The sequence below is a fragment of the Pleurodeles waltl genome, chromosome 9 (assembly GCF_031143425.1).
Source record: "Pleurodeles waltl isolate 20211129_DDA chromosome 9, aPleWal1.hap1.20221129, whole genome shotgun sequence".
NCBI classification, from domain to species: Eukaryota; Metazoa; Chordata; class Amphibia; order Caudata; family Salamandridae; genus Pleurodeles; species Pleurodeles waltl.
This window is the reverse complement of record NC_090448.1, coordinates 910418734-910562912: the sequence shown is the minus strand read 5'-3', so window position 1 is coordinate 910562912 and position 144179 is coordinate 910418734.

Genomic DNA, 144179 nt, shown 5'->3' with positions numbered 1-144179 from the left:
GAAGTGCAGTAGATTGGATTGGGGTGGGGTGGGGTGAATTAGATTGGAGCGGGGTGGATTGGATCGGTGTGGGGTGGATTGACTGGAGAGGGGGGTACTGGATTGAAGTGGGGTAGATTAAAGTGGTTTGGAGTGAGGGGGATTTGGCTGAAGTAGGGTGGATTAATGTAGACTGGGCTGGACTGAGTGGGGTGGTTTAATGTGCATTGTATTGGGGTGGGGTAGATTGGATTGGAGTAGGGTGGGATGACTGAAGTGGGTGAGATGACTGGAGTGGGGTGGGTTGATTGGAGTAGGGTGGATTGAACTGGGGTGTATTGGGGTGTGGTGGATTGCAGCAGGGTGTATTGGATTGGAGTGGGGTAAATTGGATTGGGGTGGTTTGGATTGTGGGTGGATTGGATTTGTGTCGGGTTGACTGGGTTGTAGGGGGTGAATTGTGGTGGATTTTAGTGGGGTAGATTGGACTGGGGAGGGTTTGACTGGAGTGAGGGGAGGTGGATTGGATTAGAGTGGGGCAAATTGTTTTGGATTGGAGTGGGTTGTTTGGAATTGTAGTGGGGCGGGTTGGAGTAGGGCAGGTTGGAGCTCAGCAGAGTGTTTTAGATTAAAGTGTGGCAGATTAGAGTAGGGCAGATTGTTTTGGATTGGAGTGGGGCATGTTGTTTTGGATTAAAGTGGGGCAGATTGTTTTGGATTGGAGTGGGGCAGGTTGTTTTGGATTGGATTGGGGCAGATTGGAGTGGGGCAGATTGTTTTGGATTGCATTACAGCAAATTGCAGTGGGGCAGATTGTTTTGGATTGGGACAGATTGTTTTGCATTGGAGTCAGGAGATTGTTGTGGACTGGAATGGTCAGATTGTTTTGAAGTGGTGCAGATTGTTTTTGATTAGAGTGGGCAGATTAGATTGGGGTGGGTTGGATTGGGGAAGATTGTACTGGGGTGGATTGGAGTGGGGTGAATTGGGGTGTACTGCATGATTATGTGTTAAAACTGTATTTCAGAGATTACACATAATAAAGAAACATTTTTGCTTTGCGATATTTTGAACAAGTTAATTTTCATCTTTTGGGAAGAGTGCCCCCGAGCAAAACCAAAGTAAAAATGAGTGGAAAATGAGAAAAGATGACTTGGAAGGATAAAAGAAAGCTTTAAAAAATATAACTTTGCGATTTTGTTTGTCAGGCTGGGCACGTTTCTCATGGCTGGCAAACATTTGTCCTGTTTCTGAGTGACATTTCCTTGCTTCCACTTTGTTTTTTGTGTGAATTTTCATGTCTTATATGTGACACCTAGAGTGACAGGTATTGCAAACTTCTTTACTGACCAAAACAGTAGAGCTGTCAAGTTTCCTAGGTTCATGTGTGAGTTGCTCATACAGTCCAGAGTTTCTTTGCATGCTGGGGCGTGCAGTCCTGTTTTCATAATAGGATAAACAGAACTACATATCCCAGACTGCAAAAAAGATCTCCAGTGGATGAGCTACTTGTATATGAGAAACTAGGTCAGAAACCCCTGAAGTACTGTGATTGTGATTAGTAGTATTTTGAACTAAACACTAGCACACACACTGATACTGTCTATACCTGAAATATATCTAAAATGAAAATTACACGTAGGAGGATGACTTGTGTCTGTTATACTACTGCAGAGCTCTCAAGTACCCCATTTTCAAGCTTCAGAATCCCAACTGCTCCAAGAGTTTTTTTAGCACCCTGTTACGTTTAGTCCTGGATTTTTAACAGAATAAAAATACTGCAGGTATCAGAATGCAAATAATAACCTGGGCATGACACTCTAATCATGCATGGAATTGGGAACCTTGAAGGCTCTGTTCTATTGATGTGTTACTATCTGAGCAGTCCCTGACCACAGCACAGCTTCTCTCAGCCCTGCGAGTCCCCTGGCAGCACCCTCTCCCCCTCAGCTAGTGCCATAGTCTTTCCTCCAGAATACCACCTATCCTTGGCATTTCTGTGCCCCACGCTTTTATTCCCTTCCTCAGCAGTGACTGCCTCTAAACAGGTTGCTACAGCACTCAGTCTGTTCATGTTCTTTCAGTGTTCACTCCCTCTATGTTACTCTGGGTTCACTCCCTAACTACATGCTCCAGAGACTCTGTCTAGTATGTGGCAGTACTCTCTCTCTTTTGAGTTTCCTGCTAAAGTCGCCCTGTCTTGGTTAATATAGCTCTCCCTCATGCCTTCCATTTGTAGAACTCCCGACATCCATTTTCCTGTTGTTCCTTGCACGCTCCTGAAACACTTCCTTTCTGAGGAACCCCGAATAACTCCATCCATCCAGACTCCTATCCAATTCCCTCTATCTATGGTCATGTAGCATCCCTCCTTCTGGCATTCTCCCTCATTTTCTTTATTCGGCAAATCTCAATGTCCACCAACGCCATGATGAGGGTGACTTCCAGCCTGTGCTGTTTGCAGCCAGCAGCATCATTATGCATATGTTAACATAGGAAAAGTGAAACTACAAGTCCCAGGATGCATACAGAGATTGCTGAAAGTGGCTCTTATCGCAACGGGTTGTTTGGCAGATGTGCTCGAGGATCCTGAGTGTGGATTCAAAACATGTCCTCCCTCCAGGCTGGTGCATATTCCATTTGTATGGCCTGGTTCTTCAATAACAAAGTGAAAGAACCTGTAGCCGAACACGGAAGGACTAGTACAAGGTACAATCTGCTCATTCCATGTTCCTTCTTATCCACAGTGGTTTACACACTTCTTGGCGTATACTTTGCCACATTAAGGGCCATATTTATACTTTTTGACGCAAAACTGCGCTAACGCAGTTTTGTGTCAAAACAATTAGCGCCGGCTAACGCCATTCTGAAGCGCCATGCGGGCGCCGTATTTAATCAATGACGCTAGCCGGCGTTGGCCGCCGGCGCTGCCTGGTGTGCGTGGAAAAAAACGACGTACACCAGGCAGCGCCGGCGTAGGGGGATATGGAGCTTGGGCGTCAAAAAATGGGGCAAGTCAGGCTGAGGCAAATGTTTCGCCTCAACCCGATTTGCGCCATTTTTTCCGACTCCCAACCCCCATAGAAATTACTCCTGTCTTAGCAAAGACAGGAGTCATGCCCCCTTGCCCAATGGCCATGCCCAGGGGACTTCTGCCCCTGGGCATGGTCATTGGGCATAGTGGCATGTAGGGGGGCACAAATCAGGCCCCCCTATGCCACAATTTTTTTTTTTTTAAATACTTACCGGAACTTACCTTAATGTCCCTGGGATGGGTCCCTCCAGCCTTGGGTGTCCTCCTGGGGTGGGCAAGTGTGACAGGGGGTGTCCCTGGGGGCATGGGAGGGCACCTCTGGGCTCCTTCCGAGCCCACAGGTCCCTTAACGCCTGCCTTGTCCAGGCGCTAAAAAACGGCGCAAAAGCGGCCGTACGTCATTTTTTTTGACCCGCCCACTCCTGGGCGTGAATTTTGCCCGGGAGTGTAAATACGGCGCACATGCCTCGGAGTAAATTTTTTAGACGGGAACGCCTACCTTGCATCTCATTATCGCAAAGTAGGTGTCCACGCTAAAAAATTACGCAAACTCCATGGACTTTAGCGCTAGACGCGTCTAACGCCAAAGTATAAATATGGAGTAAAAAAAACGACGCAATTCCGGCGCAAACAGAGTATAAATATGCCCCTAAAAGTTTTGTATTTGTTTTATGGCCTGTGTAACAGCTGTAGCTCATTCTGTAGGCCACGTTATCTCAGAGACAGGGTCATTTACTGGCGAATGCAGATTCCAAGACACATTTATGGCATCCTATGGTATGGGAGGAAGCAGGTGCAAGGGCTGCAGTTACACGGATCGATAATTCGCACTGACACTTCTTTCACGATAGGCTGGAGCACTTATAGGCCACTTCCTTGACCTAGTGCAGGAGGGGCACCCAGAGAGACACACAGCTGTTGAGTCCTGGCCATTACTTCTGTGGGGATATGGCACAAGCAGCTTGTTGCACGAGGAAAGGTCTGTGTTTTGAGACAATATCACGAAACAGAAAACGCTCATGTGAAAGTTTACATTTATTACTTTGTATATGGCAGCCTAGTCCTAAATGATTATTTACCAGGAAGGGAGGAACAGAGTCTAATGTTCAGGACCAGGACTGAATAACTTTCTGAACAAATGTGCTATCAGCAGAGACCAGCCTAATATGCGTGATGAATTACAGGGCATATAGTAGTGGGAGGAGTACCTTTTTTTTAAACTTAATTTTTTCATTTTATTTCAACTCTGGGTACATTCTAAACAGAGGACTCATGTTCAGGGGGGCTAACTCAGTTAGAGGAAGCAGTCTGACCGGAAGGAATTCAACGCACGTGGCAGCCTGGGAGAGAGGCTGCGTTGGACAGGCCTGATGGCTGGACGCCAAGCGCTAAGTGCCAACGCTCGTACGGCCCGCGGATCACACCTGCGAATTACACCCGGCCCGTGGTTTATACCCGGGCACCGGGAGTGTGTTGCAGTCTGAGAGAGAGGCTGCGTTGCTGCAGGGGCCGGACGACCTGATGTCAAGCGCTGAGTGCCAACCGCCCGTACGTCCCGCAGATTATACCTGCGGATTACACCGTGAATTACACCTGGTTTATGCCCGGGTGCCAAGGGGCTGGTGTGGTCCCCAGCACTCGCCGAGTTTGCCGCGTTAAAAACCCAGGCGCTGGTTAGCTGATTCCCTGCGGCTTGTGCTGGGTGTCAGGCTTCGGGAGTCAGGTGCTGGTTAAAGAGGACTGGTGAGGCCTGGAACTTCCTCACTGCTGCTTATTGCTGCTGTTGTCAGGGCCTAGACCGCAGGTCCCCATGGGGGCTGCCTTTCGGGCCCTTATCAGGATTTGTGGATAGTGGATTGTGGCCCACAGCCCTCAGGCGCTTGGACATCGGGTCTTGGGCCTGCCTCTTCGACCTCCGCTGCCCGTGTGTCCCCCTCTTTGCTGTCTCTGGCGCTAGGGGTGCTAGTGCACTCCTTTCATAGGTGACCTGGTGTGGGTATCCTTGGCTGGCAACGGAGAGAGCTAACGACAACTATCAACGATCATTGCAGAGGAGGCAACAGTAACCCACATTCCCTCATCTCCACAAATCTGCATGGAAGCCGTGGAGGCAACAAGCAAGTCCAGGTAGGAGCTTCGGGAACGATAGGGGCAGAGTGGAGCCTGGTCCCGGGGCAGGTGCAGGTGCATTCATTGTCAACCAGGTGGGCTCCCTAGCACACAGCTACAGCCACAGCTACCTGATAAACAAGAGACTAAGAGCATTTGGGAACATGTGAAGGGTGAAACAAGCGTGCTTGTGCCCCCTTGGCCTGAGGAAGTACTAACAAAGTAAGATGGTGGAGAGCAAGAACAAGCGCAAGTGCCGCAACAAACAACAGCAATTAGTAGGGGGTGTGGTGGAGCTTAGTCCCTTCACGCTAGTGGTTCTGAACATTTGCCTGTGCTTTCGCTGGACACAGTCATAGCTCTAACTCCTTAAGGTAAGAGAGTTAGAGTGTCTGGAGACTTAAAAAGGAAAAAGGAAAGAAGTAAGCGTGCTCGTGCCCCACTTGATCTGAGGAAGCAGTGATAAGCAAGGTGGAATGACAGTAAGTGCAGGGGGGGTGTCGGCGCTCAGTGCTTCTCTCCCTGTGGCGTCTGAACTTCACCTTGGCAACATAGCACTTAGTCAAGTATCATCTACAGTAGGTGCTAGGTCTGTTAGAATTTCCGTTCCTGGGCTAGCAAAGAGGCCTTCTCTTGTTGGAGGGGAGCTGCCTGTGATGGAAAAAGAGTCTATGGGGAGTACGGAAACAGCACAGGTGCCTAGCTACACCCTTGTGCCTTACTCACTGGGCACGAAGGGTAGGAGCGGCATCACTGAAGGAAATCCAGATAGATAGTTAAACAATATGCCATTTGTCTTTAATGGTGCCTCAGGTTTGAATAAACAAAGTAATAGTGACAATGCAATCGGCCTCCACTTCTCTACCTCATGGGGTTATGGAGACAGCTGAGAGGGGGTCTAAATCAACAGGAAGTTCAAGACCAGGCCAGGTGGGGGTTTGGAGCAGTGAGAACAGATGTCAACCTCATCTAGAATCAGATTATGAATACACTAGGGTATCAAAGATAAAGCCCGTAATCCATCAGGAAATCACAGATCTGTTGACCATAATCTTTACCCCATTATATGCTTCTCAGGGGTCATGGGATATTCTCAATAGATCAAATATCCTATGATTACTACATCATATATCAGCATTTGCAAACTTAATGTCGAAAGATTTACTAGTGGTAAATTTTAGCACTCTCACATGGACTAGTGAGAATTAATCAACATTGACCACATGGTCTGCACAAAGTAATATTTACAGAATCTTTGAATATGAAGGCCTTTTACAAAGTTGGGGCATAAGAATTAGCAAGGAAGTCAGAGAACGGCACCCACAAGCCTTAGCCACTGGAAACCAAGCATCACCTCTGGCGAGAGAAAATCCCAATGCACTGAGAGGAACTTTGGTCATGAATCCACTACCGCTAGGGTGAAAAATAACCATACAACTGATAAGGGAAACTGGTTTATCCAACCAGGATGGGCCTAAGAATATAGGTAGGACTCACTCTGATGGGCTAAATGAGTGTCATGATATTGTGAGGGGGCCAGGATGGGACTGGCTCCCTGCAGCACTGTCTACCAAAATGAATAAGTGTATTTAGCTCTGAATGCGCTCCCATAAAATCTGAATTTAATCAAATTAAAATAATTAGCTGGAATGTGGCTGGCCTGGCTTCACTAATAACCAGCCATTGCATTGCAACCTTTGCAAACAAGGCAGATATTATGTGTTTCCAAGAAACATGATCAGCAGAACCTCTGGCTATCGAGGGCTTCATAACATTTCAGTCCCCTGCCTATAAAAAGAAATTGTTTGGTAGACGTATCGGAGGCCTTGCTACATATGTCATGTTAAATCTGGCCATTAAATTAGCAATGTGGGAGAAATCTACAATTAACATGCTACTGTTAATAATACATGGCTTAGCCTTATGTAAAAAACACTCTGGTTACAGTGATATACATATATTTTAACCCCTACCAAGGAAAGAAATTGATGATGGCCAAATCTATACTGGCTCTACTGAAGGAGTTTGTCTATGATCATACAGGCCATGAGTATGTGTTGGCAGGGGATTTTAAAATTTGTCAGCTTGGCCAGGTAGGGGGTCTATGTCGAGACCCCGTAAAACTGGCCTTAGAATCTTCTCTCAATTAATATGATCTAAAAACAACAGATTGTAGCAACCTAGTAGTAGGCACATGCATTCCTACTTTTAGAAACATATCTACAATAGACTACATCTTTCGAAGTACAGCACTCTTGAGCCTGTGCCTAAGCCTCAAGGTGACCTACAGACCTGAAAGTGATCATGACCCAGTGGCAATAAAAGTTGATCTAGGGGCTACGAGACATGACCTGTATAAAGCAAGTGGTTGTCAACTCGAAGAAGCCCCTTAATAAAATGCATTAAATGGTCTGCTGCCTGCAAAGTAAAATATGATGCACGGAAACAGGCAAACGGACCAATACATTTTCATCAGGGGGGATGGTCAAATAATATTTCAATGGGGGTTGGTGCTCAAAAAACTTCAAGCTCACCTCTACAACATAGTGCAGCCGGGTCAAATTGGGGGTAAACAGAATAGGGTGGTTAAGCAGCTAGTACCCAAGAAATTATTACAGCATAAAAAGAGATATCGGCAAGCAGAAAAGTGCTACAAGAGACTCAAAACTCTGGCCTCAGATGCACTAAGGAAGTCGGTACAGAAAGATTATAAAAGAGCACTGTGGATGATGAAGGTTAAAGAGACGGAAGAATGCTGGAAACATCTGGTAACATTGCTTCCGTCTAGCAAAAGTAGAGAATTTTGGGATTTCATCAGCACATTGCTCTACTACTCTGAAACAAGCACTAATGTGATCTCTGCCTGCGATTGGGAAAGGCACGTAGGAAATCTCTATGTAGACCCAAAATACGCAGGAGGTCAAGCTCACAGCGCTGGTCTCAGTGAATTGGATGAGTTAGATGACAAAATTGGTCCCATTACCATTAAAACTGTACAAACTATCCTTGGCAAAATGAGGCGGGATGGGGCTCCGGGCCCCAATGGCCTACCAGGGAGTATCTTCAGAGAAGATCAAGCTTACTGGGATGCACCCCTGACTGCTCTATTTAATTATTGCTTATCCTTTTCGGTGGTTCGGCGGCTTGGAAAGGATCAATACTTCAACCCATCTATAAAAAAGGAGACACTACTTGCCCTGAAAACTATAGGCTGATAGCCTTACTGGACGTAGATGGCAAAGCATATGCAAGGGTTTTACTACAAGAGTTAGAAGAATGTATCTCAGCAAATGGCATCATTCCACCTTATCATACAGGTTTTAGACCTAGCTCCTCCACGTTAGACAATGTCCTAGCACTCTCATATCTTGGACAACAAGCAATAAAACCAACATCTCCATCGCTTTTTGCATGTTTTATTGACTTTAGCATGGCTTTCGATGGGGTGGTGCGGCACATCCTGTGGAAGAAATTAGCGTCTTTGGGGATTCCAAGGAAATTGCTAGCTTCAGTAATGGCCCTATATCCGGACACCTGGTTGATAATAAAAATCACAAAATCATGCGTGACTAGGAAGAATTTTACCAACAAAGGCCTAAAACAGGGCTGTGTTATCGCCCCCACTCTCTTTAATTTATATACAGCTGACCTTGATGCTGAGTTGCTCAGAGGAAATACGTTTTCCCTGAGGCTGGGGCAATTGGTGCTCCCCATAATACAATACACGTACGATATGGTCTTACTTGCCCAAACTCGGATTGGGCTCATAAGGGGTCTTGACATACTGCATGACTACAATGAAAGAAATGCTTTAAAAGCAAATGCAGAAAAAACTAAAGTCCTGGTTTTCAGCCATCAGTCAACAAATTTGTATAGAAGATGGAAACTTTGTCCTCTAAGCATAGAGCTGGAAGATAAATATAATTACTTGGGGGTCTGACTATCAAATACGGGGAGAACAATACACCAGGCAGCCACATTGACTTCCAAAGCAGTCAAAATCTCCAACGCCTTAGCAAAACTCCATCAACGGCTTAAGGCACCCACATTTGAGCCTTTAGGGAGGGTCATAAGAGCAAAACTGTTACCCTCAATCACTTCTGGCCATTTGGCTTTTCCAGGCAAATTGACAGCCACTCTAGAGAATGCCCAGATGAGAGCCTACAAAAGGATACTCAAGATCCCCAGACCAACAAGGCATGCAGGAATACATTTGGAACTATATATAATAAGCATGGATGTGATGTGTAAAATGGATTTGATAAAGTTTTATCAAAGTGTCAGCAGGGCAGAGGCATGCAGCCTCAGGGGGGCATTGCAAGTAATTTTCAAAAATAAAACAAGTAGTTGGGCTATCTATCTGACAAAGGCTGAGGAACAGTTCAATCTGGCCCCTTCCTATTCTACAGATCCTGCCATCACGAAAGCGGTATTGAAGAAAGAACTGAAAGAGCTTGGCATGCAAGCTTCTAGAGCCAAAGATATTTTAATAGTTAGGGATATCCGTGGAGTTGATGGCTTGTATGAATCGTATGCAACCACCAAAGGCCAGCCTATCAAAAAAGCACCTATAGGAGAGCGAGCGTTCCCAAACATCCTGCAGATGCAACTTTTAACCTTACCTGTCTGGGAATATCGATGGAAGTGGAAAATTGCACAAGAGCACATGCATGAATGCACGCTGTGTAAATACCATACTGAATCAATAAAACATCTTGTATGCTGTTGCCCTTGCTAGGTGTCTGAACATCGCCTCCTGTTAAAACCTCGGTTCTTGAATCATGGAGTGAGAACATGTAACGAAGGTCTAAGCCAAATTTTTACCACAGTAGTCCCCATGGAACTAGCCTATTTTGGAATATTCTTTCATAAGCTGTGTTCAGCCTAACACCAGCCAAGGAGCCAAACTAGCATGGGTACCCGTGGAGGGAGGGGGGCCCTTAAAGAAACAGCTTTGACGAGATGGCTCCTGCCACCCAAACCATCCCTCTCTGTCACCCAACAGCCCTGGATGACAAGCTGAGAGAGGCTCTTTATGCACAGCAGTTCCCTGGCTAGTGCGTATCTTGTTGCGCTGGTTCAGTGGAATGTTGGAAACGAGTCTGGGTCAACAGGCGAACAATTAGTTGGTACCCACAGAAGGTTGTATTACGGGTACTCACTTGTGTATCAGCTTGTGTTTAACATCCGGGACCCGAGGGTGGGGCGAGTTTCTGGGCTCCATAGTATTTTACTGTATTTAGATAGAAGGTGTTATGATTAGGCATCAGCCTTGGCATCTGAAGGGTATTTCTTGCTGTTTATTTTATATTTTTCACTTTTATTATTTTAATATGTTGTAATGATTTTAATAAATCATGCAATAAAAGATTCATTCATTCATTAATTCAGTGCACCATGTACGCGTTTGCACGTAGGCCCGTCCCCACATACTTCCACGTGACATTTCATCCCCTCGATACAAAAGGCACCAACGGAGAGCATTTTACCTTGAGACATTGCGTTTTCCATCACAGTGCAAGCCCCATACCCATTCACATAGCCCACACCATTATGATTACGGATTTCCAAGCAAAACCTCCAGCTCAGTTTCATCAAGTACTCTTGCCAGGGTCGGACATCCACCATCGAGGCCAAGTGTCGAAATGCCAGAAGGTCCCAAGAACCAAAGTCCCGGGCAAATGGTGTGCAGTGCAGTGCTACTATCACGGCCCACATCCACAGAGTTGCTGTATGTGTTATCAGTCATGGGAGCGATGGGTCCCTCCCACCCCGTGTGCAACATCTGTGCAAGGGTGTCTCGCCGAATGTCATCCCTAAGAAGGGTTTTCTCCCAATTGTCACCCTCCGTTAGCCAGAGTGCCGCATATTGTAACTGGGAGGCTAAATAGTAAAACTCTAAATTGGGCATCGCTAGTCCCCCCTCAACAATGATCCCCACCCATACGAGTGACAGCAGCTGGGAATGGAGACACCTGAATACCGAGTGAGGGTGTGTATCAAGCGGGTTTTGCAATGTATACAGGCATCAGGGCAGAAACAACATCTTTGTGACCGCCACTCGCCCCATTACTGATAATGTTAGAGTGTTCCAAAATTGCACTGAGCTGTCCAAGCCTGTGAATACCCTCTCAATATTGAGTTGGCAACGGCGCTGGGTGGTATGGGCCACCATAATCCTGAGATATCAGAAGTGGTCAGTTTCCTACTGCAGGGGCATGATCGTCAGTGCCCCCAGTGGGAGCCGCACTAGGCCCCCCAGGGGGAATATCAGAGATTTGTTTACATTAATTCATATGCCAGATAAATGCCCAAACTCCTCAAACTCTTGCATCAATCTAGGGAGTGAAATTCTGGGGTCCCTCATGTAAAAGAGCGTACAGTGACAGTAGGTGGTCCGTCCCGCCTAGAAGAATGCCCCACCTATCCAAGTCTCTGTGTCAGCTGTTCCAAGGCCATAGCAAAGAGCAATGGTGACAGAGGGCACCCCTTGTCATGCCCCCCTCGTATCTTCAGTGTGTCTGAGCTGTGTTCACCCATTCGACCCTCGTCAATGGTTCTGTGTAAAGGAGGTTGACCCACATCTGAAATTGTGGCCCAACCCTGAAGGCAGCTAGGACTCGGAGGAGGTAAACCCAATTGACAGTGTCTAAGTCTTTAGCAATATCAATCGAGACCAGTGCCATTTCCTCCTCACTATCTTCAACCCCATGAAGGACATGCATGAGGAGTTGGGTGTTTATAATGGCCACCACAACCTCCTCAAGTGTAAGTTCAGCTTCCAGCACCTTCTCCCCTATCTCAACCAGTCGCGGGAGTCGTTCCCCCACTAGGTACTCTCCTAATATTGCAGGTTCTGGGTTGCCGTGCTCCCATATACTCCCTCAAGGTGATTCCTGAAGACTGTAACTATGTCATGTTGTGTGGTCGCCTCACCCCCTTGGGGGTGTGTAAGATGATGTACTAAGGAGTGTGGCTGTTCCCTATGAAGGATCTATACCAGCAGCCTCCCGGAGCTGTCACCCTTACGGTGTAGGAGTTGTCGATTTGATTTTAAGGTGTATTGTTCCAGCCTACCTCTAGTTTCAGTCACTTGACAGAGAAGGTGAGTCTCCTCCTGGTAACTGTCGCATCCAAGCGCTGCATTCTGCTAGCACATTGCCAGGGCATCTTCCCTGTCAGACAATTCTGCTTGCAATGCCTTCCGCACTCCACATGAAACCCAATACCGCACCCCCAGAGCACAGCTTTACATGCTTCTCATTCGGTCACCCTCATGTGTGTGGACATCCAATTATGTTACATGTATTCGGTTAGTGATTTTGGGATTGTATCTCTGCCGACCGGGTCCTGAAGAATTTCTGAGGGCAATCTCCAGTTATACAAGATTCGGGAGGGGAAGCCCCACTGAAACACACACAGCACTGGAGCGTGGTCCAACAAGTATCTTGTAAGGTGAAATACCCTCTGTAATTTGGGGGTGGTATGTTCAGTGAGCAGTATATGATAAAGGCGACTAAAGGTGTTATGTGTATGCGAATGACACGAGTATTCCCTATAGTCTGGGTGTGATTCCTTCAAATGTCTGTAAACCCAAGGTATGTCATTATTTTCTTTAAGTCTTCAGTCATCCTAGGCTTAGTGCCCTGTCCGTCCCTACCACCATCTATGATACAATTGAAGTCCCCTGCCCAAAAAATGTTAGACTCCATATGCATGGACAGTTCACTAGCCAATGTGGGGTAGAATGAGGTTTCATCCGTATTGGGGGCAAAAGAGTTGAGTATCTCTAATTGCTGACCATCCAAGGCCCCCCTAAGCAAGACATTCCTGCCCTTTAAATCAGCCTCCATTGAGTTCAAGGTAAAAGGGACTCTGGGGGCTTTCCAGATATACACCCCCGAGCAAAGGATGAGAAAGTAGCATAATAATTTTGTCACCTCAATTTTCTTGCCTGTTTTTGTACTTCGGGATCCGTTAGATGAGTTTCCTACAGGGAAGCTATACTGACCCCCCGGCATTTAAGCAAAGACATCACCCTGTATTGTTTTGTAGCAGAACCAAGCCCTCTCACATTCCACATGAAAAGTGAATAGATGTTTCGAACTACCATTGTATGTGGCATTTTAAGTATCCCCGCTGTGGGGACAACTTCGGACCCTCCCAACCATGGTGTGCAAAGAAAACCAACATGCGTAGCATACTCAACTAAAAACAAAACTTCCCCAATAACCTCCCACGGACAACCGTAGCATAAACATAAGGCTATCAGAGCCCACTCCCTATTGTGTCCGGATGTTGACACTTCCCTTACCGGTCCAACCTGGATCTGAGCACCTAACTATCTACTCCCCCAATACCAACAGTCTTGCTGTATCAAGTCACCCTGCTTTCTGCGTATTTTAACAACCTGAAGCATGGTTAAGAGTCAGCTTATTGTCTCCACTACAAGCTGTGGCAAGCCCTACAGGAGTTAGCCCAGGCCAGTGAGCCCAGCATCCCGCCAAGCACAGGGACCCCCAGGACGTCAATCAGCCATTCGGTCGGTTTCCACTTCAATGTCTCGGACCTCGACCTTCGAGCAGTGCTCCCCCACTGGGGGCCATGCCGTCCCTAGGCTGGAGCCCCGGCTGTGTGAGACAAACCCCCCGAGGGACCCCGCTCTGGCGAGCTGCTTTCTTTTCCCTGGGAGTTCGACTGTGACAAGTTCATAGTGCCATCCTCCCCTATACGGATTCTGTGAATGGTCGACAAGTCTCGCTACCGGCCCCCAGCAGTAGAGTCAGTAGGTAATCCGCGTGGTCTCTTGTCCCATGTCCTTTTCCCTCTCCAGGTCCCTTTGCCCCGGCCCGCATTCTCCGGCACCCCAATTTCAAGCCAGTCCCAGACCTCCTGTGGTGTTTCAAAAAGTGAGCTTTGTCATTGTAGAGGACTTTCAATTTGGCAGGATACAACAACATGTATATCAGTCCCATGCCCTTTAGTTTCTGTTTTGCTGCCAAAAATGTTTTGCGCTGTTCCTGCACCTGTTTGGTATAGTCGGGAAATATGGCAATATGGCAGTTTCCATAGTGGGGGACCTGCTGCTCAAGGGCTGCTCTCAGCATGCAGTCCCCATCTCTGTAGTAGAGGACTTTTGTAATAATGGCCCTAAATGGGGCCCCTGTGGGGGCAGAGGCACCGGGGCCCTGTGCCCCCTTTTGATGACAATCACCTCTGCCTCTGATCGACCATGGGGCTGCAGTGTTGACATGATCCAATCCTCCATAAATCGCTCTGCTGAGGTCCCCTCCGATTTCTCCCGGAACCTCAGCACCCGAATGTTGCTGCGGTGGGAATGGCCCTCAGCACCCTCCGCTCTCCCACCAAACTCGGCCACCTCCACACTCACTGTGGTCATCTCCCTCTTCAGTGTGGCCATTTCCCCCTGGAGGGTACCTATATTGGTTTCTGCTATATTAATTTTCTCTGAGACTTTGCTTAAATCCGTCCTCAACAAGTTGAGGTCGATGGACAAAGATTGTATCTGGTTTTCCAATGCTGAGCAGAGTCCCTGAATGGCCTGCATCAAGTCCACCCTTGAGGGCACCTCCGTGTCTCCCCCAGGGGGGTTCCCATCTCCTTCCCCCGCCTGCCGCGTGAGCTGCTGTGTAGATTGCCGCAGGCAGTATATTGTGTGATGGACTGGATTCCAGCCGCCTTTGCTGCTCTATCTTTCCCGATTTGCACACTCCGTCCATGCCCCCACGCTTCCAGAGCTACAAGGCGGTCCGACTCGTAGAGTCTAGTGCTTCCCTCCACAGGATGCTTTATCTGTTGGGGCCCTGCAGTGCCCTAGGAGGAGCCAGCGGCCAGCAGGCCCACGTGCATCCTCTCCCCGGAGAGGGGACAAAGGAATCAGCTCACTAATCCAGAGCAACTCGCTGAACAACAGTTCACCCCTCTCTCTCTCAAGAGATGCTCTGCTGACTGCAGGGTGCCCCCGGGGGCCGCCCGTGTCCCAGATTAAAAGCCAGGGCGAATTCACCGCCTCGGTTAGCTAATGCCCCCACATTAAAATCTAATGAACTTGTCTCCTTTATAATGCGGACGTTTTAAAATGGTCGCCGTGTTTCCTATAGAAACACGAAGTGAGCGAATATTGAGTAGTTGAGGACATTCAATGGAGCACTATTCAAAAGATTAGAATATAGTTGGGGATCTGCCACTCTTAATATCATATTCTTTAGGATAATCATTTTAATCAGAAAGTAAGTTATCTCGTATTGGTAACATAAAAGTGCATTAGATGCGCATTGGGATACAATAAGCTTGTTCATTTATAATGTGGATGTTTCAAAATGGCCGCCATGCTTTCTATAGAAATACGGAGTCGTAAAAAACTAAACAGCTGGGGATAATTAATGGAGCACTATTTAAAAGGCATTTATGAGTGAAACAAGGTTTGATAGCCAGTTGGAGTATCGCAACGTGAGTGCGATAAGGAAACAGTAGATTTTAAAGGTACGATCAAGTGTGAGGGTGGAATAATGTTGCTGCGTTGTTGCCAAACTGACCTCGTAATATATGGAATACTATTTAAAATGCATTCACAAGCACAATAAGGTCTGATAGATGGTTGGAATATCGTAATAAGAGTGCAATAAGGAAATATCAAATTACAAATAGCACGAATAAGTGTGTGGTGTACCACAACGCAGCTTAGTTATAGTTTAAGCGGACTTGATTTGATAGGCGTTCTATACATGTGGGAACATAAGATAACTGGAAGTGGATTAAAATAACTAACCGAATTGCACGTTAACATCATACAGTAGATTTTTGCATACGTGTGAGGTTACATGTCACCGAAAAGTGGATTAAAATGTAATGTCGAACTGGTGTCCGTATATAACAGAACAAAGTTTGTTATTTAAAATACATCGACGAGCAGAATCAGGCTTGATAGATGGTTGGCATATCCCAGTAAGAATGTCATGAGGAATATTAATTTCGAACGGCACGACACGGTAGATGTGTCTTTATGTATGTGAGGTTATTTGTCGTCAGAAAGCGAATTAAATAAAAAGTTTAATTGTTGCTCGCACATAGGGTAATAAAGCATCTCAATGCGATAAATATAGGATTTTGACTAATTATGATAATAAAATGATTTTTAGAGCTTATAGAAAAGGTAAAAAGAAGGACACGTGTGATTTGAATGAATATTTCCAATGTGTATCTGATAATCACAAGGATCATATGAATGAAATGTTTGCATTATAACAAATAAATAAGCATTATGAGGTATAACGATTATCAAGTAGACATGGAGAATATTGCATAATTGTAATCACAAAGTTGATGAAAGAAATTACTAAATAATGAGGCCTTTTACATATGGAATTGAATTATTGAGGTTACATATCTCGATACTGATTTCATGCCTCCAGATAGGATAAAACGGGTATTCCAAAAATTGAATATAATTATTATTTCTTAATGTAAATCAGATGATTTAATTTGATTGTAATTTATCTGTATATAATAAAAGGGTGATGGTAGGTCATGATGAATAATTTGTAAAATATTTTGTATGGTTTCAGCCCTGATGAAGTCCATGAGGACGAAATGCGTCGGCTAGTGGCTGTTTTAAAAGGAAAAGAATGATCAAGTTAAAGCAATAAAGATTTATAAAATTTGAATATGATTGGATTACTGGAGTGCTTTAGATTTGAATACTGAAACAAGACAATGGGATTCCAATATATTATATGCACTAAATAAGGATAATATTATGTGCTGAATCTTGTATGCAAGTAGTATCGGATTTCTGATAATAGAAGGCTATGGAGTTGGCCACTTGGATTTGTGCACATGGTTCTGATTTATTGTACAATTTGAATATATATGTGTGGCTGGATTCACCTCAACTCCTATCTGTTAGTGCGCTAAAGATTCTATCTGGTTTTCCAATGCTGAGCAGAGTCCCTGAATGGCGTACATCAAGTCCACCCTTGAGGGCACCGCCGTGTCTCCCCCAGGGGGGTCCCTATCTCCTTCCCCCGCCTGCTGCATGAGCTGCTGTGTAGATTGCCGCAGGCAGTATATTTTGTGATGAACTGGATTCCAGCCGCCTTTGCCGCTGTATCTTTCCCGATCTGCACACTCCGTCCGTGCCCCCATGGTCTCAGAGCTACAAGGCAGTCCGACTCGGACAGTCTAGTGCTTCCCTCCACAAGATGCTTTATTTGTTGGGGCCCAGCAGTAACCTAGGAGGAGCCACCGGCCAGCAGGCCCATGTGCATCCTCTCCCCCGGAGAGGGGACAAAGGAATCAGGCCACTAATCCATAGCAACTTGCTGAACAACAGTTCACCCCTCTCTCTCTCTCAAGAGCTGCTCTACCGACTGCAGGGTGCCCCTGGTGGCCGGCCGTGTCTCAGAATAAAAGCAAGGGCAAATTCACCGCCTCGGTTTGCTAATGCCCCCACATCGTCTTCTTCATGTCTCCTCCCGCATCCCGCATCTCCAGCACTCACCGCTCTATGGGTTCTCCCCCACTGTCCAGAGCCTCTCCTCACCACGTCAGTACAAGCCTCCTGACTGCATCAGCCTCCATGCCGCTCCACACAGGGGCCGCCCACCACCAAGAGTGCTAGCAGCCCGCAGCTCCTCCGGCCGCTGCACTCCTCCCTAATTAGGGGCAAACCACATAGCTCATCTCCCTCGGCCTCCGGTCCGCAGCTGTCTGGAGCTGGCCTCTCTTCCACGCCGCTGCAGGTCTCTCGTCGTCGGGAACCCCCCTCAAGGATCTGCTCAAGGGGTGCGAGCACCGCTGGCCCAGGAGACACCAGGAGTTCCACGGGGGACCTCCACACCTGCCTGCGGTGGCTTCAGGCCCAGGATTACTGGTGTCCGGGCCAGGAGGTGGCCCCTCAGCTGCCTTTCCCCACCGCTACACCATGGGGCGCTGAGGACCATATCTGTAGCCCGAGCTAGCTGCCGCAGGCTATATGCCCCACTCCGCAAATGGGACACTCCCTCCAGGCGTACCAGGTGCCCCAGTCAGCCCATACCTCAAATCTGAGGTGAAATTAGCAGAGTGGCAGGATTAAGAAGAATTTTGTAGGAAAAACCTCCGTATTGGGGAAAAGAGCTCGGAGATCATGTCCTTGCGGCCATCTTGTTGGGCCACGCCCCCCCCTATGCGAGGAGTACCTTAAAATGCGTTACTGTAATCCATGATGCGTGCCACTTGGCAGGGCTGGTTTTTGCCAATCACAAGCCTTAAATTTGTCAGGCACTAGAAGTTAAAAAGAACAAAATAGTACCTCAATCACGTCGGGAGCAGCGTACGGGCAATAATTAAATTGAATCAATCAGTGCTTCATCCCTGCTCCACACAGAGGAATGGAAACAATGCCAGACATGCCTTGATAAATTATGAGGCTGTAGAGAAGAGTGCCACACAAACCAACAAATGGTGAGTGACAGGCAGACTCCAAGGCCTTCACTGTACACAACAGAGTCTCGCAAGTGAGATGCATGCCCTAGCTCATGCACTCGCAGGCTTGACCCTAAAAAATGAAACAAGTATAAGGAAGGTTTCTCCCCTCTCCCTATTGCCATCTGTATCCCAGATACACATTCCCTAGAGATCCTGAGGAAACGTCCTAGCTGCACAGCTTGGAATGCCAAGAGAGTATCTGGTACCCACTCGGGTCCACTTAAATGCACCCCTCACGTACATATGCTTTTCGGGAACCTATAATGGAAAGAGCATTTCAGCCTCAACTGGGTAGTTTATTAAACATTTGACTGGAGTAGGAATGGTGGCTCTGAGGTGTAGATATTTTCTATCAACCAAGCTGAGAATTATGTAAACAAGAGGCTTTTAAACCCTTGATTCCCCAAATTACAGACTTCTGGGGCCATGAACAAACTCTCATTCTCCTTGTGCCTTAGTCTCTAGTCCTTCTAAAAGAAGAGGGACCTAGTCACAAGGGTAAACTTACACATGACTGCATCTACATGTGTACATTTTCTACTGCACGTTGTAGTAAATTTATTGCGTTTGGTAATTCAACATTTTGTGAGTGTACATTTACCACAAAGTGTAGACTCACCTGCCTCTATTATCTAAATTCAGAGGATGGAGCCTAATTTATAAATGCAATGTCATTACTGGTAACTTTCCACGCATAGACAGACATCTCCCCAAGTGGGAGGGGATCTTCCTGTGGCAAAGTATAGGGAAGGTAAAAAAAATGGACTATTGTATTTAACATAATGGTTGAAATATTTTTATGACAAATCTCAATGTAAGTTAATTTTACATATTTATTTTAAAGGTAAAACAAAATAAAAATGCTACAGCACTACTAACTTAATTTTGCATTAAAATATTTAATTACTTTAAATATATTAATCTAAAGTTATTTTTTGAGAGATTTCTTTAAAAAAATCCAACAAAGTAAAATGTGTATATTTAAGTATTAACAGTTACCAAACGTTATCCATGAAATGAATTTCAATGAATGTATTTATTTAAAAAAATACAAATTAACATGTACTTTTAAATGCAACATTTGTTTAAAATATTTTAAAATAAAAATATTTATCTATTATATATATTTTTTTAATTATGTTAAATTATAATAGATTTTCTTAAAAGGGTAAATAAATGGATTTATTTTAACAGCAGTTCCTAGGGGTTCTATTTTATTTCCTATGGGAGGGTGTTTCAGTGCCAGTGGTTGGCCACATGTGGTGATGGACTGTAGCTCTGAGCTGGAGTACATTTATGACTGTTTTTGTTTTATTGGCTGTGGTAGCTATAAAAGTTGAGTCTGTTAATTGCAAAAATGTTGATCCATTTTTATGATCATCCATGGTGCAAGGGCCCTGCATTGGCATTAGGCAGTGTTAGGAATGGGGTCTGTGGTTGGCAGTCAGTTATCACTCTGTCAAGGCAAGGGCTCTCACTCTAGTCAGGGTAAGGGAGATACACACCTGGGATAACTCCTGCTCACCCCCTTGGTAGCTTGGTACAAGCAGTCAGGCTTATCTCAGAGGCAATGTGTAAAGTATTTGTACAATCACACACAGTAACACAGTGAAAACACCACAAAAGGACTCAATACCAGGATAGAAAAATAGCCAATATTTATCTGAGGCAAACAAGAACAAAACAAAAAAAATCCAACATACACAAGCAAAGTAATGAAACTTCAATATAGTGCTTAGAAACACACAAATGCTTCAATTTGGTGATATCACGGCATTGTGACGGATTTGTTCCCAACAATCTGATGCCAATTGCACCAGTCATGAAGTCTCATTGACCCCTAGGTCTGAAAATGAGGAAACAAACCAATGCCTGTAGTCGGGGATCGAGGTGTTGCTGGATCCGGTGCGGCATTGGTTTTGGGGCTGTGGAGCAGAGGACAGAGGCATTGGTGCAAGGTGTCGGGACCTTGCTGCGGAGCTGTGGAGATGAGGCAGTGTTGGTGCGAAGCGTGGTTTCTTACACTTCGGGGAGAGTCAGATGTTACGGACGTCAATGACACACCACATTGGGACTCAGAGAGCCGTGGACTTCAGCAAGGCTGCAGCGGCGTCTGGCCTGCGGGGCCAGCCGTGGTTGTCGCACTCCAGCGGGGACCACAGCTTCAGTTGCAGGTGGCGTCGCTGGATCCGGCAGTGGCGTCAGTCTGGGCATCTTCCAAAGTCAGTGCACTTGGTGTTTCTTGGTTTTCCACCAGCTTTCACTCCCAAGGGCCCAGAAACTGGAAAAGGCATCACCTGGAGAGTTGGATTCCACAACAAGTGAACCCAGAGGCTGGTAGGTGAAGTCTTTGCTGTCCCTGGGACTTCATAACTGAGGCAAGCTCAGTCCAAGCCCTTGGAGAAACTTCACAGGCAGGATACAAAGCAAAGTCCAGTCTTTGCCCTTTCTAAGGCAGAAGCAGCAACTGCAGGCCAGCCCAGCCATGCACACACAGCAAAGAGGCAGTACTCCTCCAGCTCTCCAGCTCTACTCCTTGGCAGAGGTTCCTCTTGATCCAGAAGTGTTCTAAAAGTCTGGGGTTTTGGGTCCACTACTTATATTTCTTTCTGCCTTTGACGCAGGCAAATGTTTGGGGGGAAAAATTAGATCCAAAAGACCAATTGGTGGAATTTGTATTGGTATTGGTATGAAAAGTTGGGGAGTTGGGGATTGGATTCCCATGCTGGGCAATAGGATGAAGATATGTGGGGCACGTGGGATAAGGCATGGGCTGTGTACGTAGGATAGAAATAAGCATAAGATATTTTGTGCACTTTAACGACTGGTAGCTTTGAGATTGGATCAGCACATATGCACTTTATGCTGTAAGGTGAAATGGAGCATTGGGGCAATGGAACAGTTGGGCAGTACTTTATTCAATGACTGCACTTTAAATATTGACCAATCAGGAGCCAAAGGGTTGCACGTTTCTAGTATGGTCACTTCAGGTTCATTTTGTACTTTCTTGTATATTTAAATTTTTTCTGGAATATTCTCTGCTCACCCACGTAGAATAGAAATTATGGAAAGTATCTTATTGCACTTAGAAGGATTGCACTTTAAATATTGGCTGGGTACGGGCCCTAGGATCCCAGCTTCGTACTGGCTACTATGGCTACTTTATGCTCACTTGGCACTTTCAGGCTTATTTGCAACTTGATTGGACAACTCATTGTTCTGCTTTCCTTCTCTTATCTTATGACCGAGCTTACAAAACCTCTCTGGAATGCACTTCTTAGTTTAAATAAGACATTTATTGTTATTATTACTTCACCACGAGGTTCCTGAGAGACTAAATGAGTAGATTGGAAGCACACGTTCAAAAGTAGTCGCAGCAATGAAAGCAAAATATATCAAAGTACTTCTCAGTTGCAATGCACACAGCAAATACATGTGATTATATTATAGCATAACTTCAAAGCAAACCATCAAAGTCAAAATTGAATCACTGTAGGGCTGTAGGGCCTATTCCTCTGCTTCATCTTTCTGGGGCTTCAAGTTGATGACTCCGGTTCAACTGCGAGAAAGAGATTTTCTACCCAAATGGGGACAGGCAACTGACGTCCGTTCCTGTCTGAAGTCAAGATATTTTCTATCTAACTCTGCTGTTGTCCAGAGCCATCCTTAAAATCAAACTCAGTGTGAGAACCAAATAAACTTGGAGATTGGCCAATTGTCCAGAACTCACTCGTTCCCAGACTGGATTGAGAGGTAAACACAAAATCTACGCGCTCTTATCAGCTAGGGTCTGGTGTGAAAAACACAGCTTGGTCTATCATGTGGAAAAACACAGCTTGGAAAAACACAGCTCATCTGCAATGTCTGAACTGCAATGTCTAACTCCACGTTAACGCCAATAGGCAGCTAACCTAAATACCAAATGTAATGTCTAATGCCATGTCAAAGCCAATAGGCAGCTAAACCCAAATTCAGAATGTATTGGCTAATGCCATGTTAAAGCCAATAGGCAACTAAACTGAATACATAATGTCATGGCTAATGCCATGTAAAAGCCAACAGGCAGCTAAACTGAATGTAATGGCTAATGCCATGTTAAAGCCAATAGGCAGCTAAACTGAATACCAAATGTAATGTCTGACTCCATGTTAAAGCCAATAGGCAGCTAAACTGAATAATGTGCTACTGGTGAACATTGAGCAACTAATATGCGCAGTGGTGAAACACAAAGTCATTGGTCAAACACAATTAATAGCATCACACTCCACCCTATGACCAATGAATTTTTGTTTACATACATCTTATTTCAAACAAAAACAAAAAACATCAACACAAAAACCTTATAAGCAAATCAGATTTGAACGATAAAAGCAATCACTTGAAAGCAATGGAAGTGGATTAACATATTGATCTCATAACCTTCCACATCAGATACATCTACAATGAAAAGACTGAAGCTTATATACTCTGATTGGGATAATAACTGATTGAACAGTGTCTCTAAAACAGCGAGTGGATGTAGCATGAGTTCTACTCATGTAAAGGTTCACGGTCCACCTTCAAGGTTTGCTGGAATGTAAGCGAAAGTCAAAGTTCCATATGAAAAAACACAGACAGTTAACTGATAAGGTTGCTTAGTTCCAGTAGAAGAATGTAATCAAACAAGTTGAACTTGAACTGAAGGCACCAGTTGCGCAAAATGGATCCATGGGGTTTGTACTTTATTCAATCAGGTTCAGGTTGGGGGTTCGGTCCCTCCCCCGGCCCCACACGCACATACCCGAAGGGAGACCACACAGCACACTCATGGTCAGTGGCGAGTCGTGGTAGGATCTGCAAAAGAAAAAAGTATGACTTTTCTTGCAAATAACATTTGTCATCTGAAATGTGCCCTTCTTCTTCCTTTCCCTGTTTTATAATCAGCAGGACATTTTTGGGGCCCTTTGTTATAAATTCTGCAGGTTCTAGAGGGTCATTTGTGGATTCAACCCACACCTTAACACTGAGGTTTTTATCTGCTGTGCCACAGCTTCTCTTTCCTTGCACTTTCAGAAGGGCTGGGGTAGACTCCTTCTTTACCAAACCTCCATTCATTGCACTTGTGACAAGTTGGGCAATTCTGTCTCCAATCTGTATGAATGAATCAGATTTTTTTCTAGTTATCAGCATCATTTTGATTTCTCCTTGGTAATCTGCAGCAATCACTCCCCCTAAAACCTGATCAATTTGCCATATCTGTCCTGGTAACTTTCCCCTCCCCAACTGATCTTTGACTGTTTGTGGGACAGATTGCTGTTGTGCGTGCTGACAAATAGGACATTGCAAAATCACAGTTTTTATCAAATCTAGGGGAATGTGCATCTCTCTAATCTCTGCCCACCTGTAAGTGGCTTTTTCTCCCAGCTGTCCACATTTCTGGTGTACCCACTTAGCCATCCCCACTAAGTCAGAATTCTGGGTGGACACTTCTGTACTTTTCTCTTTAACATCTGCAATGGAATTGAACCAGTTATGTACAAGCCATGTGGAAAACCAAATGGCTAAATCATTGGCAGTGAACCAAGAATCAGTGTAAAAATGACACATCTCAAGCAGCACTTGCTTTAAAGTCTGACACACATTGTACAAATCTGAATCAATAGTCAAACAAAAATGCTTTTTATCCTCAGGGGACACAAATTCAAATGGTACACTCAATTTCACTGGTGACTCTTTTACCTGTGGTACTCCCTGCACCCTCTCCTCATCCTGAAAAGGGGCTTGTGACACCTGTTCATGTAGGGCTGCAGTGACTCTAGCCCTGTCCTGCATGTACCAGATCCAGTGTATGATACTAGCCTCCTGTGCCTGTCCTAAACTGTGAGAATTAGGTGAACTCATCACCCACTGCATGCTTGATATTTCAGGTTTCAGAATTACATTATCATTTAATGTCCAAAGTTCCAGGGGCACTCTTGTCTTCCCCTGTTCCTGATTTACATGTAAATCAGTGTTTCCCTCTTGTACTGCGAAGAAACCTAAAGTCTGAATTATTTCATTTGCCAAATCAAAAGCGCGCAGCTGCTCATGTTTTTTCACAGCTACTTTGTACCAAAGTGTTAAGATTTCACGCAGATGAGGGCTATACTGTTTCCAAAAATCAATTAAGCTCATGAAACTTGGTGTCTCTTCCTTAGTGCAAATAGTAAAAAACTCTCAAATCCTTTGTTTTACTTGTGACAACATCTGTCTATTTTCTGGGTTCCACTGAATTCCCAGTAACTGCAAATTTTGCGACAGTACTTCTGCCTTGTCCGAATTAATTTTACTTTGCAAAAGCAGTCTATAAATCACATTCCTAACTCTGTTCTTGTGTTATCTGTTAAGGAATGCACTTCAACTGCCAAAAACTGTGGGATGCTCTGCTCAAGAGACTCATTTTTTTTTTTAACCTTCTCATTACTGGAATGGGAAAAGCCAGATTCTTCTAAAACAGCAGTATTATAGATTTCAGCATTATCTTGCATTAATGTGTTCTGGCTAATTTGCTCACGTAATTTCTTACTTTCATGTTCTAACTGCCTACATCTCTCTTGCCTTTTTCTGTAAGCAGATAAAAGTATCCAAACCCTTCTGTCAAGAACAAAAGGAACATCCTTTCTTTCAAAAGGCACATTTTCTACATATGTTTCCAAGCACTCATCCCAAGACTCACACAGTCCTGATAAACAAGAAAACATGTTTATCACAGCACCATAAGGCAGTTTAACTTCACATGCATTTTCAAACATGGTCTGCCGTGCTTCTTTAATTCTCTAAACAACAAAAAACAATTACACTTTTAAATAGTGCACTTCCAATCTCCAACTCCGACTCTCAAGACTGCAGACGAATGACAAAATGTTCTGATTTCCTTCTGTTATCTTATGACCGAGCTTACAAAACCTCTCTGGAATGCACTTCTTAGTTTAAAGAAGACATTTATTGTTTTTATTACTTCACCCCGAGGTTCCTGAGAGACGAAATTAGTAGATTGGAAGCACACATTCAAAAGTAGTTGCAGCAATGAAAGCAAAATATATCAAACTACTTCTCAATTGCAATGCACACAGCAAATACATGTGATTATATTATAGCATAACTTCAAAGCAAAGCATAAAAGTAACAATTGCATCACCGTAGGGCTGTAGGGCCTATCCATCTGCTTCATCTTTCTGGGGCTTCAAGTTGATGACTCCGGTTCAACTGCGAGAAAGAGATTTTCTACCCAAATGGGGACAGGCAACTGACGTCCGTTCCTTTCTGAAGTCAAGATATTTTCTATCTAACTCTGCTGTTGTCCAGAGCCATCCTTAAAAGCACACTCAGGGGGTTATTCTAACTTTGGAGGAGGTGTTAATCCGTCCCAAAAGTGACGGAAAAGTGACGGATTTACCACCAGCCGTATTACGAGTCCATTATATCCTATGGAACTCGTAATACGGCTGGTGGTATATCCGTCACTTTACCGTCACTTTTGGGACGGATTAACACTCCTCCAAAGTTAGAATAACCCCCTCAGTGTGAGAACCGAATAAACTTGGAGAGTGGCTAATTCTCTAGAATTCACTCGTTCCCAGACCGGATTGAGAGGTAAACACAAAATCTACGCGCTCCTATCAGCTAGGGTCTGGTGTGAAAAACACAGCTTGGAAAAACACAGCTCATCTGCAATGTCTCAACTGCAATGTCTAACTCCACGTTAAAACCAATAGGCAGCTAACCTAAATACCAAATGTAATGTCTAATGCCATGTCAAAGCCAATAGGCAGCTAAACCCAAATACAGAATGTAATGGCTAATGCCATGTTAAAGCCAATAGGCAACTAAACTGAATACATAATGTAATGACTAATGCCATGTAAAAGCCAACAGGCAGCTAAACTGAATGTAATGGCTAATGCCATGTTAAAGCCAATAGGCAGCTAAACTGAATACCAAATGTAATGTCTAACTCCATGTTAAAGCCAATAGGCAGCTAAACTGAATAATGTGCTACTGGTGAACATTGAGCAACTAATATGTGCAGTGGTGAAACACAAAGTCATTGGTCAAACACAATTCATAGCATCACACTCATTGTTATTTCTTGGTGAGGCGAAAGTCAGCAAGTAAGAACAGTGCTTTAGTGTTTTTGTTTAAATGTCAGGGGCTAATTACATATTGAAGGTGGTCTCTCTGAAAACCAACAGCTTAAACAATAGAAAGAAGAGTAGTGCAAAAGAAGCATGGGCTAAAGCTGAGAATGTTTCAGTAGTTTTACTGCAACAGGCTCATATCATAGCCAAGAAGCTTATGGAATTTCCATGTTTAAAAACAGGGCAAATTATAGAGGATTCTCGACTGCATATGGTGCACGCTGGGACACCACAGTATTTTTTGGCTAAAAAGCTAGGAGCTGAAGTGCTAGATTTTGCTAGTGATAAAAATTGTCGCTGGTGCTGGGTGAATTGTGCTTTGATTTCTAAAAGACTTTTGTTTGTACTTTTTTATGTCCCCGTAGAAGATAACCCGGGGCCTCATGAGGAGTTTTTTCAATCTTTATTACAAGTCCCAGGGGAAATTATCATTGGAGGGGACTTCAACTTTCTCCAAAACGCTTGTATAGACTCCTCAGTAAAAGGGAAAAAGCAGCTAAAATCTAGAGTTGCGAACGTTTTTCAGAATTTTCTGAGAACCCTGATGCTTATCGATCCTTGGAGGGCAGCTTTTCCGACTAGGGTAGAATATACATGGTTCTCTAGTCAATTTTGTAGTTCATCATGGTTTGATTTCGTCTTGCTAACAAGAACACTGGCTGTTAAGGGTCAGCGGACACTTAAAAATGGGTTTTCAGACCATAAAATACTTGTTTTGGAGGTATTGGTGGAGAGAGATATGCTCAGACCCAGGAGGTGGATTTTAAACAAGCTGCAATTTCACGAGGAAGGCTGGGTTCGGATTTATGAAGAGGTGATTAGAGAATTCCTAAGTGGGACTCATGGATCGCCTCCTCCCAGTGTTGTATGGGATGCTTTGAAAGCATACATAAGAGGGATCGTGATAGCAAAGGATGCTCCTAATAGCTGTAGCAAAAAATATCAAGAGTGGACCTTAGATGAGAGTGTTTAAAATAGTTTAGATAATTTCTTAAAGCTCCCTTCAAGATCAAATATAAAATGCTAGACCAGGCCAAATAGGCACTTAGAGATCTATATTATACTAGGTTTGAGGCGACAAACTGTGCTTCTATGCAGAAAGTGTATGAAGAAAGCAACTTTACCAGGAGATTCTTAGCATGGCAAGTACGTGAGCAGGCTGCTAGTAATATGATTTATGCTTTGAAATGCCAGTCTCTGGGGTAAGGTATATGGAGCATAAGAAACATGTTAGAGCATTATAGATGGATATGTAGTCAGAATAAATTGGTAGATGCAGAAGCATTGGAAGCATTTTTAGCTGGTCTTACTGGACCCACTTTATCTAAGGAAGATATGAAAAGTATTGCTTGTCCTTTCACCATGTATGAATTGGTGGAGGTGGTTAAAAGTCTCCCAAATGATAAGGTGTGTGGCCTGGATGACCTCCCGGTAGCATTTTTCAAACCTTGTATTGATGTATTGGCAGATTACTTTTTAGTGGTCGCCAATACAATGCTGAAGGGGGGCATTATCCCGATATCATTTTGTGCAGGAAATGTGGTTCCTTTTTTTAAAGAAGATAAAGATAGGGAAGATCTAAACTCGTACCACCCAATTATGTTATTAAACTCTGACTATAAGACAATCATGAAGCTTCTACCTAATCAATTTAATCTGATAGCTGCCAAAGTGATCCACCATGACCAGAATTGTTTTACTGCAGGTCGTCAACTGGCAAAAAACACATATTTTTAGCTGAAGCGTTGGATTATCCCTGCTGTCATCCTTTTATTGGATGCAAAAAAGGCATTCCACGTCCTGGTCTGGGAAACGCTATTTGATAGCCAAATTTGGGGTGCCGTCCCGATTCACAGACTTGGTGCACAGAATGTACCAGAGTGCAGAAGCCAATATTATAATAAATGCTGCAGATGTGGGTAAACTACAAGTTTGTTGGGGCGCCCAGCAGGGTTGCCCTCTCTTGCCAATTTTATTTGCTTTTTTATTGAGCTGTTAGCAATCACATTTAGGCATACCACTGAGATTCATACTCCCATCAGGCAGATGGTGATGATTAAATTATATGCAGACAATATCATATTATTTCTTGATAACAATAAAAGCTTGAAGGAAAGAGCCTTTGAGATATTTTTGCAATTTGAGCAAGTGGGGGACTATAAAATCGGTAGGAAAAAAACAGAAATCATTCTCTGGGGATGCAGCTAGGATAGATTGCTCCCTGAATTCATGCCCTGTATGAACACCATGCCCATAAGATATCTGAGGATTAGGTACTTTAAAAAAATTGAGTATCCATTTATGATCTTAATTTGGCCCCTCTGGTTTCCAAAATGCAGTCTATTTTGGACAGTGGGGTTCGCTTCCTTCAACAATTTTAGGGAGGGTTGCTTTGATTAAAATGTCAATGTTGACACTATTTAACTTTCTATTTTCAACCATCCCATGTGTCTTAACTACAGCATTCTTTAGGAAAGTGGAATCTATGTTTACATCTTTTATTTGGCAAAATAGAATTGCCCGAATTGCACTGACCACGTTATATGGAATTGGAGAAGGGAGGCTTGTCCCTTCCCAATGTCAAAGATTATTACTTTGCATATTTTACAATATATGCCCAAATCCAATGCAAAGCTGCATTGAGGGGAGGAGAGTCGATTTCAGCAGGATTTCCTGGAATAGATTTTTAAGGAATATGATATATACGGGATGCGGTAAAACTTACGAAGAAAGTTTGTTAGAAGATTCTGAGGCTTTTTTTAGGAAGAGGGTAGATCTCTCTCGGAGATATTCAATACCTTATATTAACACCTCTACTCCCTGGTCAGAATTGGCAGGAGAGTCCGGCATTTGGCTTGATTTTGAGGTAAAAATAAAATGGGAGTGTATTGGATTTCGGAAAGTTGCTGACTTTCTATCCGCTGATAATATCATTATATTTTGTACGTTTGCACTGCTTTTGTGTCTAAAAATGACGTAAAGGTAGTGCTAACTATGAATAAATCAGTCCCTTGGTGCCCACTGCCTGTCTCCAATACACATCTGGGGAGCTTAGGTGTGATTGACAAACTATCATCATCCTGACGGGCCATCCTGGGCAGGATTGGTGGAAGGGGCTGACACCTCAATAGGCAGTGTCCTGTTTCAACACAAAGGGCTCATAACCCCCTAAGGTGAGTCTGGACCAAGGGCAGAAAGAGAGGACCTCTGTGCACTTCAAAGACCCTTCTTTGAAGTCTCCCCCGCTTCAAAGGTACAACTGGGTATAAGTACTGGACCTCTAGCACAACCAACTCAGTACACTTCTGGACCTGTGGATACGCTGCTAAGAAGAAGGACTGTTGTGCTGCTGAGCTGCTACTCTACTTGACTCCTGCTTTGCTGAGCTGACCTGCTGACTGCTGCCCTCTTGCCTTGGAGTGAGAAGGACTTGACCTGCATATCTACATCTAAGAACCAAAGTGACTCCAAGGACTTGCTGGCTTGCCTCCTGTTCTGAAGTCTCAAGGACATCAGCAACTTCCCTTCAATCTACCAACAGAACCTTGACTTTGCCTTCTGCAAATCTTGCTCTGTAAAGTGGTGCCAATCCAGTGCAGGGCTCTTGGAAGTGAATAGAAAGGGCTGCTCCTACAGAACCTGTGCATCAATGCTGTTGCGCCAATTGGAACCAACTCATTGCCTGCTTTGAGATCCGATTGATGCATACCACTATAGCAGGGACCATACCAGGGCATCGCCCACGGAACCGGTGCATCACCTCTGAAACAGCCACTTCAGAACCAGTGCATTATCATCACTGGGTAGAGAAGATTGACTCATTGTTCCTCCAGTATGGATTAATCCAGCGCATTACATTGGAACCTCCACACTTGGAACTGGCGCACTGCACTGTCAGCAACGCATCCCCTCATTTGTGTAGGGGAATCTGTCACAACCCCGTCAACAGCTGGGGGAATATTGATGCATCTTGGCTGCAACAAGGATTAAGGTATTGTTGCTCAGCGGGCCCTGGATGGGTCCTGTAGCCGGCCTGCACTCCATCACGGGCAGCATGAACTCTTGACTTTGTCCTGGACCAGCGCGACCGGATACTCCAATAGGCTCTTATTGCTTCTAAGGGCTACTTCCACATTTATTCTTCGAAAATTCATATCTCAACTTCTATTTATTGAATTTTTGTCATTTTCATCTTGTTTTGCTCATAAAAGTATGATCGATTTTTCTAACCTCTGTGGAGTCTTTTTGTACTGTTTTCACTGTGTCCATGTTTGAAGGTGCTGCATGAATACTTTACACTTTGCCTCTTAAATTAAGCATGACTGCTCTGTGCCAAGCTAGCAGAGGGTGAGCACAGGTTAACTTCAGTGCAGCAAGTCACCTTGCTGTGATGCCTTACGCCAAATTGAAGGGCAGGAATTTACCATATTTATGCAATACGGTGCATTCATGTCCTTTTCCCCTGTGCTGGAGCCGTTTCGGTAGCCTAGCACCAATGCAGCCCTTTGTTGTTGGCAGTATTGTTTTGAGGAGGAAGAGAGGAATATGGTACTGTTGCTTTACTGCTCCAATCAAAAAGACCACCCCAATAAGACCACAGATACCTGGCTATGCCAACAATAATAATCACAATGGTCCTGGGGGACTCTTTTTGGATGCTGGTACTTGCATTAATTCAATTTGTGATGCCCTGATTGAAGCAAATTATTCAATTTTTTGAATCTATGCAATATGTGGGCCTTCATAGTCCAGTTAGGAGTCTTCATGTATATATCATACATCACATAGGTGAAGAACATGCATTTATTGTATAACATCACAAAGTGCAGACGATGCAGTGAAAGGGGAAGTGCACACATGTTTATATACAATTAAAGTTAAAAGGAAGCATTGGGTAATGGTCCACGGTCTTTCCTAAATAGACAAATTTAATCCTGTTTAGAATCACAGTCCTATTAAACATCAATCATGCCAATTCATGACAAGGGGATATAATGTTGAGCCTTTGGTTATTTGCTGAGTCTCATCAGTACTAGTTGTCTGAAAAACATGCCACTCATGAGAGAAAACATGAGGCCAAATCAAGAGGATGTAAAATCTATGAAGTGTAATTACATAGAATTTCTTACTGAACTCAGAACGTAATTCTTAGTAGAAACACAGCTAAAAAATCAAGTGTCCAACCATATGGAAACCTGCAGCGAATCATACACATTTGCAATCCTGATAATGAATATCTCCCTGTGTTAGTCGGTGTAAGTTGTTGGAAAGATCCATGCAAGCTGACCTACATAACCTAGTGTGGTTAAGACCCATGATTCAGAATGTGTTGTAGCACCGTGACACACGTGTTAGAGGGATTTGAATAATTTGGGTTTTAGCACAAAATTCACTGGGTCCAAAGATTACATTGACCTCGGATGTTGGCGTTTTTGAATCCTGACCTGGAAGATAAAACGTGATCTAAGTATTTTGGTATTAAAGGATGGTTCTGTCCCTTGAGGAGGGTATAACAGTGAACAGCATTGTTCTATGAGGAATTTCAGGGGTCGATTAAATTCCAGCATTGTGTTACAAAGGTTTGGTATTTTTATGAGTAGGAATTTGCACTTGCAGTGCTTTTGCTAAAATTGCAATAAAGTATGATATTGCAAGGTGTTTGTGGAATCATCATACTCGCAATGATTGTGGTGCTTTGTGCTCAAAATTGCTCACGTGGTTGTTGTTGTTTACAGGTCCATAGTGGCCTCATACTCTGGAGTAACACACAAGTGAATGGAAACACTTGGTTAATCGATTATCTGCAGTGAGGAATTGGTCATTGGTTGCTGTTGATAATACCAGTAGTGTTCCTTGAGTGAATGTGAGATGTTGATTGGTATTAGGTGAATCCTGAGTGCACACAAGAGGATCCGTGTCAATCAGGGTGAGATTAGCTGGTCAAGTTTCACTTGTTCCTTGAGTGAATGTGAGATGTTGATTGGTATTAGGTGAATCCTGAGTGCACACAAGAGGATCCGTGTCAATCAGGGTGAGATTAGCTGGTCGAGTTTCACTTGTGTGAATGCGAAAGCCACAGTCAGAAGAGTAGCCCGTACAGCTTTCAAAGTGGTTGAGTCCAACCTATAGTGAGCAGACAGGTTTTGATTCTGGTGCTCGCAATATTTTGCATTTAGAGTTTGTCTGCGTAGTAGTGTAAGAAACAGTTGCAAAGCGACTGGCAGTTGCTGAGTGAGTGAGTTTGATGTAATTTGGTCCAAATTGGGATTGGTCGGGTAGTAAGAATGTTGCGCACGTATTGGTGGACAGTAGTGCGTCGTTATTGGTTGAGGACAGTTTGTAAAAAGCATTGTGGGATTAAAATGACTTCCTGATTTTTACAAACTTGTATTTGAGAATTGAAATTAGTGTAAAAATGAAAGTTTTCAAAGCCTTAAGAAATTACCTTAGAGGAGATGTGTTTATTCCAGTTAGGGAGGGTGAGTTAGCACCACCCGAGGGAACTTCAGCATACGAGATGATAGAAGAGAAAGGAGCTTCACCATGCATTTGGATCAAGCAATGGTGAAAAATTACAGAGAAAGAGGGTTCATTGGCTTTTCCATGTTACAGAACTTTTAATTTGAGGATTTTAGAAAATTTGACAAGAATAATGCATGAATGAAAATCTCCTTCTAGACATTTACAATTTGAAGTGCTGCTATTTGGGAGTTAGTGGCGAGACAGACAGAAACACATATGTTCGAAGTAAAATGAGGAGAGCATAAAAGACTTTAGCAAAAACTAGATGGGATGATGAGCAGGGCATATGGAGTTCAGACATGATAGAAGGAGTAAAAATGTTTCCAGAGATAACAGAAGAAGATAAAGGGAGTACAAGACCTAAACGGCAAAGGATGCAGGCAGACAAAACAGAGGAGAAGACAGATGAGAATAAACAGACAGCTACATGTGAGAGTGACTCAGACAATTAATTTATAAATTGGCTTTTGATGAATCACAAAATGTGTCCCAGAGTGTACCTACAGCTCCAGTTTCACAAGGTCCGGTTCAGATAGTTTCAAGTTTGCCTGCTAGTACAGTGACACAAGTGCCTGTGATATAGCCAGCAGTTCCAGTTGTGAGCATAGCATAGCATATTACAGCCCCAGTTGTGAACCAGGTAGTGCTGGTTGCAGGAATGATTCAAATGGAATCTACACCTAATGTACCTGTGTCTGTACAGAACTTTAATCAGAAACAGGAAATGCTCATGTATTCTCTAGTATTGACAACACTAAATATAGTTCTGAATCAATCAGGACAGACTTTTCATACAGTATTGACAAGACAGAGCACAGGGATGATGACTTTGCAAAATCAGACAAATTTGACCAGGCCAGAAACATTGACATTTCCCTTAACTATAGGCCCAATCGCCCGGTTGTATGCTTCAGGAAAGTAACCTCCAGATTCCAAATCCTGGGTCTGCAATAGTTTCACCCTATTCAACTAACTCAGAAAAGGAAAGGTTATCTACATCTGTTCCAGCTAGGATATCCATGCAAATTACAGGTCCTAAGCAGATGTTAGAACAGGTCCAATAGTAGATGTGAGATGCCCCCTTAGAAACTCCAGTTTCACAAATGTCCACACCAGAACAGGTAATTAGAGTACCATGTAACGTCCCCCAGAATCTGACTCAAAGAAATAATATTAATTTGCAGGCATTTTCAACACAATAACTGACTGAGTTGTTGGACAGTCTGAGTGGAGCAACAATCGTAATAAACAATAGTGTAAGAACAGAAGAGACTCCAGACAGAGATAGGACAGTTAGGGGCATATTTATACTCTGTTTGCGCCAAATTTGCGTAATGTTTTGTTTACTCAAATCTGGCACAACCCTAACTACATATTTATACTTTGGCGCTAGACCCGTCTAGCACCAAATTTATGGAGTTTGAGTCATGTTTTTACCGTGGAAACCTACCTTGCATTAATGAGATGCAAGGTAGGCATTCCAGGGCCAAAATAACTCTAGGGTCTTTGCGCCTTATTTATACTCCAGTGCAAAAATGATGCACAGGAGGGGGAGGGCCTTGAATAAAATGACTCTAAACTGGTTTAGAGTCATTTTTTAACACCTGGGTCAGGGCAGGAGTTAAGGGACCTGTGGGCTCATTTCCATGGTCTCCGACCATTGAAGCAGTCCATAGGTGCCCTTCCCTGCCCCAGGGATACCCCCTGCATCCCTCGCCCACGCCTGGAGGACACCCATGGATGGGGGGTACTATCTACGGTAAGTAGAGGTAACTACTATTTTATTTACGTAGAAGTGGCATGGGGGGCCTAACTGGGCCCCCCTATATGACACTGTGCCCAATTGCCATGTCCAGGGGACAGAAGTATGCAGTATGATACAGAATCATTTGATTTGCTGGCAGAATAAACAAATTGATGAAGTGCTACAGTATGCTATGTACTGTAGTGATGAAATTGAATTCAAGCAGAAAAGGAAAGGAATGGTGATGCAAATTGAATCTGCCCATGAAGCAGGGTTGCAGGGTCAGCAAGGGACGGTGGAAACTAGTGGGATGCAAGGTGTGCAACAGCAGGGTAACAATGTGTCTCAGTTCAGAGGTCAAAGATGCAGTGTTCTGATAGATCAGACTGGTAATGTGGTTGACATGCAGTCAATGAAGAAGATGCTTCCATGACATGCTTGCAGAGATCTTTGACCTTGGTGACAGGAGAGTCCGTACAGTAATGTGAATGATTTGGTGCAGAATGGTGGTGTTGCACAGATAGTGGATGGTGGTCAAGTTCAAATTCAAAGAGCCCAAAGACCCTGGATACAAAATGTGGCTGTTCCTACAGGTGTGCTACAGATGTAGGTCCATCAGCAAATGCGAGTTCCACAAGCCCAGGTACAACAGTAGCAAATGATGATTCCTCAGCAAAACATGAACCAGAAGGCAAATGCAAATGTGAATCAGTTAATCATACAATACCCATTGATGGATTTCAGTGATGATGAAATTTCAGAAAATACCACAGTGATAGCTCAGATGAAGAAACAAATGAGTTAGCTGCATCCTTAGAAGTGGATCAGTGTTGTCCTTATGTAAATGCCAATGTGATGGGACATGATGTTTCACTCCTGGCTGACACTGGAGTAACATGTTCTACTGTTAGAACCACAGAGGTTCCAGGCATGCCTCTGTCAGGGAGAAAAGTACAGGTGGTAGGAGTAGCAAATCAGCATTTGACAAGCCGATATAGAGACTATCCCTGTTAAAATAGGGTCCTTTGCACCAATTTGTGGTTTGTGATTCAAGTCCTGTGCATCTGTTAGGACGAGACTTGCTATGCAATTTAAAGTGTTCCATCGGTTGCAGTCACACAGGGATAAAAACCAGACAAATGGTGATTATGAAATGCTCGACAAAATTGATCATACGCATCCTCTCATCTCATTATTTCCAATGACAGTTAATGATTTGCCCGAAAATTTGCTGGGAACAGTGATGGTAAAGGTTTGGGATTTTTCAGGAAAAGATATAGGGCCTGATTCTAACTTTGGAGGACGGTGTTAAACCGTCCCAAAAGTGGCGGATATACCACCTACCGTATTACGAGTTCCATAGGATATAATGGACTCGTAATACGGTAGGTGGTATATCCGCCACTTTTGGGACGGTTTAACACCGTCCTCCAAAGTTAGAATCAGGCCCATTGTATTCATCAGAGGAGTTGAACCAGTTAAAGTAACAGTGAAGCCAAATGCAGTGTTTACCAAGATTTCCCTGTATAATGTAGCCCCAGAAGTGATTGCAGGAATTACACCTGTGATTGAAAATTTTGTTGAGCAGGGAGCTCTGAAGGAAGTCATGGGAATTCTGTGTAATTCACCAATTATGGACTGAGGAAGCCCAATGGAAAATACAGCATAACTCAAGATTTGAGAAAAGTGAACTGGATTGTGGTTCCATGTTGTCTAGTGGTACCGAATCTTGCTGTGATTTTGTTTCAGATTCCTTGTGAAGCGGAATGGTTCTCTTCACTGACTTGTGTCAGGCATTCTTTTCCATTCTGCTTCACAAGGATAGTCAGTTGTTATTTTTGGTCAAATTCGGAAGTTGTATATTGCTGGTGTCCCACAGGGGTATACCAAATCCCCATCTATTTTTTATCAGATTTGGAAAAAGAATTTGGAGTCCCTGAATATTCCATTTCATTCAGTTTTAGTTCAGTACATTAATGACCTGATGGTTGCATAAAACACCTGTGAAGCTTGTAGGAGAGATACCACTGCCTTATTGAACCATTTGGGTGAAAATGGGCATAAATTTTCCCCCGCAAAATTATAGTTCTGCCAGAAAGAAATAAAACATTTAGGTCATCACATAGAGAAGGGAGCAAGGAAGGTGGGCGAAGACAGCATTGCAACAATTCTGCAAATTAATCCTCCAGTAACACAGAGAGATGTCAGAATGTTGTCAGGAGTGGTGACTACTGCCGCCAATGGATTCCAAATTTTTCAATGATCTCCAACCCCTTACAAAAGTTGACACACAAGGACATAACTGATACGGTGCCACTTGATGAGGCTTGTTTGAAAGCCTGTGCCGAGTGCCAGTTTTGAAAATGCCAGACTACAATAAGTGTTTTTCCATTGTTTTGTCATAAACGTAAAGGTTGTGCACTTTCAGTTTTGATGAGGTTACATGAAGGGATCAATCAGTGGCTTACTGTTCTGCTGTACTTGATCCCACAGCTTCTGCTTTGCCCGGCTGCTTGAAATCGGTCACAGTTATGGGTTTCAGCATTGGACAGTGCAAAGACATTGTCATGGTTCATCCTTTGACCGTTTTTGTACCCCACTCCACGGAAGTTCCTTTGACAGGAACTAAAATCCAGCATTTCACCCGTGCACGCTTGACCTGTTATGAGTCCCTGATTTTAGGATCTTCAAATGTAAACATTAAAAGTTACAATGTGCTACACCAGCAACCCTTTTACCACTGGTTAGCAAAAATGTAAATGATGAAAATGAGGTGGAACATGACTGTCTCGATGTGACTGAACTATGCACGAAACCAAGACCCGATATTCAAGATACTCCATTAGAAAAAAATGGCTATGTCATATTTGTTAATGGTTACTGTTTGAGAGATGATAAAGGAACTCTGAGAGCTACTTGTGCAGTTTGCACAGTCTCAGGAATGATAGAAGCTTCATGGGGTCAAGGAGTAGTTTCAGCCCAAGTAGCCAAATTGGTGGCTCTTACTAGAGCATGCTGTGCCTCTGAACAGCTCAAAGTGACCATTTTCACTGATAGCCAATACAAGTTTGGTGTGGCTCACGACTTTGGACTATTGTGGACCCAGAGAGGATTCATGATCTCTTCAGGATCACCCTTCTGAAATGGTGAAAGAATTTATCAATTGTTTAAAGCATTACAGTTACCAATAAAAACTGCAGTTGTGAAATGTGTACCACATCAAAAGTCAAATATCTCGTTGGGCAATGCCTATGGTGATCAAGTGGCCAAATACTGTGTACTACATTGCATGTCCTTTAATGTGGAATGAAGTGGTGGAAGCAGCACCAATGAGACAAACCAAAGTTTTCAGATGACAGCAATTGATACTTGGAAAGAGGTTAAGAGATTATAGGAGGAAGTTACTGAAGAAGAAGAACGTAAAGGTTGGAGTAGAGCAGGTTGTGGTCAAAGAGATGAAGATGATGTTTGGGTTTCAAATGAAGGAAAAGCTGTGTTGCCAAATAGTTTGTTACCTTCAATGGCCAGGTGCTATAATCTTGCCAGTGACGCAATGATCAGGACATTTAAAAAGACATGGTATGCTCCAGATTCAGACTTGTTGCAGACGCAGTGTGTCACTGATGTGTAACATATCAGCAGATGAACACAGGGAAAAGCACTGTGGTTAATTTGAGTCACATAGGTAGATCAGGTGGACCTTTCAACAGTATGCAGCTAGATTTCATTGAGCTGCCTACATGTAATGGACTGAAGTATGTATTTGTGATTGTGTGTGTCTTCTTACATTGGATAGAAGCTTATCCAACACACAGAAATTATAGCCTCACTATTGAGAAACTGTTATTGAGAGAGTTGATTCCACGGTTCAGATTCCCGACTTCTCTGGAATCAGACCCAGGATCTAAGTTAAATAATGAGATTATCAAATTGTTGTGTGCGGCATTCCAACTTGAACAAAGATTGCACTGCAGTTACAGACCAGAAGCATCTGAATTTGTCGAACAGATGAATGGAACCTTAAAGTTTTGATTAGCAAAAGAGTGTGCTTCTAGAACATTGAAATGGCTTGATGCATTGCCACTTATTCTGATAAGCATGTGTAGCACTCCTGACAGGAAAACAGGATTGTCACAACATGCAATTCCCATGGGACATGCCATGAGATTGCCATCCATGCTTGCAAATGCACTTGTGACCATTGTTCACAGATGAATTCGTGCTGGATAATTGCAAAGGATTAGCTGATGTGGTTCACTCTTTGTCTCATCAGATGGAAGAAGCAACAATTCAAATGGTACAGGAGCAGTGTCGCGAGTTCAAGTCTGGTGACTTTGTGCTTGTAAAAAAACATGAGAGAAAGACTTGCTAAGAACCACGATGGAAAGGCCCTTAACAGGTCATTTGAGTGACCACAACTGCTGTGAAGTGTGCTGGTCTTCTGAACTGGGTTCATGCAAGCCACACACACAAAGTTCCATGTCCTCTTGAAGATACAGTAACTGTTCCTCTAGAGTTGGAATCGGTGAGTGAAGGGGTCCAGGTTAGCCAAACTCTGAGGACTGGACAAGTGGCTTCTGCTGAGCCTGAACAAACTGGTGAAAGTTTGAGCGCATCAGAGACTGTTGGTGGTGAAAGAGAGTCAAATCAAAGTCCGTTGGCTCCTGGTAGCTCAGCAAACGTTGCAGTCAAAGTGATCAAGTGACAGTTAAAACAGTGCAACAAGGAGATCAAAGAGAAAAGGGGTGCCAAGCAGCAGACACTCAGCACCTGAATGGACTTATTTTGCCGCAAATGAATAGGAGTGCAAATTTGTTGCCTTTTGTTTTAACCATGCATGTTCAACTGAACATTCTGGAACTTGAAATTGCACTTGACATAGCAGGAGGGTTCTTTGAATAACCTGACATGCATACTCACACAAGTAGAGAAGGATTTCATAAATCAAGTAGATGAAAGCAGAAAGCGTTCAAAACAAAAATATGAAAAGTTATAGTTTCACAGGAATGGCAGAAAGATGCTACACTTCTCCCCGTTGTGAAACACAAGGATTCTTAGCTTTAGATTGGCAACATGTATGGAAGACGTGATAATAAGTTTGTAGGGATTAGTGAATGTAGACATGGGATTCTATTTAAGAGTACTTGGACTTTTATGCTGAAAGGACAAGACCCAGCCATACCAGGTGTTTGGTTCATTTGTGGAAGGAATGCCTACTTGCAGGAAGCTGGTCTGGTGTGTGGTGGGTACCAGGTCCAGGTATCCCCTATTAGTGTAGTGTAGGTACTGTCTAGTGGCCAGGCTCTCTACAGGTAGCTGTGGATGAGCAGCCAAGTCTTACCTAGGAGACATTCAAAGCTCATGCAATACCACTGCATTCACACAGCACTTACACACATGAAAGAAAACACTCAGTGTTACAAAAATAAAGGTACTTTACATGGTAACACTGCATCAAAAATACTGTAGAGGCAATACTTCCTTTGGAGGTAAGTAATACACAAGATATATATACACTAGTTGTCAGAAATAGGCATAAGAATAGTTTGAAAACAGTGCAAAACTGTGGAAAACACAATAGAAAATAGTAACCTAGGGGGAGCACAAACCATATACAAAAAATGGAATGCAAGAGTGTGACCCCGACCTAGGTAAGTGGAGTGTGTAGAAGGGTGGCAGGGGTACCAGGAAAGCACAAAGGTGAGTACCACAACACCCCCCCGTGAACAGGAAAGCAGGAGCAAATCACTAGAGTTTCCACAAAACACCCACTAAGAAGAAAATGAGAGAATTACAAAACACAGACGTGACTGCAAGAATCCAACAGTGGATTCTTGAAGAGGAAGACCTGGGGAAAGGGGGGACCAAGTCCTAAAGACACAGTAGAGTCCAGTGGGGGCAGGAGCCCCTACCCACCAAGCAGTGGATTAAGGAGTTGGTCAACAGTGAGAAAGGAAAGTCAGCACTGCAGGCCTGGAGTTGGAGTCTAGTTCCTCGAGGATGCAGGTGATGTCCCATGCCCGAAGGAAGATTACAGTCAGGTTTGCGTGCTCAGATTCCACCAACATGCCTTAGCACAGGTAAAACTTGCGGTTGGGGGAAAGTGGTGTTGCCGGGGAGCAGCAAGGCACAGGAGGACTCAACCTAGGAGTGGGAGTAAGAGGGGGCCCTCAGCATCACAGAAAGACCACAGAAGCACAGACAGCACTCACAGGTGTCCCACAGGACAGGGACACAGACATTGCAAATGGAGCCCATGAAGCACTACGAAAAGGAGTCCCACACCGCAGGAGAGCCACTCAGGGAGCTGTGCATTGCAAGAAGGAGTGCTGGGGGCTGGAGCTACAGGATGCCTGAACCCCTTGGAAGAAGTGCCAGCAAGCCTTGGCAGTTGTGAAAGACGCAATGCAAATAGAGTGACTGTCCTTCATGGGAAGGCAAGGGCTTACCTCCACCTAAGTGGGACAGCTGGTAGAGAGGACCGACGGGACCACTTCTGACCACCATCCGTGATGCAGGATCCACGCAACTCAGCAGGAGAGGGGATCCACGCAGCCGGTCGTCATTGCTGTTGGTGTCTGCAGATGCAGGTGGGTGACTCCTTCATTCCAAGGGAGATTCCTTCTTCTTTCCCGTGAAGACTGAATACGGGTAGTCATCAAAGGATGCACGACCAGGGAAATGTTGCAGAAGCTGGAAGGAGCCATGGAAACAATGTTGAAGGTGAAGTCTTCGCCTTTGTTGCAGATTGTCAGGTCCTGGAGAGTCCAGATGCAGTTTCTTTGGTCAGAAGTCAAAGTTGAGGTTGCAGAGGAATCCTGCTGGAATTTTGCAAGCCGAATCTGAGGAACCACCCAAAAGAGGAATCCTAAATAGCCCTGAAAGGGGGATTGGTAACCTAACGGGGTGATCACATATCAGGAAGGGGCTCTGACATCACCTACCTGACCTGGCCACTCAGATACTCCCAGAGTTCTCTGCCAACCTCTGGAGGAACTCTGGGTACGACCCTTGGGGTGGTGATGGACAGGGGAGTAGCCACTCCCCTTTCCATTGTCCAGTTTCGTGCCAGAGCAGGGACTGGAGGTCCCTGAACTGGCGTAGACTGGTTTATGCATGAAGTACACCAATTGTGCCCTTCAAAGCATACCAGTGGCTTGGGGGAGGCTACCCCTCCCTAGCCATGTAACGCCTATTTCCAAAGGGAGAGGGTGCAACACCCTTCTCCCAAAGGAAATCCTTTGTTCTGCCTTCCTGGGCTTGAGCTGCTCAATCAACAGGAGAGCAGAAATCTGTTACCAATATGTAGCTGGACATAGGTATTGACCTATGTCCAGTACACATGTGAAATGTGAACATGTGAAATGGCATCCCTGCACTCACAAAGTCCAGGAAAGTGAGTCTGGAGTTTGTGGGGGTACCTCTGCTAGTGCAGGGGTGCCCTTACACACAGGTACCTGCACCCTGCCCTTTGGGCTGAGAGGGCCTACCATAAGGGTGACTTATAGTGACCTGCTGCAGTGACCTATAGTGAAAATAAGTTGATGCCCGGTTCACCCAGGCTGCAATGGCAGCCCTGCAGAACCCTTTGCATGTGCTCCCTATGGGTGGCAGGATAACTGCTGCAGCCCATAGAGATACCCTGGAACCCCAATGCCCCAGGTTCCTGAGTACCATATACTAGGGGCTTACATGGGGGCATCAGTATGCCAATTGTGGGATGAAATACACAGTTTAGGGAGAGAGAGCATAATCACTGGCGTCCTGGTAATCAGAATCCCAGTGAACCCTGTCAAACACACTGACATCAGGCAGAAAAAGGGGGTACCCATGCCAAGAAAGAGGGTGCTTTCCTCCACTACTACAAACTGCTAAAAGGTTGGTACCTGTTATGTAGGGCTAGTTTTTCTGAAAAACTACAATGTGGAAAATCTTGACAACCCAACCTGGAAAGGGAAGCCTAATTCCAGGACAAAGAGAGGAGCTAATGCACCAGAGAGGTGACATTTTTGGTGCAGCGCTCCATCTGTCATTGTGATTCTGAATGACATCAAGATAAGAAAGTTGTGAACAATTGTAAATTAGATGTCAACTGGCTATGCAGGTGCTATGTTGCTAGTTGATATGGAAATGCTTGCTATGAGATCAATGGTTGTGCAAAATCACCCTGCATTAGATATCTTTTTAGCAAAAAAAGGCAGAGTCTGCAAGGTTTAACAGGTGCAACATTGTTGTCACTACATTTCTGATAACAGTAAGGAGATAAGGAGATTCATATCAAACATGACAAATCTGAAAATTTACTTGAAAGATCTGAAAGCGACAAATGTCTGGGAATCTATAGGTAAAGGATTTTCTAATGTTGAATCCTGGTTTGGGAGATTAGGAAAGGGAATTTTCTAGAACAATCCTGAAACTTTTATTCATTGTGACTGTGTGCATTATTGTAGCACTTGGACCTTACAAACCATATAATTTATGGAAGAAACAGAGTTAAGAATAAACAGAGGAAGGAAGAGATTGATATGGAGAAAATAAGGTGCAGTTATTACAAGAACCTGAAGTCATTTGAAAATTTCAGTAGACCAAGACCATTACATTATCAAACAACCAGTCCTTTCATTGTAAATGAGAATGTCCTTTTTGTGTCAGCATAAATTGCCGTCAGAGGAGAGATTGTTAGAACAACATTTTTATTAACATATTAGTGGCACAGATGTCAGCACTAGGCAACTCTATATTTGCATTTAAAAGCCTAACAGAGATGAATTAACATGTAATATAAAGTGGCATATTTGAATTATGGGGGACTCTATGCCTACCCATGATGTGCATCATGTTTACCATGGCAGACATTGTATCTACTCAAGTTTAGCAACTGCTAAACTGATTTATGACAATGTTTGAGAAGAATTAATCATTAGAATTACAATATTTTGATTAGAAAATATTTATGAGTTATGTTGATTTATATGACTTTATTCACATGAAGTAACACGTCTGCAGAAAAATAAATGCATGTCTCAGTCATACTTAATGTGATACATTAACAGTGTTTTCAATTAATATTTCAAATGCTTTACGTATTGTATGATATATTATTAATTAAATATTCATGAGGTTTCACATTTGTGTGTTATTATTAATGCTTATATTATTGTGTTTATTTCTTGTATTAGCACAAGTAGGCCTGAAATTTCATATTAGCAGCAGGAATGAAAAGCCTGAATCATTCCTTTGCCTTTAACATGAATTTTTCCGCTAGGCTGTTTAACATGTTTAATGAAGAGTTATATTGTATTGTGTGTAAGCTTATTCAGTAACAACCTTGAATGTTGCATTGTTAGTACATGAGGACTGGAAAGTAAAATAGTATTATTGTTTAGCTGTACAACCCACGTGAAAGGAGGAAAATGTTGTGAGCCATGGGAAGATTTCGGATTGTATCAATAAATGTACAGAGTTGCTAACTATTGCCGGTATTGCACGGAGGGACTTCACACCTATCCTGGGAAGATCTGGAAATTTTGCAAACCAAATGGGCGTCTAACATTTTATTGGACATTTGTCATTTTATGACATATGGTTCTACTCATTGGACCAATCAAATTACAATGGACATTCTAGTTAGTGAGAGACTTTTGAAACTTTTAGTTAGACTTCATTTAGACCCCACGCGGATAAGTCCTTTGGATGCATCTGATATTAAATCCCCAGTTGATGTTTTTATTGTTAAGTCCTTCATGCATTTCTAAACTACCCCTTGGAGTGATATAATTTGCCCCATGCCTGTTCCTGATGTGCAGCTCATGATCTGCATTTCCTGATGATGTCCCTGATGTATTCTGCTGCATCTGACATATTGAGCTGTGGTTTCTGATTTGCTCGCTGTTTGTTGCAATGCTAATTTCCCTTGCCTCATTTTGATCAGTTTAGCATACTGACACCTGTTTCTTTGTATTTTAGTAGTTAGCCTGATCTAACCCAAGATAGATTTTTCCAAATTATTTTTGCCTTCCTTTTTATTTTTGCTTTTGCCCGCATGTGTTCATTCATTCTCACATAACCTTGTCCTAATTTGTGATAGTAATAGGGAATAACCATCCTTTTGATGCTGATTAATTGATCTTTAAGAACCATCCTCCTAATGCTGATTGGTTAAGTACTTTAAACCATCCTTTAAAATTGAATGCATTGATTGTTGTTCATGAACCTTCCTATTAAATTGACATGTTGGCTGACATAACCATCCTCATAAATTTAAATCTTTGAATTTGAACTTTGATTATTGACCGATGTCATCATCAACTGATTTGAAAACTGTTTCTGTTGCCCAAATATTAGCATTGCTTGTCTGTGTAATTTTGCTGGAATCTTTAATGGTTTTGATGCTGAGTAGATCAAACTTGTTTCTCAGATTTGGTCAGCCTATGGTTTTCATTTAGTTTTATAATCTAGTTTTGCGCACAGTTTACATGACATTGGCTTTGTGGTTGTAATAAAGCTTTAAAGCTTTTCATTGATTGGAGTTTTGTTTCCATGGTCAAATTGATTATGGTATTTTAATTGACTTTGTATAGACTCAGATTTGATTGAATGATATGGGTTTTACCACACTCTTCACTTGGTCCAAAGATCACATCGACCTCAGATGTTGGTGTTTTTGAATCCTGACCCAGAGGAGAAAACGCCCACTCACATGGCAAACTAAAAAAACGATATGAAGTGATCTAGAGTGATTGTCATGGTCACCAGATTAAATCTGTGTCCACCATGAGGTATTACTTTCTCAGATGAACCACCAGTATATAACGCAATGTAATTATTCACCACCACATATACATGCTGTGAACGATGATTTTTGTAAGTATGTTACATTTTCCAGACTGAATCATGTATGATGTGGGATGCTATTAACTCTCATGCTGTGAGACTGTTCACCTGTTGTGGCCACTGCCACATATCCAATCACTGTGCTCAGTAAAACCTGAAATGTTAAATGCCCACCTGTCCCACACCAGGGAGTGAATGGAGGAGCTGACTGTATTTGTGCAGTATATAAAACAACAAATGTCTGATGGCTATAACCTATGGCCATGGATGTTTGATGCAACAACACATGTGTATATCATGCATGCCTTTACTGAGCAGTTTCTACACGACTGAGGGGCATATTTATACTCTGCTTGCGCCAAATGTGCGTCAAAGATTTTGACGCACATTCAGCGCAAGCCCTGCCCCATATTTATACTTTGACGCCCGACCCCGCGGACGTCAAAATCCCAGCATGTGCGTCATTTTTTGGAAGGGGGAACCTGCCTTGCGTTAATTATATGCAAGGTAGGCGGTCCCTTCCAAAAAATGACTTTAAGGCCTGTGCGCCTTATTTATAGTCTGGCGTTATTTTGACGCACAGGAGGGGGTGGGCCTTAAAAAACGGCGCACAGCCTGATGGGCGCCATTTTTCAACGCCTGGGTCAGGGCAGGCGTTAAGAGACCTGTGGGCACGGAAGGAGCCCAGAGGTGCCCTCCCCTGCCCCCAGGGACACCCCCTGCCACCCTTGCCCACCCCAGGAGGACACCCAAGGAAGGAGGGACCCATCCCAGGGAAGGAAAGGTAAGTTCTGGTAAGTATTTTTTTCCGTTTTTTTTAAGTGGCTTAGGTAGGCCTGATTTGGGCCCCCCTACATGCCACTATGCCCAATGACCATGCCCAGGGGACATAAGTCCCCTGGGCATGGCCATTGGGCAAGGGGGCATGACTCCTGTCTTTACCGCACAGCCCCCATTTTCCAATATGCCGGCGCAGCCTGGTGTGAGTCATTTTTTTTTACGAATACCAGTCCGCAGCGCCGGCTAACGTCATTCCATAAATAAGGTGCCCGCATGGCGCGTTGGAATGGCGTAAGCCGGCGGTAACATTTTTGACGCACAACTGCGTTGGCGTAGTTGTGCGTCAAAAAGTATAAATATGGCCCTGAGCCTTTACAATGCATGCATTTACAACTAAATTTGTTGTAAAAGCATGTTTGGTAATGGAACATGTGTGGTAAATTCTCCCCCCGCACCCTACACCTGACACCATACTCCACCAAACCAAGCCTTTAAAATTGCCCTTTCTAACACATGCCCTGAGTCCTAACCCTGTCCTAATACCGACACCGTTCTGTTCTAAAATCTACCAGACCCTCCACCCGCCCTAAACCTACCCTGTCCTAGAAACTACCCCACCCTGTCCTAAAAACTCCTCCTACCCACTGCCCTAAAACCTAACCTGCCCTGTCCTAAAAACTACCCCTCCGTAAACCCTAAATGTTACCCTGACCTGTCCTAAAACGTACCCCTCCTTGTCCTAAAAACTACCCGACCCCCCTCATTAACGTAAAACCTACCTGTCCTAAAAACTACCCCTCCTTGTCCTAAAAACTACCCTGACCCTGCCCTGTACTAAAACCTACCCCGCCCTGTCCCAAAAACTACCCAAAAATCTACCCTGTCCTAAAAACTACCCCACCCTTTCCTAAAAACTACCCTGACTCCCTGTCCTAAACTCTAAAATCTACCCTGTCTTAAAACTTACCCAGCCCTGTCCTATAAACTACCCCAACCCCTGCCCTAAAACCTACCCTGTCCTAAAAACGAACCCACCATTTCCCAAAAACTACCTCAACCCCCCACCGACCCTGAACCGTAAAACCTACCCCACCCTGACCTAAAAACTACCCGACCCCCACCTTAACCCTAAACCCTAAAAGCTATCCCACCCTGCCCTAAAAACTAACTGATCCCCCACCCTAAATCCTAAAACCTACCCTGTCCTAAAACCTACACTGCCCTGTCCAAAAAACTACCCTGCCCCGCCCTAAACCTTAAAACCTACCCTGCCCTCTCCTTAAAACTACCCCGCCATAAACCCTAAAAGCTACCCTGCCCTGTCCTAAATCCTACCCAACCTCTCCTAAAAACGACCCCAATCCCTCACCCCAAGCCCTAAAACCTACCCTGTCCTAAAAACTTCCAGACCCTGAAACCTAAAACCTTCCCCACCCTGTCCTAAAAATTATCCCGGCCCCCTGACCCTGTCCTAAAAGCTACACCAAACCCCCTCTACCTCCAAACCTGGCTAAACTTACCTCTCTCTCCTCTGGTCGCTACTCCTTCCTGTTCTGCCCTGACGGCTTTCTCTGCTGTTACCACGCGTATGCATGGTTATGGCATGCGTGCTAAACGCATGCATAGTAAACGCATATGCGTGGTAATGGCAGCATGGTCAATGCATAGAGTTGCATTGACTGCGTTGCTAGTGATGTTTCCCTATGGCCATAACCTATGGAGTGTTCTATCCATACTTAAAACAAGATTTCTACACACAAGGTCCATCTTTGACAATTACAAAAGAGACACATTTTCAGAGTCCTCTGTGAGCTCAGAAGATCAAGAGACAGCAAGTACTAGCTCTGCTGAACCGACACATAGATTTGAAAACCCAAGTACTCCTTTTCTGGGATACTGTTCCTCGAAGAGAGCTGTCCAAGAGTCAGCAGGAGGTGGCAGGAGAGAGGATGGTAAGGGAACCAGTATCAACCTGGGGAAAAGCAGACCAGGAACAGTACTACAGCTGGAAACCACAACTCATTCCACTCCTATTTTTAACATTTCCAACCATCTCCTCACTCATAGTGAAGAACAAGTATCAAGAGAGGGCTACAATATGCTGTGAAGTATGCTGTGAAGGAAAGAACTGACTTTTTAAGGTGAGGTCGTAACTTTTTCAATTTTGAACAAAAAGTTGACTGAGACAATTTTTCAAAGATCAAGATGACAGGACAAGTACTGATGCGATAGGCGTGGCTCTCCCTTCTACCTTCTTTCTACCCAGTAGTCAAATGCCCCCAGAAATTATTTATTTTAAGAATATTGTATTCAGACAGATTAAGCCATTAGCTGCCACACCTCCCCTCCACCCAAACCCCCTGCCATGCAGAGCCCTTTTTGGGCTATTTGGGGTAGTTCCTGCTTAGGGATCCATAACCTTCTTCTACATATATTATTCACACCAAATATTTGTGCTTTTTTATAACATCCTGCAAATTCTTAAAGATACCCACGTTTGTAGACTCCCTTGCAGGGGAGAAAAACGGGGGAAAAGTGTTCCAGATAAAAGTGTCTGATTTATTATGAAAATGGTATCAACAAATGGTTTGCTGTACTAAAGCCACCTTCTTCTCAGCTTTCAGGAATATGCAGAGCTGAATTAAAAAACCAAATTTTGTACTACAGTTTTGGCATTTTTCAAAATGGTAGCCCATTTTTCATATTTATTGTGCTCTCAAGCTACTTCAAGTTTGTGGTGGAAATCAATAGAGAGCCCATGGATGATCCAGGAAAGGTACAGAGTTCTGGAAAGTAGACACAATTTAATATTCAGCAAGGGGTCATATGTGTAGATTCCTCAAGGTTTTCTCAAGGAAAATAACCGCTAAATCAAGAAATATTGAAAAAGAATAGAAAAAATGCACATTCATGACAACACTTTCATCTGTAACTTTTTGTTCCTGAAGGCTGATACACAAAAGCAATATATCATTGCATCCCCTAGATCCTTTTGGTTGCAGGGATATATAGGGTTTGTAGGTTCTCCAAAAACCCAAAGTACACAGAGCCAACAACTGAGTTGCACTGAACACTGCTTTGTCATGTGTACTGAATACAGACCAATTGATATAGCAAAATATGCAGAGTGAAAAATGGGTATACTGGAAACCTATGTATTTCTGGATTGGGCCCAATATATGGAGTTTAGAAGCAGTAGTTATTTGTACATCTCTGAATTTGTGGGTACGCATGTACTAGCGGATGAATAGAGGGTATTTTTTCAAAATGTCTTCTTTCTTGTACACTGGCTTATAGTTGAAAGACACAAATATAGCAAAATTCAATTAGTAATAACAAGTGTTCTATCATTTGATGCTCTGCAAGTCCAACAACTAAGATGAAACCCCACTTGTGTAGGTAGGCTTGGTGCCTGTTACAGGAACCGGCTAAACCACAACATGGATACACCACATTTTTCCATCAAAAACTGACACTTTTTAGGTTTCACCTGCACAGTGCTTGCACTGTGCTTGTAAAATCTATTGTATTTAATATAAATCTTAAAAGGGGCTTACATCCTGCCCTCTTGCATTCCTTGCTTACATTGGTTCCTCTGCGTGCCACTTACTTTTCCTCCGTCTCTATTGGCTGTAGCACTATTTCCTGCATTTACCAATGCTTGTTCTTTGTGTGTTTGTTCTTATCAATGTCCTGAGGCCCAAGTACTGTGTTCATCCACTTTGGTTTTGGAACATCTTTTCTTAATTGATTGCTACTTTGCACATAGCGCAAACCTCCAAAAAAGGTATCGGCGCTCTTCACAGGCACGGAGGGATGAAGTGATTTGCACAAAAACACTGGATGTTGTGCCTCACACCAAGACTCAAAACCTGATTGCAACAGCATTCACCAGTCCCACTGGGACAACTCGCACTCACCATTTCCCCCAGGGCCGAAGCGGGCACCCACTCTAATGCTCCCTTTTGTTGCGAAGCCGGTGCTTGTTTCATGATGTTTTTGCGATAGAGTACTTTTATGGCTTTATCTTCACAAACAACATGTTCCCTTCTATCATCTCACAGAAGGCCACAATCTTAATACAGCAATCACCCCATTTACTTGAGTTCTAAGGTAACTATAACTCATGCACTGCTAATTACCCCATACACAAATTACAGCACTCATGACATATTTGATAACATCAGTGAAAATATCAGTGTAATATTTGCAGTAACATTTTCGACAAAAAAATGTGCAAGGCGAGGGTGCCAGTTAGAGTTACCTTAGTGCACAAGTTACAGTTACTTGAGATAACTCTAACTATAACTGTTGAATTTCTATGGTTCAGTGTGTTTAAAATGTGAGCCTAACTATAATATCCCTGTAAACTTTGGTTTTATAAGTAAATATATATACAGCCCTTATTATTATGGCATAAAGTGTGGACCTCTGAGTATACCGGATTAAACAAGGCCATACTCTCCTACTGCATGAGCCTAACACACTCGCTTAGAGTTCCCTGGCTGAGATATATTATATTATATTATGACCTTTTTTAAAAATATGGGTTGCAAAGACTATTACCAAAACCCACAATTACTGGAAAAAATAACCAGGAGAGAATTGAGGGCTCTGACACTGAAGCACTTGGATGAACAAAGATGGGAAGTGGAATAAAAAAAAATCTACAGTAATGTCTAACCAACTAATTCTGTCGACGGATGCCATCCAGCCTTACCTAGTAAGCGTGGTAAATCCCCGACATCGATTTGTTCTTACAAGATTCTGCTTAAATATCTTCCATCGGCTAGTAACCTTTCCGATCATGAGTGACTGGAGTACAGTTTTAAGAGCATGTCCATGTGATGCGAAAGCTCCCCAATCCACAATGCATGTGGTCCTCTTTTGTAAATTTTATGATATACCAAGAAAACGTTTCTTAGTGCCTTTTTTAAGATTGACTAATTTGCGTCAGGGCCGCGACCCGTATTTTAGCCTACAGATTTTATCCTCTATTGAAATGTGTGGAATTTTAGCAAACTTTTTATGTACAGTACTCTCTGTAAGGAAGTCTATGGGTGTACTGGATTAATTTTATTTGAACATTTGGAATCTTTGGCAAACTCTTTACTTTCTAGAAAATACTGTAATGGAACTCGATTTTGCACTGATGTAAATTTACCAAGTTTTATATACCTGTCCTTAAATGAATTAAGGATGTGTCTTATTACTTTCCCTATTTATCTATAATTTTTCCTATACATATTTATTACTAAATGTGTTACTATTTGATACTTTTATGGCTTGTTGAAAGTCGAATAAAGTCTGTTTGATGATGATGATGATATATATATATATATGTATATATATATATATATATATATATATATATATATATATATATATATATATATATATACATACATATATAAATCCAACAGTACTCCATCCAGGGACAGAGATCCAGTTAAAACATGTGAAAAGAAAAAAATGCCGAGGCTCGACTGTTCAGGCATCTCACGTTAATTTATTTTCAATGTCAATTAGCAGCATGTTAGGTGTTCTGACGCGTTTCGGCTTCCTCAATACAGCCTTGATCACAGGTGAGTCAGTTCACAATACGTAATAAGCACTTCCTTTTAACTTCAGGCTGGCACGTGACTTGAAGTACCTGACAAGTGTCCTTCAATGTCCATAATGCACCATAATTCATCATATTCCAGAATCACGGTGTCTATTCATGATAAAGCTAAAATAGCATCCCAAAACCGCAACACATTTGTCATTAATAATGTTCAGGTGTATTTGCAGTCTTTTCAACATAGCCACGTGCAAAATTACACCTTTAAAATTTGTATTTCATAAAAACCGCACTCCTCTTACATGCTGCCATAGTTCAAACAGTGTCTTTAAAAACGTGCAAAATCAGCATTCTCTGAAAGGAGTACAATACTCCTATCTCATCCCTTGCTCACCTTTGTGCTTACAAATTCCAGGTTAAATCCTCTCTCTCTCTCTCTCTCTCTGTATATATGTATATATATATATATATATATATATGCATAAATTCTGAATGTTAGCACTCTAGTTGATCAGTAGAACACTGTTGTAAAGCTGCTGATCACCTGGGAGTTAACTGCAAATCTCCAGCTCATGTTGAAAGTGCATGCTTCAGTGTGCATGTCAGAATGTTTTAACGAAATAGAAGAGAAAGATATTTGAGAACTCACTTAAAACTTGTCCTAATATTTCTTTGTAACGCACTAACCTTAATTTATGAACTCCCTCATTTTGTTCCTTTCTAAATCACATGTTTTAGGTTTCACCAGTTTGATTAAATCAAGATGATTTCAGGTGCGCTACACTTGTCATAAGTAAGACTGTTAGCACTAGTTGTTCACTCTAGAACTCTCTGGGAGGTTGTAGTAGAACACAGGGGAATTAACTGACAAGCTGCTCCTGTTGGAAGTACATGCTTTACTGAGAATTTCAGACTTCATTCTCAGACAGCTGAGAAAGATAGTGTGAATTTTCAGAAAAAAAGCTCCAATTTTAACTCCTGAAGCACCTTCCAAACCTCTATGGGAAAACTCAGAGAAAACAGTTTTCTCTCAAACGTTATTCATGAAATCCCAGAAGAAGGCTTTTTCAAAGGGCAATATGTAAATGTGAGAAAGCCAATCTTTTGGCTCTGATCTCCCCCATTTTTTGACTGGTACTGGTGGTCACTGACTCTGACTGTGCCCTGGGCTCTGATAACCAGGCCCAGAGCCAGTGTTCTGTTTAAATGATATATGCTAATTAGGCAACATTATAATTGGCTCCGACAATCTACCTGTAAGTCCCTAGTATATGCTATGGCATGTAGGTTTAGTGACCCCAGTGGAGTAAGGGCACCCATGGGTGCACTGCTGTAGTTTCCCGTGTCATTTTAAAGGCAGGCCTGTCTTGCAGGCTGCTTTTAAAATACAATTAAGCTCAAATCGATTTTGGAATTAAAAGTACTTCCAAGTCTTAAACTACCTCATTTTTGCCTTAGGTGCCCCAAGGGTAATGTTCGGTGTAATTGTAAGCATGCACATTTTACAAGTTGATTTATAAACCCTGGTGATGGAAATACTGCCAATGTTGTTTTCACCATTGCAGTGCTTTAGCTCCATCGGCTAACATGGGAAGGCTTTATGCTAAATTAATAAAGTCTTACTTTTGATAGGAGCGGACTAAATATGTCATTCAACATATCAAATTAGTAGTCAGAATAAATCTAACGACTTGCCGTTGTTATATTTATTACAACTATTACAGGGAATACGTTTTAGAACTCTTTCTATAAGTTACCTAAGTCAGCCCTGTAGTAGCCTTTCCTGATTGGTCAGCCTCTGGCATGCTGAGCCAAGCTACTATAATGAGGTGTGAAGTGGCATGGGCTAAGACAAAGGAAGCATGTGGTGGGTGGAGGTCTGCAACAGCAGATGGCAGAGCAGGAAGAGGGCTGGGTGGCCAAACTGGATTTCAAAGGAGGGAAAGACACTTGTGATAAAAAACAGACCTCTCCCATTTCCAGCACCCTCAGCCAGATGGGAGCCCTAACAATTAGATTAATGGAGTGGCTGGAAGGGAGGAGGTAGGGAAAGTTAGCCACACCAGTGAGTGGGTTAGCTAGACCTTCACCTCCAGGATAGATTTTCTCCATCTTGATTTTTTAAGAAACAGTGCTTTCTGAGATTGAAATATGCCACACTTCTCAGGAAGTGGTCATCACAGTAAGAAGCCCCCTGCTTGTCAACCCAGAAACCTGCATGAATATGAAAGAGCTGCCCAGCTACTCAGATCTCTGTGGAAGAAAATCAGGAGAGGAAGTATTGCCTTGCTGAGCCCCTGGTCTGCACCTGAAGGACTGCACCAGCTGCACAGTCTAGGTTTTACCACAGAAAAGGACTTTGCCTTGCTTCAAAGAATCATGTAAGCAACAGGTATAAAGCAGCTATGAAGAGATCCCTGCATCAAGTCCTGCAAGAAGAGCCCAGCTGACCAGCATTCAGTGGCCTATTAAGGATTTTGATCAGGTGCATTCTGGGAAAGGTAGCCCCAACTCCCAAGAAGCAACTTAGAGCTTCTGGAACCTTGGAAAAGGTATGTGGACACCACAACAGCCCAAAGAGGACTTCTGGAAGAAGATCCAGAAGTTTGGACCAACCTTTGGAAAAAAGCTCCTGAAGGTGACCAACTCATCATCATGAGAGTCAATCCGGCAATATCAAACTGAGACCGGGCCTGAATTTGATGTTCCTCCCACTGAAGCTCCAGAGCTTTTCCCCATTGACGAGACTTCTAGGAGTTGACTGGGACCTTGTGCTGAACCAAGCTGCCAATGCTGCATCGAAAGGTGGCCTGGAGAGGAGCCCCGCACGACAACGAGAGAAAAAGCTCCAGAGAGGCTTTGGGCCTATTTAGATCTTGATGGTCTTACCACCAATCTGCATTCCCAAGTAGTCCGTCAAGCTGACGGCAGCTGGCCCACTCTACTTAGGTCTATGGTGGGTCTGCCGCCATCCATGTCGACGGAGTGCACTCTGTTGCACCAGCTGTATCCTGCAGCCGACGTGGCAGACTCCAATGTTGTCAATTAGCCCTCTGTCACCATTCTGACAGTGGGATTCTGCTGGCCCTATTTAGATAGCAGAGCCGTTAAGAGGTGTTTCAGTGGCTGTCTCATGATTGCGGGAGTCCATTGTGGAACCCGCTCAGTATTATTTTATGGCTTTGGCAATTGGTTGAATGCAAGCAGCCCACTCCTGTTGAATTTTGGACAATCGTGAACACTTGGAAAACACACTATAAAACACACTCCATTTCAGACCATGATCCTTTGCCATCACACTAAAGAACACAGTTTGGGTGCAGGAATTGCCATAAAGGAGAGACGTTTTAAAAAAAACAAATTTCATCTCATTGGGCACTAGATTTTTTTTTTACAATTCATTAAGGCAGGGAGGAGGAATCCTCATTTTACAGAAGAAGAATTGACTGTCATGGTGGATAAAATGATTACAGTACAGCCACAATTGTTTGGAGGACAAGTACAAAATACAACCATATCTCAGAAAAGGCGAATGTAGCCCGGAATAGTAGAGAGAGTGAATACTGTAGCTAACAATCTGTGCACACAGGAGGAAATTAGGAAGCAATGGAATGACCTGCGAGGGAGAGTCTGTTCCCTAGCCTCCAAGCATCACCTTGAGGCCCTGAGGAATGGTCGTGGTTCTCCTGGTCCCCCATTACAACTATTTCCCTGGGAGGAGAAAGTCTTGCAGATCCCTCATCCTGAAGGCTTGACTGGATTTCCTGATAGAGTGTTGACTGTTAAGCTGCACTTATCAATGGCTCAACAATCACAAACAAAGGTCTTACAGTTAAGTTAGTTGGTCAGAATATTTTTTCAACCATATAAAACCATAAATATCTGAGGAGACCAAGGAGGTGCAGAGGGAGCTCATGATAGAAATACACAATCATAATGACAAAATGAACTCCTTGACTAGGGTGCTCTCTGAAATCTATCATCACATGTGCGGGACCTTTCCGGTCTCATCTGTCCCTGTCTGTATTCCTTCTACACCTGGACCTAGTACACCAATGTCAACCACAGAGAGGGAGGCCCTGCCACAAGAGGAGCCTGCTCCTCCCACCCCAGTTCCTGCACCTGTGTTCCCCCTTCTCCCTGGAGGGGATGGTCATCCGGACCGCCAGGAGAGGATGGCAAGACAGCCACCACCACCTCCAGAAGACACAGATCCTAATTTCCTCCAGTGCATATCTAGCATTTACTCTGTGGGTTATTTCAGGCACACATTTACTTTTTTTATAGGACAATTGTATCTTTATCGTTGGATTTGTTTGTTTTGTCCATTGTTTCATTGTTTGAAACACGTTTCAGTTCCTGTGTCATATAAATACATAATAATGGCACAAACTCTAGTTGTATTTATTGTGCCATTTCATTTTTCATTCCTACAACATCATTTTGTCAAATCTATTGAACAATTAGTTGCAAAAGAAAATTAGATATAACAAAGAGGTAATGTGTTACCCATTTCATTCAAACAGAACAAATCAAAATCATTTTTTTTTTGGTGTCATACTTTTTGAGGTAACAAGCATTTTACAACATTTGAGCTGATTTTCACAACTATGCATAAACCCAATAGTCTGTGCCATCTAGAGGTTGACACTCCACAACTTTGACACCATAGAAGAAAAGGCAGTTTTCAAAATTTCAAAATATATAGGCAAAATATTATGTATTCATGGTATTAGAAATGGGGTCTCTAGTTGGCAGAAGTATTCACCTTTGACCGAGTAGGGACCACAATCCTAGTCACAATCCAAATTACTCTGTGCCCACATCTGGTATCTTGACACTGAGCAGTCAGGCTTAACTTAGAAGGCAATGTGAAAGCATTTGTGCAACAAATCATGCAGTAACACAGTGAAAACACCACAAAAATACAGATTTAGAAAAATGTAAGATGTTTATCTGGTTAAAGTGAGGTCAAAACTACAAAGATTCTATAAGCACAATTTGAGATATCATTTTTACAAGAACAAAATTTTTTTTAAATCTTAGAAATCAACAGTGTCTCTTGGTTTCACAAAGTACCTGATTTGCATCAAAAATACATGCACAGAGATGGCAGAGGAGGAGGTGGTGGAAAAATAGGGTGTGCGTCAGAATTTCTGGTGTGGCATAGATGATGTGTCATTTCTTTCCACGCTGCAAGGGGCTTTGCATCGATTTCCAGTGCGCAATCTTGGTTTCTCACTGCAAAGCAGGGATCTTTTTGACACCCAGGCATGATGCGTGGAAATCCTGGGTGTGTGGGACAAAGTCACAGGTGTTGCGTCGATCCTGTAGGCAATGTGTCCACTTTTTGTCACAATGCAGGCGCTGCGTCAATTCTTCTCTCTGGAACTTGGGCTGCATAGTTCTGGTTCGGCTGCGAGTCAAATTTCCAGCTGCAAAGCAGGCGCTGTGTCGATTCTTCACTCGGACGTCAGGCTGCGCTGTTCTGGTTTGGCTGTGCTGTGATTTTCTTGTCGCAAGGCAGGCTGTGCATCATTTCTGGCAGGCTGCAGCAGGGCAGCAATCCTTCACAGCAAAGCAGTCCAGATTAGTCCTTTGGGCAGCCAGGTGGTTCCTCTTGACAGGTTGCAGGTTCAGATCCAGAAGTGTCTGATTTGGTGGGGTCAGAGACCCAGTTATATACCCAAAAATGTCTTTGAAGAGCAGTTTTGAAATGCACAAGGTCCTCTTTCAGTACAGGTCTGTCTGCCAGGGACCCAGTAGGGGGTTTGGCAGTCCATTGTGAGGGTAGGCCACTAGCCTTCGAAATTTTAGTGTTAGGCCCTGCATCCTCCCAGCCCAGGAAGACCCATTAAATATGCAGATGAAGGCAGGTGTGACTGAGTATCCTGTGCATGTGGTTGTCTGGGTGAAATGCACAGGGGAGCTGCCAACTAGCCCAGCCCAGATATGGATTGGAGACAGGCCGTAAGGCACAGATGGATTTTAAGTGCAGAGAAATGCTCACTTTTTTAAAGTGGCATTTCTAAAATAGTAATATAAAATCCAACCTTGCCAATAAGCAGGATTTTGTATTACCTTTCTGGGATACTAAATATGACCTGGTTACCCCTTTCTGATAAGAATCTACCACTCAAACAGTATATGAGGGTAGCCCTAATGTTATCCTATGAAAGGAGCAGGCCTCGCAGTAGTGGAAAACAAATGTATTGGTTTTCCACTAGCAGGACATATAAAACACACATATACTTGTCCTGCCTTTTACCTGCATAGCACCCTGCCCTATAGGTAATCCAGAGCCTACCTTAAGGGTGACTTATATGAAAAAAAAGGGGAGTTTAAAGCTTGGCAAGTACTTTTAAATGCCAAGTTGAAGTGGCAGTGAAACTGCACACACAGGCCTTGCAATGGCAGGACTGAGACATAATTAAGGGGCTACTTTTGTGGGTGGCACAACCAGTGTTGCAGGCCCACTAGTAGCACTCAATCTACAGGCTGTGGGCACATGTAGTGCACTTTACTAGGAACTTAGAAGTATATCAAATATATCAACGGGGAATGAACCAGTGTTACCATGTTTAAGGGAGAGAGCATATGCACTTTATCACTGGTTAGCAGTGGTAAAGTGTGCAGAGTCCTAAAACCAGCAAAAACAGTGTCAGAAAAGTGGAGGGAGGCGCGCAAAAGGTTGGGGGATGACCACCCTAAGGCCGTCAGGTCTAACACATGGCATCAGCTGGAGCCAGAAATCCTGCCCTCACCACAGGAATTCTACATCAATAACACCAATAGTCTACATCATAGCAGTTACACATTTGGAGGCCACAGGACCATTGCAGTATATTGTGGCAGTATCTGGAGGCATGTCACAACAACCTTTAAGTGGTGTGCTACAAAAAGCTACGACAACTATATGAGACACATCAATAGCTTCTTACAATTAACACAAATTGCAGATTTAGCCAATCTGATGGGAGATCACTACGCTATGGCCTGACATATGCTTGTGGTTAGAGCAACGTATGCAGCACATATTGTCGTGGTGACAAAATGCAACAGAAAACAGGTCTGATACAATCTCAAGAACTTCCATTCAATCACTGTACAAGTTATCACTGTACAAGAGCTGTGCAGCCAAAGTGGGAGTCTGACCCTGGATCAACCCATGTTGCCTTTGTACTTTCCAATAGCAACATAGCACTGCAAGGTCACATCTTTGAAATGTCCAAATGAAGATGACATGGTGACAGATCCTGAAACAGAATAAAAATGGCAAATTAATTTCACATGAGTAAGTTGACCCAAGTGATATGTTTGGGGGACACATATACTTAGCACAAGCAGGGAAAAGCTCTGTAAATAAACACAGTAGTCAATTTATGGAAACTTTGATTAATAAACATGTTGGTCTTTGCCTTTCTTGAACTGACCATTACCTCTACATTAGCATCACAGACTGATATGTTCAGTATGTCACAAGTTGTTCTGACATTGTAGAATGCAATATGTAAAGGTATACTTGCACTCAGGTGAAGAAGTGGCCAATAACATCTTGATGTGTGTCCATTCATTCTTCTCCAGCACTGTCATCTTCATTGGCCTTTTCAACACTCTCACCTGGTTGCACTTCAGTCCCCATCCTCTGTGATGATTGGGATGTTCCGCTGCAAGGTGACGTTATGCAATGTGCAGCAAGCAACCGTGATTTGGAACATCTTATCAGGTGAGTAGAGGAAGGTACCACCAGCCTTGTCCAGGCACCTAAACCTGGCCCTCAGAAGTTAAAAAGTCCGCTCCACTGGCCTTAATTTTCTTGCACAGGTCTCTTTGTAGTGGACTTCCACAGGTGATGTTGGATTCCTCAGCAGTACTAAAAACCATTGTCGGTTAGGATAAGCTGAGTCTCTTACATGGAAGCAATATATCAATAGATTAATATCATATCAAGCCATTGCACCTTTCTAAACTAAGATTAAATCAAATGATCCTCAAGTCATGTTGTACTTAACAACATGCCAGGCCCTCTTAGCTCCAAGTTGTGACATTTGCCGGGATGTGGTGCTGTTCTATATTACAAAGTAATCATGCTGGGAATGAAAGCTCTTCCGATGGAGGTAGACCTGTTCCATTGTGTGTGGTGGCACCAAGGCAATATGCATGCAATCTATTGCTCTAACCACGTGTGGTATGCCACCTAAAGCATAAAATGTTCCCTTCACAGTTGCCAAATCCTGTTGTCATGAGAACTGGATGTGGCTGTTAATGTGTCTCAGCATTGAAGAAAGGACTTCTCGTAGCACTCTACTGAAAGTTGGTTGTGACATGCCTCCAGATACTGCCACAGTGTATTGGAAAGATCCTGTGGCCACAGACTGTAGTACTGCCATAGGTTTTACTAGTGGTGTTATTGCTATTGTCTTCCTATTGTGAGGTAGGAGATCAGGCTTCAGCTAGTGACACAAATCCAGGCTAATTTGCGTATTTAACCAAACATCTTAATGATATAATTTTCCTCCATGGTGGCAAGATCTGGAAATTCAAAACAAAAAGATGATGGACGGAATGCTGAACATTGTAAAACATTCACTCCTAGTTACAGATCAGGGTATAATCCATTGTTATTTTGCTTCCCAGGCCTTTCCAGTTTAGACTCAGCCATACGTAAATCAGCCTTGACACTGCTTTCCATGGGAACAGTCCACCCCGAACTGCCAGTCCCTTGCTCACTGTGCCACTGGATTTAAGCTAGCTGACAAGGGGTGATACCCCAAAACAAGTCCCAGGATTCTTGTTACCAGTCCAGGGAGGACTTGGTCAGGCAGTTTGGGCTGGAATGTTCATATGGAGAGAAACGTCAAGACTGATTTGCACACGGCTAGGTCCAGGCATGTGATCAAAAGAACTATGGATTCAACCCACATCTGTGACTGGGGGTGAGTGTTTGAAAAGTTCTAGCACACCATCCATCACCACCATCCAAGTGGAGGAGTGTGGCACAATGGTTAGAGCAGCAGACCCTGATGCAGAGATATGGCCTGGGACCAGGGTTCAATTCCTGTCTTGGTGGGTCTTGGGCTCAATTTCCTTGGACCAGATAATTCTCTGCCTTGTTGACTAATCTAATTAATGGATCCCACTCTGGGCAATAGCTTCCTTAATCTCCACAATGGCCCTCACAGGGCTTGGATGCCTGGCTTCACCCTGGGGCTGTCCAGGAGTGGGTGCCTTGCAGGGAAAAACCAGGAGGGGTTCCACAGCAGTATGCGTACAGCACCTTGAGACCCTAACAGGTGAGTAGTGTGCTATACAAGTGAGAAGTTTACTGTATTCTTTTAACCTCTTTGTGTGTTGCTGAGGCCAGGAAATGGCCTGAAGACTTGAGGCCAATGTTTTCTACACATGCCTGGGTTTGAATGTCTGCATGTATGAAAAAGAAAATATCAGCTTACACTTTGGTAATCAACACACATCTAATGTCTTGGTAACATTAGGAATCTCATTGTGCTAAATATGTACAGATAATGTCATAAATTTTTTTATACTTTGAAACTCATTTTTTCACATGTCTAATTTTCTTTTATTATGTGCAAATAATACACTTGAAATATATTATTTGCAAATAATTAACAACATTTATTTTTTCAAAATACTGTCAACTGAGGTGTTACCTGCCCTGCTGCACCATTTTAATGTGTCATGTCCTGCTAAAAACAGTGTTGTTCATATCTGACATTTGTATATGCACTAGCCTCCATTTTGAGCAATGATGATGCACTTATAATTGAAAACAGCTTCACACCAAAAAATGACGGGTGCCTGACCTTGTCATTAAGACATTGACTACCTGACGGCCATTGGCAGAAGTTGACCGCGTAGTAGTTGGGACACTCCATGATGGACCCTGCCATAGGCAAACATATGTGATAGCTATGCAAGAAAGTCAATAGCTGTGTCCATCGCCATCACGGATTGCATCCGCTGTGTACATGTATGTGGGTATTGAAAAAAGCTCACTTGCCTTCTAACACTTCAGCCAACAGCACCTCTTTGTTTTTTGCTGCTGTTACTGACCTCTGGGGCGAAGTGTGCTGGGCAAAGCAGGTGACAGGGCCCCTGCCTTCTCTCCTGAGGAGGAGCTGTCCAGGGAGGTCCTGTCCCTGTTAGAGAGCTGTTTGGGAACACAGAGGAACAAGACATTTTTGAGTGAGAAATGCTTTCCAAGTACCTTGTTCCCACAGGCAATTTGGTCCCTTTATGTTCATGAGTGAAGTGCTGTGATTGGAGGGTAGTGAACTGTATAATTTCCCTGGGTATAGAGTGTTGTTTGAGGGTGTTAGAAATGTCTGTGAATTGACAAGAAAAGTCACCTGTAAGAACTAGCTGGGTTTTCAGTGCATATTACTCACCTGTCCAGGTTTAAAGCGACAAAATGCAGGCCCCTTACTTCTAGTGGCTAGTAGCTACTGTACCACTATTTTAAGTAGAAACATACAGCCCTGGTCAAAATTGGAGAAGTTATTGAGTTGCCTGATGCTGTTCTGTCAAGTAACTGTAAAGGTCATATTTAGCGATTGGAGTATCTTTGTTTTCTGAATGTCGTGGTGCCACATATGGGGAAAGGTATTTCCTGTGCTGCAAGTCTAAATTACATAGGTTTTGAATCAGACATACAAGTATGTCCCATTACTACACACACTTGTTCATATATCACCCATAACCATGCTCTCATTGACAAATGGCAGCCCTCCCATTCTGCCCTTAGTCACTGTATGTGGCACAAGCCATAATATCTGACTCTTCGAAGGTTAGTGTTAGAAATGGGGTCTCCGGTTAGCAGCCAGTTTTCACTCTGTCCAAGCAGGAACCCTCACTCTAGTTAGGGTAAGGGAGATACACAGCTCAAATACCTCTAGCTCACCCCCTTGGTAGCTTGGCACAAGAAGTCAGGCTTATCTCAGAGGCAATGTGTAAAGTATATGTAGCAACACACACAGTAACACAGTGAAAACACCATAAAAGCCCTCAACACCAATTTATAACAATAGTCAATATTTATCTAAGTCAAACACAAATTACAAAAATCCAACATACACAGGAAAAGATATGAACTTTTAAATTCAAAAGAGTCTTAATCCATAGAAATCAATGGATGTGTTGTCTTTAACACAAAGTACCTGGTACACATCAAAAATAAAGCTGCAGAAGAGTGATGCATCAATTTCCGGATGGGAAGCCTGGGGTCCTTGCAGGTTAACTTTCGTTTTAATCCCCAGCAACAATGCATACCAGATCGTGACACACAGTGGTGAAGAGTCATGCTCCGTGGGCGATGCATCGATTTTGGCAGCCGCAAGGGGGTGTTGGGTTGATTTTCCAGCAGCAATGCAGGTGATGCATCGATTTTTCAGCCAGGAAGCAGGTGCTTCATTGATTTTTGCTCTGATGCATGGATTTTAGCCTTGGTTCTATCAGCTTCTCCTTCAAAGAGCCCAGGGACTGGATTGGGCACCACTGGCAGGGTGGGGGTCTCAGTAAGAAAGTCCAGGTGCTGGCAGAGGAAGTCTTTGATGGCCCTGAGACTTCACAAAAGGGAGCAAGCTCAGTCCTAGCCCTTGGGGACACTTCATAAGCAGGAAAACACAGCAAAGTCCAGTCTTTGTCTTCTCTCAGGTAAAAGCAGCAACTGCAGGCCACCCCAGCAAAGCACACTCACAGGCAAAGGGGCAGTATTGCTCTTCCAGCTCTTTAGCTCTTCTTCTTGGCAGAGGTTCCTCTTGATCTAGAAGTAATCTAAAGGGCTGGGGTTTTGGGTCCACTACTTATACCCATTTCTGCCACTGAAGTAGGGAAACTTCAAAGGAAAGCCTCTGTTGCTGACAAGAGCCTGCATTGCCCAGGCCTGGCCCCAGACAAATACCAGGGGGTTGGAGACTGCATTGTGTGAGGACAGGCACAGTCCTTTCAGCTGTAAGTGTCAGCTCCTCCCTCCCCACTCTAGCCCAGGAGACTCATCAGGACATGCAGGACACTCCCTTTGTATTACAGTCTAGAGGGAATTCACAACCAGCCCAACCGTCAGTCTGACCCAAACGTGGATTCCACAGGCAGGCAGAGTCACATAAAGGTTATACAAGAAAATTAACACTTTCTAAAAGTGACATTTTCAAACTGACAATCTAAAAACCAACTTTACCAAAAGATGCATTTTTGCATTCTCAGTTTAGAGACCCCAAACTCCAAATCTCTATCTGCTCCCAACGGGAAACTGCACTTAAAATATATTTAAAGGCAGTCCCCATGTTAACCTATGGGAGAGATAGACCTTGCAATAGTGTAAACCGAATTTGGCAGTATTTCAATATCAGGACATGTAAAACACACCAGTACATGTCCTACATTTTAAATACACTGCACCCTGCACATGGGGCTACCTGGGGCCTACCTTATGGGTGTCTTAAATGTGGTAAAAGGGAAGGTTTGGGCCTGGCTAGTGGGTATACTTGCCAGGTTGAACTGACAGTGCAAAACTGCTGACACTGCAGTGGCAGGTCTGAGCCATTTTTACAGGGCTACTCATGTGGGTGGCACAATCAGTGCTGCAGGTCCACTAGTAGCATTTGATTTACAGGCCCTGGGGACCTCTAGTGCACTTTAATAGGGACCTACTAGTAAACCAATTATGCCAGTCAGGGAAACGGCAATTACAAATAAAGTTTACACAGAAAGCACTTGCCCTTTAGCACTGGTCAGCAGTGGTAAAGTGGCCAGAGTCCTAAAGCCAACAAAAACTGGTCAGAAGAAATAGGAGGAAAGAGGCAACAAGTTTGGGGATGACCCTGCAAAAAGGGCCAGGTCAAACAGGCATGAAGAAAATATAGCTGTGCATGTGGTTACGTGCAAATAATGTACAGGTTGTTTAGCTTTTAGCTTTTAGTAGCTCACAATAAGTTGGACTAATCTGGAGTGGGTCTCATTACATGAAAGCTTACCTCTCCCTAGCTTAGATGGTGTTTTTGTCCTGTATTTGTAACATGAGGATAACATTGTTGAGGCTACTCCACAAAGTACTGCAAATTAGTGTTTCTTTGAATCTTTGATATGTTTGTATTTAATCAGTACTAACTGTTCTGTGACTTAAAGTGAGTGCTGGTAATAAATTGTGTTGCTGCACTTCAGACAAAGAAATTCACATAAAATGTCTTTGATTGTTCTTTTTTCTCAACCATGCAGGTCAAACCCCATCACAAGTGTGATTTGTGGAAGGCCACCATGAAAATGGTGTGCACCCTGGGGGTCTTTAGGCAGCATAGCTTGCATTGCAGGAAGAGATGGGAGGATCTCCTATGCTTGATCAGGAAATCAGCAGAAATCCAGCTCGGCCAGGCCTCCCAACAAGGCAAGCGTGTGTGCCGCAGCCTTGAATTGAATTGAATTAAATTTGTCATTTGTAGAGTGCGCTGTCACTTCCACTGGAGTATCCTGACACTATAATAGAAAGACAGGTGAGACATGAAGAATATGTGGGCTGTAGCTTCTGTGACAAAAGAGGACACATTTTATAAAATGTAAGAGTAGCAGAGGGGGTTGAAGATCCCAAAGAGCCATGTCTGAAGGTCTTTTCTGAACGCAGGTTCAGACTCTATAAACCTTAAGGGCCGTATTTATACTTTTTGACGCAAAACTGCGCTAACGCAGTTTTGCGTCAAAAAAATTAGCGCCGGCTAACGCCATTCTGAAGCGCCATGCGGGCGCCGTATTTATTGAATGGCGTTAGCCGGCGCTAGCAGACCGGCGCTGCCTGGTGTGCGTGGAAAAAAACCACGTACACCAGACAGCGCCGGCGTAGGGGGAAAATGGCGTATGGGCGTCTTAAAATGGGGCAAGTCAGGTTGCGTCGAAAAAATCGCCGTAACCCGACTTGCGCCATTTTTTTTCAACGCCCATCCCCCATCAACATGACTCCTATCATTGTAAAGATAGGAGTCATGCCCCCTTGCCCAATGGCCATGCCCAGGGGACTTATGTCCCCTGGGCATGGTCATTGGGCATAGTGGCATGTAGGGGGGCACAAATCAGGCCCCCCTCTGCCACAAAAAATAAAAAAAAAAATACTTACCTGAACTTACCTTAATGTCCATGGGATGGGTCCCTCCGTCCTTGGGTGTCCTCCTGGGGTGGGCAAGGGTGGCAGGGGGGGTCCCTGGGGGCAGGGGAGGGCACTCTGGGCTCATTTTGAGCCCACTTGTCCCTTAACGCCATCCCTGACCCAGGCGTTAAAAAGCGGCGCAAATGCGCCGTTTTTGGCCACGCCCACTCCCGGGCGTCTCTTTTGCCCGGGAGTATAAATACCACGTAAAGGCCTGGGAGTCATTTTTTAAGACGGGAACGCCTCCCTTGCATATCATTAACGCAAGGAAGGGGTTCACGCTAAAAAATGACGCACACTCCGGGCACTTTGGCGCCCGAAGCGTCTAACGCCAGAGTATAAATATGGCGTTAGTTGGCGTTAGTTCTGCGTCGAATTTGCGTCGAAAAAAACGACGCAAATTCGGCGCAACCAGAGTATAAATATGGCCCTAAGTAGCTGGGAAGAGAGTTCCAGGGCTTGGTCCCTAAGACCGTGAATGATTTGCCTCCTCTCATTTTCAGTCTAACTGGTTTCAATAAATTGGCCTGTGAGGATCTCAGTGATCTGCTTGTGGAGTAATATGTTAACCTGTATGAAATAAATTATTGACAAATCCCTTTGTAAGCTCTAAAGGTGAAAAAAAGGATTTTAAAGAGTACTCTCCTGTGGATCGATAACCAATCTAAGACCTTTAGGGACGCAGAAGCGGAGGCTCTTTTCAGTAGTTTGAAAACTGCCCTTGAAGCTGTATGCTGTGCTACTTGGAGTTTGTGGAGGACTTGTTTAGAAGACTTTAGATACAGACTATTTCAATTATGCAGCCTGGAGGGGGTAAGTGCACACGTTATGGTTTACCTAGCTGTCAAGGGTAGGAAATTGAAGAATTTCTTTACAAATTTTATTAAATTGAAACAGGTCTCTGCAACCGCAAGGGCATGGGATAGGAACAGCAACAGAGAGTAAAACTTGATTACCAGATTCTAACAACCTCCGCCGTAACAGGGGGAGGGGAAGTATTGTCTGGCTACCACTGGGAGGGAACAAAGCCATTGGGCTTGCCCATTAGCATGATCTCCGTTGTGTCTGTATTGCATTTCAGATGGTTAGCCTGCATCCATTTAATAACAGCACAGTTTTTAAATTCATTTCTGAACCCAGTGATGATTTATCAAGGTATAAGATCAGCTGGGTATCATCTGCATAGGAAATGGTATTGATTCCTAAAGAGGTTATCAAGGAAATTAAGGGTGCCATACAGATGTTAAATAAGGCTTGACATAGGGAGGAACGGCAGCAATAACAGTGGTCTAGTTCTATGTATAAGGGACTAGCTTTACCATCTGTTTCCGGCCAGTGAGAAACAATTTTAGTCAAGAATATGCAGATCCATCGATTCCATATTCTCTAATTCGATTAAGAAAAAATTATTCCGAGATTGTATTGAATGCTGCTGAAAGATCTACTAGATCAACATAGCGTCCTCCGCTGCACCAAGTGTTAATTTTAAAGTGTTAGCGACTTCCAGCAGGGATGGTTCGGTCAAGTGCGTCAGAGGGAAGCCTGATTGAAAAGGATGGAGAATATTGTCTGTTTCTAAAAAAGTGGTTAATTGAGTGTTTACCACCTTTTCAATAATTTTACTAAGAACTAACAACAATGAGATCAGGTGCATATTAGATAAGGTAGTAGAGTTGACAAGGGGCTTCTTCCTCTTGGCTTAACCACCTTCCAAACATCTGGGACTTCTACTGTTGTCAAGGAGTTGTTCAGAATCTGATAAATCACTAGATTAATGATATCTACCAGTTTATGTAAGACTGTACCAGGACAGGGATTGTTAGGTGAACCAGATTTACATCACAAAATAGCTTGGCGGGACTGGGCTAATGCGATTGTCTGGAATGCCATAAAATTGCATGACTCTTTCCGTGGTGCAATTTCTGTTCCTGGACTAGTCAGTGGGAGGTTTGGTGTAATGGAGTGTCTACAAATTGTCTGTATCTTTTTGGTAAAATAAAAAGAGACATCATCACACAAGGCTTGTGAAGGTGGGATCTGACTATCAAGTGCCTTGGGTCTAAAAGTGAATTTGATATCTTGAAAATAAGCTTTTGATTAGATGTGGCTGACTATTTGGGAATAGAAATATATCCTTTTTGATGATTTGATCTGTTTGTGATAAGTTTTCTCCCATACCCATATAATGGCCCACATGCTTCCGGTGGTCTGCCTGGATCTTTACAGCCAGTTGAGGGCCCAACAGCAACATCAAGGGGATGAGATATTGTATCTAGCTGATCTTATTGTTTAACCTTTCGTCTTTACAGCAATGTTGTTAGACATCAACATGACTGTTGATACATATCCAACGCACACAAGGATTTTAGAGGTGTAAGTTTAACACTGTGTCTGATGCTGTGTTTGGTGCATTGATTTGTACTGTTTAGAGCAGACACATGTCTGCAAGTGACAAAAGGGGTACCTGTATTGCATCTATGTTATGAGAGGCATTTGTACCAAACATGTCCCATTTGAGGATTGGGTCAGGTGTGATGCTCCATCACAGGTGTGAGTAGGTAATGTAGGCCCTATCACTCGTGACATGACATAGTAGGAACTTGTGAAACAGTTAATTTTTCTGATTTTACATTGGTAAGTTCATCTAATGACAATAAGATCATGAGCATCTGCTCCAAAAGGACTAGAAACATGTGTACAATGGCATAATTCCTTATCTGAAATGTGTTAGAAATATGTTACAATAGCAAACTTCAAATCATCTCATATAGACCTTAGCAGATTATAATGAAGCCTCAGTCCTTCGCAAATGAGCATGTAAGCCAATCTGTGTCAACCAACATGCATTTGCATGGCAGACTGTATTAATAGAGACAGACAGGAATGTGTCCACATTGGTGTCAGAGTTCTACATACCCAAAATGAAATTTAAGGGCCTTATTTATACTTTTTGGTGCAAAACTGCACTAAGGCAGTTTTGCCCCAAAAAGTTTTGCACCGGCTTGCACCATTTTTTAGCACCAGCTGGGCACCATATTTATGGAATGGTGCAAGCCGGTGCAAAGGGTAGGCTAGCTTAAAAAAAAATGACGTTAGGCAGTTTTGAGTCAAAATAAATGATTCTGACCAGATTAGCATCATTTTTTGACGCTAAGGGGCATATTTATACTCTGTTTGCACTGAATTAGCGTCATTTTTTTTTACTCTAATTCAGTGCAAAACTAACTCCATATTTATACTTTGGTGCTAGACCGTCTAGCACCAAATTTATGGAGTTAAAGTCATTTTTTGGAAGTGGAAACCTACCTTGCCTTAATGAGATGCAAGGTAGGCGTTCCCGTGCAAAAAAATGACTCTATGGCCTTAACACCATATTTATACTCCCATGTAAAAATGGTGCAAGGGAGGGAGGAGGGGTCTAAAAATGAGGCAAAGCTTTCTTTGCCCAATTTTTTAAGACCTGGTTCAGGGCAGGTGTTAGGGGACCTCTGGCACTATTTCCATGGTGGAACACCATTGAAAAAGCCCAGAGGTGCCCTCCCTAGGCCCTAGGGGCACCCCCACCCACACTAGAGGGACTGCGAGGATGGGGGACCACATCCCAGGTAAGTACAGGTAAGTGCATTTTATTTTTGAAAGTGCCATAGGGGGCCCTGAAATGGGCCCACATACATGGCACCGGGTGCAATGGCCATGCCCAGGGGACCCCTGTCCTCTGTGCTGGCCACTGGGGTGGTGGGCATGACTCCTGCCTTTTCTAAGGCAGGAGTCATGTGGCATGGTAGGTTTAGCACCATAAAATGACGCTAATCTGGTTAGAGTCATTTTTTTTTTACTCTAACCTGCCTAAAGTCATTTTTTGGTACTAAACCCTCTTCTTCTATACTGCCAGCCCCACCCGACTAAAGTCATTTTTTTAAACTCTAGCCTACCCTTTGCACCGGCTTGCACCATTCCATAAATATGGTGCCCGGCTGGTGCACAGAAATGGTGCAAGCCGGTGCTAAACTTTTTGGTGCAAAACTGAGTTAGTGCAGTTTTGCAGCAAAAAGTATAAATAAGGGCCAATATTTTGTAAGTTTGCGCCACTTTTGTGTCATAAAATGATGTTAATGCGGTGCAAAAAAAGTTTAAATCAGGGCCTTGGTGCTAGATGGGTCTAGCACCAAAGTATAAATATGGAGTTAGTTTTGCACTGAATTAGAGTTAAAAAAAATGACACTAATTCGGTGCAAACAGAATATAAATATGCTGCAGAGTATAAATATGCCCCTAAATATGGCGTTAAGGCCCTAGAGTCATTTTATGCACGGAAACGCCTACCTTGCATCTCATTAAGGCAAAGTAAGTCTCCACTTTCAAAAAATGACTTTAACTCCATAAATTTGGTGCTAGAGGGGTCTAGCACCAAAGTATAAATATGGAGTTAGTTTTGCACTGAATTAGAGTAAAAAAAAATGACACTAATTCGGTGCAAACAGAGTATAAATATGCCCCTAAGTGTTCCTAGTTATGCCCAGATGAGAAAGCAATAATGTTGTGAAAAGTGATACTTAAAAAGACAATTGTGGATGGAAGTTTACATCACATAGATGTTGGAGTACCTGATCCTGATAAGTCAATACCAGGCCCAAAACATGTCTCTTTTGGAAATACTGAAATGGTTTTGCTCTGTACTGAAGTGGTTTAGGGATGTATCCAGGCCTATACATTTACCAATGCAGTCAAAGCCATTTGTCATGCAGGGAAATAAAAGTGGATAAGAGACAAAAGGCTTACATGATTTTGGAGCTAGTACGAGGAACTTCTAGACTGTGTGCATTTGATTTATGGCATTCTTCCCACATGCATGAGTTCATGATGAAAAAGCAGCCAAGGGTGAGTGCCTTGAAGCTGGTGTAATATGTAGATTTGGCAAATGTTTTCTGAGCAAAGTTTACACAGATACACTCAAACTGTTGTGTCTGTTTTTACAGCATCATCTGGGGAAGGTGAAGGTGACAGCGGCCACGTCAGTGGGGAAAGATCTGGGCACTATGGCCCTGGTGCAGACACCACTGGCACCGAGGGACCCAGTGCCATGGAGGGTGAGGGGACTGGCACAGAGGTGATGAGTAACTCGTCATCTTCTTCAGAGGCCTCCACAGATGACCAGTCTCTCGTGGTGATGGACCCTAGTGTGATTATTCCATCTGCATCATCCTCCGCCACCCACATTTCTATCTTCACCCTCCCTCACCCCTTCCAGGTGGCTGTAGCCACTCCCCTAAAAGGGGTGATGTCACGTTTGCTTAACCTCCCACATCCTAGGCTGCGCTCAATGAGGAGGCTGTAGATCTTTTGCAGACTATTGCTGTAGGCCAGACCGCACTATTGGATGCAATCCAGGGGCTTAGTGGTCAGGACACCCAGATGCTACATTACCTGGATGGCGTTCCCTGTGCCCTGTCTGGCCTACAACAATCAATTCAGGATCTGGCCTCCTCAGTGACCACAGCCTCCCACCCACTAAGCCTCCTACCCCAACTTCCACCCCTTCCTCATCTGGTCACTACAACCACCATGACCCACACATGCACCAGCACACCCAGGGACAACACAACCACAGACACCACCTCCACAACAGATACCTCCACGTACACACACATATTGAACTCAAATGCCCACACTTACCCACATAACAGAGACCCAGTAAAAACCACAAATCAAACCATACATCACATACACCAGACCCTCGGGCACCCACGCCATCAACAGACACATACACAACAGCCACTGACACTCCCTCTACCTCCCAACCCCAACGTCCTCCCGGTCACCCCACCTTTTTCCCAAAGGAGGACCTCATGTTTGCCCTGCCCCTGACCCCTTTCTCACTCTAGACCAGTGAAGGTTTATTCTGGCAGTAAAATTAGGAAGCAAGCGATGGACATGAAAACCAGGCTTGAGTTAATGGGTAAAATCATTTGTTGTTTAGTTGGCAAAAAGTTTTGCTAAATATTTTGAGAGACTTATCCATATATGCATTTTATTTTATTTAAGACTACATTTGTCCTGGCTTTATTTTTTTATTGGTACCAATTGTTTTCTGATTATGTTATTTCTGCTGATGTTTGTGTCACACACTTACTCTCGTATGTGACAGTGACAAGCACAAGTTGTATATTTTACATATGTTGCAAAATGCATAAATTAGTGTTGTACATGTTGGACATGTTAATTTTGGTGCAGGCATTTATCATGTTACTGGACACTTACATCAAAATTATATGTGTTCCTGCTATTGTGACTGGAGAATGCATTTGTGTTCATTTTGACATGATGTGTCAGTAATATGCACACATGCTTTACACAGGGAACTGCCACTTTAGAGTTAAATTACATCAAATATTTGAATGTTTGTCATATATTGCACACACCAAGGGGACATGTGACCTTGATAGATCTCTGACTGGTTTGCAGCTTGAGTAAGATTGGTTTTCCTTTCTGTGTACACCCCCTTGTAGCATTTTGAAGTACAACTGCTACAGTATCAGAGATTTGAATGGTTCTTATTGGGAATACTGTTTATGTATCTGATATGGTAGTTTAGGCAAAATTATTGCATGCACCTGTATGGACATTTCGATTTGAGACTGCTGTGACTTTTGGTGTAGGTGTCCATTGCCATAAAGGCATTTATTACCAGATTGGTGGGTGCCACTAATATCTCATGGTGCATTTTTGAACATTTTTTAAAGTACGACATTAAAGACATATGCATTGCAAATCCTTGTAGTATTGGTTGCAAACCTTTGTTACAAGTGCTTGAGTTCAGCAGTTTGGGCTGGATTGTTCCCATGTGGAACAGGGTCAAGACTGATTTGCATATGGCTGGGTCCAAACTGGGGTGGCATGGAGAGCAAAAGAACAATGTATTTAACCCAGATATGTGACTTGGGGTGAGTGTTTGAAAAGTGGCAGCACTCCATTCAGCATCTTGTTGTGTTGATATGTACACTTTTACTGTTACATCCAGTTCCCATTAGAAAAGCTGCTCAAGAATCCTCTAACTATCTTCTTACTGCAGAAATTGAGCCCTCAGCTACTTTGTAAGTAGGTGATAGAGTAGGGTGCTTTGTGGTTAAACCATTAAACATGTCCTGATACATTTCACTGAGTGAGACATGCACTTGCAGACTATGACTATGCTCATGTACATTTATAGTGTGCATGTATTACTGGTATATATACCTATTGACAGAAGGACACAGCAGTAGCGTAGCCAGTTGCACACACAGTTACATATTTGTGTATTTACCATCTTCACTTAAATATCAGGTGGGATTCTCATAGATGCATTAATACATTCAATGAGATATGTAGTCAGATACTGGCACAGGCTACTCACCTATCTAAACAAATACTGCTTTAAATAAGTAGGAGGCATACTATTGAACAGTGTGCACCTGTACTGTTAGTTCGAGTTCCTATTAGAAAGAATGATTGACAACCCTAAAACTATCCTTTTACTGAAAAAATCAGCACTCAACTAGACTGTAGGTTGGTGATAGAGCAGGCTGCTCTATGGTTAAAACATTAAACATGTCCATGTAAGCTTCACTGAGTTAGACATACAGTTGCAGACTTCGATGATAAGTTATATATGCAGTCTGCAACTCATATATTTTATAACAAAACAATAGAGCCACTGATTCACCCAGTCAGGTACTGAGAGAGTCACTTATGCATTTGTGCACACACCCAGAGAGCAGGTATGTATGTAGCAGTATCAAAGCCAGTTGGGTGCTGATACAGGCACTCTTATATGTAGTGAAATAATCAAACAGGCCCCATCCAAAGATGTAATCCTTTAAAAATGACTTGGGTCCACTAGTGCACAACTTCAGTGTGCAGATTTACTGTCAACTCAACTTGGAATAAGAAAACCTGCTTCACAAGCCTTAAGCTGTCCTTTTACTATATAAAACACACCCCTTGTTGGACCTGGCCCTTTTTGCAGGGTCATCCCCAAACTCTTTGCCTCCTGCCTCCTATTTTTTCTGACCTGTTTTGGGTGGTTTTAGAACTCTGAGCACTTTACCACTGCTAACAAGTGCTAAAGTGCACATGCTCTCTGTGTAAATTGTATTGTTGATCGGATTTCCATGATTGACATATTTGATTTACTGGTAAGTCTCTAGTACTGTGCACTAGAGGTGCCCAGGGCCTGTAAATCAAATGCTACTAGTGGGCTTTCAGCACTGGTTGTGCCACCCACATTAGTAGGTATGTAAACATGGCTCAGACCTGCCACTACAGTGTCAGAGTGTGCAGTTTTACACTGCCACTTTGACTTGGCAAGTGTACCCACTTGCCAGGCCTAAACCTTCCCTTTTTTTACATGTAAGACACCCCTAAGGTAGGCCCTAGGTAGGCCCATGGGCAGGGTACAGTGTATGTTTAAGGTGGGACATATACTAATGTGTTTTATATGTCCTAACAGTGAAATACTGCCAAATTCCGTTTTCACTGTTGCAAGGCCTATCCCTCTCATAGGTTAATATGGGGGCTGCCTTTAAATATTATTAAAGCGTAGATTCCCTTTGGGAGCGGATAGACATGTGGAGTTTGGGGTCTCTGCGCTCACAATTCAAAAATACATCTTTTAGTAAAGTTGATTTTAAGATTGTGGGTTTGAAAATGCCACTTTTAGAAAGTGAGCATTTTCTTGCTTAAACCATTCTGTGACTCTGCCTGTTTGCGGATTCCCTGTCGGGGTCAGTTTGACAGTTGGGCTGTTTGCACCTCTCTCTAGACAGTGACACAAAGGGAGCTGGGGTGTAGCCTGAATATCCTGATGAGCCATCTGTGCTAGGAGCGAGGGGAGGAGTGGTCACTCAAACCTGGAACGGCTGTACCTGCCCTCACACAATGCAGTCTCCAACCCCCTGGTGTGTGTCTGGGGCCTGGTCTGGGCAAGGCAAGATTTCACAAACAAGAGTGACTTTCCTTTGAAGTAAGCCTACTTCAAAGGCAAAAATGGGTATAAGAAGGGCACCCAAATCCACAGACTGTAGATCACTTCTGGACATCAATAGGAACCTCTGCCTGGAGAAAAGCTGAAGAGCTGAGGAGAAGTGCTGCCCTGGCTGTGACTGTGCTTTGTGGAGCTATCCTGCAGTTGCTGCTTCTGCCTGGTGAAAGGGGACAAAGATTGGACTTTGTTGTGCATTTCTGCTTGTGAAGAAATCTCCAAGGGTTTGTCCTGAGCTTTCCTCATGCTGTTGAAGTCTCAGGGCCATCTAAGACTTCCCCTGCTAGCACCTGGACTCTCTGCTGAGACTCCTGCCCTGCTAAGTGGTGCCCTATCCAGTTCCTGTGGCCTTGACAGGTGAAGCTGGCAGACCAAGAATGAAAATCCACACACAGACCGCTGTGCGAGGAAATTTCCGACGCAACTTCAGAGACTCGGCTGAAGAAACGATGTACCGCCGGCTTTGCTGCTGAAATCGACGCGCTGCCTGAAGCGCTGCTGGAAGATCTACGCACGAGGCTGGAGAAATGACATGCCACACCGCTAACGGAGGCTGGTAACATCGCAACCCACAAAGTGCCATTTTGCTGATACTCTGCAGCAGGGTTTTCGAAGCAAACCTTGCTGGGCGCGAAAAAACAACGCAATGTCTGCCCGGACCCATGTGCTGTCCGGATCGACACATCACTCTCCTGCGGAGAGGAAAAACAACGCATGCCGACCTGAACGGAGAAGGAGAAATAACACACGATCTCGCTTGCGAGTGAGAAATTGATGCATTGCTAACCTTTTTCAACGTACACTCGACCGTGCATGTTATTTTGAGTCTACTGAGGTTCTTTTCAACGCTAACAGTGTTTTTACTGTTTACAAAAGAATTTAAGACTCTTCTGCTTTTAAAATTAATAACTTGACTTGTGTATGTTGGATTTTTGTAGTTTTGGTCTTGTTTTGTTTCGATAAATATTTCCTATTTTTCTAACCCTGTGTTGTGTCATTTTGTGGCGTTTTCACGAAGTTACTGTGTGTTTTGGTACAAATACTTTACACCTAGACTCTGAAGTTAAGCCTGCCTGCTCGTGCCAAGCCACCAAAGGGGTGAGCGGGGGTTAGCTGAGTGTGATTCTCCTTTACCCAGACTAGGTTGAGGGTCCTTGCTTGGACAGGGGTAACCTAACTGCCAACAAAAGACCCACTTTCTAACACCCCTCAGGTAGGTTCTAGGTAGGCCATACAGCAGGGTCCTTTGACAACAAAAGTGAAACTTAGCATTAGAAAACCTGCTACAGAAGCCTCAGTCTGTCCTTTTACTACACAAAACTCACTACTCAGCTAGGTTGTAGATAGGCCATAGAGCAGGGTGTGTTGTGCTTAAAAGCTGAAACATGTGTGTCTGAATGTCACTGAGTTAGATGTGCACTTGCAGACTCTTATGCTTAGGTATATATACAATGTCCCATCCATACTGCAAATGATATATCTATTAACAAAAGGATAGAGCCACTCCCACACCCAGTCAGACACCGAGAGAGCCGCTAATACATTCATGCACATACCCAGACAGCAGTTATGTTTCCAGCAGTATTAGAGTTAATTGTACGCAGTTACATACCCCTGTATGCACTGCAACAGATAGTAAACCATTCAAATAGTCACTTAAATACACATTTGGAGATCCATAGAGTTACTAAAAGAGACAGTGATATACCAGCATGGTTACTTAAACATCTGGTGGGACACCCATAGAGGGAGTGATACTCTCACTCAGATATGCATTGAAGTACTAGTCACCCATCCAGAGAAGTAGTCCTTTAAACATGCCTCGGGTCTACTACTGCACAGCCTGTGTATGCACTTTTACTGTCCACTCGACTTGGCATTAGAAAACCTGCTTGAGAACTCCTAAACTGTCCTTTTACTACACAAAACTCACTACTCAGCTAGGCTATAGGTAAGCCGAAGAACAGGATGCTTTATGCTTAAAAGATAAAACAGAGTTAGATGTGCACATGCAGACCCCTATGCTCAGATATCTGTGCAGTGTACCATCCATACTGCAACTTATAAAACTATTAACAAAAGGATAGAGCCACTTTCACACCCAGACACTGAGGTAGCTGCATAAACATTCAAGCACACATCCAGACAGTAGTTATGTTTCCAGGACTATTGGAGCGAGTTGCATACACAGTTATATACCTCTGTACTCACCATCAAAGCCAGTAAGTGATTCATATAGTCACTTACACACACATTTAGAGGCCTATAAACTTACTAAAAGAGCCAGTGATATATTGGAATATTTACTTAAACATCTTGTGGCACAACCATAGAGGTACTGATACACTCAGGCAGACATGTGACCAAGACCTGACAGAACCTACTTCCCCATCCAGAGAGGTAGTGCTTTAAACATGGCTCAGGCCTACTACTGCAGAGCCTGAGAGTGTACTTTTACTGTCAGCTCAACTTTGCATTAGAAAACCTGAGAACCCTTAAACTGTCCTTTTATAACAAAGCTCTTGCCCCTCAGCTAGGCTTTAGGTACACCATAGATCAAAGTCTTTGTGCTAAAAGGTGAAACATCTTTCTGAGTATTACTGTGTTAGACATGCACCAGCAGACCGCTATGCTCAGTTATATATACCGTCTTACACCCATGCAGACAGTGAAAGAGGCAGTTACACACTCACTCACATACCTAGAAAACAGATATGTATTGAGCACTATATGAGCCAGTTGTACACACAGTTACATACTCCTATAATCAATAGCACAGCTAGTAGGCGACTCATACAGCTACTTTCAGAGAGTTATGTGACAGCCAATCAAATACAGTTATACTCATTTCAACATCTGATGTCAAACCCATGGAGGGACTGATACAGTCACTGACATGTGTAGTCACCTATCCAGACAAGTAGTACTTTAAACATGGCTGATGTCTACTACTGCAGACTCTAAGTATGCACTTTTACTCTCTGCTTGAGTTCCTTTTAGAAAGGCTGCTTCACAATCTTTGAACTATCCTTTTACTACAAAAAATTGAGTATCCAGGTTCTCTGTAGATAGGAGATAGAGCACAGTGCTTGTTGTCAAAAAATACAAAAACATATGCTTCTAAATTTGACTGAGTTTTGTAGAGCTAAATGTATATTTTTTTATTTGCAGATATCCACTTGTACTGAAAAGAAATATTGGAATGCCTGATAAGACACAAAGAAAAACAGAAACAGAGGAAAGAATACCACCTAATTCAAACTGATAGTAAAAAGTTAGATAATGTCGACAATCTGGATAGAAAAGAACAGCTGATAAGAGCACTGAGGACTTTCTACAAAAAATATGTTGAAAATTGCAAACTGCAAACAAGTTGCTAATAAAAAGAGGAGTTGTAAATCAAATGATAAAGAGGAAGGTCCTCATGTATGTAAAAGTAGAAAATGTAATATGGAAAGAAAAAAGTTCACTTGGAGACAAACACTGTTTAAGGAGATGAGTAAAAATGTTTCACACTGGAGTAATACACATTTTTCTGAAATAAATGAAGAAGGAGAAGTGCTACAGTTAAGCAAAAGCAACTTATTGAGAGTATAATGGACAAAACATTTGTTCTGAAAAGGAATGTTTTTATTTTAATATTGAACAGAATGAAGACACTAGACAAAACAGTACTATTCATGAGGAAAAGAACATCAAGGAAAATGTTTATTAAGAAATGTAATTTTTGTAAAGTTTATAAAGGTGAATGGACACACACATCTAGCACAGACCCATTTTTAAAGAAGAGAACTATTTGCAAAAGAACACATTAGTGCATGCAGTTGACATAAGTGGTTGTTGCTTTGAAGTGAAGGCTGATCTCCCTTAGAAAAAGAACAGGTAGTTCCTTGGAATGTAGAACAAGTGATATCTAAAGAAGTACAAGGAACGTGTAAATAAGATCTTGTGTGCAAGTGGAAGTGTAGCAGTATTTGTACTGTCCGTCAGGAATCAATTGACAAAATCAAACATTTTCTTAGGAGAATTTTTATAGAGGAGTCTCAACCAGAAAATTAAAATGCTTCAAGAATTAGATCCATGCAAAGTTAGAAAATACACTAACTTACAAGGTCATTAAAAGGCAAGTCTTTCAAAGAAGGTGTGCAGAAGCAATTATCATCTATTTATAAAGTTAGATGTGTATCATTCAAAAATGTCCAACTTAATTAGGAGACTTTATTATGTAAAAACTCCAGCTTTATGTTTAAGAGATTTGAATAGAGCTCTGTTACTTAGTAGTGTGGCAGAAGTTGAGAAAGTTTCTGAAGATATTCACTTGTATTTATTTGAACCTGAAGAAGATAATAAAGAAAATGAGGAGGTGCAGACAAGAGCTGTTGAGGAACTGGATATAGAGATCAGTACTGAAAACCTTACACAGGAGATAGGAAAGTTCAATGCACTGTGTCCTGAGTATGTTTGTATTTGTTGTCGCCGCACTCAGTACAAAAAACAAACTCATAATGTAGTTGTGTTTTTTAAAACTGAGCAAGACAGCAATGATGAGTGGAAGGAAATTGGAGCATACCCATTTGTAGAAAAATGCTTTGATTTAGACACAAAGCAAACATTATGTAAGTATTGCTATGAATAATTAGAGAATTATATATTGCCAGCTAGAACGATCCATAAGATTACAATTAGTACCACTGCCAGAACAACTTAATAAATTAAATGTTTATGAGTCAGTGTCACTACAAACTGTGCATCCATTTCAAGCAAACATTCAAATTGAGCCAAAAACAGGGAAACTGCCACTAACAGAACTGAAGTAAGGACTTAAAGTAAGAGTTGCGTATTTTTTAAAAAATGTTGCTCCTGTGGGTGTTGAAAAATATGTAGATTAATAACTCATTGTTCTAGTAAATGGAGTTCCCACGAACAGTAAAAAAAAAATCTGGCAAGAATTAGTGGATGTGAATAAAGTAAAAAAGAAACATATATTTGAAAGAAAATAATGTTTTTTATAAAAATGTTGATATCACTGGAGATGTAAATTTGATCGATGACCAAGTACTACAATCAAGTGGTGAAATAGAAAAAGTGGATAAGCAGAAGTCAGAAGAAATATATGAACACTTTAGTACTCATCCACTTTATACAAAGGACATTGTTGGGGATGCTAGTGATCTGTTCTGAAATGAAACAAACTAGAGGAGCTCCAGTGAGTGTGTGCTAAAAAGTTTAGAAGCTCACATTTTACCACAGCTATTTCCCACAGGAGTAGGTGGCCACTACATTGAGCAACCTATACAAATACAAACAGCCTGAATACAGGTCAACAAGACTATATTCAGAGGACTCTAGATTTCAACAAAGTATTCCATATATATTCCGTCTGTTATTTGATAGTGACTTGTCGTCAGGACTCTCTGATGCTGTGATCCATATTCTTAAAACAGGAGTCAATCTGCAAAATCTTTCTGCAAGGGAGTTTGTGAGTAAAACTTCATTAATTTCATGGCATGTCAACATGGGACTAGTGAATACTGGTACCGTCATCATGGAGAACTAAAATGTATGTTTCAAAACTTAGGTCCCCCTACATAGTTTTTAAAGCTTAGTTTAGCAGAGTATGCATGGAGTGATTCATTAGAATTTCTAAGACAAGCAAACTCTAACATTAAGGATATCCATTTGAAACAGTAGGAGATCTCTTTGGATCCTACTAATGTATGTAGGTATTTCAATAACAAGTTTCAAGTGATGCTGGGTTTTATAGGCAATAAAACAAATCCTCCTCTTGGAGAAGTTACAGTTTTTGTAGGCAAAAAGAATGCCAGACAAGAGGTGCTCCTCATTTACATATGCTCCTATGGATAAAGGATTAATCAAAATTGGGAACTGATACTAATGAGTGGGTATTGTCTTTCATAGAACAGTTTGTTACATGTACCATCCAACATGGGAAGTAGTGTTGCAGAAGATACAGAGTAAATGAAAATGTCATACAAAATGTCGACTTGGATTTCTAAGATGTATCAGTTCCAAAGGAAGAGTGAACAGATTTTTGTCTTCAGTGACGTATACACTGACAACAAAATCACCAAAAGATGAATATAACCTGAAAAGATCAGAGGCCTGCAAATATATTAATTATCATAATCCTGTCACTATGAAATTATGGAATGCAAATATGGACATACAGGCGGTCATTCTGACCCTGGCGGTAAAAACCGCCAGGGCCGTGGTCCGCGGGAGCACCGCCAACAGGCTGGCGGTGCTCCTTTGGGCATTCTGACCGCGGCGGTACAGCCGCGGCCAGAAACGGAAAGTTGGCGGTGTACCGCCGGCTTTCCGCTGCCCAGGGGAATCCTCCATGGCGGCGCAGCTTGCTGCGCCGCCATGGGGATTCTGACCCCCATACCGCCATCCTGTTCCTGGCGGTTTCGGCCGCCAGGAACAGGATGGCGGTATGGGGTGTCGTGGGGCCCCTGGGGGCCCCTGCAGTGCCCATGCCAATGGCATGGGCACTGCAGGGGCCCCCGTAAGAGGGCCCCACTTAGAATTTCAGTGTCTGCTTAGCAGACACTGAAATTTGCGAAGGGTGCTACTGCACCCGTCGCACCCCTTCCACTCCGCCGGCTCCATTCGGAGCCGGCTTCCTCGTGGAAGGGTGTTTCCCGCTGGGCTGGCGGGCGGCCTTTTGGCGGTCGCCCGCCAGCCCAGTGGGAAACCCAGAATGACGGTACGGTCTTCTGGCGGTTCCCGCTTGGCTCCTGCCGCCCGCCAAGCTTGGAATGACCCCCACAGTGTGTTGCCCACAATTCCATTGTTGTTGCTCGCTATGTCACTTCATACATCAGAGAAGACAGAGATGAAGAAACCGTGGGAGGAGATTTCTGCAGAAAAATCTCTATCAAAGAAATTATAAAGTTTCAGCTTGAAAATGCTCTCGCAAAGGTAAATAAACTATTTTTAGTGCTGTGATAGGTTGAGTTAAGCTAGCTTGTTCTCAAAGTCTAGAGAAAATGTTTGTCTTGCAACACGCAAAGCAGAGTCTTGAACTTTTATCCAGATATTCAGTATTTAGCAGAGTTTCTTTCAGAGATTACAGATATTGAAAAAACAATTATGTTGGATACCTACTATCCAAGAAGAAGTCCACACCTCAAAAGTATATGTCTTTACGATATTCTGCAGGACTAAGGGGACAAATATAATGTTCCGGTAAACATTGGTGAAGGCAAATGTGATGTAGATGGTTGTGATGGTTGTTTGGTTTGGAATGCACAAGGTAACTTAATAAATCATAGAAAACTTGCTTGTCTTTTTTCTACTTAGTACTTCTCCAGCTATTCAAACCTTGGCATTCTAAACCAAAGTTACTTGGACATTACAATGCTATGAAGACTCTTTCAATGAAAAGAAACTGAACAAGAGGAAGCAATTGCTACTGAAATAGCAAAGGCTAGTTCACAACACAGTCAGAGTTCTGGACCCCTCAGTCAAGATCCTCTTGGACAGCCCATAACTAAAAATGAAGCTGCCATAATGATGAATGAGGTAGAGACAGCCAATAAAGAGAAGAAAATGTTGACTTGAAACAGTTACTACAACAACTCAATGAAAAACAGAAATAAATATATATGGAAGTTGCAGAAAAATACAGATTCCTCCATGAAAAGAATAAATGTAAATGTTCAGGTTTGACGCCAATTCTTTTGTATATCAGTAGACAAGCTAGCACTGGAAAACATTTTCTTAATACAAGTTCTAACCACTTGTCTCCAAAAAACTACAGACTCCATTTTATTGTGTATAGCAACAGCTCCTATTGGATTGGTTGCACACAACATCAAAAGAATTACCTTACATTGTCCACTTATGCTCCCTGGTGAACACAGTAATAAACTGGAGTGCCAAAAGTTATCTGGGGAAGCTTGTTATCAAATTTCTAGAGTCTTGAAGAAATTAAAGTTTTTAGTCATTGATGAGCTGATGGTCTCAAACATAATGCTCGCCTTTGTACATTTAAGAATGCAGCAGAAATTGAAGACAGAGTATGATGTTATTTTAGGAGGAAAGTATCAAATTGTGTTTGGTGATTTATTACAACTTATCCCAGTGAAAGGACAGCCTGTGTTTAAGATATTATTACATGAATAAACTTGTAATTCCTTAAGTAGCATTGGAAAAGTGAATATTTGGTTGAATTTTCAGAACTAATTAGAAACATTCATCAAGCATCTGATATGCAATATGGAAATGATCTGAAGGATATTAGGGTAGGAATACCATCAAAAGAAGGAAAACGTTGCTTGGAAACCCAACTTATAAAGAACATATTTCCTTCCAAAACATCTGAAGGACAGCTAATGTTTGAATTTATTCAGCAACAAAAACCTGTTGTGTGTCTATTGCCTACTCTTCAAGCATGTGCTTCTTTCAATGAAGAATGACTACAATAATAGTGAGAATAAATATTGAAATTAATATCAATTGATAAAATGGAACACCAAGGCGTGTTAATACTGCTGAATGAAAAGCTACAATCAAAACAATCATAAATGCAAGATTAGAAAAGTGTCTACTTGTTTTTAAGAACTTTAAAGTGATTTTACAGCATTGTTTAAATGTTGAAGAAGGATTAGTTAATGGAGCCATGGGTAAAATAATTGATAGCTAACTGGAAATGATGTTCAATGTCTAGCAATTCAATTTTATGATCTTGAAGTTCTAAAACAGATAGCAATGTCAGTTGTGCGTTTCTTGCTTGTAAAAGACATATATTCACAGAAAGCAGTTTCCAATATCTATAACATATGCTGTAACAATACATAATTCACAAGGACTAAGTATAGATGCAGCATTTATCAATAATAGTAGGACCAAATTCATGGAAGGTATGTGTTGTGTAGCATTGACATGAGTTAAAACTTTAACTGGCATGTATCTCATAGGGTTTGATGATAATAAAGTAAATGCTGTTTTCCGTTGTGTAGTGGAATACAACCATTTGTAAAACCTGTATGCTCCTCATCTAGAGCAGTACCCTGTTTACAAAAAGCCTACAGTCTTCCAAAAGAACAAAAGATTTTAAAGGATCAGAGTGACGTTCCAGAGGAAAAGAAACAAAAAGATTAAAAAGAAGTATTGGATAACAACAATACTACAAATAGTGGTGAAATTGTAGGTTACCAGTTCTCACACATCTCTGGAGTCAATTGCTATGCCAATGTAATTCTCAATACAATATTCCCGTTTCCTACTTTGGTTCATGAAATTAAGTTGAAAAAGGATTAAAGATTGTGCTCTGCACTCTCTAGCTTGTTAGAACACTTGTGCAATGAGAGAACAAAAACATATTCTGTATCTTTATTGGAGATCTTGCTGATCTGTGTACTGGACCTACATACTTCACTCAAAATCCTCAAAAAGATGCACAAGAATTATTGATGGTCTTACCTGGTATCTTAGAAGAAGAGGAGATGGTACCTATTGGTCACTTCTTTGGACTAAGTTATTCATGGCATCAGGATTGTGAAAATTGTTCATTTTCTTCAAAAACAGAAATAGATTCAGAACAATTTTTCTACATGACTCTACCAGCCTGTAAAGATGTCAGTTTTGACAAATTGTTTAAAAATGCCCCATACAATAATACCTGCACAAAATGCAAGTCAGGGCTGCTATCAACTTAGAACATGAGAAAAACTGGCAAGTAACTCATCTTAATGCTACAACGTTTGTGTCAGTTTGTGCATCAGTGTGTAATGCACATGGAACTAAATTAGAAACTCAAATCACTAATTTTAAAGCTGGAAAAATCTCTATTTGTGGAAAAACATATACCTGTATAGCCAGTATTTTTCTTGAAGGACTTAATGTGACATCTGGACACTACATCACTTACTTAAAAAATAAAACTGGTTGACAGAGCGTAATTATAGCAACCCTACACATAAGCGGGATTACCCTATAAATTGCCAAATTCTTACCTTCTGTTGCTTGAACCAACGTTCTAACAGGGATTAGTAATTAAAAAATGAGTACTACAGTTCTGGGACTTCTAATACAACAAGTTAAGACATCATACGGCCTACCAGGGGTGATCGCTTCATAATGGATTTCAAATCTTCAAATTTAGTTATTTTCACAAGGAAACAACTAACATAGTAGTAAAATGGAAACACAGATCACAAACTGCAAACCAGGAGAAGGTTCTACTGAAGAGAAAATGTAATACTGCTAAACTTCTTTTTCAAGAACACCTGCAGAACTATAAAAAATAATAACACCACTAATATAGTGTATTCCTCTTGATGGGTCTACTATTTTTTATGACATCATGCACACTACCAAGGGTGATGTTTTTATTTGTGTTTTCACCTACCACTTTTACTCATAAACATTAATTATATTAAAAAAACTATGATATATAATATATAAAATATATTATTTAATAAGTGGAGATTCAAGGGTTTGGTAACTATTTGTAGTGAGTGTGATGCATAGTAATGTTAATTTGAAATAATGTGCTATGTACGTATGTTTTTTTTTACAGTCCTCATGCCTGTTTTATCCCCTACCTGTATCTATACACACTTAGGCCCTCATTATGAGACTGGTGGTAAAAACCACCGACCGCCACGTGGATGGCTGCCAAAAGACCATCGCCGCAGCTACCTGCCGCCCTCTGTATTATGACAACAGCCGGATTTCTGCCGGAAGGATGGTGGAAATCCGGCTGTGGCCATGCCGGCGGATGGTGGTAAGGTGGCGCTGCGGCCACCAGCAGCGCCATGCCAGTATACCGCTGCCAGCGATATTATGACCCATAATACGGCCTGGCAGTGTTCTGCTGGTGGATGCTGCTGGTGGCAGCAACGCCCCGTCCCGTCTCCTGCCGAAAGACCCCCTGGATCCAGTTAAGTCAGGTCTCTGACAGGGGAGGGGGGAGGGGGAGTTGTGTGTGTGTGGGGGTGTGTCTGAATGTTTGTGTGTGTGTGGATGCGGGTATGTGTGTTGCGTGTTGGATGCGTGTGTGCACGTATGGAGGTGTGAGTGCGTGCATGTTGTATTTTGTGACTGCATGTCTGCGTGTATGTTTGAAGGTGTGTGTGGGTGTGTGTGAGTGGATTTATGCATGCGTGGATGTTTGTGGGAAAGGGTGTGTGTGTGTGTGTGAAGGGGGTCGTGAATGTAGGGGGGGCTTTAGAGAGGCAGGGGTAGGGGGAAGGAATTGGAGGGGGAAAGGGAGAGACCCCTATCAGTGAGAGGGAAGGGATTCCCTGTCACTGATAGTGCCTACCGCCATGGTTTTCGTGGCGGTAAAGAAGCCACAAAAACCATGGTAGTAGGCGGGGTCATAATCCTGCAGGTGGAAGCTGTTACCGCCATGGCGGTCGGAGTGGTACCTTGGCGGGTTAGCTTCTGCCAACCCGCCAATGTCATAATATGGAGGTAAGTACCGCCAGTCTGTTGGCAGTTCTTATCTCCATATTACCGCCGACCGCCGGGTTCGTAATGAGGGGCATAATTTATAGTATAAAAGTATAGAAACTGAGAACGGAGTACAAGGGAACAAAACAGACATTGCTATACAATGAAATAAGTTTGTTGTGTTTTCTTATTAGCAATATTTTTTTATTACAGACTAAGAAGTTTTAATAGATAAATTGAATGTGAAACTTTAACTTTTATTTGCCTTTTCTCTCTTTCAACACTGATGAAAGGATGTCTTTTTTGCAGTAATGTAGGTAACTAATTTCATCTTGGTTCATTCATATATCATCCATGCACATAGCGATACATACACTGACAAGCCGAGGCACACACTGACACGACCAGGGACACACTGATGCATGCACTGACATACCCAGACGCACACTCGTGCATACACTGGCACACGCACACACACTGATGTACACTGTGACACACCTAGACACACACTAATGCATACACTGATATACCCAGGAAGAAAAAAAAACATATACACTGTCACACCCAGATGTACACCGATCCACACACTGACACACCCGGACATACACTGACACATACCCTGAGACACCCAGGCACACACTGATGCATACACTCACAAACCCAGGCACACACTGATGCACACAGTGACACACACACACGCACACACTCATACATAGACTAACATACTTAGAAGCACACTTGTGCATATACGGAACACCTAGTCACATACTCATGCATATGCTAACACTCCCATGCAAACACTCATACACAGACTGAGAGACCCAGGGACACACTGATGCATACACTGAAACACCCTTGCACTCACTGCTTCACACACTTACATACCCACACACACTCTAATACATATACTCACATACTCAGACACACACTGACACAAACACGCAGACACTGATGGATACACTGAGATACCCAGACACACACTGATGCATACACTGACACACCTAGGCACATACTGATGCATACACTAACACATGCACACACACTGATGCACAAACTGACACATCCACACACACACTGATGCACACAGTGGCACACCTAGGCACATACTGATGCATACACTCACACAACCATGCGCACACTAATACACACAGTTACACACCTTTGTGCGCACTGATGCATTCACTAACACACTCAGACACACACTGATGTGCATACTGACACACCTAAGAACACACTGATGCACACAGTTAGATATCCATGTGCACAATGATGCATACACTGACACACTCAGACACACAGTGACACAAACCGGCAGACACTGATGGATACACTGGGACACTCAGACATACACTGATGCACACCCTCTCAAAGCCAGGCACACACTGATGCATAAACTAACACAGTCACACACACACACTGATGCACACAGTGGCACACCCAGGCACACATTGATGCATGCACTGACACAACCAAGAACACACTGATGCATACACTTACACACCTAGCCACACATGTAAGCACACAATGATGTACACAGTGACACACCCAGGAACACAGTTACACACACATGCACAGACTGATGCCTAAACTGGCACACCCAGGCACACACTGATGCACACACCCAGGCACACTATTACATACACTGACACACACAGGCAGACACTATGCATACACTAAGATACCCAAACATACACTTAAGTCTACAGTGGAACATAGAAACATGCTGTAGTATTCTCCCTCACATGCCATATCAATAAATAACACAGACACAGCTCTTTTTTGAATAAATGAAATGGTTCCATCATTAACCTTTTTGTTTTTTATTTACATTTATTGTAACTTTTTTTCTTTTTTGAGACAAATTGGCTGTAAAATGTACTAACCAAGAATAAACAAAGAAGCAACGTGCTTCAGTCTATAAAATAAATAATCATTATTTGAAAATTGTGAGCAAAAAAAACCTAGCAACTGTGGTTGCGAACAGCATTAAAAACTCTGCAACAGATGACTCCTTTGCAGAAAGGAGGACGTGGCAAGTTGCAAAATATATTGCTGTGCCTCCTAATTCTTGTGATACAGATGGGACAAATATGTTAAGTGTTGCCTGTCCTTGTCCACTAGCTGAAGATGAGGTCTCTTCCCCAGTATCCCTGTCTCTTATCATCTTACTGTGTCCTCTTTCATGGAGAGTGTGAAGGTGTTTCCACACCGAAGAAGTCCTGTGAGAGTACTTCTTGGTGGTACCTTTGGAGAGCTGTTTGTCATAGATGGTGTGTCTGACAATTTTTGCAGAACTTATTTTTCTCTGACAGCAATTGTAAACAACTACCACACTTCATTTGGCTTCCTATGAATTCCTCTGGTTTCCTCATATTCCATGCTAGAGTATCCAAAATCTAAAAAACTAGAAAAACAAACAGAGAGACTATGGTGGTCATTCCAACCTCGGCGGTAAAAGGCGCTTACCACCGTTCAGAAGACCGCCATAACACTGCCGCGGTAAACCGCCACGGTCATTCTGACCCACAACAGGCAAACCACCAAAATACAGACATCCACAAAAGTCCGCCACACCAAAGGGCAGCGAGAAACTGCCGATGACCAAACCTCCACCGTCACGCCAACAGAAATACGCCCACACTATCACGACACACGAATCCACGCGGCGGTCTTTCAGCCGCGGTATTCCATTGGCGGTACACACCGCTGCGCTCAAAATACACACACTTTTACAAAACACTACCACATTGGACAATTCAAAATACACACACTTGATACACATACACACACCACTCCCACACACCCATTACAATATAAAATACACATCACCCACAAACCTCCACTCCTAGAGATTCGTGGACATGCACTGAGAAAAGACATCCGAGCACCCAGACGCCCAATTCACTGTCACCCAGCAATATTTGCCCGCACTTTACACAACACAACAATACACATCACCACACTTAGCACCACACAATCCACCCTACACATCACCCACACCACCCCATGGCACCGCAAAGACACCCCAGGTTCTCTGATGATGAAGTCAGGGCCATGGTGGAGGAAATTGTACGAGTAGAGCCATAGCTGTTCGGGGCACAGGTGCAGCACACCACCATTGCCAGGAAGATGGAGCTATGGATCAGAATAGTGGACAGGGTCAACGCTGTGGGACAGCACCCAAGAAATCGGGACGACATCAGGAAGAGGTGGAACGACCTACGGGGGAAGGTGCGTTCCATGGTATCCAGGCACAACATCGCGGTGCAGCGGACTGGCGGCGGACCCCCACCTCCTCCCCTAGAATTTACAACATGGGAGGAGCAGGTCTTGAACATCCTGCATCCTGACGGCCTCGCAGGAGTAGGCGTAGGAATGGACTCTGGTAAGGCTCATCTTCACTACTTCATCACCCCCACCCCACCTGCATGCCGACTCATACCCCCACCCTCACCCCCACCCCCATCACACCTACTCCTTGCAAATGTGTCACCATCACAACCCACCCATCCCAAAACCTAGCCCTGCATGCGTCCACAAAGCATGGACACCCATCACCAAAGCATGCCCACTGCACATACACATACAACCCCCCCCCCAAAACCACCGTCAGAACAGCCCCCACAAAGGAATGCCAGCACTGGGGTACACAGGCACCCACCCATTGCACGCTATGGCACACACAGAAGCAATAACCCTACTTTTATGCCCCTGCAGGACCCGAACGCCAGGTCACCGCGCAGTAGGGTCCACAAATATCCACTCCACCCCCAGAAGAGGCCCACAGTGAGGACAGCAGCTCTGTCTCCCTGGATCTAGATGACCAGCCCGGTCCATCGGGGACCTCGGGACAGTCGGTTTCCCTCACACAGCCACAGGCCACAGCAGACCTTCCCCCCTCTGGAAACACCAGCACAGCACCCACCCAGCGGGCCCATACCTCTGTCCCCAGGACACGTCAATCAGCGGTGTGTCCACCACTACAGGGAACCCAGGCTAACCCGACACCCGAACAACAACAGGGACCTGGGGGCAGTGGAAGTGGGCACACGGTCCAGGGGACAGAGGCCCATGGAAACAGGGGAACTGGGAGGGCTGCTGTGCGACGGGGGGGGGCAGGCCCAGGGAACCCACTCTCCACGAGGCCCTCTCCTCCATCATGGGAGCATACCACCACTCCCAGGAGACGATGGCGACGGTCCTGGCCAGGTTTCAGGAGATCCAGCTTCTGCAGGAGCAACAGTATATGGGATTCAGGGAGGAACTAAGAAACATCAGTTCCGCCATGGGTACCATCGTAGTGGCCCTGAATCAGGTAGTCACCACATTGCGGGACACTGTGGCACCTCAAAGGGCCCCTGACACTAGCATGGATCAAGAACTACCTACCACCTCCGCCGGCGCTAGTGGACAGGAGGCCCCGACACAAGACCAACAGGCCACCAGAACCCCACCCCCTGCAGAAGGAGAACCACCCCGCAAGCGGGCCCTGAGATCCAGGAAGAAGACAGAGTAAGATGTCAAGAACCCCGCCAGCAAAGGATACCGCCCTGATTGTCATCCCACTGTCCCACATTGTCACCCTGTCCAACCTTAAACTGCCCCTGCTCCACTTTCCACTGGCATTTGGACAATGCACCTGTGATACTGATAGTCTGGACTCTGCCATGGACAATCCTCCACCATCACCCCTCACCGATTTGCAACCACCCATCCAATTTAGAGCACTTGAATAAACACACTTATTGCACAAAACAATCTGGAGTCTGGCTGTGATTTTGAACAAATGTATTAGACATGACCGTGCCAAAATGTTCATTCACATTGTGATGCCAACAAACCGCTGTCACACAGCTGTAGTCCATGGGGAAACAAAGCAGATGTCACGCAGCGGGGCCCACATCTCTGAAAACGGAAGGGAAAGTCACAACACAGTTACCATACACTGGGGGAAAAAGTCAGACAGTAGAGAGGTAGGAGTCTTTAAGTAAATGTAATATGCCGGTGTGTACTCTTACCTGTGTGTCATTGAAAATACTGCTGTATTACTGTGTTCCTGTTCTCTATGTCGTCCTCTTCGCCTTCCTCCTCTTCACTCTCCACAGGCTCCACAGCTGCTACAACACCACCATCTGGACCATCCTCCTGCAGAAAAGGCACCGGGCGTCCCAAAGCCAGGTTGTGAAGCATACAGCAGGCCACGATGATCTGGCACACCTTCTTTGGTGAGTACATTAGGGATCCACCAGTCATATGGAGGCACCTGAACCTGGCCTTCAGGAGGCCGAAGGTTCGCTCGATCACCCTCCTAGTCCGCCCATGGGCCTCATTGTACCGTTCCTCTGCCCATGTCCTGGGATTCCTCACTGGGGTCAATAGCCATGACAGGTCGGGGTAACCAGAGTCCCCTAATAGCCACACCCGGTGCCTCTGGAGTTGACCCATCACATACGGGATGCTGCTATTCCGCATGATGTAGGCGTCATGCACAGAGCCAGGGAACTTGGCATTAACATGGGAGATGTACTGGTCAGCCAAACACACCATCTGTACAATCATGGAATGATAACTCTTCCGGTTCCTGTACACCTGTTCACTCCTGCTGGGGGGGACCAAAGCAACATGTGTCCCATCAATGGCACCAATGATGTTGGGAATATGTCCAAGGGCATAGAAGTCTCCTTTCACTGTAACCAAATCCCCCACCTCAGGGAAAATGACGTAGCTCCTCATGTGTTTGAGTAGGGCAGACAAAACTCTGGACAACACCTTGGAAAACATGGGCTGGGACATCCCTGATGATATGGCCACTGTTGTTTGAAAAGACCCACTTGCTAAGAAATGGAGTACTGACAGCACCTGCACTAGAGGGGGGATCCCTGTGGGTTGGCGAATGGGTGACATCAGGTCTGGCTCCAGCTGGGCACACAGTTCCTGTATAGTGGCTCAGTCAAGCCTGTATGTCAGTATGACATGTCGTTCCTCCATTGTCGACAGGTCCACCAGCGGTCTGTACACGGGAAGATTCCTCCATCTCCTCGCATGTCCCAGCAGACGGTGCCTATGAAGGACAACAGCGAGCACAGAGTCAATCAACCCATAGGTACGTAAACACAGCTTGCACATAACACGATTCCCAATGCATTGAAAGGTTTGTATGAGTGTTGATGCAAGGCCTAGGTATGTGTGACGCAGTAGAAATTAAGCCATGTGGGCCCTTGAAATAGCAGCTGCCTGACCTGTGAAGTGCGACAGTGGGATGTGAGGTCAATGCGCTGGCGTGGCACACCGTGGTGGTAGGCGGTCGAAGACCGCGGCGCAAAGCCGCATTGGTTAACATTGAACCCTATGGGTTTCAGGAGCCAATGACGATGTGCGCCGGCGGTCGCGGTACGCACCGCCGCGGTACGCACCGCCGCGGGCGTGACCGCCATTTTCTATCTGCTTAATCACTCGATACCTGATCTTCCACAGGAGAGGACCTACACTGCAAGTGCTGCTGTGACCTCGGTCTGGAAGAGACAATGGCTCATGCGACTGGGGAAAGGGCCCCTGCCTTCACTGCGGAGGAGTTGGAGAAACTTGTGGATGGGGTCCTCCCCCAGTATGCGCTACTCTACGGTCATCCAGACCAACAGGTAAGTACACAGGGACCATGCTTAGTGGGCAATGCCTGGGTTGAGTGGGGTGGATGAAAGATGGTGGGGAGGGGAGCGATTGAGGCATGCATCAAACGACAGATGAGAGCATGTGCCACATGGCAAGGGTGGGGATGGGGGGCCACTCACATCGAGCATGCAGAAGGTGATGAAAATTTTTCTCTCCCTGTACATGTCACATAGGTCAGCACCCACCAGAAAGTCGCAATTTGGCGTGCCATCGCCAAGGACGTCCGGACCCTGGGGGTCCACAACAGACGGGGCACCCACTGCCGGAAGAGGTGGGAGGACATCCGACGCTGCAGCAGGAAGACGGCGGAGGCTCAGCTGGGGATGGCCTCCCAACGTAGGAGGGGTGCCAGTCGTACTTTGACCCCCCTGATGTCCCGGATCCTGGCAGTGGCCTACTCCAATTTGGATGGGCGCGTGAGGACATCACAGCAGACACAAGGGGGTGAGTACAAATACATTCTGCTGACTTTGCGCGCAGTGGAGGTGTCTGGGTGGGGGAGGAGGGCTGTGGGTATCCCTACGCCAGGGCGATTTCTGTAGGCTAGGCCCCTCCGTAAGGCATGGCCCTGTGCCCCCGCCCCCCACCTCTGTAGGGTGCCAAGTACAGGTATCCATGGCCCTGTGTCATCTATGTGTGCAGTTGTCGTCCATAAGCTTGTAGGCCATGTCCCACGGATTGCGTAGTGCACCCCAAGTGCGCGGCGTAGTGCAGGGGGCTTCTGTGTCTGTCCTCTCCGCCAACGGTGTCGCCAATGCATGCACTCAACATGTCTTTATTTCTCCCCTCCCCCTTTTTTGTGGTCTTCCTGTTCATGTGTGCATTAGCATCATCAGGCGGAGGAGAAGTGGCATCGGAGCACGAGGGAGCTGCATCCCACATGGCCCTGGAGGGCCATGCAACGGAGTCCGAATACACCAGTGGGACGGAGGGCGAGGGGAGCTCCACAGCGGGGACTCGTGCTGATGTCAGTGACAGCGACTCGTCCTCTGAAGGGAGCTCCCTTGTGGTGGCGGCAACATCCGTGCCCCCCGCATCAACAGGTACTGCCGCCACCCAGCGCACCAACACCGCCCTCCCAGCAGCCCCTCAGCGTTTGCCCCGTGCCCGCTCACCCAGGAAGGTGGGCATCTCCTTCGCCCCAGGCACCTCAGGCCCTGCCCCTGTCACCCCTGCTGCCCTCAGTGAGGAGGTCATTGACCTCCTGAGGACCATCACTGTTGGGCAGTCTACCCTTTTGAATGCCATCCAGGGTGTAGAAAGGGAGGTGCACCAGAGTAATGCATACCTGGAGGGCATTCATTCTGGTCAGACTGCCCATCAGCGATCGTTCAACGCTCTGGCCTCAGCACTGACGGCAGCCATTGTCCCTGTCTCTAGCCTCCCCCTCCAACTTCCTCCACCCAGACCCAATCCCCTGTACCTCTGCCTATCCCAAACACACCATCAGACCAGCCTGCACACACCTCAACACTCAAGGGAAGCTCATCCAGACATAAGCACCACACATCACACAAGCATTCACACAAGCAACATCCACATGCAGACATACCAACACCCACTGCCTCCACTGTGTCCCCCTCCTCCTCGTCTCCCTCCTCCCTCCCTGTGACGTCTCCACTCACACTTGCATGCACAACATCTTCAGCCACTACGTCCATCACCAGCACACCCACCAGAACACTCCGCACACGTGCAGTCACCACCCCCACTACCATTTACACGTCCCCTGTGTCCTCTCCCAGTGTGTCTGTCACCCCCTCTTCCAAACTACACAAACGCAGGCAGCCACCCACCCAACAGCCATCCACCTCACGACAGCCTCCAGCCCAAGCACCTGCACCCAAAGACACCATACTTCACACTCCTACAACCACATCCTCTTCCTCCACTCCCATACCCACTACACCTACCCGTCCCTCTCTTGCCAAATTGCTTTTCTTTTCCAAACCTCTTTCCAACAACTCCCCCACCCCGTCCATCTAATAAGACTCCAATCAGCACCTCAGCCACCTCAAAAATGGGATCTGTAAAGACTGTTTGCCATGGACCTTGGAGTCCCCCATCCTCAAGGGCAGCCAGTTCAGCTAGGAGCCAAGGCACGGCCAGCCCACCCCCGGAAAAGCATCCGAAGATTGCCAGTGCCCGGCGCGAAAGACCAAAGACAACAGGGACAAAAATCCCTACATTGGCTCCGGCAGGAAGTCGGGTGCCACCTGGCACACCGCCAAAGGTGGGAAAGGGCCACAGGCGAACAGGGAAGGGTGGGAAGGGCAGCACGCCCGACAAGTCCGGCAGCAGGCCAGCTGGCCAGGAGGGCCCCACCAGCCCCATCCCAGGTGTGCAGGAGGACACCCACAGGCCCGGTACTGCAGCCCAGGAGGGCCCCACCAGCCCCATCCCAGGTGTGCAGGAGGACACCCACAGGCCCGGTACTGCAGCCCAGGAGGGCCCCGCAAGCCACGTCCCAGGTGGGCAGAAGGACACCCACAGGCCCAGTACTGCAGCCCAGGAGGGCCCCGCAAATAACCAGACAGATGGGCAGGAAGGCCCCGCCAGCCACATGTCAGGTGGCGAGTGACATCCATGCCATGGCCGGATCCGCTGACCTGGACACTCATCTCAAGCACCGCTACGCTGGGCACCGCCTTATCAAGAACCGCTGAACAGGGCCCTTCATCGCAAGCACCGCTGAACTGGGCCCTTCATCTCCAGCACCGCTCCGCTGGGCACCGCCGTCTCCAGAACCGCTGAACAGGGCCCTTCATCTCAAGCACCACTGAACTGGGCCCTTCATCTCAAGCACCGGTGAACTGGGCCCTTCATCTCAAGAACTGCTGAACTGGGCCCTTCATCTCAAGCACCGCTCCGCTGGGCACCGCCGTCTCAAGCACCACTGAACAGGGCACCGCCGTCTCATGCACCGCTGAACAGGGCACCGCCGTCTCATGCACCGCTGAACTGGGCCCTTCATCTCAAGCACCGCTGAACTGGGCCCTTCATCTCAAGCACCGCTGAACTGGGCCCTTCATCTCAAGCACCGCTCCGCTGAGCACCGCCGTCTCAAGCACCGCTGAACTGGGCCCTTCATCTCAAGCACCGCTGAACTGGGCCCTTCATCTCAAGCACCGCTCCGCTGGGCACCGCCGTCTCAAGAACCGCTGAACAGGGCCCTTCATCTCAAGCACCGCTGAACTGGGCCCTTCAACTCAAGCACCGCTGAACTGGGCCCTTCATCTCAAGAACCGCTGAACTGGGCCCTTCATCTCAAGCACCGCTGAACTGGGCACTTCATCTCAAGAACCGCTGAACTGGGCCCTTCATCTCAAGCACCGCTGAACTGGGCCCTTCATCTCAAGCACCGCTGAACTGGGCCCTTCATCTCAAGAACCGCTGAACTGGGCCCTTCATCTCAAGCACCGCCCCGCTGGGTACCGTCGTCTCAAGCACCGCTGAACAGGGCACCGCCGTCTCATGCACCGCTGAACTGGGCCCTTCATCTCAAGCACCGCTGAACTGGGCCCTTCATCTCAAGCACCGCTGAACAGGGCACCGCCGTCTCAAGAACCGCTGAACAGGGCCCTTCATCTCAAGCACCGCTGAACTGGGCCCTTCATCTCAAGCACTGCTGAACTGGGCCCTTCATCTCAAGAACTGCTGAACTGGGCTCTTCATCTCAAGCACCGCTGAACTGGGCCCTTCATCTCAAAAACCGCTGAACTGGGCCCTTCATCTCAAGCACCGCTCCGCTGGGCACCGCCGTCTCAAGCACCGCTGAACAGGGCACCGCCGTCTCAAGCACCGCTGTAAGAGGGCACCGCCGTCTCATGCACCGCTGAACTGGGCCCTTCATCTCAAGCACCGCTGAACTGGGCCCTTCATCTCAAGCACCGCTGAACTGGGCCCTTCATCTCAAGAACCGCTGAACTGGGCCCTTCATCTCAAGCACCGCTGAACTGGGCCCTTCATCTCAAGAACCGCTGAACTGGGCCCTTCATCTCAAGCACCGCTCCGCTGGGCACCGCCGTCTCAAGCACCGCTGAACAGGGCACGCCGTCTCATGCACCGCTGAACAGGGCACCGCCGTCTCATGCACCGCTGAACTGGGCCCTTCATCTCAAGCACCGCTGAACTGGGCCCTTCATCTCAAGCACCGCTGAACTGGGCCCTTCATCTCAAGCACCGCTCCGCTGGGCACCGCCGTCTCAAGCACCGCTGAACTGGGCCCTTCATCTCAAGCACCGCTGAACTGGGCCCTTCATCTCAAGCACCGCTCCGCTGGGCACCGCCGTCTCAAGAACCGCTGAACAGGGCCCTTCATCTCAAGCACCGCTGAACTGGGCCCTTCATCTCAAGCACCGCTGAACTGGGCCCTTCATCTCAAGCACCGCTCCACTGGGCACTGCCATCTCAAGCACCGCTGACCTGGGCCCTTCATCTCAAGCACCGCTGAACTGGGCCCTTCATCTCAAGCACCGCTCCGCTGGGCACCGTCGTCTCAAGAACCGCTGAACAGGGCCCTTTATCTCAAGCACCGCTGAACTGGGCCCTTCATCTCAAGCACCGCTGGCCCATTGGCGGAAGGGGCAGGCCCGCATCTGTGTCGGGCAGGGCTGCACGAAGCACTCTGGGCACTAGTCCCCCTCCAGTACCAGTGGAGACTGTCATCCACTTGAGAGACTGTGGCTTTACACTCCCCAGGATGGCACAGTGGGCAACCCACCCACTGTAGAGACTTGAGAGACTGTGGCTTTGCACTCCCCAGGATGGCACAGTGGGCAAGCCACCCACTGTAGAGACTTGAGAGACTGTGGCTTTGCACTCCCCAGGATGGCACAGTGGCCATGGAGGCCCCTCGTGGATCTGGCGTCGTGGACTCATCTGGCTGAGGTGCCCCCCCTTCCCTTCCCCCTGAGGTGCCTGTAGTTTTCCTATCTGATGCCCCTGCAGTGTTCTCTCCGTTGGAGGCAGGTATCCTGTGTGGGCTTTGCCCATGTGTTTTGGCCCAGTGGCCCACGAACAATGGCTGACACACATATCGGACTGGACAATTTATGTATATAAAGTTTTAGATGTGTGATATATTTTATACTCAGTCTTACAATATAATTCTAATTTTATATTCATTTCCTTTTGTCTTTGCATTCTTCCGGGGTGCTTGGGGGGGTAACTGTGATGTGTTGCTATGCATTGATGTGTGTGTTGTAGTGGGTGAGGGTGGGTGTGTCGCATATGTGTGTCCCCGTAATTTTTTGCCTCCCCCCTCCCCTGTGTCGTAGGTGCAGTACTCACCGTTGGCTTCTGCGCCGGCGTTCGTGCTCCTGGTAGAGGAGCAGGAAGACAATGGCTGGGAGGATGTGGAGTTCGGGTTCCATGCTGTCCAGATTCCTCGTGGGGTGTATGGAGGTGAGCGTTTTCCGTTTGAAATGGCTGTTTCTGCCGTGTTTTTATCGGCGGGGCTACCGCCCCGGAAAAGGTGGCGGATTGGTGGGTTGTGATAGGGTGGGCGGGACATTGTCTCCCGCCTGTCTGTTGGCGGTGACCGCCACACTGTTTGTTTGTCCCGCCGTGGCGGCCGGTGTGTTAAAGTGGCGGTCTCTGTTGGCGGTTTCCGCCAGGTCGGAATTGCATTTTTTTTAACGCCAGCCTGTTGGCGGTTTTGCCGCTGCTTTAACACCGACCGCCAGGGTTGGAATGACCCCCTATATCTCACAACTGCATTCACTGTGTTCTATCTAGAAATGAGACTTCTAGGGTGTGGTTACAACATTTACAGTGTGTGGTCTAAATGCAACCAATCAAATGAGAAGGCTTCTTTTTCACATCGAGTGGATCCATGGTTCCCCTCGTGGATCTGCGGTTCTGGATAAAAAATAAAATGAAATATTTAAAAGTAAAACAACTATTGGATAAAATATATACTATATATAGGTGTACCTGATTCCAATATGAAAAACAAACAACGGTTTACACTAAAAACTACCTTCTAAAGAAATTACGGGATCCATGGATCTGGATCCACAGACCCATCCCGATCATTTGATTTGGAGAAAATCCATAAAGTGTAATCGTCCACATTTTCCGATACCATAGAGGATCAGCGGATCCTAAAAAAACAGGTGACAAAAAAATAATGCAGTAACTATTGTTCTATTGAATTTATTAATATATTCTTACTATTTTATGTTCCTTATTTTGTTTCCTTTTCAAACTTCTACCCTTATCTTTACTATTGTCTTCTTACTTTTTCTTTATTCTTAATATATTATCGGATTAATTTTTCTCTTTTTTATTATTTCCTGACTCCTTTTTTAACGTTTCTTAAGTACCTATAAATTGATTTCCCCTACTTTTTATTACTTTTCCTTCTTTTTGTTAGCCACAACTTAAAACTACCTACTTCTTTTTTACAGCACGTCAGAAAAAAATGTGAGGAAGGAGGCAAAAAGTTTGGGGATGACCCTGTCAAAAAGGCCAGGTCCAACATTATCGCTGTAATTTTTCTCTTTTTTATTACTTCCTGACTCCTTTTTTAACGTTTCTTAAGTACCTATAAATTGATTTCCCCTACTTTTTATTACTTTTCCTTCTTTTTGTTAGCCACAACTTAAAACTACCTACTTCTTTTTTTACCGTTATAATATAAAATACAAATAATGAATAAAGGCTCGCCATATCCCAGGCCCAATTCACAGCCTTCCTATTAATTTAAAAAACCTTAGAAATTCACTGAAAACACAGAGGTTACACAGATGTTATAATTAGGATATAGAATTTAAAAAACAGAAATTCACTGAAAAAAGCAAAGGTTACAGGAACGTTATAGGTAGGTACTGCATTTAATTGCACGAAACCAGAGAAATCCAGCAATGATAGTTAGCAGTCCTAAGTATAACGTGCGCATCCGCAATACACTGCTTATTATCTCACATATTATATCACTCATGACAAGGTCAGTAACATCACTGATGACATTCAATTGATGCCCTCACTTTATGGAACTGGAGTGTCTGCTCTGACTTGGCGGGAGCAGTCTGGGGTGCCTACCCCCAAGACAGCTATGTCTTGGGGGTGGGCACCCCGAAACAAAGCAGGAGTCAGACCTGACTCCTGGTGGTGGTCCCCAGGGCCATTATTAGCCCTCGGAGGTGGTGGTCCCTGTGGCTCTAGATCCAAAATGGACCCCCTACCTTATTTAAATTTAGTCCCAGGGTGTGGCAGCCCTGAGGCTGTGGGGGGGGGCTGGGTGGCCCCTCATTCAATATATATTCTGCTCTGGGAATGTGGCAGGCCCTGGGGCTGCAGGAGGGGATGGCCCCCTGCATTTTATTATATCTTCTTTCCCAGGAAGGTGGGGGCTGTGGGGACATCAAATTTAATTAAATGTTAGACCTGGGGAGGTGGCTCCCCCCGGCATTTAATATTTCTGTGTCCCCGAGACCTGGCCCACCTAGGGGCTGTTTACAAAACAAGGGCTGGAGCCTGCACATTTTTTTTTTTTTTTTTAATTTTCACTGGATCCACGGATCTGCCATGACTCCTGCTGAGAATTTGAATAAAAAATGCTATTTTGCCCTTGAGCCTAGTGCTTAGCCTAGAGCTAAGTGGTCAGGGTGTATCTACCCTGGCCTGTTTCCTTTTTTCTAATCTGTTTTTCTGGGACTCGACTGAAGCCAAGTCTCAACATGGATGGCAATAATTCCTTGTTGAAGTGTTGGCAGCCAATCACCTCTCAACACGAAATCGGGGGGTTAGCTGAGCTTTCATGTCCCTATATATACAAATTAGTTTTTCTTTAATTTCTCAAAAACTACTGAACAGATTTAACCAAATAACAAAAAAGGCACTTTCTGGTCCAAGAGCTGCGTTTCTGTCAAATTTGGTGTAATTCCATCCAGGGTTCGAGCGCTATTCCTGTTCAAAATCCCTATTGAAAAATGCTTGGGGAAAATGAGTTTTGGGACCACACTTTTTTCTCAGCCCTGCTTGACAGATCATCCTGATACTTTACAGACAGCAGCTGAGGGGAACATCATATTTTTTTGGAAAAATTTGTGAAGATTCATAAAATGGCACCAAAGTTATTAGAAAAACAAAAAATGCCTTTTCTGTAGAAACTTGGTACTTATTATAACTACCTAGTGGCAATCGCCCCTAGGTAATTAATATATATCTATCTAACTATATATATCTATCTATATATATGTGTATATACACACATATATAGATAGATATATATCTATATCCAGTTACACTCAGAGGCAGGTGCCGCTTTGCTTTGAGTGCTTGGCGCCATCGACGTGTGTGGTTTCACTCGTGCCTTGTGTGCTAGGTGTTGGAGCAGCGGTTCCCGGCATTATTTCTTGAAATATTTCCACAATGTGTTTCAGCCTGTTGTGGTGCCGCAAGGAAAACCAAGTATTTTCTTCTTCAATACTTTATTCGGTAAAAAAAGACCATTAAAGACATCCAATAAATACAATAATTAAAATATATAGACGTTAAATAAATTCAAGCATATTTTGAAACCTCTTTCGAATTCCAAAAGCAGCATATAAATAGTTTAACATAGCCTGTATTATCTCTGCATCTTCCAACTTGTGTAAATAAGAGTGGGCGTTCTGGCTAGTTCTAATCCTTTTAGTTAAAAAAATCTCCATAAAAACCTTTTTCTTGGGGTATCATAGAGCTTACAAAAAAGTATAAAGTGCAATGTGCTTTGAGGTGTCTTTCCATCACAACGGCAAGGGGGGAGAGTCTTAAACCAGGTTCTACATGATGGGAATGCTACCAGGTGGTGTAATGTGTTCAGGCGTAACCTGGTAAGTAGGAACCTTTGTCTCTCAGAGCTAATTATAACCAAGTATAACATTGGATATAATCGCTGTGACTGACATCTCTGCTGATTTTGGTCTAGACCTAGGTTTGACTTTGGGTCCCATATTTTCTGCCAATATGTATCCTTTAGTCTTTTAATGTCCCGCTTTGTTATAAGGTCCGGGTTAGTGAAAAGCTCCCCTACTCCAGAGGAGAGAAGCAATGAGCGGACATATCTGAGCCAAGGTATGTCCATTGATCTTGTTAATGAGAGGCAATCCTGTGTCACCTTTCTAAATAAGTGAGCTTCCGGTTTTAACCAAATTTTTAACCATAATAATGCAGGTTGGAGCTTTATGTAGTCGGATATACCTCTCAAGCCCACTTCTTCATGACAAAACTTTACTGAAGTTGATTGCGGGACTGCTAATAACCTCCTTAGGAACTTGTTTTCTGCAACCTGAAGGCTTGAGGATTCAGCATAACCCCAAACCCCTGCTCCAAATGTTGCAATAGAGAGACATTTGCTAGAAAAAACAGTCATCATCTCTTTTATGGGTTTGTGTCCCAACGTTTTCAAAAATCTAAAAACCACGTCTATAGCTCTTTGGAATTGTGTTAGACGCATATTTACTAAAAATTTCCAGTTAAAATCTACATCAATAGGGACCTTCAGATATGTAAAATGTGGGACCTTGAGTATTTCTTCCCCTTCCATAATAAATGTTTTAGTTTTTGCTAGCTTTGGCCCACTCTTCATCACAAATGACTTTGATCTATTAGTTTTAAGACCACGATTTCCCATAAATCCATTAAAAGCATTCAATAAAAATTTGGAGGCCATTAGCTGTCCTTGACATGAGTACGACATCGTCTGCATACAACAGTACTGGGATTGGGGAATTATTAATGATTGGTAAGTCCTTCCCCATTTCACAGAGATATTTCTCTAATCCATTTATATAAAGAAGAAAAAGAAAGGGGGCCAGCACACAACCCTGCCTGACCCCTTTGATAGAGAAAACTTCTCTGTTAAATCGCCCTCCTGAGAATATCGGACTCATGCTGAAGTGCATGCATGAAGCCTACTGAGTAGGACAATTATGTCTTTATCCACCCCCAATTCTGACATAACCGTCCACAATTTTCCTCGATTGACTGTATCAAAAGCACATGACAAGTCCATAAATGCTAGATGTACACACCCTTTTTGGCTTCATCTATTTCTGGACTATCAAGGTCAAATTGAGTGTTTGTTCGACTGTTCCCAGCCCTGGTCGAAACCCAAATTGCACTTCTGAGAGGCAATTAGTCTCCGTTGCCCAATTTTCCAACTTATTTAGGATCACTCGGCCCAAAATCTTGACTGAGCTATCCAAGAGGGAAATTGGTCGAGAGCATAGTGGGTCTGACCTATTCCCCTTTTTGAAAATCAGGACAATGATCGCCTCACTCCAGGTGTCTACTAATTGGCCTGTCATGGCAGATCTCAAAACATTGGTACGCAGTGTACCCCAAAAAACTGGGAGCGCTTAATATAGATCGGCAGGAATTCTGTCTGGGCCAGGAGCTTTCTCAGAGGAGCAGTCTTGGATAGCCTGTTTTACATCAGCTACATTTACAGTATTACTAAAGGCTGCACTAATGATGGCATTACTTAGTGTCATAAAGCAACTCATATCATCCTGTGTAACATTTTCCTCAGTTGTAAAGGTTTTCGAAAAATAGTCCACCCAAGTTTGTGCTGGAATAACAGTGTCCATAGTCATATTAACATTGTCATTTAGTAGTGGTGAATTGACCACTCGCCAAAAAGCAGCTGTATCTCTGCTTTTATTTGTCTCAGTCAATTCCTCCCAAGCAGACTCCCTTAGTTCAGCTTTTCTAATGGCAAGGGCATCCTTGTATTTCTTTCTTGCAATTTTAATAGCATGTCTATCTTGAGGGAAAAAATTTATTGTTTTCTTCAGATTTTTTAAGGAAGAAGTGCATGCGTGATTGAACCATTGTGGGCCTCTTGCTTTATTAGTACTAGGGCACTGCCATTTTTTGGCCATATATTTTGTAAGGGAAGAGTAGGCATGGACAATTTCATGGGGAGGAGTATCTTCGCCCAGAGCTGTCATCACGTCTGTCCATCTATTCATAATTAGGTCCTTAAAAAAGCTATTACTATCTATTTTGCCCCATTTAATTGTCAGGCCTTTCCGAGCTGAAAAGTTAATCTCTGGATGTCGCGTTTCGCCTATAGGATTGCTATTAAGACCCAGGCTTGTCTCTAAAACTAACAGATTGTGGTCACTAACGCATGTTAGCATCACCCTAAACTGTCCAACAAAAGGGGTAAGTTCTCTAGAATAAATAATAAAGTCAATTGTAGTATGAGTGTCTCCTCTTATAAATGTCGGTGCCCCCTCTGCCAATGACATGGAGAAGAGCAGGGAATTAGCTGCTATCAAACGATTAAGAGCGTTCCCATAAGGGGAGTGCTTAAAATGTTGGATGGGATAGTCATGTTCATCATAGAGCCCACAACAGTCTAAAAATTCCGGTTCACACAGATGGGCATTAAAATCACCAACCCAAATTATTCTTAAATCCTTCTTACTTGTGTTCATAGCCTTATACATTACTGTTTCAAGGTCATATACCACACTAGTGTCCAATTGATCAAAAATATTATTATAGTAATTAATCAACAGCACATCAAATAGCTCGGGAAGTTTCAAAATAAGAACCAAGAAAAAAGAGGATGTACCCAGTACACGCACATCGACCCCCTTTGCCATTACAGATAAAAGGTAACCAAACCTCCCTTGGTCCTGCCCTTGGAGGACTTAAGTGCGGGGACTCTATGGGGTCATTACAACCTCAGCGGTCTTTTCACAAGACCGCCGAGGGACCGCCATGCTGAAGACCGCCAGTGCAGGCAGTTTTCCGCTCAGCGCATTATGACTGTTGGCAGCCCTCCATCCTTTTCTGGACGGAGAGCTGCCAGCAGCCATACTGGCGGTCGGTGGGGAAGTGGAGGTTGCTCCAACTCCATCGCCACGTCAACAGAACACCGCCCATCGAATTGTGTTCTGTGATTCGGCGTGGTGGTGTTTTGTTGATGGGGTGCTGGCGGCGGAGCAGCCCCCAGGGGGTTGGGAGGGTGTTGTGTGTTGTGTGTGTGCATGGGGGTGTGCGTGCGGGTATGTAGAGGTCGTGTGTGAGTGCGTGTATGCATGCGGGGGGTGTTGTGTGTTTGGAAATGTGTGCATGTCTGTCTGTATGTATCTCTGTATGGATGTGTTCGTGTATGTCTGAATGTGGGTGTGTGTGTATGACTGTGTGTGAGTGGCAGTTGGCATGTTTGTTGGTGTGTGTGCGGGTATGTGTGTTGGTGGTGTCTGCGTGCGTGTCGGGTGTGAATCTGTAATGTGATGTTGGGGGTGGGGGTGGGGAGGGGGGACCTGCGACCTTTGGGGGAGTGTCAGGAGGGTGTGGGGTGTCGGGGAAGGACTTGGGGGTGTGGGTGGGGGAGACCCCTATCATTGCGAGGGAAGGAATTCCCTGACACTCATAGTGCTCACCGCCATGGATTTCATGGTGGTTCCCAACCCCATGAAATCCATGGCAGTGAGCCGGGTCATGATACCGCTGGCAGGATTGTGACGGCCGCCAGGCTGGAGACCCAAGTCTCCTGCCCGGCGGTCATCTCCGCCCCGGCGGTCTGATCGGAGAAGTGGCGGATGACCATGGCATTAACCGCCATGGTCATAATTCCACTTTTTTTACCGCCAGCTTGTTGGCGGTAGAACTGCCACTTCTCCACCAACCGACAGGGTCGTAATGAGTGCCTATATGTGGTGTAGCCATTGATATGAGGCGGCTCTGTAAGCCATGTCTCTTGACAAGGGATAAAGACATTTTCTGTCACTAAACCTAGCCAGTCGGAGTTTCCCATCTTAGATTTCAAACCTGCGATGTTCCAGGAGATGATCCCTGAAACTATCATATCTGGCGCATTAAGAGCTCCCTTGTGTTGTGAGTCAGACCAGTGTAATACATTAGTCTCCCAATTCTCTTCTAAGGAAGACCCATTTGTTGATGGTCAATCTAACTGCTCTAAAGAATCCAAGGGCTCAAACCTATTAGACAGTATCAGGGGGGTTTCATGCTGCTTAGGGGCCCCGTAATGGCTAGGGTTCTGTTTTCCAAGACAGTTTAGATCAGGCAGATGAGGCTGAGGTAGAATTGAGATGAACTCAATTAAACGTTTAACTTTTATGAATCCTATGGGTTGCGTTAAAGTTGAAAAATTATGGTACAAGGTGCTGGCTGTCTTAGGGCTCCTAAAATGTATAATTATACAATCCCCCTGTGATGACTTAGGCAATGTACCAACCCAGGGGACCCTTCTCACAGTGAGAATGTCTTTACAAAAATCAGCCCTCTGCCCCAAATGCTTTCCAGCCCAGTGTGTGACTTTGTTTAACAAAGATGTGTGGGACTCAGGGCTTGAATTCCCTAATGTAGGGACATTTTCCAAAATTAAAATAAATGGAGCACCTGCCAGCAGGATCGTTGGGTACGATATTTGGGCTCTTGTGGGCATCTGGCCCTCACTGCCCTCCCGCTTATCTATTCCCCGCTGCATTGGCCTATTTATAGATTTTTCTATAGCCACAGAATTCAAAGGTTTTGTAACTAAATTCTGGACAGAGTTGTGCCTGTCTTTTGGGTTTGACCGGATAACCGGGGTTAGTGGGCACACAGAGTCAGTGTGATTAATCTGAGATTCAGCCCTCGACTGTAGAGACTTCGTTGTTGCTGATATAAGATCGACCTTCTCCTCCAGAACTGCCACTTTCTCCAAAACCTGATTACATTACTTTCTGATATCTCTGAGCTGATTTTCAATCTGACTACAATAGTCATTGGAGAGTTTCAGAGTTTTAGTATCTCTTGGATCTTTCCCAGTGGCTCTCTTTTGTGGTTTGGATTGTAGCTTCCCCTTTCTGTTTACTGTTCCTACTATAGCCTTTCCAGGAACATTGGATTTTTCAGGAAACAAAGCTAAATCTAAAAAGGAGTCTATGGTGTGGGGAGAGATCAGTTGCCTACTCTTTTTAACGGGTGGACTCTCAGGGGTTATGGAGTTAATTTGTTCAACTTGAGGGTCCATATCCGTTATAACACAGGGATTCCTTGTCCTAGATGATAAAACTTTTACATGAGGAGTCTTCACTTCCATCCCTCCTTTCCCTGTTTTCTCAAGAGTTGATTCTAGAGTAGCTTCCACCTTTCCTATCTCTGACTCAATAACACCCATCACAGAGGTAAGATAACTAGTTATCAACTTAGGAGCAGTGGGCTCAGAATAAAAGCCCCACTTCCCATGGTCTCATTTACGTTTCCCCATCAGGACAGGCAAGTCCTAGATTAAAAACTAAATGTCTTTATATATATTTTAGTTAAAATTCTTTGGCCCGTCCAACTTCTAATTCGTGCATGAACTACAAAAACATTAAAAATAGCCAATAAAAACCTACTTAAAAACCTTAGAGGGTTCTGCCTCTTCCTTCGGGTGCGCTATATCGTTGTTAGCCCAGCCACCAAGGGTCCCTTGATCGTGAATTAAAGAGGGGGGGCCCAGCCTAGCCTCTTCCAGTCGATGACGGGCGAAGGACAGACCTGCCCTTGGCCCGGGCATTGCACGGGCGTTGCCTGCACGTGCGTCCTGCGTAGCGGGAGCGCAGACAGCGCTTTGTGCGCTCTCCCGAGGGCTTGGCTCCGCCCTCCACCAAGCACTGCCGGGGCTCTCCCCCCGGTGACAGAGGAAGTCAAAGTTCGGCGTGTCCCGCATAGTGGGAGCGCAAACAGCGCTTTGTGCGCTTTCCCGAGGGCATGGCTCCGCCCTCCACCAAGCATCGCTGGGGCTCTCCCCCGGTTACAGAGGAAGTCAAAGTTCGGCGTGTCCCCAACCGAGTTTTTAACTTGGGGAACATTTAGGCCCTCACTACAACCCTGGCGGTAAACACCGCCTACTGCCGTGCTGACGGCTGCCAAGATACCGTGACCACAGCGGTATACCGCTACAGGTATTATGACACACACAGAGAAATCCGCCACTATACAAACACACACACAAGTCCACCAAAGCAAAGGTCAGTGATAAATTGGTGGTACCAAAACCAACACCGTTACGCCAACAGGAATATGCCCACAGTATCAGGAACCACGAATCACCGCAGCAGTCTTTCAACCGCAGTAAACCATTGGTGGTACACCCAGTCGCGCACAAAATACACACACACTTACAAAACACCACCACATTGGACAATTAAAAAAACACACACCTGACACGCATACAAACACCCACATACCCACACCACTATAAAACACACACCCACATTACCCACAATCCTTTCAACAACAAAAAATAGAGTGCCAACAGAGAGAGACACAAGCCAGGAGCACCCACTCAATCTGAGCCACAGAACACCATCACCCATACACCATCCACGTACCTCACAGCACACACCACAACACATCACCTCACACATCCTCACACATATCACTCACACCACATCCATGGCACCCAAAAGACACCCCAGGTTTTCAGAGGAGGAGCTAAGGGTCATGGTGGAGGAAATCATCCGGGTAGAGCCACAGCTATTAGGATCACAGGTGCAGCAGACGTCCATTGCTAGGAAGATGGAGCTATGGTGGAGTATCGTGGACAGGGTCAACGCCGTGGGACAGCACCCCAGAACAAGGGATGACATCAGGAAGAGGTGGAACGACCTACGGGGGAAGGTGCGTTCTGGGGTTGCAAGACACCAGGTAGCAGTACAGAGGCCTGGCGGTGGACCCTCACCTCCTCCCCCACAACTAACAACATGGGAAGAGCAAGTCTTGGCGATCATGCTACCTGAGGGCCTTGCAGGAGTAGCAGGAGGACTGGACTCTGGTAAGTCAAATCTTTAATACTATATCCCCCACACTACCTGCATGCCATCACAAACTCCTACCCCTACCCTCACCCCCATCACTCCACCACCTCACACATACCCCACTATCACAACCCACAGATCTCAATACCAAGCCTTGCATGCCAAAACAATCCATGGACCCCCATCACAGACCTGTATGGACACCCATCGCCACAGCATGCCCATTAGAAAGAATCACCTAGCCCACAAAATCACCACGCACACAAGGCAAAGCTGACAGGGAAATCACAACCATACACGGAAACACACCCATGCACAAGATGGCACACGCAGATACAATAACACTGCATTTGCATCCCCACAAAACCCCTACTCAACGTCACCGGAGAGGAGTTGCCAGCAACATCGAGTCCCCCCCCAGAGGAGGCCCACAGTGATGACAGCAGCTCTGCACGCCTGGATCTGGATGACCAACCTGGCCCATCAGGGACCTCTGGACAGTCAGTTACCCTACCACAGTCCCAACCCATCACAGAGCCTCCCCCCACAGGAAACACCACCATAGCACCCACCCAGCGGGCCCATGCCACTGTCCCCAGGAACATCAATCAGCAGTGTGTCCACCACTACAGGGTCCCCAGGCAACCCCACAAACACAGGATGATCAGGGACCTGGGGTCAGTGGCAGTGGGCACATGGTTCAAGGGACAGAGGCACAGGACAACAGGGAAGCTGGGAGGACTGCTGTGCGATAGGTGGAGCACAGGTCCAGGGAACCCACTCTCCAGGAGGCACTCACCAACATCCTGGGAGCATTACCACCATTCCCAGGAGACAATGTGCCAGATACTGGCCAAGTTGCAGGAGACCCAGTGGCTGCAGGAGGGACAGTACCTGGGGATCAGGGAGGACCTCAAAACATCTACACCATCCTGGTCACCATTGCAGGGGTGCTGGCTGACATGGCCACACCATGAGGGAGGCAGTGGCACACCAATGGGCCCCAGACACCAGCCACACCGAGGAACAGCCCTCCACCTCCGCCGGCACTAGTGGACAGGAGGCCCCGCCACAGGAACAATAGGCCACCAGCACCCCTCCCCCTGCAGAAGGAGAACCACCACGCAAACGGTCCCTGCGATCCAGGCAGAAGCCAGAGAACATTGCCAAGACCCCGCCAGGAAATAAGACTCTCCTGATTGTCACCCTTCTGTCCCACTATGTCACGCTATCCACCTTGAACTGCCATTACTCTCCTTCCTCTGCCCCATTGGACAATGCACCTGAGACTGGACTCTAACTGGACATTCCTCCACCATCACCACAGCCCATTGCACATCCCCCTCAACCTCTTAGCACTTAAATAAACACCTTTGGAACAAATACAAATCTGGAGTCTGTCAAATGATTGAAACATGTATTAGTACAACATTCTGCAAATATTGCAAGTCATATGTACAGTTATATGTACATTGGTATGACCTTTAGTGGGCAACGTACCAGGAGCCAGAGTTGGGCCACAGAGATCTGAAAATAGAGATGCCAAAGGGTACAGTAAGTGGTCATAGACATAGGGAAATCAGGCTGCCCTTTACAATGTACAACAGAGAACTGAAAAGTAAAGTGAAGTTACAGTGTCTTACCTGTGTGTCACTGGAAGTACTGCTGTATGATATTACTTCTGTTGCCCACATCTTCTTCCTCTGCCTCCTCTTCCTCACTGTCCACAGGCTCCACCGCTGCCCCAAGACCATCTCCAGGCTCATCCTCCTGCAGAAAAGGCACCTGGCGTCTCAAGGCCAGGTTGTGCAACGTGCAACATGCAACGATGATCTGGCACACCTTCTTGGGTGAGTAGTACAGGGATCCACCAGTCAGATGGAGGCAACGGAACCTGGCCTTCAGGAGGCCAAAGGTTCTTTCAATTATCCTCCTTGTTCGCCCATGTGCCTCATTGTAACGTTCCTCTGCCCTTGTCCTGGCATTCCTCACTGGTGTCAGTAGCCATGAGAGATTGTAGTTACCAGAGTCACCTGAAAACATCAAGGGACAACTGTTAGACACACACTAACCCTTAGGGACAACCCCATACCCAGACACCAACATATACTGGGTGGGGACCTTGGGCTCACCTATTAGCCACACCCGGTGCCTCTGGAGTTGGCCCATCACATATGGGATGCTGCTATCCCTCAAGATAAAGGTGTCATGCACAGAGCCAGGATACTTGGCATTCACATGGGAGATGTATTGGTCCGCCAAACACACCATCTGCACATTCATATAGTGATAGCTTTTTCTATTCATGAACACTTGTTCATTTCTGCGGGGGGACAAATGCTACATGTGTACCATCAATGGCACCAATGATGTTGGGGATATGGTCCAGGGTATAAAAGTCAGCTTTCACTGTGGCCAAATTCTCCACCTGGGGGAATACAATGTAGCTGCGCATGTGTTTAAGCAGGGCTGGCAACACTCTGGTCAACACGTTGGAGAACATAGGCTGAGACATCCCTGATGCCATGGCCACTGTTGTTTGGAAGGAACCACTTGCCAGGAAATGGAGCACTGACAGGACCTGCACTAGAGTGGGGATACCTGTGGGCTGGCGGATAGCTGACATCAGGTCTGGCTACAATTGGGAACACAGTTCTTGGATTGTGGCCTGATCAAGTCTGTATGTTAGTATAATGTGTCTATCCTCCATTGTCGCAAGGTCAACCAGGAGTCTGTACACTGGAGGATGTCTCCATCTCATATTCATTCTCAGCGGTTGAAGCCTAGGGAGGAAAACGGTGAGCAGAGGGTCATAATCACACAGCTATTGCAATAATGATGCACTTCTACATTTACAGAACCAGTATGTGAATTTGAGTGTCAGTTGCTGTGCCAATGTCTGCTGTGATGCAGTTAGGTGCCACGGCCTGTGCCCACCTGAAATGGCGGCTGCATGACCTGTGAGGAGGGACAAGTGGAAATGAAGTAATTCCACTGGCGTTGTGCGCCGTGGCAGAAGGCGGTCGCCGAACGCCACGCAACTTCGCATTCGTTATCATTGGGCCTTATGGGTTCCAGGAGCCAATGGTGATGTACGCCAGTGGTGACTGTACACAGCGCAGCAGATATGACTGCCATTTTCTATCTGTTCACTCACTTGCTACCTGACCATCAACAGCAGAGGACCTACACTGCAAGTGCTGCAGTGACCTGTGTCTGGAAGTGACAATGGCTCATGTGTCTGTGGAAAGGGCTCCTGCCTTCACTGCAGAGGAGTTGGAGAGACTGGTGGATGCGGTCCTACCGCAGTACACGTTACTCTACGGTCCACCAGACAAACAGGTGAGTACACTGTGAGCATGATGTCTGTGTGTGTAAGCCACATATGGGGGGGGCTGAGGTGTCCTGAGCAGAGTACTGCATGTATGGTGGTCAATGTATGTGCGTCAGGGGATGGGAGGGATATGGTGGGCCATGAGTGTGATGGTCCAGGCAGTTAACTAATTCTGTTTTCTGCTGTATTTTTCCTGCAGGTCAGCGCCCATCAGAAAAAGGGTATTTGGCCATTTTAGGAGGTGCGGACCCTGGGGGTCTTTGACAGGTGGAGCACCCACTGTCGCAAACGGTGGGAGGACCTGCGCCGCTGGGCAAGGAAGACGGAGGAGGCCCAGCTGGGACTGGCCTCCCAATGAGGAAGGGGGGCCCATTGTACCATGAGCCCCCTGATGTTCCACATCCTGGCGGTGGCCTATCAGGAGTTGGATGGACGCTTGAGGGCATCACAGCTGCCACAAGGGGGTGAGTACAAATTCTGATTCATTACTTTGCACACGTAAAAAATTTCCCTGGGTGGGGATGTGGACTGTGGGTGCCCCTAGGCCAGGCAGGGTAGGTCCTTTGTTGGGCAGGCTCTGAAGCACTCCAATCCCAATAGTGTTAGTGGGAATCTACTACTGGTCAGGGCCCTGTTTGTTTCAGGTGTGCAGCTGATGCCATTGTACCCCATGGGCTGGTGACTAGCATTGTAACTGGATGTGCATGGAATAGCGCAAAGGGCTGTTACCTGTGAGTTGTGTACGCTAACTGTACTGTTGTTGATGCCATTATCCATTGTCTCCCCCACTTGTTTTGTCACCCTGTCCTTGTGTGCATTAGCATCATCAGGCGGAGAAGCAGAGGCACCAGCGACGGAGGGAGCTACAACCGACATGGGCCTTGAGGCCAAATCCACCGACGGTGAGGGCGCCAGTGGGACGGAGGGTGAGGGGAGCACCACGACGGGGACAGGAGGGGACACCACAGACAGCGACTCCTCCTCCACTGGAAGCTCCCTGGAGGTGGTGAACACCTCTGTGCCCACCCCAACAACAGGTACAGACGCCATCTCCCCTACCGGCACTGCCCTCCCAGCAGCCCCTCAGCGTGTTTGCTGTGCCCGCTCACCCAGGAGGGTGTGCACCTCCTTTACTCCAGGCACCTCAGGCCCTGCCCCAGTCAACGCTGCTGCCCTAGTGAGGAGGCTATTGACCTCCTGAGATCCCTCACTGTTGGGCTGTCAACCATTCTGAATGCCATCCAGTGTGTCGACAGGCATTTGCAACAAACAAATGCATACCTGAAGGGCATTCACTCTGGCATGGTGGCCCAACAGAGAGCATTTCAGGCTCTGGCCTCCGCACTGATGGCAACCATTGTCCCTGTATCCAGCCTCCCCCCTCCATCTTCCTCTACCCAGTTCCAATTCCCTCAACCCCAGCCTATCCCAAGCACACCGTCAGACCAGCATTCACCCAAATCAACACACAGAAGTAGCTCAGGCAAAAACAAGCACCACACTTCATCTCACAGGCACTCACACAAGCACTATCCCCATGCAGACACACCAACATCCACTGCCTCCACTGTGTCCCACTCCTCCTCCTCGTCCACCTCCCTCCCAGTAGCGTCTCCACTCACACCTGCATGCACTACATCCTCATCCACTACCTCCATCACCAGCACGCCCATCACTACACACCCCTCACTGGCAGTCACCACCCCCACATCGTTGCACACGTCCCCTGTGTCTTCTCCCACTGTGTCTGTGAACCCTCCTCCCAAAGTACACAAACGCAAGCACCCACCCACCCAACAGCCATCCACCTCACAACAGCATCCAGTTCATGCACATGCACCCAAACTCAGTAGACAGACACCTCCTACAACTACTCCCTCTTCCTCCACTCCCAGACCTTCTCCCTCTTCCCGCCCCAGTGTCCCTAAGAAGCTTTTCCTGGCAAACATTGACCTCTTCCCTCCCCTCCCCCGTCCTTCCCCTCGGGCCAGGGTGGCCAACACCCAGCCCAGCACCTCAGCTACGAAGTCCACGTCCGCTGTGGTTCCTGCAGCTGTCAGAGGCTCAAAGGGGGCACCCGTCAGCCCAGCCAGTGTGCCACCAACCCCTGCCAAGGCAAAAACCGTTCCGCCACCTGGCAAGGTGAAGAAGGGGACAGCATCAAGCAAGGGTAAGGAGCCACAAACACCCAGCAAGGACACCTCAAAGACTGCAGCTGTCAGACCCAAGATGACACAACACCTGCCAAGGTGAGGAAGGGGCGCAAAACACCAGGCAAGGCACTTCAGCTGTCCCAGGCTGCAGGTGAAGGCCTGGAGGCTACCAGCACAACCACCAGCACTGCCACCTGCACCGCGGCCAGCACCGCCAGCAGCCCCGCCGCTAGCACTGCAGCAAGCATTGCCACCTGCATCACCACAAGTACCACTGCTGTCAGCAGCAGCAGAAGCAGCAGCAGCCCCAGTGGGAAGCCCTGCCTCCATGGACTATCATGCATCCTGGTCACTGCAAATCCTGTGGGTCAGACACCCAGGTGAGAGACTGTGGACTGCCACACCCCAAGTGTTGCATCACTGGGTGCAAAGCCCTCTTCAGAACCAGTGGAGAAAGGCATCCACTCACCCTAAGCTTGGCAGGATGAAGCACACTGGAAAAAGGCATCCACTCACCCTATCCTTGGCAGGATGAAGCACGCTGGGCACAAAGCCCCCTCACTGCCAAGGACAGGGTGAGTGGATGCAGTGGAGAAATGCATCCTCTCACCCTGTCCTTGGCAGGGTGAAGCACACTGGGCACAAAGCCCCCTCCAGAAGCAGTGGAGAAAGGCATCCACTCACCCTGTCCTTGGCAGGATGAAGCACACTGGGCACAAAGCCCCCTCCAGAACCAGTGGAGAAAAGCATCCACTCACCCTATCCTTGGCAGGATGAAGCACACTGGGCACAAAGCCCCCTCCAGAACCAGTGGAGAAATGCATCCACTAACTCTATCCTTGGCAGGATGAAGCACACTGGGCACAAAGCCCCCTCCAGAACCAGTGGAGAAAGGCATCCAGTTGAGAGACTGTGGCTTTGCACTCCCCAGGACCAGGCAATGGACAAAACACCCACTTGAGAGACTTAAGAGGCTGTGGCCTTGCACTCCCCACGCTCCCCTCTCTGTGGGCATGGAGCCCCCTCCAGGAACAGTGGCGTTGTCCCATCTTCCGGCTGAGGTGGCCTCCCTTCCCCGTCCCCCTGAGGTACCTATGTGTTTTCGACCTGATGCCCCTGCAGTGTTCTTTCCGTATAGAGGCAGGAGTTAAGTGTGGGCTTGGCCTATGAGTTTTGGCCCAGTGGCTCACGGACATTTTGAGTTGACATTGTACCGCCTTATGTACATATTGTATATATTGTAAATACTGTTTTTGAATTTGTAATGTACATCTTACTATTTCTAATATGACACTCATTTGACTCAATTCCTTGTGTCCTTGTGTTCCAGGGTGTATATGTAATGTTGATGGATCAGTTTGTGGGAATGGTGTTTGGGGTGAGGGTGGGGGTGTTGCGTGTTGCGTGTCTGTGTCACTCTCTTTTTCCTCCCCCCTCCCCTGTGTGCTAGGTGCAGTACTCACGTGGTCATCGCCGCCGCCTTCGTACTCCTGGTAGATGAAAAGATACACCAACATGGGTAACACCTTTAGTTCGGGCTCCCTGGTGTCCTATTTCTTACTTTGGTGTTGAGAGGTGAGTGGTTTCCCTTCTGTGTACTGTTTCCGATGTGCTTTTGATGGCGTTGGTACCGCCCCGGAAAAGCTGGTGGATGGGCGAGTTGTAATGTGGTGGGCGGTACATTGTTTTCCACCTGTCTGTTGGCGGTTACCGATGTGGTGTTTGTTGCTACTGCCGTGGCGGTCGGAGTGTTAAAGTGGCTGTCTGTGTTGGTGGTTTCCGCCGTGGTCGTGATTCCATTTTTTTTACCATCAGCCTGTTGGCGGTATTACCGCCGCTTTAACACCGACCGCCAGGGTTGTAATGAGGGCCCTGGTTTTTGCCGATATTTGTAGAGTGACGAGCTTTCTATGTTATTTAATCTGTATTTAATTACATTGAACTTTTGAAAAAAAGGCTGATAACATTGATAATGAAAGAAAATTGGCGGCATAGGTATTATTTGCAAAAACTTCTGTGAAAGGGAGATCCTCTGCAAAAGATGAAGATTGCACTAATGATCTTAATACATTATTGCATAAATTGGAAAAACTATGCAAAACAGAAATATCGAAATGGTGGGAAGCAATATCTCTACAAAATTATGTTGACCAAGAAATGATCCCGAGAGGTCTCAGAATCTATATTACTCCATCATATGAATCGCCTAATCCTGATATGTTGAAAAGAATAGCCAGAGAATTCGGATGTCAGTTGTAGACACATGCTTAAAATATTAATAAAATATGCATGGCGAGATCGAGAGATCATGTTACATGATATAAAAAAAATGAAGGAAGTATTGGATTTGAGACCAGAAAAAGCCTATTAGTAAATTTATAGAGACAATGAATATACGGTTGAGAAAATATGAGGATGAAACTAAGATCAAGAAACAGCAGAAATTGCAAAGAGATGTAGGAGATTATGAGAGCACGAAGGATTCTGACTTTCACTAGAAAATATGATCATTTATAAAAATCAGTGACTACCGGCCCAGGGACAGGCAGTGAACCTTCAACCTCTGAGAGTGAACAAGGAAGTGTGAGGGAGACTGACACTTCGAGTTTATCGGATAGTGAGATACTAAGTACTGAAGTGAACAATAAGCCGGCGACTTTTTAGACGACTATCGCCTGCTGCGTCATGGCAGACTGATTACTAAAAATCAGAAGGTAGAAGCACAGGATTATAGAGGCCGGACAACAGGCCTAAGAGGAAGACGGTGAGGAGCCAGAAGAGGCGAGAGAGACTCAGAAATCGGAACAAAAACAGGCTAAAATCAGGGGCATGCGGGACGAGCAACAAAAAGCTCCAATATACAAATATAATGGATATAGATACGGTGAATAAGACGACTGTTAGTCTGTCTAACTTTATATTGACAGATAATGACAAATTGATGTTATGTTTGGGTCTTTCATTCTGCCCTACTGAACGGTTTAATTATGCAGAGACTCATATTGATTTATTTAAATTTATTAGAAAGCTGAAACTCAAAATATGGTTTAAACGTAAAAATCTGAATAGTATGGGTAATGGATGCCCAGACACTCATGATAGTCAGGATTTGTTGAGTATTAGTGATGTGGATACTTTGGTAACCCTACATGAGTTAGAAAAAAATGAAACGATACTGGACAGTTCCAAGGATTTATTTCAAACTTTGGATGACTTGGGTGTCACATGTGATCTTACAGCCCCTTCGGGGTGTACACCCAGATCTACATTCCTTCCTAATATGAACGATGATAATATTGATACTTTTCATGATGCTGTTGTTGAATATTCTACAGTTTCGACATAGAACATGGTTCAAGACGAGACATAATCAAAATGTAACATACAATCAGAGATTATTTATAAAATCATTGGCAGGAGACAGTAACACTTGTATATGTCCGGCTGATAAAGGTGGTAATATAGTACTTATGGGAAGAGAAATGTATATTGATGAAGTCATGCGTCAGCTGGGTGACAAGCAGTTCTATATTACTGTCACTAAAGATATATATACTTGACAATACCTGACAGAATGGAAGGAGAAAGGTTTATTATCATGGGAGGAATATTGTTTCCTCACAAAAGATTCTCCTAAATTACCTGTATTGTATATCCTTCCCCAGATTCATGAAGATAAGGACTATCCTCCAGGCAGACCCGTAGTATCTTCATTCGATAGTGCTTTGGAAAATATCTCTAAATAAGTTGATTTCTTTTTGAGGGAATTTAACTTACCATTGTATGTACAGGACACCAAAGATTTCCTGGGTAAACTTGGAGGTATTTCATGCGAAGATGACTTTATATTGATAACTGTAAATGTTAATATATATACTATTATTGAACATGAGAAAGGTGTTCAAGCTTTTAGACATTTTCTATATACAAGATCGATGGGATATTTGGGACATACTGATATGATTATAGAGATGATCAGATATTGTCTCACTAATAATATTATCTTATTCAATGGAGTATTGTACAAACAAATTCTTCGTACTGCTATGGAAACTTGTTTTGCTCCACGTTTTGCTGGTCTGTTCCTAGGATGGTGGGAAGAGGAGATTTTTAAGGATGAGGGGAGATACCCTGAAATTAAACAGCCCATATTATGGCTTCCATACATTGATGATTTGTTTATCATTTGGAAGGGTACAGAAGGAGATGCAAAACGATTTATTGATCATCTTAATAATAATAATCTCAATATTGTCTTGACATATAATATGAGCAAATTGTCTATTGAGTTTTTAGATACAAAAGTGAAGATCAGCAATAATATGATTCATACAGAACTGTTTCGCAGTCTACTACAGGTAAAAGCTTACTTCATGTATGAATTGGGCACCCAGAGAATTTGAAGTGGAGTATCCCTTATGGTGAATTGTTCTGGGCTAAGCGGAATTGCAATACTGATGAAGCATTTGAGAAAGAACAATAAAACATTATCACGAGGATTCAACAAAGGGGATACCCTAATTGGGTGCATAGGAGGGCCACTGATAAAATCAAAGGGGTAAAACGAACACAGACCCTATTTGAGAATAAACCAATGAGGAAAGGTGATGACACCAATGAGACTAGATTCATTATGACTTATAATGAGGATACAGCACATATTAGGAAGATTGTTTCAAAGAATTGGGACATCTTGAGGAGTGATCCTATTATTGGTGCCTCAATCCAATGGAGACCCCAAATTACTTGTAAAAGGGGGTGCAGTTTACGCAATATTCTGAGATCTAATGACATCACCAATATTCCTCAAATTAGAGATCATAATTTACAGGGATTCTTCCCATGTGGATACTGTAAAGCTTGCCGCAATAGTGTTATGCGGAAAGAATATCCTACATGTAAACCAGGAGATCTGAGACAGATTAAGCAGTTTCTGACATGTACTACTCGGTTCACTATTTCTGTGTTAGAATGCCCTTGCCATCGGTGGTATGTGGGAAGTACCAAACATAGGTGGTCATTCCAAGTTTGGCGGGTTGCCGCCCGCCAAACTTACGCCGCCACTTGGCCGCTCCGCGGTCAAAAGACCGCGGGCCATTCAGACTTTCCCGCTGGGCCGGCAGGCGCCCGCCAAGGGAGCACCCGCCGGCCCAGCGGAAAAGGCCCTGCAACACAGAACCGGCGGTGTTGCAGGGGTGCGACGGGTGCAGTTGCACCCGTCGCGATTTTCACTGTCTGCTATGCAGACAGTGAAAATCATGCTGGGGCCCTGTTAGGGGGCCCCTGCACTGCCCATGCCAGTGGCATGGGCAGTGCAGGGGCCCCCAGGGACCCCACGACACCCGTTCCCGCCATCCTGTTCCTGGCGGTAAAAACCGCCAGAAACAGGCTGGCGGGATGGGGGTCGGAATCCCCATGGCCGTGCTGCTTGCAGCGCCGCCATGGAGGTTCAGCCCAGCCAGGGGAAATCCGGTGGGAAACCGCTGGATCCCCTTTTCTGACCGCGGCGGTAGAATGGGCAGGAAAGCACCGCCAGCCTGTTGGCGGTGCTTTCCGTCGTTCACGGCCCTGGCGGGTTTTACCGCCAGGGTCGGAATGACCCCCATAGTGTGAAAAGACACATTCTTGAACATATGCGAGCTATCACATCCAATGATTCACACTATCGAGTAGCTAGACATTTTCAGGATAAACTTAATTCTGATAATTCTTTACTGTCATATTTTGGTATTGAGCATGTGCCATCCTATCACAGGGGTAAGGACAGAGAGCTAATCTTATGGGAAAAGGAATCCAGATAAATTCTGGATTTGGAAACTATGATACCTAAGGGATTGAATACTTTTTCAACTATCTGCCAATGTAATTTAAAAAAATAGAGATAAAATCATTTAAGTTTGACAATTTAGTGTATTGTTTTGTATATATAGTGCTTATGTGACTAGATGAGTAATTGTTTACAAGACGTTTATTTATTATGTATTTTTATGTTGTTACAGGAAGAATGGGGCTGGATGGATATATATTTAAATTTCCCGTGTCTTCTCTCCTTCTTCCTTATGTTTAATCACATGTTCTGCACTGGGTGTAATGGTATCCAGATAAGGATGTTTTGCACATATTTTTTCTTTTTCTTTTGCTTGTTTATTAAAATTAATATTGATTGTGTTACAGTTCAACGTGACATCTATAATAATGAGCAGGTTAAGATTATTTGACATCCTTACATTCTGAAAGGTATTTGGGATTACCCATAATCTGATTTACAATATAAATGTAAACTTGTTACAGGGATGATGTGATTTATTATATACATTATTGCATTGTCTCAAAAAATTGATAGTATAATTGGATTTTGTTATTTAAACTTTTTGCTGGTTATAGATATTCTAGAGATATTCATGTTTATGTATTTTCCCTCTATGTATGTCTGAATATTATGCACCAATGAATTATTCATAGATTTGTATTTACTTATTCATTCTGATATGATAAACCACACTTTTATTAACAATTATGGAAAGTGGGATTAACATACCATTTCTTTCTTTCTTTGGTCCTCTTTCTATGAGATTGAATACAATTGTAACTAAATATTAATGATTGGTTGTGTAATGCACATGATCAAGGCTGTAGGGACAGCCGAAAAGCGTTGTGTTTTGGATTAAAGCTCACCGCTTTCACTTCATTTTCTGGATGTCCTGAGTGTGCGTATTTCACTGTTTATTTTTGCTGTTTGGATTTTTACCGGCTTGCTCTGCCGGCCTGCGCACCACCCCTTGTGGGCCGCCTGAGCACTTTGTTTGGATATATATTTATATATATATATATATATATATATATATATATATATATATATATACATATATATATATACAAATTTATAAATGTGTATTTTATCTGGGGACCAATCACAGACCCCAGAGGGAATCACACATTTATAAAAAAACATTGGGGCCCATGGGGTTTGCCCAATGATCACGAGGGCTGACCTCCTGACAATTTCCTTGTGTTTTTACTTTTTTTTCTCATTTATAATACCCTTGAAAAGCCACATTATTTTTTTTTTTTAAATGATCACCCGGGGGGTGGCTAACCATCACAAGGGTTAATGCATTAGAAAAACAGAGACAGATTGCCCCCTTCAATATCACCAAAATGGAGAGATTGGCTTTATAGTCAATACAACATAATGAATAAACCTGCTGACAAAGACAGGAGCAATAGTGATACACAATTCTAAGAAATATGAGGCAGAGTTAGTTAGACAACTACATTTGGAAGACAATTACAATAATTTGATTAGGGTCCCTTGAAAGACATACAGGCTCTCATTATGACCTTGGCAGTCTTAAGACTGGCAGGGTCGAGGTGGCGGTCGGACCGCCGCCAATGTGGCAGACTGACAGCCACATTACCGCCAGCACCGGCACTTTTCCACCCCAGGACAGACTGGCGATGCTGGCAGCCCCAATCTGCCAGGGCAGTGCTGCCCTGGGGATTACAACTCCCCTCTCTGCCAGCAGTTTCATGGCTGTAGCACGTGGCATGGGCAGTGCAAGGGCCCCGTGGCTGGCCCGCTGTGATGTTCTCTGTCTGCTTTGCAGACAGTAAATATCGCTATGGGTGCTTGTGCACCCTATGCACTACAGTATTGCTGCCAGCTCTGGTATGAGCCAGAGACAATGTTTTAGGACATTTCCCGCACACTGACCCAGCGGGAAACTCGTAATGGGCACGGGCGGCAACCTGCCCGTTGGGAGTTCATCGGACTGGCTTTTCCGTCCGCCAAAGTCATAATCAACCCCACAGCCCTTAAGATTACTGATGTTGGACTACATAGATGCTGCATCAATGAGAAAGAGTATAGGTGCCTCAATAAACCACACCCGAGAACACTGGTGACTTATACACTGCCAAAGGTACATAATTATCTGATGGAACCTCCTGGAAGACCAATTGTTTCTGACTGTGGTTCAGTCATGGAACCAGTGTGCCAATTTATAGACCATTTCATTAAGGACAAGTTCTCCAAAATTGACTTGTATGTAAAAGACAGATTGCAAATTATTAACATGATTGAAGGGACTTGATTTGACAACATGAATGGAAACCTGGTAATATTGGAAGTAGAATCCCTACATACAAACATTCCACATGATCTGGCAACTAGTATAGTTAACAGTCTTCTTAGCAGTGGTGTCAATAAGCCTTGGGTGCCAATGGAGTTCTTGAAACAGCATCTGGAGATTCCATTGAAAAAGAACTGTTTCATGTACAAAATGGAATTTGTAGCAGAGTTTGAGAAAGACACATTTACTACTAACAGTAATCCATACCGGGAAAGAATAATGTTTAGGAAAAGATATATTGTTGATGTGTTTGTTATCTGGCATGGCTCCGAGGAACGACTTGAGGAATTTGTGAGATGATTAAATGCAGACTCAAAATCTATATCCAGTTACATCAGAGACTCGATCAACTATCTAGACCTTCTTGTTAAGCATAAAGATGGTAAATCGTATACCACTCTATACAAAAAGCCGACAGACGCCAATTCTTTACTTAGATACCATAGTCACCATTCTCGGGCATCAGAGATAAGCTCTCTTGTGGACAATTCCTGAGGATGCAAAGATGTTGCTTCTATAGAAATAACTACTTTAGAGAAGCAGTGGGTTTGAAAGACAAATGGATTTAAAAAGGCTGACCAAGACGAGTGGTCACTAGGGCCCTCAAATAAAGGTGGTATTCCTTAAGAGAATTCCTCCTGGCATCCAGACATAGAGAGGAAAAGAACAATACATAGATACTAATGCTTAGCACTTTCAACTGGATGAGTTGCCAAATAAAGAAGATCATGAAGAGGCCTTAGCATCTACTAGAGGATGTTAGCAACAAACCACCTCTATTTACTTTCAAACTCAACAAGAATATAAGAGATTATGTGGTTATGACACATAGGGAATCACAGTACCAGAGGGCACTGTGGGGACTTCCTGAACTGATACAACACTAAAAATTTAACAATTACCAGGCATGCACCATACACCAAAAACATGAATGTCTTATTGACAGAAAAAAAAGAAAACCAATTAAGGTCATTTTCCAGCTGCAATACAAAGAATGTAATTTATATCTTATATTGTCCTTGTAATCTAGTGTATTCTGGTCAGACAACACAAATAGTCAAGCATATGATCTGTCAGCACAGAAGTCGTGTGAGGTGCAAAGTAGAGGGGGGCCCTCTGGTGAATTACTCCATGGACATAAACCACAGTGCTGAAGATATCCAATCGCAAGTACTGGAAGCGGCGTGGAACCGGATAGTCGTGGCGGTGATCTGACTGGAAAGATGAATCAAAGAGAATGCAGATGGACTGGCACGTTGAACAGCACTGAACATGGACTGAATGTTTTCTATAATTACTGTTGCATTTAAATCTTTAACTGAAAGTTCTCTATCCTGTTTCTAAATGTACAGTAAATAGTGATTTATATCCCAGACTCCATAATCCAGGTGGTCATATCTGACAATCTGAGACTAATAATGAGATGCAGAGTGATTCCACCATCTCCAGACAAACACATTTTGGCCTAAGTAGATTGTTGGTTGGTTAGCCTACGCTCTGAGAAAACTCAAGCATGCACATGCTTTTCATAATTTTATGATTTTCCCAAAACAGTTTACGTATTGTAGTAGAAAGGAACAAAGAAGAATAACCACACTTGCAGGAACTATGCAATTTGATTGTCACAAGGAGATTGGTCCTGCATTTGAATTTGTACTAACAAGAGCACAAATGGCAGCACTGGCACTGTTTCATGGGTGATAGTTTTCTACCCCTAATTTGGCATCTGGTACCCAATGGTGATGGTACATTAGTTCATAGTTGGTGATCTTATCTATAGTAGAGCTTCTTGCTCGTCCACTCTCTAGAACACACCATGGAGAATAAATGTGCATCCAGGCACTGTGATTGGTGAGTGTGGATGTCATACTGTTAGAATTCTATGTCTCTAGTTGGCAAAGGTATGCACCCTGTCCCAGTAAGGACTACAATAATAGTCAGGGTAAGTGAGATACACACTCTAAAGTAGCCTATGCTCACCCTCTCGTAACTTGGCGCAGAGCAGTCAGGCTTAACTTAAGAGGCAATCTGTGTACTTTTTCTGCAACACTTAAAGTACAGTAACACAATGTAAACACCCTAAAGAGACTCCACATTAAACAGATAATATTTATCTTAGTAAATCAAGACCGCAACAACAATAATGCAATCAGTAGAAGTCGAGATATTAATTTTTAAAGAATAAGGCCCTCATTCTGACCCTGGCGGTCAAAGACCGCCAGGGCGGAGGACCGCGGGAGCACCGCCGACAGGCCGGCGGTGCTCCAATGGGGATTCCGACCGCGGCGGTAAAGCCGCGGTCGGACCGGCACCACTGGCGGGCTCCCGCCAGTGTACCGCCGCCCCATTGAATCCTCCACGGCGGCGCAGCTTGCTGCACCGCCGCGGGGATTCCGACCCCCCCTACCGCCATCCAGATCCGGATGGCGGTAGGGGGGGTCGCGGGGCCCCTGGGGGCCCCTGCAGTGCCCATGCCACTGGCATGGGCATTGCAGGGGCCCCCGTAAGAGGGCCCCTACATGTATTTCACTGTCTGCTGCGCAGACAGTGAAATACGCGACGGGTGCAACTGCACCCGTCGCACAGCTTCCACTCCGCCGGCTCGATTCCGAGCCGGCTTCATCGTGGAAGCCTCTTTCCCGCTGGGCTGGCGGGCGGTCTGAAGGCGACCGCCCGCCAGCCCAGCGGGAAAGTCAGAATTACCGCCGCGGTCTTTCGACCGCGGAACGGTAACCTGACGGCGGGACTTTGGCGGGCGGCCTCCGCCGCCCGCCAAGGTCAGAATGAGGGCCTAAATGTGAAAACAGTGCTTTGAAGTCACTGGCAGTCAGAAGGCTCCTTGAGGTTGCAAAGGAACAGTGCAAATCCAAAATCCAGGCCAACCGCAATGGAAGGTAAGAAGGCTACAGAACCCAGGCAGTGTCCTCTGAAACACTACAGTTCATGGAACAAAGCATTAAAGTCAAGGGATCAATATATTGGTATTTTCCTCGCAGCAGGGTCACTGCACTGTCATCGGGCCCCACTGAAGTGAATGCGATGCGCCGTTGTTGAGCAACACAGAGCATCATCATTTGACTGCGCAGGCTGTGAATTCACTATTGTCGAGCAGCCCCTGTGTTGGCACCAAAGGAGTGATGCAGCTAAATTTCTCATGCCCTTGAGGCGATGCATCAGTTTTTGAAGAAGGACTGGCGGGGGCACCTTAAGCAAGGGTAGGGCTCACAGATGGAGGAATCTAGCAGCACCAGGAGTAGTACTGCAGCTATACTCCCTGCAGTACATCTGCTGTCAATGCGCCACTTCCTGGCCAGTGGTTCTTTCTAGATGACTGTGGGCTTGGCTGCAGGTATGTCACTGCCAATGTTTTTGAATGTGCTGAGGAGAGGTTTGGCTGCCTTGCTGAAACACATGAGCAGCTATATCCCATTCCCCCACAGTGATTATTTGCCCACTGTGAAGGCTGCATTCCACAACATGGGACACATTCCACATGTGATTGGAGCCATTGATGGTATCCATATTGTCTTGGTCCCTCCTAGGACAAATGAGCAGGTCTACAGGGATTGGAAGAATTACCATTCAATAAATGTCCAGATGGTGTGCCTTGCTGATCAGCACATTTTCCACGTTACTGCCAAGTTTCCTGGCTCTGTTCGTGATGCCTATGTATTGAGGAATACCAGCATCCCACAGATGATGGCACAACTACGGAGATAGAGAGAGTGTGGCTTGTAGGTGAGCTTGAGGTTTCACCGAATGGATGTCACTGTACGCCACCTGGAGTCATCCTCTGTTGTATGGTACATGAGCAATGTGTACCTCTCACTACTTCCAGGTAACTCTGGCTACCCAAACCTATCCTGGCTGTTGACACCACTGTGGAATCTGAGAACAGGGCAAGACAATTGTTGCAATGAATCACATGGTCGGACCAGAAGAGTAATTGAAAGGACATTTGGCCTACTGAAAGTCAGGTTCAGGTGCCTCCACATTTCTGGTGTATCTTTACTCTACGCCTCTGAGAAGGTATGCCAGATAGTGATGGCCTGTTGCATGCTGCACAATTTGGCCCTCAGATGCTATGTGCCATTCCTTGAGGAGCAGGTGGGAGACAATGCACCTGTGGCAGCAGAGGATACTAAAGACAGCGATGAGGATGGGGAGGAGGAGGATGTGGACAACAGAGCACATCTGATACAGCAGTACTTCCAATGGCACGCAGGTGATTCTGTACTTCTGTTCATTCCTCCAGTACAACATAGTGCTGTGTGGCTGCTGTGTTGTGCTAAGCACAAATGTTTGCATTATTTGACCTGACACTGTTCCATCTGTGGTCAGTCGTACCAGTGGCATGGTTATAGTGATCAAGCTTATTCAGCACATGCAATGTATCAGTAGTCTAGCATTCTCAAATACATGGCCCCTGCAAAATGTATCCTCATTCCATACAGTACTTAGCATTTGTTGCTGGGAATGTAATGTGAGTTACAATTGGCCTGCACAACTGCTATGTGACTTCATTTAGCCTGACAGTGTGGCCCAGACTAGGTGGTCCAAAGGAGGGATTGGCATACTGACTACATGTCATAGCTAATACTGTGGTATCTTGTGTGAGGCCCTGGGATGAGTTGTTTCTCCTCACTTATGGTGTTTGGAGTCATATTCTATGCAGACTTCTAAGTTGAAGTGACCAGCTGAATGCAGGATGTTATTTTACAGGGGCTCATGTTTCTCTACATCATTTACTGCTCATTTGACTGTCACTAATGGTTTCCCTTTTTGCAAATGTTGGTGTGGTCACTACTGTGAAGTCATGTAATCCCTACAGACTTCTTTCACACAGTTTGGTGGATGGTGACTTGTGGTATGCTCTCACACTGGTTATGTGTACCCCAAACTGACTGTCCATTGAGTGGATTCACACTTTATGTTACATATAAACAGTATATTACAGGTCAAGACATTGCATATTGTTGTAATTAAAGTACAAACACCTTCAGTTGTGTCAAAGTGTGTTTATTGAATTGAGAAAATGGAAGGGATAGTGCAATTAAGTGGTGTGATGGTGGACGAAAACTTCAGTGTAGTGGCCCATTTGGTTTGTAGCACAGGTCCAGTATCCATGGGGCCGTAGGAAAAGGAGAAATGGCAGTCCAAAGTAAACAAGGTGTCTCCGTGGCACACAAGGGAGACATTTAGGAAGGGCTCACTTCCTGGCAGTGGTTTTGGTCTTGGCTACAGTCTCTGGTCTGTCTGGGTCGCAGGGAACGTTTGCGGGGTGGTTCATCTGCTGCAGAGGGAGGGGTGCTTGTGGCCTGTGAGTCCTGTGGCAGATCCTCCTGTCCACTAGCTGGAGCAGATGTGGAGGGTTGGTCAGTGTACTGGCTAGTGGAAGGGGCCCGCTGGTGTGTTGTGTACTCACGCATGATGGTAGCCATATCACCCGGCACCCCTGCAATGGTGGCCATGTTGGTATTTGAGGCCTGCAACTGGTGCATGACCTCCTGGTGGTGTTCCCCCTGCAGGCACTGGTTTGACTGCAAGATAGTAAGTACCTAGCCCATCCTGTCGTGGGATTTCTGGGATATGCTCCCAGGACATGTGTGAGTGCCAACTGGGCAGTTGGTTCCCTGGGTTGGGCCACCCCTTGGTGCACAGCTATCCTCCCACTAGGCCTGGCCCCCTGTGCCAGTGTCCCCTGAACTGTGTGCCCACTCTCGCTGACATCAGGACGTTCATCGTCTTGCCTGTGTGGTGTCGACTTGGGTCCCTGTACAGGTGGGCACACTGTTGATTGACATGTCCTGGGGACAGAGGTATGGGGATGTTGGGTGGATGCTGTGGCATTGAAGTCTGATGTGGGGTACCCTGTGGTGGACTGGGTGTTGGCTGTGGTGTCCGATTGACCAGTGGTTCCAGATGGGCCAGGGAGATCATCCAGATCCAGACATCCAGAGTTGCTGACATCTGCTTCTTGTAGAGGACTGGGTTGGCATGGCACATGCTGGCTGCTTACATTGCCCATGCATTACTGATGTGTGTGCATGCAGGGCTTGGAGAGGTGTTTTTGCAGTGAGAAGGGCATGCAGGGGTACACAGTTGAGCGTGGTTATGGAGAGGTTCTGTGTCTGAGATGGAGTGGGGTGAAGGAAGTCGGGGTGATGGGGTGACATGACATGCAGGTGTAGCTGATGGTGGGGTAGTAATGGTGACTTACCAGTGTCCAGCCCTCCAGTGATTCCAGTGAGGCCCTCTGGATGCAGGATAGCCAAGACCTTCTCCTCCCATGTTGTCAACTGTAGGTATGGTAATGTGGCGCCAGGATGACATTGCACGCACCTTTCCCTGTAGTTCATTCCACCTCTTTCTTATGTCGTTCCTTGTGCGTGGATAGATTCCCACGGAGTTCACCTTGTCCATGATCCTCTGCCATAGCTCCATCTTCCTGGCAATGGATATCTGCTGGACCTGTGCACCGGACAGCTGTGGCTCTACCTTTACAATTTTGTCTATCATGATCTGCAATGCCTCATCAGTGAAACAGGGGTTCTTTTGTGGGGACATGCCTATTGTGTAGTGGGTGTAGTGTGTGTGTTGTGCAGAGGGTGGAATGTTTTGTCAGGATGTAGGGTGTGTGTGTATGTGGGATGCTGTGGAGTAGTGTTTGTGTCCAGTGTTGTTGTGTGTTAAGTGTTGAGGTGTGGTGTCTGGTGTGGGATGCGTGTCAGGTGTATAGGTGGTTGTGGTTTGTGTGTGCAATTCTGTAAATGTTTTATGCTGGCAACGTGTCACGAGTTTTTTGTGCTTGCAAAGACTTGTGGGTTGTGTGTAGGTGTGTTTTATAGTGCTGTTGGTGGGTGTGTACAATGTGTGTCCTGTGTGGGTTTTTCAATCCAGACAATTTTGGCTTCTGTTGTTGTGGAGTGGGCAAATCTACTGCAGCTGTCCCCAGCGCCAATGGGTAGCCACCGTTGAGTGACCGCTATGGTGATTCATAGGTCATTATTTGGAAGGGGGTGTGTTGCAGGCATGGCGGGGAGGGTGGTGGGTACGACTGTTTTTCATTGTTGATTGGTCTGGTGAAATTGCTGATTTGTCTGCTTTCTGGCGGGTTTGTGTTTGTGTGTCATAATCTGGTGGGTGGATTGCCGCCTCTGCTGCTGTCTGTTGGTGGACATCACCACTGCGGTCTTCTGAAAAGACCACCAATGTCATAATGAGGGCCTAAATGTGCAGCACCACCAATAGAGTTGCACACAGTCTTTGATGCCCCTCAGTCTCTAAAAACAGGTGTCAAGCCGACAAGCCCTTGGAGAATCAAGGATGGAGGGAGCAGGTCCAGTCCCTCTCACTCCAGACCAGAATCAACAGGTAGCAGGGCAACATAGCAAATCAGGTAGCACAGTGGCAGTCCCTCTTACTGCACCACACACAGCAAGCAGTAGGCCAACACAGCAATGCAGTTGCAGAATGGCAGACCCTCCTGACAGCACAGCAGTCCCTCTTCATGGCAGAGTGTTCTTGGTTCCAGTGGAGTTCTGATTTAGTAGGGTTTTGGGTCCAGTAGTTAAAGCCAAATTTGCCTTTGAAGTGGGGGAGACTTTAAAAGAGGCCTTTGAAGATTGCAAGATCCCTGTGCTTCCTTCCCTGGCTCCAGACACTCTACAAGGGGTTATGTAGTCATTTGTATGGGGAGACCCAGCTCTATTCAGGTGTAAGTGAGGCAGGGCTGAGCGCCGCCCTCCCATCAAGCCAGTTAATGGCTCATTAGCCAGGTGATAAGCCATCAAGATGCAAATGTCACACCCAAGCTTCCTTTATGTGTGACTGTCTAGAGGGAATGCACAAAGCCCAGCTGTCATCCACCCCAGACGTGCATTTAGAGACAGGCTAAGTCACAGAATTGGTAAAGAAAGAAAATGCAAACTTTCTGAAAATTGTCATTTTCTGTCTTTCAATTTAAAATCCGACTTCGCTATAAGTTTTGATTTTAAATTGTGATTCTACAGAAACCAAACTCCAAAATGCTATCTTTCCCCAATCAGAAGTTACACTTAAAAGTTACTTCAAGGTAACCCCAATGTTAACCTATGGGATAGATAAGTCTTGCAGTAGTGAAAAACACATGTACTACTTTTTCTCTACTAGGACATGTTAAGCTTCAAAGTACATAACCAACTTTTTATTTATATGTAATAAAAATGAAGGTTTGGGCCTAGTAAGTGAGTACCCTTGCCAGGTCGAAATGGCAGTTTAAAACTGCACACACAGACTTTACAGTGACAGGCCTGAGAAAGGTTTACAGGGCTAATATAGTGGGTGGCAGGGTCAGTGCTGCAAGCCCACCAGTAGCATTTAATTTGCATGCCCTGGGCACCTATAGTGCACTTTGCTAGGAACTTACAAGTAAATTTAATATTCCAATTGTGGATACGCTAATATTACCAAGATTTAGAGTAGGGAGCATATGCACCTTAGAATTGGACTGCAGTGGTAAAGCGCGCAGAGTCCTAAATCAGGGTCAGAAAACAAGGAGGGGAAAGGCAAAAAGTCTGGGGATGACCCTGTGGAAATGGCTAATTCCAACACAACCCCCTTCCAGCCTAAAGCAAGTATAGAATAATCAATACTTTGATGGGCTTCCCTGCTTAGGGCGATAGAATATGGACCATGACCCACTATGCAAGGACACTCGTCAGTTTCACACCTTTCTGAACCTAGTTGTATCCCTCTGTCAATACTGTCTGTGGCCACTGAAATAATCCATTATGAACTCTTATCCTCATCTGGGGACCCTATCTTTGCATCACCTAACTTTAATTTGCTCACAGATGCATCCCAGTAGGTAGACAGTGAGGAAATTCGATTTTTAATACGATCGTATCGACCCGCCATTTTGTGGCCCGCCGCCATTTTATGTTGCCTTCACTCAGGCAGCACAGCGAACGAAGTCCATTCTGCCTTTTCTGCTTATTCTGCAACATGGTGTTCAAAACAGCCTTCTGCCTCTATCTTTACAAGGCTGGTATTAAGGTCTGACCGAGTACACTAATCCCTGTCTGGTTTCCTAATCCTTGTTTCAACTATCTGTAGGCTCACACTATTCTCCGCCGATCTTATCTTATCGTCTGGCCTTCGCTGTCCTTTGCTAGTATTCTCTCATTTCACAACTGTCCTCCAAACGCACACAAACTTATCACACCACATGCAACTTCGTTGTGGATCGGTTAATGAATTAGTTCAAGGGAGGGGTGACAAACACAGCTGGAGGGGAGGCAACCTTAAGTCACTTGATACTTTGTTTTCCAATTCCTTCTATTGGTGCTGTCTTGTTTTCCGACATTTCTATTGGCTCTGTTCTATCTTTACATTATTCTTACTGGCTCCTTTCTATGTGTTCTGGGAGTGTATGTAGTTAATAAATGGTTTTTATACGGTATATAAGATTGTGCGCCACAAAGTAAAGTGGCAGTCTCCTGAGAACATACCTTGTGTACTTCTTGGACAACTGTACTAGCTGCAGCTAATAAAATCTGATCTTTTACGCCTGACAGAGTGTCCCGTGTCTCTGTTAGTTGAGGCAGGTGAATCCAAGGAGATTTCAGGCGTACCCTGCGCCGCCAGGCCCATAAGGTTCTGGTTCTTCAACTGGCGCCCAACGTGGGGCGGCTTCAGCGGTACCGGTTCTGCCTGAAGGTCGTGAGGAACCCCGCAAGAAAATTCTGGAGGAATCGCGAGCCACGTCAAGCGACCCCTGTATGTCGAAGTGGTCCGAAGGTCTTTTTCAGCGCGGTTACTCCTTCCTGACGGCTACTGACGACTGCTGCCCTGACTGCCGCCCTGCCTTGGCCCTTTCTTTGATGATGTATGGTAAAGCGAGACGATAGACGGGCCTCTGTTGGTGTAAGAAGACATCCTTAGTTAAGTATTTGGTGGGTCGCGCCCACAAATTTTGGTCTTTGTTTTGTCCTTAGGTCCTTAGATTTGGCCATTGCAGTGGCCAAAGCCGAGGGGTAAGTGCATTTGTGCTGTGTAAACTGAAAGTTTTACCCCCTTGATGTTTGTGAACAGCCAGTAAAAATCGTGAGATGTCTGGTCTGACTAAGTTTGGAAAACTTTGTTGCTTTGGTTGTAATAGGGACTCCCAGCTTGAGGACTCCTGTCCGATTCCTTCGGTTGGAACTCCCACATATGAGCTCTATTCTAAACATGGTGTTGGTCCTATTGCCTTTAATAAGACATGGACCCGATATACAAAGAAAGATGGTGTTTTAAAATGGCCAGAAAATGGTAGTTTCGAAACTGATGTGCTAGATAATTTAGAAGCAACGTTATTTAAAAGAAAAGCCCGGCCGGCAATGTTTGACTCTTTTCGCCTTTGGCGTAAGGAAGCCAAACAGAGAGAAATTAAACAAGCGAAACGAGATAGGAAAACACAGGGAATGACGATTATACAGGCTGCTCAGCAATTCAAAGATGATGAAATAGATAATGCAATGGAAATTTCAGACAGACAGCATCGAATGGCAATAGATAAATGCTATCCGACGTTGCCTATCTCTTCCCTTGATAAGAGAAAAGATTTTGAGGAAGATCCCTTAATGTCCCACTTATTGAAATTGCCTCCGCCCTATGTACAAGGTGCTAATGCACCCCCGATGTTACAGCCCGTTCAGCCGCCAGTTGTGCTTCCGCCTGCTCCAACTTTTCCACATTTGCCTCCTCAAGTATTGCCTATGCCAGCTTTGCCTTTAACTCCTTTGCCTTCTGCTCCTTTGGCAATTCCTAATGCTCCTTTAGTTAATTCACCTAATACCTTGTCCCCTATCCTTATGTCAAATTCTCCATCTATGCGTAAGCGATTTGCAGATACTGTCTCTGGTCTCTTATCACCTTTCTTTGAAGCTTTAAACGTGTCTCCAGCTTTTTCTCGAAGACAGTCTCGTAGTCAATTCCCAGACTCCGAAGAGCGAGAAAAATTGGACTCACTTGCTTGTAGATGGATCAAGAAGGGTCCCCAATATAGTACGTCTGATATTATGTCCACCTTTCTGCAATGGAATGCACCTACGCAGAGATATGTTTTTAAAGTTATGTGCGATACTCTCGCTAAAGAATGGGAGGATATGAATTTGGGTTCGGTCCCACAGGATCTGTTAGATGTTCAGGCTGACTTTGACAAAGGACTTATTGTGGGTCCTAAGGTTGAAAACGCTGTCAGAACACTTATTTCTTTCAGATCCCTATTGTTCTCACAGACTTTTCCTGATTCTGATCCTTCAGTTAGGACAGCACTGAAAAACTATCCCATGAGAGAGGTTTCTCCAATATGGAAGGAAGAAGTTGCAGCAGCAGGTGCTAATCCAGCTATTCCTGCGCATTTTCAGCGCATATGGATACATGTCCCCTGGAAAAGGTCTGAAGTTTTAGCACTTAAACAGTCACTACCAGATCCACGCAAAAATCCTGCTGGTTACTATAAAGAGTTGTCGCAAACAGTTGATGCATGTACTATGAATCTAGCAGATATTGACATGTTGATGGGAAATGTAGTTCCACAGACAATATGGGCTAAAATTCGTAGAGAGGATCATGCTCAAGAATTAGGCGGCGATTGGAACGCTATTATTGCCGCAGATAGAGGTCAAGTAGGTGGTGCAAAGCCCGACGCTTTGATCTCAGAACTCCCTGGTAGGATTATTACATTAATGAAAACAATGATGCCTGCTTTGAGAGTTAATTGGGATAAGCTAGCAGCATGTAAACAAAAGAAAGATGAAAGTGTTTCCGATTTCTTTACCCGATTCGAGGAGACATTCATTGATCACAGTGGTCAAGATATGGCTACAGAAGGGGGACAGCGATTATTTGTGGATAAGTTCGTATATAACTTGCTTCCTGAACTATCACACAAGCTAAAAGACTCCGAGAGTTCATGGGCAGTTTCTTCTTCAGCCCAGATATTGGCTACTGCACAATATTATGAAAATAGAGACAAAGAAGAAAGGGAAAAACAAGAGAAAAAGACGAAAGAATTAAACAACTAAAGTTCTCTTGCAACAGGCTTATCCTCCTCGTTATGTTCAGCCTCAGTTTCAACAGCCTCCGCAGTTTCAGAGGTTGTATCAAAAGCCTGAACCATTCATTCCAAGACCTTTGCTAGGTCCCAATCAATGTGCTTATTGTAGGGAGGAAGGTCATTTTAAGAACAGTTGTCCGGCATTGTTGCAGCGTAATGGAGCAACATCTGCTTCACGAGGTCGTGGTGGTCCTCAGTTAGCAAATAGAGGTAGAGGTCGAGGTGTATTAACCCAAGAGCAGCGTTCTTTTGTTCCTCCAAATTCCGGAAATTACTTTGACCAGCAAAATGTTAGGTCTACACAGTATTACAGTGAGGATCAGTATATTGAAGGAGGGAATGAAAGTCTTCATTTTGAATAGGACAGCCATGGACAAAGTAAGGGGGTTACGTCAATTCCAGTGGATCAGAATGGACCTTATGTTAATGTCACTACAATGGGTGTTTCAGAGCCATTTCTTTTAGATACTGGTGCCATGAGAAGCTCTATCATTCATTCTAAACTCCCTGGCGCACCTTTGTCTGGCTTAACGAATGTATCTGTAGGATTTTCTGGCGCCCCTGTTCGCAATCCAGTTTCTTGCCCTTTGCCTGTTTCAATAGGCCCTTATGATTTAGAAGCTCCGCTTCTTCTGACGAATGGTTGTGGTGAAAATCTGTTGGGTTTAGATCTATTAAAAAGAATGCATGCTACGATATATTGTTCACCTTCTGGTGTATACCTCACTCTAGGACAGAAAATGACTAGTCCAATGTACTTATCAAAAGATCAATTCCCACCTGAATTGCTTTCTCTTCCCGAAACGCTTTGGGCTACGGGTCCGAATGACGTTGGTTGTCTTGAGATCCCACCTTATGTTGTTACTCTTAAGCCCAATGCTGAAATGCCACGTATTCCGCAATACAGAATCTCTACTGAAGGTGAGAAAGCACTTCTGGAAATTGTCCATGATTTGATTCAGAAGGGTGTGGTTGAGGAAACGAGAGGAAATACATGTAACAGTCCTGTTCTTCCGGTTCTTAAACGCACTGATCCTTCTCAGCCTCCTGTTTATCGTTTTGTAATTGATCTTTGGGAGGTAAACAAGATTGTCGTACCGCAGTTTCCTGTAGTCCCAGATATCACTGCTCTGTTGACGATGATACCTTCTACAGCGACTTGGTTTTCAGTTATTGATCTAAAGAATGCTTTCTTTAGTATTCCCATCGCCGAAGAGAGTAGAGATATTTTTGGTTTTTCCCTCGGAGGCCGAAGCTTCCGGTTTAAACGCGCACCTCAAGGTTATTGTGAAAGTCCCTCTATTTACAGTCAAGCTCTAAAATGTCATCTTGATGCCTTTTCCTTTCCGTCCGGTGCCGCTCTCATTCAGTACATGGATGACTTATTAGTTGCCGCTGATTCAGAGGAGATTTGCAAAAACGTGACCGTTGCACTGTTGCGTCATTTGTTTGATCTGAATCACAAGGTTTCTCCTTCTAAATTACAATATGTTTGTCGCGAGGTGACTTATTTGGGTCATCTCTTGTCAAAGGAGGGACGACGATTGACCCCCGAACGAATTCAGGCAATTGCACAAATGTCAGTGCCATCCACACAAAGAGAGGTACGTGCCTTTTTGGGCATTACTTCTTATTGTAGACAGTGGATTCCGAGTTTCTCTTTATTGGCTAAACCGCTGTTGGCGCTAACTTTAAAAGATACGCCTCAGCCTCTTCCGTGGATTGACGAATGTCAGAAGAGTTTTACTGATTTGCGTATTGCTTTGTGTTCTGCTCCTGTATTGGGTACTCCTGATTATAGTAAGCCCTTTACGCTCTATGTCCACGAAAGAGAGGGTTGTGCATTGTCAGTCTTAACGCAGCGTTTTGGAGATCAACAGCGACCATGCGCATATTTCTCAGCTACGTTAGATCCAGTAGCTAAAGCATTGCCTAGTTGTCTTAAGGCGACAGCGGCAGCAGCAATTTCTATTCGACAGTCTGCTGGAGTAGTGCTAGATAATACTCTCATTGTTATGGTGCCACATGCAGTGGATACTTTACTAAATAGGACAAAAACGCAGCATCTTACGAGTGCTCGGTTGTCCGGATATGAGCTGACGCTTTTGGCTAGTCACATACACATCAAACGATGTAATACCCTGAATCCAGCTACTTTGTTGCCTCTTCCAGAAGAGAGAGATGTCTCTGAACAGCATGATTGTTTTCTCCGTACTGAAGAAGAGACTAAGGGTAGAATTGACCTAAAAGACACGCCATTAGTGAATCCAGATGGAACACTATGGGTAGATGGTTCTTGTTTCAAGCTCCCGAATGGAGATACAGTTTCAGCCTACGCTATTACTACTTTGCATACGATTGTGGAGACAGCACGCATTAGACATAATTCAGCTCAGGCAGCTGAATTGATAGCCTTAACTAGAGCGTGTGTGTTATCCAAAGGAAAAAGAGTAAACGTGTACACTGATAGCCAATACGCTTTTGGTGTAGCGTTTAACTTTGGGCGTTTATGGAAGGAAAGAGGATTCTTTACTTCCCATGGCACTAAGATACAACATGGTCAATTAGTGACTGAACTTCTTGAGTCACTTACAATGCCTACTCAGATAGCGATCGTGAAGTGTAGTGCACACAAAAAGATTGTGGACGATGTTGGTCGAGGAAATGCATTTGCAGATGAGGTAGCGAAAAAGACAGCCAGAGACAACACAAGTCGAATGTATGTTGCAGGTCCCGCAAACTGCGTAAGAGAAAAGGGAATGTGTGAAGATACAGTAGAGAGTGTGAAATCAATTCAAGGAGAGGCTACGGAGAATGAGTTGAGAAAGTGGAAGGAAAGTACAGGAATGTTAGATGAGATGGGATGTTGGGTTGAATTATCAGAACATCAACGTTGGCTGTTACCAGATGCTTATGTACTACCTGTAGTTACTATGGCACATGGTCCAGCTCACCTAAGTGCAAAAGGAATATGTAAACTTCTGGCTCTAGTGTGGCAAAATGAGGGGATCCCAAAGTGTGCAAATAATGTAGTAAAACATTGTATTGTTTGCTTAATGTACAATCCGGGAAAGGGAACCCCAACTCCAGCAGGTCATTTTGCTCCTCCAACATATCCATTTGAGGTGTTGCAGATCGATTATATTCACATGGAACGATGCAACAACCTCAAATATGTTCTGGTGGTAGTATGTGCTTTTTCTAGATGGGTAGAAGCCTACCCTCTGAAGGACAATACTGCTTTATCAACTGCCAAAATACTTTTGAAAGAATTCTTCCCTAGGTTTGGTTTGCCGCGCATTGTCTGGAGTGACAATGGGAGCGAATTTGTGGGTCAAGTCATGCAAAAAGTTTGTGCAGGTCTTGGCATAAAACAGAAGTTCCACGCGGCGAATCACCCACAGTCGGCTGGTTTAGTAGAATGCTACAATGGAACCTTGAAGCTTAAAATTGCTAAGGTGCAAGCTAGCACAGGACTTAATTGGCCTGATGCTTTACCATTGGCTCTTCTGTCCACCAGAACAGCAGTACACTCTCGTTTGGGGCTTAGCCCTTACGAAGTGATATTTGGTCGCCCAGCTAATGTATGGGGAGGTCCTCGCCCTAAGAAATACTCAGACTTGCCATACCCGATGTTGATTGACTACTTGCATGACCTTACAACTAAATTGCGTGTTCTTCATCAACAGGTTCAGAGTGCTCTACCAGAGGCTTCCACAGACCCAGGTCATTCCATCCGACCAGGTGACTGGGTCTGCACGAAAAATTTCCAACGACAGAGAAATTTGGAGCCCAGATGGAGAGAGCCACGCCTGGTTCTTTTGACCACAAGAACAGCAGTTAAAGTCGAAGGAAAGAAAAACTGGGTGCATGCCGTGCACTGCAAGAAAGTGCCTTTGCCCTTGCCTTTCGATCAGTGGGTCCGTAGAGGCATCAGTGACTCTGAAAGTGAGAAAGTTCCGCAATTTGTACCATTCAGTGATGCGCGTCTAATTGGAACACTTTCTGAGAAAGAGGACGACGACATCCTTCAAGAAGCAATACCATCGCATCGTCACTTGAACACGACAAATCCAGGAACATTGTTTCAAAACCAGACTGCCTCTGGACAGGAACGCTATAATTTGAGACCAAGACCAAAGAACTTGTAAATTTCTCTCCTATGTAGTACTCTATCCCGGTTGCAGGGTCACGGTAGGAGTCTTAGTTACGACCTGAGTAAGTGGCAATAGGCCTGCAGGACCTCACAGTGTCATAGGACGGTAGATAATCGTGACTACAGTGATTGAGGAAGATTGCCGTGAGCATCCACTTAGAAAGATGGAGGCTACATTAGATAAAAGAGAAAGTAAAAATGTAAAGAATAATTGTAAAGAAATATATAGTCGTTGTAGTATTGCTCTATGCGTCATTATATTGTCGTGTATTCTTTTGGCATCTGTAAACTGGATCATTATTACTCTGCAGCAAAAAGTTGTCTCTTCTCCTACCTCTACATCTTCTTCTACTATCTCTCCGCACCTATTTCACACTCTTCCCCAGCATGAACTCATCAAAAGAACTGAATACTTTAACAATTCCTTCGTCCAGTTGTTACATCAACATCAGTTAGTGATCAATACAACTGACTGTTGGGTGTGTGGACTCATACCACATACGGTAGAAAAAGGAATGCCATATTTAGTTCTTCCATTCTCCTATGAAGGTTCCGCTTGGGCTTATTTTGTCATTTTCAATAATGCATATCAAAGTAAAATTAAACAACCTGTCAGTTCACATAGTGTTGGTTCAGATTTCAGTCATAGTTTATTGATAAAGGGAATGGTAGCTATGGCTAAAATCATGAAAAAAAGTGAAGCTTCCATAGATGAAAGAAAAGCATATACCAATTGGAACATAACTAATTACATTTCCAGCCTCAATGATAAGGTTAAGCAAGGAAAATCTCCTCCGATACGGGTCATACCCCAACAAGGAAATTTCTGTCTGCAAATAAATGGTAGAACTCCAAACACCGGACAAAGAGAAAGTTTATGTTCCCATACATATGTTTATTCAGCCCTGAATTCACTGCCGTTAGTACCATCTCAAGGTACATACTTCGTTTGCCACGATAGGGCTTATACATGGTTGCCAGCTGATTTCTCTGGTACTTGTTATATAGCCTTTCTTCTTCCCCCTACATACACCGCTCCTGCGAACCATCATAAAAATAGATATGGCAGAGGGATTGTGGATTCGAAAGACACAGCAGGACAAGAGGGAGGAGATTTCCTCAAAGGATTTCTTCCCTTCTGGGGTCCAATGGCCAACAGCAGAAATATAAGGCAATTGGTTCGTGTCGTAGAAACCACCATAGACATCACTGTAGGAGCTTTAAGTAACATTACAGCTGAACTACAGGCTGATCGTCTTATGACCTTGCAGAACCGTGTTGCCTTAGACTTTGTTCTTGCGGACCGTGGTGGAGTATGCAAATTGATCGGATCAAGTTGCTGTATTTTCATACCTAATGACGCTCCGACAGTATACCAAGCTATCTCTAAGTTACACATAATCTCCGAGTCGATTCATCAGGACGAAGGAGATTGGTCCTTTTCAGAGTGGTTTTGGGGATTACTGTCCAAATGGGGTTGGAAGGTATTGACATTCTTTGGAGTAATTTTAGCTTTTATATTCTCTTGTTGTCTTTGTATGCACTGCGGTCCTGCCATCTGCAACCTATGTGCTACTGCATGTATTCCCAAACCCAAGTCACAAAGAGCAGAGAATATCAAAATGATGGTACAGCAACAGCTTGATGACCTCATGGCCATAGACATCGACTCAGATTAACATGAGTTTGTGTATCTTGCCTGAGTTCTGGCAAAAGGAGGGTCTGAGGAAATTCGATTTTTAATATGATTGTATCGACCCGCCATTTTGTGGCCCGCCGCCATTTTATGTTGCCTTCACTCAGGCAGCACAGCGAACGAAGTCCATTCTGCCTTTTCTGCTTATTCTGCAACATGGTGTTCAAAACAGCCTTCTGCCTCTATCTTTACAAGGCTGGTATTAAGGTCTGACCGAGTACACTAATCCCTGTCTGGTTTCCTAATCCTTGTTTCAACTATCTGTAGGCTCACACTATTCTCCGCCGATCTTATCTTATCGTCTGGCCTTCGCTGTCCTTTGCTAGTATTCTCTCATTTCACAACTGTCCTCCAAACGCACACAAACTTATCACACCACATGCAACTTCGTTGTGGATCGGTTAATGAATTAGTTCAAGGGAGGGGTGACAAACACAGCTGGAGGGGAGGCAACCTTAAGTCACTTGATACTTTGTTTTCCAATTCCTTCTATTGGTGCTGTCTTGTTTTCCGACATTTCTATTGGCTCTGTTCTATCTTTACATTATTCTTACTGGCTCCTTTCTATGTGTTCTGGGAGTGTATGTAGTTAATAAATGTTTTTTATACGGTATATAAGATTGTGCGCCACAAAGTAAAGTGGCAGTCTCCTGAGAACATACCTTGTGTACTTCTTGGACAACTGTACTAGCTGCAGCTAATAAAATCTGATCTTTTACGCCTGACAGAGTGTCCCGTGTCTCTGTTAGTTGAGGCAGGTGAATCCAAGGAGATTTCAGGCGTACCCTGCGCCGCCAGGCCCATAAGGTTCTGGTTCTTCAACAGTACCACCAAGGCCAACAAAGTGGTATGGCCCATTCCACCCCTTGGGTCTGACTTCTGTCCTCAACCCAAGGAAAACTCTGTCCACAGGGACAGCAACCAACAGAGGCAACTGACAGCTGTCAGTGTCAGGAACGAGGCTACAGGCCATCCAGGCCTCTCTGACCTCTGTTCTTCTCAGAATGAGGGGCTGTGGCCCCACGTGTCTTGCATCCTTTCTCCACTCCCCATCCCACCAGTTCAGCAATGGTAGCCTATAACAGCTCTGTTAAATTAGGGTCTGTACCCTTATGTTGAACAGGAGTCAGGGATGAGTCCTACCTCCACCTGCCCTTACATTTAGGGTTCAGTACCCTGCATTTGAGAGTGGTACCCCCAGAAATCTGAACTGTCAGGGCACTTGTGGCAGCCTCCCTGCTCAGTCCACCCACCAGTTCAGGGATAAAATCCTACAATTGATATACCAGCCAGTGTTAGTAGCCTAAAGCTGAACATGTGACTGGCAAGCCAGGACTTCCAGGGAAGTACACCTACTCCCCGAAGGGAAACACACTATGCATGTGTTGTGCATGAGTTTGTCTTTAGCAGGTCTCCTAACCCCAGTCCCTGTGACAGAGCATGAAACAGTCCAGAAGTAGCCTTACCATGGTCAGTTCTGGGGTGCAGTGCTCTCAGTGCTGACAATCCTTGATCCTCTGATCCTCCCACTGTGGACTGTTCCCACCTCTTACCTATCCATCTGCACTTCTGCACCCTTCTCTGCAGAGTGGTACTGCCAGACACCAGAACTGGTTGGACACCTATGGCAGCCAGTTCCCCGAGTGCTCCTGGTACAGACCAGGACTCTCTGCTTGTGCTCACTCTGATAGAAAACCAAGCAATATAGGGCACTCTGGGCCTCTGCCCACCCCCACCCCTTCTCCTACTCTTGGAAAGGACTTGTGGCTCTTTTCATCCCCTACTGTACTGGAACGTGTCTGGGTCACTGTGACCCGTTCCCTCACTCTAATGGAGAAAACCTGAGCCACCCTCCTCAGGGTCCCTCCCCAATGTCATCTCAGACACTCTGGTCTTCCTCCTTTGCTAGTTCCCTGGGGTCAGATAACTTACAATCCACCAGGTATTGGTGTGTCTCTGGAAAACAGTGGCTGAACATGTACTCTCTAGCAATCAAACTGTACAGCCCTTAAATGTGTTCACCATACATACTACCCTTCACCCAACCATCCAGTGCTCTGCAAAAGTGACCCAAAAAATCCCTCTAGGAGTGAACCTTAACCTACAGTCTTCAGGCATGAATCTATCATTCTTTACCATGGCTTCCTTCATAGTGCAAGCCTGTCACTCCCTTTTAGGGCCAGTAGAGTATCCCTCCCATCCCTAGGAATGAGACTCCATAGGCTAGTTCACCAGCCCTTCTCAGGGATCCTGTGCACTTCTAGAGCTATGTCATATGACTGAAACCACTGATGTATGTCATCCCACTCCTTGACGCTAGGCACCGTGACTCTTGGTAAGTGGATGGTATATTTAACACTGAACACAATAATTTTGCTGCCACCACTAGACTCTACTTGCTGTGCTTGTATGTCCAGATCATTCAAACTATGCTAATGGGCTAATTTCTTTTTCTCAAGAGCAAGTTTTTCCCTGTGATGGCCCATTCCGCCTCCGCCATCCTCTCCTTAGGCTGGGCTCTATCAGCCTCAGCTCTCCTTCCCTCTATGGCTAGCTGGGCAGGTGCAGCCCCAGGTCCCTCTCAGCCTGTCTGTCCTTGTGCTCCTCGGGGGACAGATCTTGGGAGGTGACACTGCTCCTGGCCATAGATCCAGCAAAGGCCTCCCTATCCTTGGGGTCTCCTCTCTCCCCAGAGCCTCTGTGTTCTGGTGTTCTTCTCCTCCTCATCCTTCTCAAGGCCATGGCCCACTGTAAGGCCTCTGGTTTGGGATCCAGGAGATGAGATCGCTTTGGGTTCTTTAGGACTCCAAAGGGGTCCTCCTCTTCCTCAGAGTCCTCTCCAAAGTCCTCTGCTTTTGCATGTTCCAAGATTGCCTCCCCCAAAGCATACAGGGCTTCCTGAAGATCCAGCCTTGTGGATCTCCTAGACACCTCCAGCCCCTTTGCTTGTTGATTTTTTCAGCTCACTCCTAGTGTAATATGCCAGGAGATTGGGATCCAGGATTGACCCTATTCTGATAAGGCTCCATTGATGCAACAACAAGAGTCCCAATGCAAGAAATTGAAGCAGGAGTAAAATGCAGAAGAGTGACAAATTTAGAGAAAAAAGATAAAAGATTGTAATGATCTGAGATGTTGATAGTGGTGTACACCACATTACTGTAAGGCACTACACAAACACAAGTCCTATACTCACTGCTCATCGTAAATGTTAGAAATGTAGGTCTCTAGTTGGCAGAGGTATGCACCCTGTCCAAGTAGGGACCACAAACCTAGTCAGGGTAAGTCAGATACACACTCTAAATCAACCTGTGCTCAATCTCTAGTAGCGTGGCACATAGCAGTCTTAACTAAAGAGGCAATTTGTGAAGTTTTTGTGCAACACACAAATTACAGTAT